The 144179-nt window shown below is 40.4% G+C and overlaps 5 protein-coding genes, 2 long non-coding RNA genes and 2 pseudogenes across 14 annotated transcripts; 4 read left to right on the top strand and 5 right to left on the bottom strand.

Annotated features, from left to right (window-relative positions):
* The first annotated feature begins 17885 nt into the window (after positions 1 to 17885).
* Positions 17886 to 22387, top strand: LOC131318930 (serine/threonine-protein kinase D6PKL2-like; annotated as a pseudogene).
* Positions 22388 to 28990: 6603 nt separating this feature from the next.
* LOC131318927 (uncharacterized) lies at positions 28991 to 66739 on the top strand. 3 transcript variants are annotated; one of them, XM_058348976.1, is made up of 7 exons: positions 28991 to 29915; positions 32641 to 33129; positions 35695 to 35847; positions 36929 to 37027; positions 38019 to 38066; positions 63338 to 63597; positions 65891 to 66739. In XM_058348976.1, the coding sequence occupies exons 1-7, from the start codon at positions 29207 to 29209 to the stop codon at positions 66497 to 66499; spliced, it is 2367 nt and encodes a 788-aa protein (XP_058204959.1). In that variant the 5' UTR covers positions 28991 to 29206; the 3' UTR covers positions 66500 to 66739. The 3 variants fall into 3 exon arrangements, with proteins under 3 accessions (XP_058204959.1, XP_058204960.1, XP_058204958.1); XM_058348975.1 differs by having other exon boundaries at positions 28997 to 29915; positions 63143 to 63597; positions 65891 to 66737; XM_058348977.1 differs by lacking the exon at positions 63338 to 63597 and having other exon boundaries at positions 28993 to 29915; positions 65891 to 66108.
* Positions 66740 to 67940: 1201 nt separating this feature from the next.
* Positions 67941 to 68675, bottom strand: LOC131319065 (uncharacterized). Its single transcript, XR_009197875.1, has 2 exons — positions 68354 to 68675; positions 67941 to 68299 (listed from the first exon to the last, which is right to left on the bottom strand). It is a non-coding gene; the product is annotated as an uncharacterized LOC131319065 (long non-coding RNA).
* A 4208-nt stretch (positions 68676 to 72883) lies between these two features.
* LOC131319431 (bifunctional dihydrofolate reductase-thymidylate synthase-like) lies at positions 72884 to 95564 on the bottom strand. Of its 2 annotated transcripts, none has more exons than XM_058349666.1 (12): positions 95367 to 95559; positions 94695 to 94755; positions 77614 to 77992; positions 77106 to 77505; positions 76956 to 77004; positions 76701 to 76762; positions 76207 to 76268; positions 76053 to 76127; positions 75794 to 75959; positions 75563 to 75686; positions 75188 to 75294; positions 72884 to 75024 (listed from the first exon to the last, which is right to left on the bottom strand). In XM_058349666.1, the coding sequence occupies exons 3-12, from the start codon at positions 77940 to 77942 to the stop codon at positions 74914 to 74916; spliced, it is 1485 nt and encodes a 494-aa protein (XP_058205649.1). In that variant the 5' UTR covers positions 77943 to 77992; positions 94695 to 94755; positions 95367 to 95559; the 3' UTR covers positions 72884 to 74913. The 2 variants fall into 2 exon arrangements, with proteins under 2 accessions (XP_058205649.1, XP_058205648.1); XM_058349665.1 differs by having other exon boundaries at positions 72885 to 75024; positions 77614 to 78128; positions 95367 to 95564.
* Positions 95565 to 98430: 2866 nt separating this feature from the next.
* Positions 98431 to 100142, bottom strand: LOC131319211 (uncharacterized). The gene is made up of 2 exons (XR_009197925.1): positions 100025 to 100142; positions 98431 to 98659 (listed from the first exon to the last, which is right to left on the bottom strand). It is a non-coding gene; the product is annotated as an uncharacterized LOC131319211 (long non-coding RNA).
* A 3459-nt stretch (positions 100143 to 103601) lies between these two features.
* On the top strand, positions 103602 to 104719 carry LOC131321119 (uncharacterized; annotated as a pseudogene).
* Positions 104720 to 104741: 22 nt separating this feature from the next.
* LOC131319010 (uncharacterized) lies at positions 104742 to 121062 on the bottom strand. 3 transcript variants are annotated; one of them, XM_058349104.1, is made up of 7 exons: positions 120937 to 121062; positions 108260 to 108364; positions 107440 to 107507; positions 106650 to 106763; positions 106373 to 106535; positions 105282 to 105428; positions 104742 to 105193 (listed from the first exon to the last, which is right to left on the bottom strand). In XM_058349104.1, exons 2-6 carry the CDS (start codon positions 108332 to 108334, stop codon positions 105309 to 105311), a joined length of 540 nt encoding a protein of 179 aa, XP_058205087.1. In that variant the 5' UTR covers positions 108335 to 108364; positions 120937 to 121062; the 3' UTR covers positions 104742 to 105193; positions 105282 to 105308. The 3 variants fall into 3 exon arrangements, with proteins under 3 accessions (XP_058205087.1, XP_058205086.1, XP_058205088.1); XM_058349103.1 differs by lacking the exon at positions 120937 to 121062 and having other exon boundaries at positions 108260 to 108460; XM_058349105.1 differs by lacking the exons at positions 104742 to 105193; positions 120937 to 121062 and having other exon boundaries at positions 105290 to 105429; positions 108260 to 108428.
* On the top strand, positions 112451 to 114100 carry LOC131319008 (F-box/kelch-repeat protein At5g15710-like). The gene has a single exon (XM_058349099.1). The coding sequence runs from the start codon at positions 112657 to 112659 to the stop codon at positions 113770 to 113772; it is 1116 nt and encodes a 371-aa protein (XP_058205082.1). The 5' UTR covers positions 112451 to 112656; the 3' UTR covers positions 113773 to 114100.
* Positions 114198 to 125048, bottom strand: LOC131319009 (uncharacterized). 3 transcript variants are annotated; one of them, XM_058349102.1, is made up of 8 exons: positions 124514 to 125048; positions 120937 to 121031; positions 117797 to 117901; positions 116893 to 116960; positions 116114 to 116227; positions 115835 to 115997; positions 114736 to 114882; positions 114198 to 114647 (listed from the first exon to the last, which is right to left on the bottom strand). In XM_058349102.1, the coding sequence occupies exons 3-8, from the start codon at positions 117869 to 117871 to the stop codon at positions 114621 to 114623; spliced, it is 594 nt and encodes a 197-aa protein (XP_058205085.1). In that variant the 5' UTR covers positions 117872 to 117901; positions 120937 to 121031; positions 124514 to 125048; the 3' UTR covers positions 114198 to 114620. The 3 variants fall into 3 exon arrangements, with proteins under 3 accessions (XP_058205085.1, XP_058205084.1, XP_058205083.1); XM_058349101.1 differs by lacking the exon at positions 120937 to 121031 and having other exon boundaries at positions 124514 to 125038; XM_058349100.1 differs by lacking the exon at positions 124514 to 125048 and having other exon boundaries at positions 120937 to 121071.
* Between the last annotated feature and the right edge of the window lie 19131 nt (positions 125049 to 144179).

The following is a 144179-nucleotide window of genomic DNA, read 5'->3' as shown; positions in this document are numbered from 1 at the left end:
TTTAAAAAAAAAAAAACGAGGGGGTCCACCCGAGAATCAACGGCATCCGAGGTGTGTAAGGTGTTTGATCCGAGCACCATTTTTTCGTGTATATATGTATATTCGATTTCGGTACCGACCTCGTCGGTACCCGTAGCACTACTCTATATATATATGTGTGTGTGTGCGCGCGCGCACGCGCATAAAACTTCAAGTAAGGGTATCCTTACCGTATTAAGTTAAGGATGTCTCTTTCTCAATCAATTTGCGATGATTTGATCTGCTCAATATGTTCAGAAAGTGATTTTAAGAGTACTCGCGAGAAATCAGCAAAAAAAAAAAAATTCGAAAAGAGCTTAATCCGAGCTGTCTTTGTATTTTATCGAATGGTTCAAATAAAAATTGCTTAAATCAAGTTCTTTCCGGTCATTTTTTTTGTTGATTTGTCACAAGTATTCTTAAAATCAAGTTCTGAATATATTGAGCTGCTCGGATCATCAAAATTGGATCAGAAAAGATGAGAAAATGGAACGTTCGCATTTTATTTAAAATGAGGACGCCCTTACCTGAAAGGGACTCTATATACATGTATGTATGTATATATGGCCTCAAAAAAATTGCTCTAAGTCTCCTTTACACAAAAATAAGTCCAATTAAAATTTAAGAACTACAAAATAGGTCCAACTGTGGAATACATTGATTATCAACTCTCATAGGCCATAACCCATTAGAATACATCTGGTTCAATAGAATGAAATAGACAATGAAATGAAATTGAGAAAATTAATTTTCAAAGGATGGATTTTGAGATATTGTAATGGTTGCATTTTTTTGGGATAACTATATGCTTATATTTTATAATGGAAAATCTTTTATAATGGTTTTTTAATGAAACTCTTTGTAGACCAACTTTTGTATGAAAAATATAGGGAGATCTCATTCAAGAAGTTTGCTTCTGGCATCCAAAACTTATGAGTCGGCCCTGTAAAAGCCTTGAACATTACTTTTGTTTGGAAATTAAAGAAAATTGAAGGAATTAAGTTGGAGTTGCAGATTGGTAAGTGGAGTGGAGTGCAGTTGGCCACTCTTCTATACTCACATGCACATAACACTATAAGAAAAATTCAACTAAGTGACGAATGAAAATCGTCATAAATTGTATGTTTTTATTCACAAATAATATAGGTGACGAAAAAAAATTTGTCGACTAAAAGTTGTCAAGGATTCTTATCTGGTGACGAAATCTATTTTTCGTCACTTATAGTGTCTTTTGATGACGAAATATTTCGTCACCAAAAAGTGAATAATTTGTGACGAATTTTTTTTCCTCGCTTATTGTGCTTTTTGATGACGAATCTTTTTATCGTCAATTATTCCTTTTGGCGATGAAAAAATTCGTCACTGATGGGTCATATCGTTAACGAAATTTTTCATTGCCAAAGATGTTTTTATATGGGAAAAAAAATCTTTCTTTCTTGCTCCTGCTGGGTTTCAAACCCAAGTCCCTTAAGTTTTTTGCACAAGTTCTGATCAATTACACCACACACACTTTTCAATAAATAATTGAAATATCTAATTGTAGACACCCTAATCTGGACTTCCAGATTAGTTTACTTACGGTATTTGATTCATCAACGATGAATTGGATCAATAATACATCGGGAATGATAAGTGCTTAAGCTTTGAGTGTTTGACACCCTTTTGAACCTAACCACGCCTAAGCCATTTCAAAAGCCAAAAACCCTACTAACGCGAGCCAGGGCACAACCATCGCGCGCCGGGGCACACCATCGCGCAATGGTCCAAGATGTCCCTATCACTTTTATCAGCTGGGAAGCTTAGCCACCAAATAAATCTCAACCAGCCTCGTGGACTGGCTGAACTCCTCTCCTTGCACTAACCAGATTCACCTCCCTCTCCTCCTATATATATCCCTCTTTGTTCTCTTTTAAAGGGCTAACAAAAGTTGGCATTCAAAGGTTTACACCCTAAGCACCACACAAAAAAGCATAGCTAGTTCTTCTTCAACTCAAACACCTCAAACAACCTCAACCTCAATTCAAAGCTCAAACACATTTCAAAACTCAAGAACCAAAGGTATAGCATATTCTGCTCTCTGTTATGATCCCTGAGGGGGGCTGGCAGGGCCAAGGCTGGTAATCAATACCAGTCCTGGTCCTAAAGATGACAAGGTTTCAAAAACCGTTATCGTACGAACCAGCGCGCGATGGTCCAACTCTCGCGCGCAACACTCCGTGGTTGTGCGCGATGGACCGCGTGGGGTTTGGTGTCTTACTTTTTTGTGTATTTATTTACGTATAGATCACTCTGCAAGCATATAAAAAAAACTAGTTTACTGCTTTCCTTAGTAAAAACTGTTAGTTTTGTAGTTAATTTGCATTTTTGCTGTCTTGGAGTACCTCTAGGATCATTCTGGACATGTACCAGAACCCAGAAATATAACCAAACACTGGTTAAAAGGCTCAGACAATTGCGTGTTAGGGCGCATCCCTCCCGCGCCACCGCACTCCGGAGCGCACCATCGCGCTCCGGAGCGCACCGTCGCATGCCAGAGTGAGATAAGCACGTGATAGTCTGCCTCTGACCAGTGAGAGGCCTTGCACAAGTAGCTCGACCTTAGGCCATTATTTTGTCCCCACACTATTTATGAGGTGTTTTGTTAGTTTGTAGGCCTTTTTAGCTTTAAATATTGTTTAGAACTGTATATTATGTTGCCTATAAACTGTTTGGTTTATTCTGGGTATGCACTGGTCCTTCCAGAGCCCAGAGGGTTTGAGAATTAGAGTTGTGGGTTTGAGATCACTGGCGCGCGCGTGTCTTGGAGTTGCACGCGCAGGTGTGAACAGCATGCGGTGATTTGTTCAGTGCATACTGGTTTCTTCGTGCACACGTCACTCAAAAACAAGGGCTTCTTAGTTTGTTTAAACTCCCACAACAGTTTGTTTTCATCATATACTAACTACTCATCCATGCCATCTATCACATCTTGCAAATTATTACGGTTTTAATCCCTATTAAACTGTTCTACCGCCCTAATTGGCTAAAAATTGATTAATCAAATAAAATCGCAAACAAATATTTTCGCAAATGCCTAAGTAAAGACCGATCTCCAGATTGGGCGAGAGAGGTGTCTTAAAACCCTTTTCCTCTCGTAACCTGGCTCCCGAACCCAGATATGGTTATGACGGACTGGTGCCTTCACCTTTTTCAAATCAAAACAGCGCAACAAGCGTTTCAAGTTCGATTCCTTGGGTGTCGGACCTTCAAACCCAAGTGGCGACTCTAAATTGAGTGATCGTCTGAAAAAAAAACGCGTTCATAGATCCGCCCTTTTTCCGGGCACGCTGCCCACACTAATATATAACACATATGTTTAACATGAAAATATATTTCGAATGTAATTTTTAACCTTTAAACATTAAAATTAGCAATTTTGATAAACATGAAAGTTGTAGGCAATTGAGTTATTGTTCAAACCCAATTTGAATTACCTCAATCAGAGTTTTTAGTAAAGAGTTATATCCGAAATACATTTAATGACAAAGTGCAATTCATAAATTTTGTCACGAAAGGTATCCATTTGACGACAAAATATATTTTCGTTGCTGAAAACGTTAAAATGGTGACGAAATTTTTTTTTGTCACCAAACTTAAGCATTTGGTGACGAAATATATTTTTTGTCACCAAAAGATTATCTTTGGCGACGAAAATAATTTCGTTACTTTTTTTAAGCTTTCGGCGACGAAAAATATATTTCATCGCCAAATGGGTACCCAAAAATATTTTTTTCGTCGCTAAACGGTATAATTGGTGATGAAATTATTTCGTCACGGAAGTTGTCAAAACAGTGACGAATTTATTTTTTCGTCGCCAAATATACTCATTTAGTGATGAAATTAAATTTCGTCGTCACTTTTTCGTCACCAAGTTTCATTTTTCTTGTAGTGTAAGCAAGGTTCGATCTCCGTAAGCCCCATCCCCCTTTCCCAAATCCCCCTAGAATTGTATAGATTATGACTAACGAATAACCAAAAAAAAGTCGGAGTTGCAGATTGGGAAAAACCTAAAATAAGAGATACTGGATGTGATGGGATTTCAATTTTCAATTTCAAATATTATAACTGAACGAACAATCCCAACCGCTGTTTCTAATTAATTTGCATCTCTCTGTGTGAGTGATGTAGGAATATTAGAGACAAGTATTTATCTAGAAGCATAGTGATTTGAAAAAAGAACATTATTGCACGGGATAATAGTCAGAGATATGATAGAGCAATTTCGTTGAATTTAAATTTTAAAAAATAGTTATGGCTTATCTCTGATATGTATATCGGCATTAGGTCACACAGATGAAATTATTATTATTATTTTGTGAGGACCAATGAATTACTACAACTTGAAGCTCCTAGAATTCTCCACTACAAGACCCTTCACTTTTCTTTTTTTTTACAAAAGTGAGAAGTTATATTGATGTAAACCTAACGGCACTTACAATACGGAATTCATTACAATATAGTTGTCAAAAATTTGACTGAAGTATTTCAATAGTTTTACCATTGAGCCAATGCGTTTTCGGATTTTTCAGCAACCAAACATTGGAAAGTATGGAAACCATAACATTAATTTTACATCCAATCAAACGGAGCCATTTACTTACCACGTGTAGCTTATACCTAGCTCATTGGTATGTGGTCTTATTTTGGGTAATATTAATTATACATGCTCTAGCGGCCGGCTGATGAGTTCATGCATGCCCAATGCTGACTCTGATGATTGCTTAAGTGCAATATTATTGTAGGGTAACTTGCCAAGTTCTTAATTTGTAATCAATCCCTAAATTTTCTTGACTAGTATCTATCTAGTCAAAATTTCAAATTGGCCCTAAAATCGATGTAAAATACAGTCTACTATTTTCATAACTATGTCCCCAACAACCAAGGAACACAAAATCTCGATGTACCCATTATCGAGTTTTTGAATAATAATTTTTTTGCCGTTTCAAAAAACAAGGGAACATAAAAGGAAAAAATCATGAGCACGATACAGATAATGAAAACATTTTTTTTCTGATTGGAAAGAAATATATTTTATTAAACTCGATCAGGGTACATCGAGTATCCAATGAAACATTGGATGAAATACCAAAAGGGCAAAACCCATTCACCCAAAGGGACAAGCCTGATAAAAACACCTATTTGAGAGAGATAGTTACAGATAATCAAAACTTGAAGACCAATGTGACACCAAACTCTTACTTTTAGGACCTATACAAAGTGTTACCAAACTATTTCCCAAAAAAAAAAAAAAAGTTTTACCAAACTACTTGAGAGACCATTGGTGTATTTTATCAAGAAACCTATTATATTGAAGATTACTTTGGTATTCTGCCATTTTTAACTTGATACTCCGCAATTTCATCGCTTGTTTGTTTCCTAAAACAGGCATCCCTATGATTGACATGTACAGTTCTGTAAGTGCTAATTTAGATGTTACAACAAGAAAGTTAGTAACTGTAAATAGCAAATGCTACATAAGGGCTAAATGGTCAAAATAAAATTCAAAATCTCTTTTTTTTATTAAACTTTCAAACACTAGTCTGTTGTCTATTACAAACTCTGGTCTTCACTCATTAAGCCAAACACATACTTAATTTATATAGAACACCTAATTTTTAAATCATAAAATCATATCAGATTAATTCCAAGTCCTTGAGAGTTGACAGTGATCCTAGGATTAAATAAGGGTGCTGTTAAATACAACTGCGAATATGCTACATGTAGCCAATTCATAAAAGGAAATTTTTGGATTCCTTCTGTAGGGGGATGAAAACAATTGGTACTTCGAATCAACTGGATCGCAACGGCTTATTCGTGCCTCTTCACCGGAACCCTAGCTCGACGTCTGAACCCTAATCTGCAAAATAGACAGGGGGTGAGTGCACCTTTGCCTCTCGTGGCAAAGGCCCTCCGATGCTTTTGTTAGTATCACGTACTAGAAAACTCAGCCCTAATTATCAGTAGGAAAGCAATAATAATGCAATATTGCGTACCTTTCACCTCTAGGTTTTCCTCATATTTATAGATTTATGGATGCTTGCTGTCCAAGCATCCTTATTGCCATAGGATTCCTAACTCGTATAGGAAACCCAGGATATCAAGGAGTCTCGTTTCCTTTATCAGTTTATGGAAAAGAGTCCTTTTAGGATTCTTTTCCATTAAGAGCCGAACATCCCATACTTGTTGGGTATCTTTCTCAGATCCTATATTCTTGGGATCTTTATCCCTATATGGGACATGACTATTCTGGAATCTTCCAGAGTATTCCCTCTGCTCCTACTCTCGATTGGAGCTCTACCTTTGTTCGGCCGTCTCATGGCCGAACAGACGGCTTGGACCAACTACCTCATATGTAACTGGTCCTTGAGCCCGTACAACCTTTCTGGACCATTGACTTCTCATGTCACTGGTCCATATTGCCGAACACTTGTTTAACATGATGACTGTCCTGTCTATATTCAAACTATGGTCCCACGTACCATTTATTTGGATATTGATTGCATTGCTTTCAACCCGTGATCACTCGTATCACGTGCTAGGTTCTTTACATCATCTGTTCGGCTGTATCATAACCGAACAGTCTATTTATAGCCATGACTTCTCATATCACTGTTCACCGAACTGCTCGGCGATAAGTCTGGTCGTATTTACCACGTGTTCCTAAACATCACGTGTTTGGCAACTAAATGTATCTGCTCGGGAATACCTCCCTACAATTGCTCCCCAGCTTCATGTATTTACCACTGTTCGGGGGTAATATATGACGCTTAGAAACAGAATTCTATCAAGACCAAACTCTTTTGATCCCGTGCAGTCATAATTTCAATACTTCATTGATGCCTTTTGGCGCCTATGTCATTATACCATTTCGGGGTAAACGACTCCACGTGGCACGTTTTCGTATGCCTAGCATTAACTTCGAACTGACGTTCTATGAAACGGCGTCAGAACGGTTTCTGCTTTCCGTTACTTTTTCCTGTAACGGTGTGAGAGGAGACGTTTCGTCTCCGTCTCTTACCCTTAAACCCCTGAAAGGGCTCTCTTTGGTTTTTCATCCAAAACATTCAAACTTTCAGTTTTTCTCTTTAAAGCTTTCCGCCATTGCCGCCGCCTGCAAACTCGATTGCACTCCAGGGAATCGTCACAATATTCTCGTAAGATTCTTGCTCTCATTCCCCTTCTTCTTCTTAGGTTTCTATCTGAGATCTCATTCTCAGATTTGGTGGGTCATTTCTAGGGCTTCAATTCGTACCCATTTCCATCTTTTCTTCTTTTCTAAATATACTCATGGCGGACGACAACCCTCCTAGACCCAGTAAGTTTAGGAAACTTTGTGATACCCCTGCTGCCATGGCGGCATTTAGAGAGAAATACAATATCCCTGAAAACGTAGGGCTTGAACTCGCTCCATTAGAAGCGGATAGGGATGCTAGATCGTGGGATAGAATGTGTATCCCAATCGTGTCCGTTGTCGAAGGCGGGGTCCGTTTCCCCCTTCATCCACTCCTCCGCCAGATTTTAAGCTGGTACCGTCTTACACCCATGCAAGTTTCTACGAACGTTTTTAGACTGATAATGGGGACTATAGCCCTAAATGGGATTCTAGAAACCAATTTAGGAATCTGGGACATCCAGTGGTGGTATAGTATAGTACTAAACCCTGAGTACAATACTTACTACTTCAAAGTTAGGAGGGCAGAGAAGCGCTTCGTGCTCAATCTGCCAGATTCTGCTCGTGACCATGAGATCGACTTCCTCTATGTAACTGGTGCATTCGAGCCTTTAGGGGAAGATGGCCAAGTGCTGGGGCTCCATTGCCCCCACATATGGGGCTATCCACGTATGCTCTTGATTTTCCTCTTTTACAATTCTTCATTTACTGCTTTCTCGTAGCTTTTCGCATGGACTAAATTTGGTTTTTCAATTTGAATTTTGCAGCTGAAAACGTTAATCATCGTCCCAGACGTACACCAAGCAACATCCGAACAGAGGACATTAACAAAGTTCTGAAATATAAAGGCGTGCCTGGTACCCGAACAGCTGGTCGGGGTCGTGACGCTGACGTACTTCTGGGATACGATCCTGCATACAGAGGTGTCATCGACAGGAGGCTCGCTCATCCTAGCACCAGCGCTGCCTTTACATCGACTGCTCCTCAGCCTAGGAGCACAAGAGCTAACGCAGGAGTAACTGTAGCTGGTCAATTGGGTGAAATCCCTATTTCCGAAGGTGTTCCATTACCTCGAGTTAGAGTTCGAAGATCCAGACAGGTCATTCCTCTTCAACCCGAACAGCCAGTATTGAATCTTGACACCAGTCAATCATCCTCTTCAGGTTATTCTCAATTTTCTCCTAACTCAAGCACCATGACACGTCAGCCTTTAAACCTCAGCTCCCTCCTCACCGTCTCTTCTCGGGGACGGGGATCTGGTCGGGTAGCTTCCACAGGGAACGCCCCCCCTGCACCCCGTCGCAACAGAGGAGGTTCGAACCGCTCCACTTCATCTCGTGAAGTGGAGACTACCATAGAGGCCAGTGATGCTCACAGAGACAAACGGCCTAGATCAGAAGACCCTACTGGTACTGCGTCTCAAGCAGATACCGAAACACATCACCCCGTTTCACCAACTACCCAAGTACTTCCTCAAACATGGACTCCTCTATTCACTAGAGGAGACCGTCCCGTTCACGTCGGGGACAGTGCTAGTTCGTCTGAAACAGCACTTGCTCTGGCCCAAGGATTGTTACTCCCTGTTGACTTACAGAAAGAGTCTTCGTCTCCCCCTGATCGGCTTGTGTCCACTGGTCTCGTCAGTGGAATCAAGGTAATAGAAACTTCTCTTCTTTAAAGCTTCATCTTTATAAGTTTTAAGAAAAAAGTTACTCACGTTCTGGTATTTGCTATAGTTTATCCAAAAAATGGTCGTACTGGGCCAAAAATTCCAGGAAGCTGAAGCCGAGAGGATCAGGCTTTTAAATGACAACACCAGGTTGATCCGAACAGTCACGAGATTAGAGAGAGAGAGAGATAAAGCTAAAGCTGATTTGTCTGAGACAAAGGGCAAGCTTGTGACCACGGAGGAGAGTCTGCATCAAGTTTTGGCCGAGATGGACAGTACCAAAAAGGCATCCTTTGAAGATGGTTATCAGAAGGGCTTCGACGCCACAACATCAAGTTACGTCGAGCAGATGCCTGATATTCAAGATCAAATCTGGGTTGCCTGCTGGGAGGCGTGCCTTACAAAGGCAGGAGTTGCTGAGGACTCTCCCCTATGGGTTGAGAATGATCTACCAAGTCGCCAAGTTGCAGCTCAAGCAGATGATGTTGATCAACAGATTGACAATTTTGCAGATGTTGATGAAGAAATACAAGTTGAATCACAAAATGACGTGCAACCATCTGTTCAGGAAATGACCACTGAGATAGTTATCCCAGAGGTTCAAACTGCTGCTGCTGTTGCTGAGGCTGCCGTCCCTCCTGAGGTTCAGAACCTAGATTAAGATAAATCATCCGGCTGGTCTTGCATGACCATAGCCTTCTTTACCCTGCGTGGTAGCAGTACTATCAATACTTTATTTTAAAACAGGTATTCGGCCCTTCGTGGCATAACTTTTTTTTGCTCGGCTTCCATGTTTGCTGCATCTGTTCGTATGCAATTTCAATCTAAGTATTTCATACTGTTTAAGCATCGTTTATGTGCATAAGTATTCGTACTTTAAGCAAATCCTACAAACATGCTTATTTTGTATTGAGTCTAAGTTTCACGTACTTAAAAACATTTGTTTCCCAGTGTCTCGTACTGTTTTAAGTTTAGTACTTTACAAGTGTATTCATACTTGTTAAGTATCACGTACTCACACAAAATCGCCTAAGTATCACGTATTTAGAACATCACACAAGTGTTTCGTACTTGTGTTTAAGTTTCACGTACTTAATGTTTTGAAAATCTTACAAGTGTTTCATACTTGAAAATTTTACAAGTATACTTGTGTCTCAGTTTCACGTACTGAACTAAATGTGGCTTTCATTTAAGTCAAGCCAATATAGGTTCTCAAGTATCACGTACTTAAAACACCATATAAGTATCTCGTACTTTGAACGTCCATACAAGTATTTCGTACTTGTATTTGTTAAAAGAAAACACACAAGTATTTTCATACTTGCTAAGTATCACGTACTTTAAGAAAATACATACAAGTGTGTTCATACTTGTATTCAAATGTATACCCAGGTTTCACATACTTGGGATTCTATACAAGTGTTTCGTACTTTAAGTGCCACGTACTTAAAAATGTATAAAACTTTTAAGTTTCACATACTCAAAAGGTATACCCTGCTCCCCAATACGAATAAGGAGAACCAAACTCGTAGTTCGTATTTAAATACCACAACAGTTATTCGAAAGAAGTGATTTTATTCATAATCTGTAAAACGCAAGAGGGCGTTACTCGTACCCTTGTTTTAAAAAATAATCAAAACTAGAACAAAGGAATTATATTCGTAATTCCCACACAATCACGTAGTGTAAATCCAAAACAGGATTTAATACTTCTAAACAAAGAACTTTCGTAAATTATGAACATTCCAAGGCCTTGGAATTGGATCACCATCCAAATCTGCCAATCGATAGGCTCCTATGCCTATAATCTCAGTTACTCTATATGGGCCCTCCCAGTTGGCCCCCAGCTTGCCTTCGTTAGCCACCTTGGTGTTGCCGAGCACTTTTCGTAGCACAAGGTCCCCAACACCAAATTCTCGAGGGTGAACATGCTTGTTGTAGCTTTTCATCAGCTGTTCTTGGTAAGAAGCAAGATGTACCAAGGCTTTTTCTCTCCTCTCCTCGGCAAGGTCAAGCTCGATTTGAAGGGCCCTGTCATTGCCTCCACTCTCAACCAAAGCTGTCCTGTTGGTCGGCAAACCCACTTCCAGAGGTATAACAGCCTCTGTTCCAAATGCCAACGAATAGGGGGTCTCTCCCGTAGACCTCCTAGGCGTTGTTCGGTGAGCCCACAAAACTAACGGTAACTCATCAGGCCATTTTCCCTTTGCTTTGTCCAACCTCTTCTTTATCCCATCTAGGATAGTTTTATTGGATGCCTCTGCTTGCCCATTACTCTGAGGGTAGGCTGGGGTGGAATAAAAATTTCTTATTCCATATTGGGCACAAAAAGTCTTGAATTTCTTCTGAAATTGGGATCCATTGTCTGTAATCAATGAATAAGGAACCCCAAAACGAGTGATGATGCTTTTCCACACGAACCTTTCTATCATAGACTCAGTGATTTTGGCCAGTGGTTCTGCCTCAATCCACTTTGTAAAATAGTCAGTTGCAACAAGCAGGAATTTTCGATTCCCAGTTGCTTTGTGCAATGGACCCACGATATCCATCCCCCATTGAGCAAAAGGCCAGGGACTTGTTAATGGCACCAGATCTTCGGCGGGTGTTCGAATCATTGGTGAGAACTTTTGACATTTCTCACAAATCTTTACATACACCTTTGCATCTTCTTGCATGTGTGGCCACCAGTAGCCTTGAGTAATTGCTCGGTGGGCAATAGATCTGCCTCCAGCATGGCTCCCACATGTTCCCTCGTGGATTTCATGAAGGAACTTCTGTACCATCTCAGGATGTACGCATAGCAAATAGGGACCCGTAAAGGATTTCCTATACAACTTACCCTCTGGGGACAGCCAAAACCTAGCAGATTTGACTCTTATCTTGTGGGCCTCCTTTTTATCAGAAGGGAGTATCTCGTCTCGTAAGAACTCCATTATTGGGTCCATCCAACTTGGTCCTTGGTTCACGTCCAAGACCAAGTCTACACTCCTCCCAATGCTCGGCTCATTGAGGTATTCTACTGCCACCCTTCTTTTAAACTCTGTTGGTACTGCTGCAGCCAACCAAGCTAAAGAGTCTGCATGAGCATTCTGTCCAGAACTTATTTGCTCAATATATACCCTCTCGAAGGTATCAAGCAAGTCTTTTGCTGCCTGCACGTAGGCTACCATCTTTTCATTCCGAGTCTCGTACTCTCCGGACAGTTGATTCACAACAAGCTGGGAATCACAATACACCCTGACCCGTTCTGCTTTAAGGGTCTTCGCACTTCTTAACCCAGCCAAGAGTGCTTCATATTCAGCCACATTATTCGATGCACTGAATCCAAGCCGAACAGAGAGTTCAATGAGAACTCCTTGAGGAGGAAAGAGGACAACTCCAATTCCAGAACCAGTATTGCACGCTGATCCATCAACGAATAACTTCCATTCTTTGGGATCCTGTTCGGCTACGGGTTGATCCTTCAAGGATGATGTCTTAGCTGCCTGTTCCTTTCTCGTAGGAGGCAAAGGAGCAACAGTGGGGGAAAACTCTGCCACAAAATCAGCCAATACCTGGCCTTTAATTGCTGTACGTGGCTGATACTCGAGATCATACTGACTTAACTCTACGGACCATGTCGAGATCCGTCCCGAGAAATCTGCCTTTCGAAGCAGTGATTTTAATGGATACTCAGTATAAACCACAACCTTATGGCTTTGGAAGTAGTGTGGCAATTTCCTGGTTGCTGTCCTAAGTGCCAGGACAAGTTTTTCTAAAGGCAGATATCTCGTCTCTGCATTCAACAACGTCTTGCTAACATAATAGATGGGGATTTGTTCGATCCCCAAGTCTTTCAACAAGACTGCACTTACTGCGTGCTCGGAAACAGCTAAATACAGAATTAAGGACTCACCTGGCTGTGGAGTTGACAATAATGGGGGTTCGGCCAAGTACTTTTTCAGGTCTTGGAAGGCCTGCTCACATTCAGCTCTCCATTCAAATCCCTCCCTCTTTTTCAGTAACTGAAAAAAGGGTCTGCACTTGTCACTTGACCTGCTGATGAATCTGTTCAATGCTGCTGCCATTCCTGTCAGCCTCTGGACTTCCTTGGTAGTTTTGGGACTCTGTAATCTCTGCAAAGCATCAATTTGTTCGGGATTTGCCTCTATCCCCCTTATGGTTACCAAATGGCCCAAGAACTTTCCTGAACCAACTCCGAACGCACACTTCGAGGCGTTGAGTTTCAACTTGTATTTCCTCAAAATGTCAAAGACTTCTCTTAAATCAGTGATATGCCCTCCTTTTTCTCGACTTTTCACCACCATATCGTCAATGTAAACTTCTAAAGTTTTCCCAATGAGATTTTTGAACATGATGGTTGCAAGTCTTTGGTATGTAGCCCCAGCATTCTTCAGTCCAAACGGCATGACACTGTAGCAGTATAATCCTCGAGGTGTGATGAAGGAAGTCTTCTCTTGATCAGGTTCAAACATAGCAATCTGATGATATCCTCGATATGCATCGAGAAAACTCATTCGCTCGTAACCAGAGGTTGCATCAACCAACTGGTCAATCCTGGGCAAAGGAAAACTATCCTTAGGACACGCTTTGTTTAGGTCTGTGAAGTCCACACAGACACGCCACTTTCCATTCTTCTTCTTTACTACAACAGTGTTGGATAACCACTCGGGGTAATAGACTTCTCGTATTGCTTTGGCTTCCAACAAACGATCTACCTCCTCAATCACTGCATCTACATGCTGCACGGCTGCCCTTCGTTTCTTCTGAATGATCGGCTTGTGCTGTGGGTCGATGTTTAGATGGTGACAGATCACATCTGCATCCACCCCAGGCATTTCCTCAGGCACCCATGCAAAAACATCAATATGCTCTTTCAAGAATTTTACCGATTCGGCCTTTTCATCTATTGGTAGTGATTCCCCAACCAAAAAATATCTTTCAGGATCAATCTCGTTGATCTGAATCTTCTCCAAGCCCTCTACCACTTTTTCAGCCGGGCTTCTTCCAACATCTTCGATGGTTGGTTGATCTGGTACTTCCAGTGTATGAATATGGTGGACTTTTGGGGCTGTTTTGATGATGGAAATTAAGCATTGTTGCGCCACCTTCTGGTTGCCTTTAAGAACTTCAATCCCATTTGATCCTGGAAATTTCACCATCTGGTGATAAGTCGAGGAGACTGCTCTCATTTTGTGCAACCACGTCCTCCCTATAATCGCGTTATAGGAAGATGGGACATCGACTACCAAAAAGTCTGTTCTTAATACTACTGACCCAGCCCGAACAGGTAGAGTCAGTCTTCCCAGGGGCCAAACTGCTCCTGCACCGAACCCAATTAGAGGTGTTGTTGATTGTTCCAAGTCCGATTGGGCCAGGCCCAGCTTCTTGAATGCATCGTAGTACAACACCTCTGTACAGCTCCCCGAATCCACTAGAATTCTTTCGATGTCGTATTCCCCAACTCGTAAGGTCACGACCAATGCATCATTGTGGGGTATTTGGACCTCCGCCAAATCATCGTCACTGAATGCCATGCTTTCGTTGCATGCATTAGTCTCTCGCCCTCTCTTGTTTCCCAACCGCATCACGTGCTGATCATGCTTGACCTGTCTTTGCAACAGCCTCACCTCACTCCTCGTATAAGGTGCAACCAACCCATGTATCATATGGATCACGCCTTTAGGGTGTTGCTCGTAACCCAGTTCCATGGCCTTCCCTTTCTCTTTAGGGTCCTCCTGGATAAACTCTTTGAGATAGCCCCGAGAGACCAAATCATCAAGGTGCCTCTTGTATACCTCACAATCCTCGGTCATATGGCCCCAATCTTTGTGATAACTGCAGTGCTGATTCGTAGCACGTTTTGCATCTTTGTCTCCACCTAGACTTGGGGGCCACTTAAAATAAGGCTGATTCTTTATTCGATAAAGAATCCTGTATATTGGCTCTTTCCAAACCGTAGTGATAGAAAAAAAAGACTTAGGGTCAGGAGCTTGCTTGTCCTTGTATGCCTCCTTCTTAGCCTGCCCGTACTCCCTTCTGTCTTTGTAAGACTTAGGTTTAGGCTTATCCACCTTTTTGGCAGGTGCCTTTGGCTGTTCAGCAATTATTCTGCCGTCCTCACGGAGTATATCATCCTCCATTCTGGCATGTTGTTCTATCCGTTCCATCAATTTAGCCAGGGTGGCTACCGGATGTTTATTCAATGAACGGCGCAGCTCTCCCCGAACAGGTAAACCAGTTTTGAATGTTGCAATTGCGTACTCCTCACTACAACTTTCAATCTCGTTAAAAGTCTCCCAGTACTTCTTTGCATAATCCCTGATCTGTTCGTTCTCCTCCTGCTTCATGGTGGAAAGACTTTCAAAAGTCTTCGGGGCTTTTCTGCTTGTCAAGAACCGAGCAGTGAATTCCTCTGCCAACTGCCTCCATCCTCGTATGGATCGTGGGGCCAGTTTATGAAACCAGGACAAAGCCACTTTGCCAAGACTAGAGGGAAACATCTTGCACAAGATGGAATCATCCCCCTCATGCATAAACATGGCCTGTTGATAATGCTGTATGTGAGCCACGGGATCCGTATTTGTCTCGTAAAGTACGAACGCCCCGTGCTTCACTCTGCTCGGCAACCTTGCTTCTTGTAGCCTCTTAGTAAAGGGAGAGGCTGCAATATTACTCAGGGCCTTACGTGCTGCTTCTCGTGCAGTCACTGTCCCATCCTCTTGCTCCTTTGACCTGTGGGCCGAAGCCTTGACCCAATCAGCATTAGGTCTCTCGTACCTGTCTCGATGATGCTTTCTCGTGTCCTCTTCCTCGGGGGTAGAACTCCGGTCTCTGCTCCTCCTTTTTCGTGAAGAAGTCTTTCTCTCCGGTGTTCGGCTTCTACTTGTTCTTCCCCTTTTTCGTGGAGAAGCTTCGTGACGCCCTCTAACAGGACTTCTGCTCCTTCTTCCTCGTGAAGGATCTTTTCTGTATTGTACCATAGCATACCTACTGCCTCTAGAATTTCCTCGAGACAGGCCAGAATCCTCCGGATGCTCCCTAATTCTCTCCAATTCTCTGATCTCATGCTCTCGTTTTTTAATCAGACGAGCATACTCCTCGACTTCTTGTCTCTTCCTATCAAGAACGTCGTCACTATGGTGCACACTCCTGGAGTGCGCGATTGATTCATCCCTTTGATGGGATTTACTCCTTCTCGTGGATCTTGAAGCCGTCTCTCCATCTCCTCTATTTTTGGAGTTATGATGCACGGTAAGGGGGCGGTCCTTACTCGTGTTCCTTCTGTGCCCACCCTGGGGCTTTCTCGGAGCCCCGGGTGGTGATTTGTCCCTTCCCTCGTCTAACACATCTTTTGGCTCATGCGGTGTTACTGGAGTTACTTCCACCATGGTCGTATTTCAAAAGGGAATTCTTTCGTTTCCCACAGACGGCGCCAATTGTAGGGGGATGAAAACAATTGGTACTTCGAATCAACTGGATCGCAACGGCTTATTCGTGCCTCTTCACCGGAACCCTAGCTCGACGTCTGAACCCTAATCTGCAAAATAGACAGGGGGTGAGTGCACCTTTGCCTCTCGTGGCAAAGGCCCTCCGATGCTTTTGTTAGTATCACGTACTAGAAAACTCAGCCCTAATTATCAGTAGGAAAGCAATAATAATGCAATATTGCGTACCTTTCACCTCTAGGTTTTCCTCATATTTATAGATTTATGGATGCTTGCTGTCCAAGCATCCTTATTGCCATAGGATTCCTAACTCGTATAGGAAACCCAGGATATCAAGGAGTCTCGTTTCCTTTATCAGTTTATGGAAAAGAGTCCTTTTAGGATTCTTTTCCATTAAGAGCCGAACATCCCATACTTGTTGGGTATCTTTCTCAGATCCTATATTCTTGGGATCTTTATCCCTATATGGGACATGACTATTCTGGAATCTTCCAGAGTATTCCCTCTGCTCCTACTCTCGATTGGAGCTCTACCTTTGTTCGGCCGTCTCATGGCCGAACAGACGGCTTGGACCAACTACCTCATATGTAACTGGTCCTTGAGCCCGTACAACCTTTCTGGACCATTGACTTCTCATGTCACTGGTCCATATTGCCGAACACTTGTTTAACATGATGACTGTCCTGTCTATATTCAAACTATGGTCCCACGTACCATTTATTTGGATATTGATTGCATTGCTTTCAACCCGTGATCACTCGTATCACGTGCTAGGTTCTTTACATCATCTGTTCGGCTGTATCATAACCGAACAGTCTATTTATAGCCATGACTTCTCATATCACTGTTCACCGAACTGCTCGGCGATAAGTCTGGTCGTATTTACCACGTGTTCCTAAACATCACGTGTTTGGCAACTAAATGTATCTGCTCGGGAATACCTCCCTACACCTTCTTATAAAGTGGCTACATATAACAAATTCGTAGTTGCAAATAGCCTGGCCCTTAAATAATAATGCCTTCAATTTTTGACAAAATATTCAAAGCGAGGAATAGAATTTGGACCTTGTTTTTTTATAGTCCAAACTCAATTGGAGGAAACAATCGCATCTTGTTGGTCAATCTTGACAATGGCCAATGATCTAGATTTGTTAATGACTCTTACCAATAAAGTTCACTGTTAATAGTCTTTTAACAAATTTAAATCATTGAACTTTTGGATGATTAGATGATTAGTCTCTGCCGTCCAAATTATAAAACTGAAGAGAAAATATTTTCTAAGGATTATCCAGTAGTTAAAGAAATCCATCTAGATATTGGACCGTTAACCGAGCCCACGTATCTGCCAGCAGCAAAACGCTACCACATTTGCAAGCTCAACAGGATATCCCTACAAAATCTCTTTCCCCCAACTCTCTCTCTCTCTCCAAAGAAAAGTTCCCACATAACTCAAAACTTTCTCCTAATCTCCACTTTAAATTGCGGTGTCAAAAAACGCAACGGTATTGATATCGATAGTATTGACCGACATGTAGGTAGATAACGGTATCGGAGATCCAAAATCTCGCGCCATAACTCCATATACGATACGTAGTGGCTTTTATTGAAAATCCTACCGCCACCGCCATGCAACCGTGCGTAGATGACGTGGTCGATGAACTCGATGCCCTAAGCTTCAAGTCCACCGTCACCACTGCCAGCGGCGGCTCCGAGACAACCAATTGGGCCGCCTCTGCCAGCTTGGCACTAACATCCACCAAGCCCCACATGAAATCCGGCGACCCATGTTGGAACGCCATCCGCCGCGCCCGGGCTGCCGACCCGACCCTCGGCGGGCTGAGGGTAATCCGGCAGCTCGGGAGCGGGGACATCGGGAGCGTGTATCTGGTGGAGCTAAAGTGTGCCAGAGGATGCATTTTCACGGCGAAAGTGGTGGATAAGAAAGATCTAGAGGGGAGGGACAAGGAGAGAAGAGCGAGGACAGAGAGGGGAATACTGGAATTGTTGGACCATCCATTTTTGCCTACGCTTTACGCCACACTGGACTCACCCAGGTGGTGTTGCATGTTGACGGAGTTTTTTTGGCGGAGACCTCCACATTCTCCGGGAACGACAGCCAGAGAAAAGGTTTGATGCCGCCGCTGTCCGGTATGGCCTCTCTCTCTCTAGAACAGTGCCATGATATGTGTACTCTAATTGATCGACTCCGTAAAAAACCGTGATATTTTGGTGTATTTCCTTTGGATTTTTCATTCACATCAACTTAAAAAATCTAAATTAGTAGTTCCTAAATTTAGTGGAAATAAATTTATAACTTTTATGAAAGATTTTTTATTTTTTTTCCAAAAAGCGACACGAATTTTTGTAGTAATTGTTATTATGAACAGAAGGAGTAATAATGCATGTATACGTGAAGAAATGTGTTCTAGGAACATTGCTTGATGAGGAGCAAGGTTTTAAATATGCCCGTTCATAGTGTATTGGCTTACTTGACGGTTTTTGGGTCTTTGATGCCGTTACACTTACACCTCGTAGGCTGAGAGATGGTAAATCGCAAGCGTATCAGCCGGTTTTTTTTTATTTTAATTCATGGTCGGTAATTCATTCCTTTCTTATTCACAACAGATTCTGAATCGTTAAAGGGTGTTTAATTTTACCATCCGTTCTAGTTTAATTTGGGCTTTTATGGGTTCATCTTGGGTCCAAAAGAAAGATCGGAACAATTGATCATTTTATAGAGCTCTCAAGCATATCATCAACGTAACAAAATTAGTTTGATCGAACATCAAATTCTGCTAGAATAGAACAGATTTGTGCTGAAAGTTTAAGTTTGAAAAATATATATATATCGTTTTTTTTTGGTTGCACAAATTTGTTTTGTTCATGAAGCTATCGATATTCAATCAAGTTGATTTCTCATGAGAATAATGTATTTGATGAGTTCTATAAAATGAACGATTCCGGTTATAGTAGTGGGCTCATGCTGATCTCACAAAGCCCAAACTCTACCAGACGGATGGTAAGGAAACCAAACAGGACCTTGGCCCTCCAATTGGCAATTCTCTGTTCAGTTTTTTGAATTGATATTTTCACTAATTAATGGGTATTTCCCACTCGATTTATTTCATGCCAGAAATTGAGGTGATTTATTTCTCTGTTCGGTTTTTTTTTTTTGAATTTTTGGACGGCTCGGATCGGCCGTCCGGTGGCCGGAGACGGCCCGGCACGGCCGCCGGTATGATTTCCCTCCCGGCGTCCATTGGTACCTATATAAATTCTTCCAAAATAAGTAGAACCCTTCTTATTTTCCAGAACAACCCTTCTTATTCAACAAAAAATAAGTTCTTAACTTGTTTCTGGAACCCAGCCTAAATAACATCGACCTTGAGTTCACTACATTTATTTAAAATTTTGTAACATTTTTCGTAAAGTTACAGCATATTTATGCGAGTTTTTATCATAATACAAATAATTTTAATGTAAAATATCATAAATGCTTCTTTGTACTCCCTTCGTCTTTAAATAAGTATCCGACATGCAAACCTAGGCCTTACGAAAGATGCATTTTACGTTAGAAAATTTGATTTTTTTTCTACAATCTAAAAGAACTCATTGCTATCTATTGATTTGTAAAAAAAATAAATTTTTTAACGTAACAAATGCATCTTTTTAAAAGTATTAGTTTGCGCGCCGAACACTTATTTAGGACGAAGGAAGTATTTCGTTTTTTTTGTTTTTTTTGTATTTTCGGGACCAATGTGTTTTTTTGTAGTACTAGTTTGTTTATGGCTACGAACATATGAGAAATTTTTGGGTGGCAATATCCGTCGGTGATTCCAACAGTCCAAAACACCCAAACGTGTTTTGGACGGTTTCCCTCTCTCCTCTCACCCCGCCACTCTCTCTTCTTTTTCTCTCTTTAAAATCCGAACCGTCCTACGTTTGGACAGTTGAGATCGCCGACGAGATACAACGTGTGTGGTACCCGCCCTGCACACAAAAATTTATCATGAATAATACTTACGATTGTCTTTCCAGCCAAAAGAAAGAGCGGATTCAAGACGTCTGTGTAAATTTCTCACAGACCAGTACTAACAAACGTATAATTGGTTAGTATTAATTTGCAGGTTCTATGCATCAGAAGTGGTGGTTGCCCTAGAATACCTCCACATGCTGGGGATAGTCTACCGCGATCTCAAGCCCGAAAACATACTCGTGAGAGCAGATGGTCACATCATGTTGACCGATTTCGACCTCTGCCTAAGTTCAACGGATCCGGGGACCTGACATGCAGAGTCTGCCAAGCAGCCTGCCAAGCGCTCAAAACGATGTCGTTTTGGACAAAAAAAGAGGCACCACTCAAACTTGCAAAACGACGTCGTTTTGCTCCAACCTCGCTGCCAACTGCCAAGGGGCTGGATCTGTTTGGACCATGCAAAGGGGCTGCTTTTGTTTGGTTGGCATGTTATTTATTTTTTATTTTTGTGGAGCCCATTACAGATCCTACAAAAATGATTCAAACCACAAGTTAATTTTAAAATATTTTATTTATAGATTTTTGAAAAAAATTAGCTCAATCTGATATCGGTAAGGGCTGTTTCGGATTTCGCAGGGCGCCCTATGAAATCTGAAACACCCTTACAAATATCATATTGCACTAATTTTTTTTACGAACCCACCAAAAAATAATTTAAGATAACTTGCAATTTGAATCATCTTTATAGGATCTGTAATGAGCCCCAAAAAGTAACACTTGAAAGAAATATTTTAAGATAACTTGCAATTTGAACCATCTTTATTGCATTTCCAGATTACACTTGAAACGAACTTCGCATTTCCGGATTGCATCGCTTTTAACACTTAAAACTTTCACATTTGTAACGCAACAAAAACGTGAAATTTACTTCATGCTTATACTTCCCTTCCCTATTCCATTTCTAATCCCAACAGAAACTTGTAATAAATATAATTAAGCACCAACAAACGGAAAGTCATCCTGAAATGGTTAAACCCAGCAAAAAAATAAATGGTCGATGCAGCAGTCGATGCAATTAGGCGCGAATGGGAAACATGTTTGAGTTTTCCCTTTCCTTAATGTGGAGCAAAACGGCGTCGTTTTGCAAGTTTGAGTGGTGCCTCTTTTTTTTGCCCAAAACGACATTGTTTTGGGCGCTTGGCAGGCTGCTTGGCAGGCTGTGCTTGTTAGGGTCCCGGATCCAAGTTCAACATCAATGGCCCAGATTGTCTCCGATCATCAGCACAAGCAAATCCCGCGCTTGTCAAGCGATCGTGGTTCGATCGATCCTTCCTCTGCCAATTCAGATTGCATGCCGCCCAGTTGCATCGCCCCTGCTGTCTCATGGTTCCGTCAGAAAAACAAGCGCCACCGGAGCCGGCCGGGTCCTCGTGGGAGCCAGCAGCTTGCCATAGTGGCGAAGCCGATGGACGACCGGTCGATGTCGTTCGTGGGAACCTACGAGTATTTAGCACCGGAGATCATACTCGGGGAGGGGCATGGTAGCGCAGTGGATTGGTGGACCTTGGGGATATTCATTTTTTGAATTCTTCTATGGCGTGACCCCGTTTAAGGGTACGGACCACAAGCATACCCTAGCAAACATTGTGCCTCGAGCACTCGAATTCCCTAAGAAGCCAGCCTTGGCTGAACCAGCCAAGGACTTGATCACGCGGCTGTTGATCAAGGACCCCAAGAAACGGATGGGGTCCATAATGGGAGCTACTGCGATCAAGCGCCATCCGTTCTTCGATGGGGTCAATTGGGCACTTTTGAGAGGTGTGATGCCGCCGTTCCTTCCACAGCCGATGGCTTATCAAAAATCTGTTGCCGGAGATGATTTTTCCGATGCTTCAATTGAGTACTACTAGCTATATATATAGTTGCAACTAAGTTTACATGGCCAAGATGTAATAAAATGTGTGACACTTTAATAATTCATGCATACATATGAGAGGTCAAGTATTTTTTTCCCAATGTAATAGGTACTGAAATAAAAGTTATGTAGTGTTGGAAATAATTTTAATGTATTGTCAAAATAATTAACTAATCACTGAGAAATTGATTTCCATTTATTTACAATTTTTCATAGTGTTGTGTTTTTTCATTTGACACCCTTTCACCGTTGCGTTCCTTATGAGAACATGTCCCTTCCCTTGGTGCCTATTAGACTATTATGAATAGTCACCAATTGATTTATAAATATTGTGCCCCTTATTCATTCTTGGGGATTTGAAAACTCGTATTTACATATTTTCATGGAGTCAGAGCCTTCTCATTTGAGAGAGTACAAACACAAGTTTGATTTACCAGGCCCATCAATTGTTGTGTTGCTTCTGTGAGAGCAGTCAATCAAGTAGTGCTAGAAGACATATTTCCTTGCAACCATAAGCATTTTAGTGGGGACGAATCCGTCTTAAATACAGAGTGCAAGACTCGCATTGATCACCGATTTGGTTTCATCAATTTTGAGGTTCTGAGTTCTAATTTTACCGTGTTACAATATTATTGATTATACATCTTTGAACATATAGTTATTGAGTATATCACCTATTAGCATCACTCTGCAGCTGCCTAATAATCCAGTTTGTCGATCAGGAAATAAAAATAACGAAACTACTCCAATTAAAGCTAGATTTGGCTGGTAATTAATCCGCACAACGCGTACGGTTTGGTTCTCCGATCCGAATGCATGCTGGCCTCGGCTGATTCAGTTCTCAGCTTCCAAAGGAGTTACATGCAATCACAAATAATTAAGGGCCCAATAATTAATACTGCTATTAGCACCGTTTTGCGATGGATTTGACGTCGTTGACCGATCAGATGGATAACTTCATTTCCATCGTCTCCACCAGGGATCGAGGCAAGAGGGGGTCTAGTGGCAGTGGCCGTCACGATAAAAAATTTAAAAAAAGTAATTATTATATGTAAAAAATAAACAAATAAAATACCAGCTTATATAGACATGTCACCGCTAGATTTTTTCATTATTTTTTGCTATATATTAGTCCTTAATCTTCTAAAAAAAATTCACAAAAAGGAGACCCAAAAAAATATTCCAAAACTAGATTCTATCATCGATACTTTTAACGACATGAAAGAGCATCGGACACAATTCAAGATACCTCACTTTAATAGAGAGACTAAATTAAAGTTCGACTTGTGATCTATATGCAAATGACAAATATCATTTACTATAGTTTTTTATTATGATATTCATATTGTAATGGATCTTTTTATTTATTTAGGATACATTCTGCTATGATAAATCTTGACTTCATCTCTGGTCTCCACTTCAATTTCCAGTCAAAATAATAGGGGTGGCAAATTGAACCCAGACCCATTAACAAACCCAGATCCATCAACTAGAAAATAGACCCAACCCAACCCATTTATTAGTTGGGTAAGAATGGGTTCAAACCCAACTAACCCATTATTAATTGGGTCATAATTGGGCATTAATTGGGTCAACTTAAATGACCCAATGAGCAATGAAAGTAACCCACCAAATTCCATCTCTTAATTGGTCCCAAATTCCATCTCTCTCTCTCCCTTCCCCTGCCCCCCCCCCCCCCCCCCCCCCCCCTCTCTCTCTTTCCCCCCGCACCCCTCTCTCTCTCTCTCTCCCCCCTGCCCACCCCCCCCCCCCCCCCCCCCCCCCCCCTCTCTCTCTTTCCCTCCCCCCAGGAGCATGGCCTTCTCCCTCTTTTATTCAATTGTTTTGTGCTACATCACACGGGTCCAAAAATATTTTGAATGGTCAAAATTGAAAACACATCTCATCCATTAATTGCGCCAATGGACCCGTGAAATTGTGCTCCGCCGTGAATAAATTTCTCTCATGGTAGTCCCTCAAAGAGTTTGGATTAAAAAATTGACTTATTTTTTTGTCCTTATTCAATTTTTTTTTGCATTTTTTTTGTTTTGTGTCATATTTTTGTGACTTATTAATTTGTTTTGATGAGAGGAATCAGAAAAGTAAAAAAATTTGATCGAAACTTATAACTTTTTGAATAAAGACAAAAAAAAATCAATAAGACAAAAAAAATTACTTATTCTAGTCTTTTTGAAAAAATTTATGAGTTTCGATCATAATTTTTTTTTACTTTTCTAATTTTTCGATCATAATTTTTAGTTTATATATAATTGGGTTAATGGGCGGGTCGGGTTTGCTTTAAAATAAATGGGTCGGATTGGGTATGGGTAATTAGACTCATAGTTAACGGGTCTAAATGGGTCAATGACCCATTAAAGACCCAACCCACTAACAATTTACCCAATTTGACCCAAACCCGTCCGTTTGCCACCCTTACAAAATAATAATGTTATTAAGGGGTAGATACAGTACTTACAGGCTTACAGCCCATTACGCAGAGCTAGCCCAGCATACATTCCACTGCAAAGGCTGTAACAAAGCCCAATTGTTTCTTATGGAAACCTACGGACCCAAAGCACAGTACGGCTAGAATTCGAGAGGGTATTAGTTGTGGGCCCTTTTCTGGAAAATTACGGCTAATGACGTGTTTCAATAATTAATATCCGTCAATGATATTTTCAGCATTAACAAATGTTCTCAACATGTTTTTGGCGGATATATATTAAGTATGAAATACGTTATGGGCTGTCATTTTCCCTTTATAATTTTATGAGGATTAGCTAGCACATTCTGTCCGGGCCATTCTTTTCTTTTCTTTTTTATATATAGGACTTGGACTTATAAATAAGGCCTCCTTGGTGGAGCCCGTAAAGAGCAAGTTCGTTGTCAACTTTCAGTCAAAGTTGATAGTTACAGAGTCCATATAAAATTAAAAAATTTATGATCAATTTACTTGAAAGTAAGAGGTACCAACCAAGAACTAGGTATATATCGACAAATCTTATGGAATGTATGATTCATCATTGTTAGTTCATCCTAGCTATAAAGAATTGTCAGTTACCAAATTATCATGTGCAAGGAAGGAATGATACAACATTAATCGAACTACCAACTTAACTAATGTTCTCAACATGTTTTTCGCGGATATATATTAATTATCAAAATACGTTCTGGGCTGTCATTTTTCCTTTATAATTTTATGGGGATTAGCTAGCACATTCTGTCCGGGCCATTCTTTTCTTTTCTTTTTTATATATAGGACTTAGACTTATAAATATGGCCTCCTCGGTGGACCCCGTAAAGAGCAAGTTCATTGTCAACTTTCAGTCAAAGTTGATAGTTGCAGAGTCGATATAAAATAAAAAATTTATGATCAATTTACTTGAAAGTAAGAGGTACCAACCAAGGACTAGGTATATATCGACAAATCATATGGAATGTATGATTCATCATTGATAGTTCATCCTAGCCATAAAGAATTGTCATTTTACCAAATTATCATGTGCAAGGAAGGAATGATACAACATTAATCGAACTACCAAATTAACTAATGTTCTCAACATGTTTTTGGCGAATATATATTAATTATCAAAACACGTTATGGGCTGTCATTTTCCCTTTATAAATTTATGGGGGTTAGCTAACACATTTTGTCCGGGCCATTCTTTTCTTTTCTTTTTTATATATAGGACTTAGACTTATAAATAAGGCCTCCTTGGTGGAGCCCGTAAAGAGCAAGTTCATTGTCAACTTTCAGTCTAAGTTGATAGTTACAGAGTCCATATAAAATTAAAAAATTTATGATCAATTTACTTGAAAGTAAGAGGTACCAACCAAAAACTAGGTATATATCGACAAATCTTATGGAATGTATGATTCATCATTGTTAGTTCATCCTAGCTATAAAGAATTGTCAGTTACCAAATTATCATGTGCAAGGAAGGAATGATACAACATTAATCGAACTACCAACTTAACTAATGTTCTCAACATGTTTTTGGCGGATATATATTAATTATCAAAATACATTCTGGGCTGTCATTTTTCCTTTATAATTTTATGGGGATTAGCTAGCACATTCTGTCCGGGCCATTCTTTTCTTTTCTTTTTTATATATAGGACTTAGACTTATAAATATGGCCTCCTCGGTGGACCCCGTAGAGAGCAAGTTCATTGTCAACTTTCAGTCAAAGTTGATAGTTACAGAGTCGATATAAAATAAAAAATTTATGATCAATTTACTTGAAAGTAAGAGGTACCAACCAAGGACTAGGTATATATCGACAAATCATATGGAATGTATGATTCATCATTGATAGTTCATCCTAGCCATAAAGAATTGTCATTTACCAAATTATCATGTGCAAGGAAGGAATGATATAACATTAATCGAACTACCAAATTAACTAATGTTCTCAACATGTTTTTGGCAAATATATATTAATTATCAAAACACGTTATGGACTGTCATTTTCCCTTTATAATTTTATGGGGGTTAGCTAGCACATTTTGTCCGGGCCATTCTTTTCTTTTCTTTTTTATATATAGGACTTAGACTTATAAATAAGGCCTCCTTGGTGGACCCCGTAAAGAGCAAGTTCGTTGTCAACTTTCAGTCTAAGTTGATAGTTACAGAGTCGATATAAAATTAAAAAATTTATGATCAATTTACTTGAAAGTAAGAGGTACCAACCAAGGACTAGGTATATATCGACAAATCATATGGAATGTATGATTCATCATTGATAGTTCATCCTAGCTATAAAGAATTGTCATTAACCAAATTATCATGTGCAAGGAACAAATGATACAACATTAATCGAACTACATGCCATGTCCAAGGAAGCTACGAATGGTACGCAACAATTACACAACTTGGTCCATCCCATCACGCGCTAGCTCAATCCTATGTCCAAGGAAGCTACGAATGGTACGCAACAATTACACGACTTGGTCCATCCCATCGCGCGCTAGCTCAATGCTGACTTTCCTCAAGATTAATCAATAAGACATGCGGCCTGCCTCATATCTTAAGGCCGGACAAAGAGTAGTTTGCTCCCATCTAATCCCCTCGGAGTTTAACGCGAGGGGCATCCATACTGCCCGGACAAGCAACTAAAAAAATGTTGCATTACAGATTAATTTTGAAGAGCTTGGCTTTAACATCAATGATTTGGGCACTTCAGGCTTGCTTTGAGATCTTTTTTTTTTTTTAATCAAACAGCCAAGCAATTTCCATTGCAAAAGCTTGAAGGCAAAAGATTACATCACGATAGACAGGAATGAAAACAAAACTACTAAATCTAAAACTAACGAACACCCTGCCGAAGCAAAACCAACAATAGGTTATGAGAGTCCCGTCCCAGAATACGTGTCAATGGTTTGAGTTGGGGTTCCTCTACTTTGAGATCATTGATGGCACAATTTTTGCAATCTTGAGAAAAGTTTCCCAAAGCAAGGACTGACATTTTCAAAAACAAATATTCCTTTCTTTAAAAAAGAAAAAAAAGAGCAAAATTTCAATAATTTAATCAAAGTAGTAGATGTCATGGACAGAAAGCAAAACCATTTCATCAATCCAAGTATCTTCCTCATATGCAGTACGGCAAATTTCCAAAAACCCTTTAATTCAAATCCCTTTTGATTTCGTGACCGAAAGCAAACTATTCAACGAAAACATAGGAGAAAACTATATATGCTACACCTAGTGTGTACTTTTTTGGTGTATGTTACTCATAATTTTGGTGTATTTTACACATGCTTTTGTTTAGTTACAAGAGGGGTGTACCGTTTGACCCCAATATACAAGTGGGAGGGAAAATCGCATGCTTATTGGCCAGTTTCCGTTATTTGTCGGTCCATTTCCAATTCACATACCGATTCACGACCGTACGTTACGGGTGATTTTGGCACTTAATATTTTATCATTCTAAAAGATAATTTTAAAAATTCACGACCGCGACAACCAATTCCCGTTACGTATCTTTCGATACTCCCGATACCGTTCCACCTCAACCGTTACCATTATGTGTCCCCAACCTGTTATTTAAAACCATTACCATATATTTGGTGTGAGGTAAGTGCACATTATTCTGGTAACCAAAATTTTCGTCAACGAAGTTTTTTGATGTGTGTACCATAGCCAAACCGTATATAGGGCAGGCTGCACCTATTAGTGAAAATGTGCTGTCTGATTGCTTATTTGCTTATCTTCATCAAAACCAAACGACCGTGTGCTGTCTTAGACTTGGTATATAGGGCAGACTGCACCTATGAGTGAAAGTGTTGTATTGCCAAAATTAGTTAGTTTTGGCTCTCCACTAATAAGCACAGTTTTCTGTCTAGGTATGGAGACTTAGGATTTGACTTAGGTAGTATAAGGCCGGTGAGATCGATATTCGATAGTTAACAATATCCAATTAACTTGAATTTTTACAGAGTAAGTTCTACTTGATGAGATTTGTAACTTGGACGACAGAGATGAAATTTTCATTTTGAAGATCATTAATTAGGAATAAATCCATTTTGGGAACCCAAAAGCCTAATGCGCCCCAAGGCACAAACAACCCCTGAACTCCCATTTAACCGAGGCTAAGACCACTTTATCAATCTTCTCCAGGAAAATTGCAGAAAGGGTAAAATATATATTTGGTAAAAATTAAAGTTGATATGATGATGTTGTTCATCCGTGTTAAAAGTGCATGGGCAATCCAATTCGTATCACCGTGACCAAAGTATCAAAGTGAAGGTTGAGTGATATGAACCATAATACCACAACAGTGAAAAGAGAAGTACCATGCACAAGGAATTAAGGAAGGAAGTAAAGAATCACAGAACTAAAAGGGTCGACCGAGAAATTTAAATAGCCGATCATGGCATGGCATGTATTGCACAACAACATCTAAACCAGTGAGGAGAGATCGAATACTATATTTCAAATACTTTTCCATATATCCACACACACACATCAATGGCTTCCCCAAGCAATATTAATACTAGTTCCCCAACTGAGAAGTACCCGTGCCCGACGGTGTTTAATGTCCTGGACTTCGTCCCCAAGTTGCTGTCGGAAAGAGGCTACAAGAAGTGGAAGAAATTGATGGAGGACTTCATTGAGAAGCGAGGTTTGATTGGTTTCATTGATGGCACAGCGAAGGAGGAAATTGACAACCAAGATGACTACAAGGCTTGGAAGAGATCAAACAATCTTGTACATGGATGGATACTGGCAACCCTTACCGAAGATATCCGCCTAGACATGTTGGGTTTGGAAACCGCTCAAAAATTGTGGACGCAGTTGGAGAAAATGTTCGATCCGACGTCTAAATTCAATACTAGCTCCCCAAGTGAGAAGTACCCATGCCCGACGGAGTTTAACGTCCTGGACTTCGTCCCCCAGTTGTTGTCTGAAAGAGACTACGACACGTGGAAGAAATTGATGGAGGACTTCATTGAGAAGCGAGGTTTGATTGGTTTCATCCATGACACAGCGAAGGAGGATATTGCCAACCAAGATTACTACAAGGCCTGGAAGAGATCAGACAATCTTGTACGGGGATGGTTACTGGCAACCCTCACCCAAGATATCCGCCTAAGTGCGTTGGGCTGGGAAACCGCTAAAGAATTGTGGACGCAGTTGGAGAAAATGTTTGATCCGACTTCATCTCTATGGCAGTATGGTAATTAATGACTTTTTTTTTTTTTTTTAAAGAAGTTTTAATTTGATTTGAGTTGAGTTGTTCGAATATTAGGCTTGGACGTAAGTTTGTAAAACAGCATTCATGCATGTTAGGTGTAAAACATTACATTTGTTAGTTCTATACATGTGGGCTAACGTGCATCGAATCGTTCCGGACATTATTGTGCTCAAAATTTTGTTAAAAGATTATATATATTTTTAGCATTGTATAACATTACTCATGTTAGTTTGATATATACATGCGAGCCGACGTGCATCGAATGATTTGGGACACTATCCTGCTCAAAATTGTGTCACAAAGTTACACATCTTACCATAGAAAATAGGAAAAGACTACAATGCACACCTCAAAATGTTATGAATTATAGAGAAAATGTTATGAATCATATTGCTAAAAAGTTACGAATCGTATAAAGGTTACGAGATATACCAAAACGATATGAATCATAATAAAAATGTTACGAATCATACTGTTGAAAGATTATGAATTCTAGAACAAAAGTTACGAAACACACTAAAATGTTACGAATGAATCATAAAATAAGTGCATATGGTATACCATTTTAAGGGGAGTGCATTGTAGACTTTCCCTAGAAAATAACTTATCTTTGCATTTTTTGAAACAAATTCTTCAATTGAGTCATTATACTTTATTTATCCAAGAACTCAAGGTCCGTTCCGCTAACTTGAGTTTTTTTTTTTTTGCTTTTTTTGGCTTTTTAGTGGATATATGTGAGGAGAATGATCTTTCTCGAAAAAACCTAAAACATCAAAAATGCTCCAAAAGTCCAAAAATGCTCTTAGTGGAACTCAATTTATTTTAATTAACATATTGTAAGATTTTATTTTTTTAAGAAAAAAAGAAAGTTTGCTTCATATTCTAACTAAGATTTGTGTGAAAAAAAACCTTGTTAGCTCGCTCAATTTATTTTAACTATGAGTTATTTTTAATCAAATGTAAGAACACATCACTTGTACATTAATGTTGTGTTTGTTATATCTAAAATTTCCAATAGGGAAATGATTTTTCCATACCATTTTTTGATAATGTCATACCCTGCAAGTGTATTTTTGCACCAAAAAATGCACTTGCAGGGTGTGGCATTATCAAAAAAGGGTGTGGCAAAATCACTACCCTTTCCAATAACATAATTTAGTAATTTGATTTTGTAATATTATTGATTGGGAGAAAAACCAAAAGACCCCAAAAAAATAGAGAAATAAAAGAAAAAGGGGTGTAAAAGGGGCCACTAGGAATCGAACTCAGCTCAAGTGGAACTTAAGGCAGTATCTACCGACCACAACATCAAGCAAATGGTTAATTTGGACTATTTAAGGGAACATTTCTTGTATTTATATCAAAGTTAAAATTTTTGTTTTGGTTGCCCAGACCACAGAGTTTATGTCCGTGTATTTATATCCTATGTAGGACTACAAGAGGACACAGACATGGGATACGAGATTTTATAAACAATGAAGACACGAACACGACAGAGGACAAGAGAATATATAACATTAAATTATGATGCGTGTATAAATAATATGCATATATTGGTCAAACTATGACATAATTAAATAATGGCTTATAAATATACACCATTATTTATTTACTACATATACATAACCCTTAAGGCTAAAGGTGTTGATCTAGCTATTCTAGCAATACTAACTACCACCGATCAAAAAAAAAAATTTATATGATAGACTTTGAACAAGACAACTTAGAAATGAGCAAACCTTTACAGCTTGTTTGACGAGCGGATAAGACTTTGGGAATAAGGAAGCAGGGTGGATATATAAGAACTAGATATGTTATAAGGAGAAATTATACAGTTAAGAAGAAGCGATTAACTAAATAATAAGGAATTTGTTTAGTATATAATTGAAATGGATCGATAAACTTTGGGAGAAAGAAATCACGTGAGAGTTCATTTAATTTCCCCTAATGAGAATACAAAAAGGATTTGGAGAGGTTTGAGGGGCAAGCCGGTAATTATGCCCACTTGAATAAGTTTATCCTGGGATGTGGGGTGGGTTTCGCTAGGATCCCCGGCTTATCATCTGTATAAGCAAACTGGGTGCAAATGGGGATATATAAGACTGGGTGCAAATGGGGATATATAAGACTTGGTCCGGATTTGCTTACACTACTACAATAATAGATAAAGGGCACACCAAGGAAGTTCACAAAGATCACAGTTTTAGTAAAAGTGTGTAAAGAATTGTAGGCTAAATTTTTAATCTCAGTTTAAGTCAAAAGCTGAAATAAAAAGTAGAGCTTAATATATTGTATCTCAGTTCTTTCAAATCTGTAATTGTAGATAAAAGATCTCGCTCTTATGGCGTGATAAAAAACTGACACGCGAAAAAGAGCGAGATAAAATACCTCGCTCTTGCGGCATGATAAATCAACTTTATTTTCTTATAAAGCTTGAAATTTGTTTTGGTAAGTAACAACAGTTTGGTAATATTTTTTATTGCACGTCGGGCGTATAATATGTTGTAATCCACTTGCCTATATAACTGCAGGCTTTCATTTATAGTACTAGTTAATTTTGTTCATTGAAAAATACTCCAGTTAGAATGCAAGCTAGTTAGGCAAGCTAAACAATTAATACTATATACAATCACAATTCATATCTCTCTGATCGATCTGTCCCAGAAATTAATCTAACAGATCATGATTGACATATGCATGCATGCAGACGAAGAAGAAGAGAATAGGGTAACCCGTTATCTGCCCCTGCACAAAGCTGTAGTGAAGGGGGATTGGGAGGAAGCAATGGGAATCATTCAACAGGATCCAGCTGCTGTTACGGCTGCCATCACCCCGCTCTACCAAACAGCACTTCAAGTCGCCATCCAGACTGGGGGGAGAACCCATTTTGTGAGGAAGCTTTTGGAGAAGATGACACGGTATGATGTTGTACATCTAGTTGACGAGATTGGCTGGACAGCCCTTCACTGGGCTGCAATATGTGGCACCATTGAGGAAGCCGAAATGTTAGTCAACAAAAACTCCATTCTTGCAAATGTTTTGGACAGATATGAATATACACCTCTCCATTATGCTGCTCGATATGGGCGTAGAGAGATGGTTCTTTATTTACATGGAATCACTGGAGAAGACATTCTACTGGCTGAAAGAACTGGTGCTCTATATCTGCGTGATCTTGTGTCGAGTGAATTGTATGGTGAGTATTACTACTCCCTCTATCCGGATTTAATAGTTTTTTTAGGAGTTCGTGCCTCTTTTTAATTGATTATATCTTATAATTTATTATGTTTTATGTAATTTTAAAAACATTATCTTATAGAATTAGTTGAGATCTATCAAATAAGATTCATATTTGATATAAAATTTATTATTAATTTAAAGATAAAACTCATTTTTTATCCGATTAGTATCGAATCAGGGACTATTAAATCTAGACAAAATGAGTAGTAGTTTAATTGTTTTGATCATTAAGGATGCATGAGTTTTGACTCAAATTAGTTTTTTCAAAACAAAGTTTCTATATAAAGTGTATGTTTGATGCAATGGAATCAAAGTTGGAATGAAATGGTCATTCTAATGACATACTTATTCTCATATTTAGTTTACCATTAAATGATCATAGAATGGTCATTCCAAATGAAATCACTATTTACTTTAGTAAAGGAATTGTCATGCCATTAAAAAAACAAAGGAATTATCATTCCATTTCTTTGTCATGCCATAATTACTAGTGTCACTCCATGATTCACTTTTATCATACCAAAAATTACTATTGCCACACCATTCCATTGCAGATGAGAATGACTATTTCTGAGCACAACCAAATTTGGAAATGGGAATGGATATTTCAATCTCATTTTCTCCAATTCTATTCCAACCTCAATTCCATTCCATTGTCAATTCTATTCTATCGAACCAAACGTACCCTGATTATTTTTAGTGACCTTTTGTTTTGCATGTTTTTGGTCGAATATATTGAGTTTAATAACTCTTCTCAACGAAAATAATTAGAAGAGTATAAAAACATTAAACAAAATCAACAAAAGTTTAGATAAGATCACACTAAAGACAATTAAATAGATATTTCAATTTTTTTTTGTTATAGTGTTTTTTTTTTTTTTTACTTTCTACTTTTTACTTTTTGTATATTTTGGAATCATCTCGTCTCTAATGAACAAATTTAACACACATTCAAAAAAAAATCAGGAAAGATAATGAAATATACTGACAATAATTTAGCCAAGGTTTTCCCTGTTGTATACCTATATTTCGGGAGGTTTTTCTTGTTTTCGCAGTGAATCTGGATGGTCCATTTCTCTTTAATGGACATTTTCCTAGAAAGTTTTTCTGGATTCTATCATTTTTTAGGACATGCTCGTGCTACTTTTTTTTGTTTTCGGATAGATTTCTGGTTATTTACTTAAGAAAGCCACTAGAGAGAGACATTCTACATGCGGGTGAAAAAAATGTCGTTGTTCCACTTCTGTATATATGTTGGGGTTTTTTTTTTTTTTTTTTGGTGGCTAAGCTCTGTATATGGTGAATATTATGGTGACCATTTAGTATTATTAAATAGAGAAAATTAAAGTTTTATTTTAAATGCAGCTCCTATAGTCTAGTTCATGGCATCATTATGGGTTGTTTTTTTATCTGAAATTGCATCAAAGTGTCCTCATATCCCACTATCCAAAAAAAGAAAAAGACTCTCCTTAATTATATCCGTTTATTACCGCAAATTTATTACCTTACCTCTTTCGGAATGAGATAAATTTCAAGAATTGTGATAAATTTTTTGCGTGATAAGTTTGTTATTTTTAATTTTGGATTTCGTCATATTATACAATTTTATCATGAGAAAAATTATCTTTTTAACTTTTGTTTGCGTTTATGGTACATTTATTGTAAGGGGCATTTGTAAAATTATTTGATAAAATTGTTATTTTTGATTTTGCGTTCATGGTTGATTGTGTCCATTCATTTGCATGCATGTTTGTTAAAATTTTAGTAAATTTGTAGTGAAATTTGATAAATTTCTAATATTGAAACGAAAAACTTACCATAAACATACACAATAAAGCAGTTCAAGTACAATAAGTTTACCACAATTCAAATACGAAAAACAAAACAGCTGGTTTCTTTAATGAACATTGGTATCCACATATATACAAGAAATTTCGGGATCCGCACATGATAAATTTCCAAATTTGCACGCATACACCAAATTTAGCATATTCCACAAAATTTTCTATTAAGAAAAGGCAATAGACATCTTAGTTGGACTTGACTCAAATATCAATTCATCTACTTGGCATGCCATGTCAAATTAGGCATATTGGTTGGAGGAATTTTTCTTTGGTATTCCATAATGTTTTACTGTATGTGTGAGTTGTAGTAGGTACTATATATGGAGTGCTAAGTTTTCCCGTGCAATTGTAAGTATTCAAGATGTAGAACCATACACAAAAATTTTGATGTGCTATAGATGGATTCTAGTTGGAGATGTTCTTTTTTACTTTCTATGATATTAGCGAATCGGAGGATCCTATAATGAGCAAAGTTACTACAAAGTTGCAGCCATCTATCTCAGTGTCTGGATTTTAAACTCTTCCGAACTATTTAAAATACTTTTAGACAACTGAAATTGTTTACTGTAATTCAATAGTGACTTTGCTCACTACATGTCCGGAATCCTAGCACCCCATATTAAATATAGAACAACATTTGAATGTCTAACTGTTATCTACCATCAATGCATCTGCAGACATTGCTTTAACTTTCCTTGTGCAAAAACCTGAGCTGGCATGCGTGGACCCCACTCAAATGAAACACGGTACTCCTTTTGAACAACTTCACAGAAATGGGTCGTTCCGGAGTGGAAATTCCTTCAACTTCTGGCAGAATTTAATTTATTTGGGTTAGTCTCTCCCTCCCTATCTCTCGGGTTTCTATAAGTTTAATCTTAAGGGGACCAATGAAATTCATATCGTGGGGTATCGACGGGCATGTGGGGCACACTTCGAGTCATGCACGGATGATTTAAACCTTTCAATAATTGAAAAAAAAAATCCGAGTGGGCCCGTGAAAAATCAACTCAATTCGATATGTGTAAATGTTCAATTCAATCTTTCATTTTTTATTCAGATTTCAGAATCTAATAATTGCAGGCCAACTCAATTTTTTTTAAATTATTGAATGGCTCAGATCATCTGTGCGGAATCCAGAGTGAGTCATGCGTGCCCTTTGGTACCTCATCGGTATGGGTTTGGTCAGTGGAAGTAGCATGGCTCTTTCTATAAAGAGTGTTTTCACCGACCAAAAACTTGTTGACGACAACTTTAATTTGGATTTTGTCCTTATTCAATTTGTTTTATGAGTTTTGTTGAGTATGGGTTGTGGTGATTCTGGTGAAGGTAACAGAGTTCTGGCGTAGGTTGTAGGTAGATGAGATGATGTGTTGGTTAGGCTAAAGGGTAGAAATGTAAATGCTAATTTTCCGTTAATGACATCCACTCCATTTTGGATTCACATACTTTGAGGAGGGTAAGTGTCTGAGTTTAAAGATTAAGGGGGCAACTCGAAAATGAGCGATAGTTAGAGGGGGTTTAATGTAATTTACCCCCACAATTATTTCCCTAATGACCAAACGAAGTTTCAGAACCCAACCCAGATATGTTTCTCCATGATCACCGTTACCGCATACGCCACACAGCCACCACATATTTTCCCAACCTCAATCGAGTGCAAAACATTTAAGATAGTAAAATTTTATTTTGGAGTGAGTAACATTAATTTGAGTTAGTTGGGAGTACAGCTTAACGCTAATTTCAAGATTATAGGGGACAATTTTTGGCTGATTCCCCCTAGGCCCTAGTAATGGGGAAGATGCATACTGTCTTTTCATCAGCAAATCTAAGTTTATCTACAAAGTTAAAGCCCGAAATGCAGTTTAGCATCATTGAGCTAACTCTTTATTTTTATGTTTGCATCACATGTAGGAGTTTCAATCAAATCAGAAAGCATTGCGAACCGCCATAATGGAGGAGGAGGAAGAAGAAGAGAAGACATTGAGAGTCCTGCCAATTGCTGCATCTCTGGTTTGGCTATGACAATACCTACTTTCTTTCTTTTTTCTACAGCCAAGAAAATAGTAGGAATAATAAATTAGCGTCAAATACTCCCAAAAAAAAAACAGAAAGAGATTAAACGGAGAAATTGGGGAAAGAATGGCATATAATTGTTATAAGGATGACATTTTTCATCCTTACAACCACAATAGTTGTTTAAAGCGCTAATAGTTGTAAGGATGACATCTTCCATCCTTACAATCACAATAGTTGTTTAAAGCGTTAATAGGCAACAAAAGACAATCTGTGATATACTCTTTCGGTCCTTTTTTAAGTGTTCCAGTTTGACTTTTACGCAGCTTTAGGAGTCAACATAATTGTACCTCTAAAATATTACTTTCATATTTACCCTCTATGGAGATATCATCATTGCACTTTTACTCATCTTCTATTAAAAAGGAAATTTACTTTTATGGACAAAATAGAAAATGTACCAATTTTTACCCACTAACTTTACAAAAGGACACTTATTTAGGGACAACCCAAAATGAAATACAAGACACCTAAAAGTGGATAGATGGAGTATAAATTTACGAGTGTTAACTGTCAATACATATTATTAATAAGTAACAAATTCAAAGTGCGCGCACATGAAAAAATCATGTTAAATACTAGGTGGGCAAGATCTTTCTTTGATGGGAGGAAAGGTGGGATCAATTACTCATATCAAATTAATAACTCAAGAAAAAATTAGAAATTTCACAAAAAAAAAAAACAACAATCATAGAACCTCAAAAAGGAATAACTTTATTTACCATGCCCTTGAGCTAATTAATTTGTTTCTTATGGGAGATACTTGAGCTATATAAAAGGTTGATTTCGTAAATGTGGAAAGCTTGTTGCTGGCACAAACTTTAAAACACAAGTTACAATTTATAAGACGTATGAGTACATGTTGAATTCGGTTAGAACTTAGAAGTGAACACGTAATCCATTGAGTACTCGACTCTTTATTGTGCAGTGAGGCAAAGATTGCACTTTATGTTTTGGGAAGTCGTCGAAAAACTTGGTAAGGGTTGATACTGTGAATATACATACCTTTCAGCAATACGATTCATAACATTTTCATTATGATTCATAACATTTTGGTGCATGTCTTAACTTTTATACTAAAAAATCATGGAGTAACTTTTTAGCAATACAATTCGTAACATTTATATTTGTAGTAACTTTTATCCCAAAATCGTAACTTTTTAACAATAAAATTCTCAACATTTTCTCTATGAATCATAACATTTTGGGGGTGCATATGATACACATCCAAATAAGGGGTGTGTTATCGTAGTCTTTCTCTATTAACTAAGATATGATCAGGTTCAAAATCTTTCAAATGCTGTCAACTTTTTGGGGTTGCTTGCGACCTAATTGTGTGCTGCTTCATCCTTCAATATGTAAATATATGATCACCCCAAGCGTAAGGCTAATACATCAATTGAAGCAAAATAACCTGGAAGACCGGGTATCATACCCAAGGAAAAATTTAATACGGCTTGAATGGATTTGTAGATGTAAGCAAGGTTTTCGGCGTTTAGACGGCCAACGTTGTTTTACTTTAAACGGTGGGAAATAAACAGCTAAATTGAACGAAGATTTAACTAATATAAAATGGAAGTCTAGGTCTAGGAGATCCTAACACCCACGACTCAAGTCAAACCACTTTTCTCATCCTATTACTCGATTTGAGATACACAACTAAGGTTCTCAAGCCGGAAGAATCGTGGTTCAAATATGGAGCGAGTTCTAGAATTCACTTGGCAAATGCCTCGATCGAGCGACATTGCTCCAAGCATCATGTGTGGCAAGTAGCACGCTCTTGCCTACACATGATCAAGGAGGTTAACACCTTAACAAAGTAACAAACGAATCCGAACTAACTCGATTTCCGAACCAAAGATTGAAACTTTATGATGAGAAAATCAATATTAACTCAAGTCATGAGGTGCTAATCACTCCATGACCAAGCCTTATAAACTACTCACTCATATCTAGAGAGATAGAAGCAAGACAAAATCTAGAAAACATATTAAAGCAACGAAACTTGAAATAAACTTGAGATTACTATAGATCAAGAACGTAGCTACAACTTTAATGAAGATGGAAATCACAAACTAAAATTAACAAAGGTAGAAAATGCAGGTTTTTGCTAGGAAAATAAAGAACAAGTAATAACAAAATAGCAAGAGTAAGCAAATCCTATTCTAGATCCAAAAAGGTGTACTACTATATCTAATTCCATGTAATGGTGACATAACAAGGTATTTATATCGCCCACAATTACTTACAAAGTTGCCCTAAAATATAGCTTCGAAGGCCCCTCGGTATCGATACCTCCTCTGATATGGTATCGGTACCAAGCTCACTAAGTTGCTTCCTTTAACCCACTCGGTACCAATACCACCACTGCTTTGGTATCGTTACTGAGGCCTTTAACACCAGCTTTTGCTCTTTAGTCCTCCTCTTGCCCTTCCATGTCTTCGGGTCTCCTCCGGGTCTTTGACTCTTCATCCTTAGGCCCCGGTGACTCCATTCTTGATCATCTTTGAGTCTTGGATGCCTCCGGCACGCTTTAAGCTTTAAAACCTCCTTTATTAAGCAGTTTTCCTACAAAATGAAAATAACATACCCTACGTACAATATCAAACAAAAAGCTAAATTAACTAAACATAAAGTAATAAAACTAAGGATTTAAACACCAAGAATATGCATTATTGGGTGCATATCATGTGCCGAAATAATAATGCCCCAAGCGTAGGGTTAGGTTGGATGAAAGCATAATATCCAGAAGTCCAGAGGCGTATCCACAGGGAGCCAATAGAGCTAGGCCGAAAGGTTTGATTTATGGTTTTTAATGTTAGGACCACCAACCTTTAGGTTCGGCTTTTAGACGGCCAACTTTTGAGTGATTGAAATTCTCTCTACCTCTTAACTTGATTGAAAATGAAGTTTGACTAGAAATTGAAAGCGGCTGTAGACACCCCAATTTGGCCTAACAATTATTTCAAGTCCCACTTTGGGGACCATCCTGATGATGAATGGATACAGTGATTGTTGATTGACTTCTCGTAAACCTATGGACTTTTGGTAAGTACTTTTAGCTACTTAGATGACCCAATTCAGAGCCATATAGCCTTTCAGACAGAAATACAGCATCTTAGAAAAATCCATCTGTCGGCCGTAACATTGATCTCACGGCCTCAACTTCATTTTTTCACCCGTGAAACTTGTTGCTTGAAAATCTCTGTCACGCCCTCCATTTTCAACATAAATAATAATCATTTTCAATAAATAAAATTATTATTGAAGTACCGATAATATCCAAATGACATATTTTCCCCAATCCTCAAAGTTAAATTCAAAAGTTACAATTCTGGCTCAAAGCCCCAAGATATACAGATTCCAAAATAATATTACAGTTTACAGTAATCATTGCTTCAAAGATATCATTCAAGTCAAATGCAAAATATCGTCGCTTTTATACCTTCGATTAGCATGCTTGACAAGCACGGTATGCCTGCCATGTCAACTTCCTTGCTTTTTACCTGAAAATGATAGGTTGAGCTACACTAGTCCAGTAGAAAAATTTATACTCAAGTTATATGAAAATGCGATGAAACATGCAATAAGGGTGAATGAGTTTCAACAAACGAACATGAGATACAAAGGGGTACAACAACGAACTGACGAACTACGACCACAAAATTCAAAATTCTATTAGATTTTGAATGAGGGATCGATCCCTCTTGCTTAGGGATCGATCCCTAGGCGATTTTGAGCGATTTCAGTAGGTTTTGACAGTTTTTCAAATGAACGAAGGAGGACAATCAAAGCTCTATTAAAGCACGAAATCAACTCATAAACACATAAAGTGAGTAAGAAATTCCTACCTCGAAGCGTAAATGCGAAGAACCAACCCAAACAAGCAAGCCGTAGCTTTTGAATTCGAAATCCTCCATGAATACTTCTCTTCGAGCCCAAACCAATGAACCACGAGCTTATAATCACGTCTAGAGGGTGGAACGGAGGTTGATAACCATGGGTTTTGAGTTTTAGGGTGAAGATTCAAGAGAGAATGTGAGAGAGAGGGGAGAGGGTCGGATGAGAGAGGAAGAGGGAGAGAGCCGAGAGGTAGAGAGAGAGACAAGGGAGGACTTGGATCCCCTACAACACACACACAATCCTTATATACTAGCACCCAAACCAATTACACTCACTCTCTCTCAAATAACAACTCTATCATTTAAGCCTCAAATCAAATAAACCCAAAAATTTCTCATCTATCTAATACTTTAACATTTATAAAACCTTTAAATCATTTTCAGAAAATACGGGTCTCTACAATCTCTCTAAGAGATTGATTCCTCGGAAGCTAGATCTATTCTTCGACCGCCACATCCATCCTTCGACCGCCACATCGTCTATTTTCCAGATTTTAGAATGTTCTGTCGATCGTTTGATCCTTTCTCAAAACCCCAGCATCCTTTTTTCGATACGTTCGGGCTACGAAGCATATTTTGTCTAGAGATCCTATTACCCTATACTACCTTATTGATTCATGCCATTTAATTGGCCGGAGTGAGTCACTAATTACCTATATAAAGAGGCACTTAGGGTTCCGAAATATACATCACAATCAATCCTCTCTAGCCACAAAATTCTGCAGAAACACTCCCTCATACTCCCCCTACAAAAGCCTAACCTTTTAAAGGTAGCCGCAATCTGACGATCAAACCCCGAAGTACAAACTCTAACCCTAGGGTTTTCGAAAAGCAAATCAGTTAATCATCCTCAATCCAAAACAATCAAGCAACTGAGGGATCAAGGTGGTGAGGCCCCTATGGTTCAGTTCTTTTATGCTTTTGTATATTAATCATAGTATTTTGATTTTTTGTTAATCGTTTAGTCTGGTGTGAGGAAGAATATCGGCTGGATCTTCGATCCTTCGGCCGGTACATCAATTCAGAAGGATTCCTTGGCCGTGACATCTATTCACCGGCCGAGGGATCCATTCTCTGAGATAGTTTGTTTCCTATTTTGATGCATGCTTTTACTTACTGTATCGGCTCACCATATCAATTGTTAAAGGCTAATAACCAGATTACGTGATAGAATTAAATAAAGCAAATATATATCGTATGTCAAACAATTATGGGCCAACCTCATGACTGGGTGAAGAGGGGTGCTTAACACCTTCCCCTTATCATACTCTTGGCTCACGTACCGGAATCTTTGTCTGTTTTTTCTAGTTTTTATAAAACTAGGTGACGACTCTATTTTGATGATAACCGTTATCGTGTGGCGATATTCCTAGCCATGGGAATATCCACGATCTTGGTTTATGAAGTGGAACCAAACAAACATGATCAATCTCTATGGCGATACCTCGTTTGGGAGGTGTCTACAATTTTTGGCGACTCTGCTGGGGACTTGAGAGCCATAACCAGAAAATTCGACATAAGATTAATACTTGCTTTACTTAATTCTTTTATCATATGCATCGAACGGGCAATCTTGTTGAGTTCACCTAATATCTCGGCATGTCACGAGTTATGTTAGGGGTTCCAGCAAACTCCATAGTCACTTGTACCTAGTGGTATATCAAAAAGGGAATCACCCGATCACCGCCTATGATGGGTTGGTGAGAGGACTTGCACCTTTTGACAACGGAGCACCCTTGAGACTACCCAAACTTTACGTATGTTAGAGAACCATAGAACTTATCAAAATAAGACAAGAACGCACGGGTTAAGAAATTTTCCTACATTTTGCTTTGAAGTTCTTCCTCACACCTTGTATCATTTGTTATTGTAACATCTCTTTCTGTGCAGAAGGGTTGGGATTTTCAGCCCAAATCCTAACTCTATCAGCCAAATACTGACTCGCGGCTATTCTATTTTTAAAGTAGACACGATAGGTAGAACAAAGAAGCAACCACAACCAATTTTAGGCCCCGTTCTAGAAACCTTCTTAAAAAATAAGCAGTTTATTTCACATTTTCAAATTCAAAAATAAAGTAAATGAAAAATAATTTTTCAATTTTTTTTTTGCATCGTATAAAAAAATCTCATCGAGATCTTCCAAACAAGATTCATATTACATATTTTTAAATTTCAATAAGCCCATAATTTTGAGTTTGAAATTGCCTTATTAAAAAATAAGGATTTTTTTTTTTTTTTCCGAAACGGAGCCTTATACTCTTACGACACCCAAAACTACGCTAAGTAGAAATCTTTGCAATCATCTCGTCTGTCATCTTCACCTGTCAGAACACCTCCACTGCAACGGTCCCAGTCACTTCCTAGGTCTTCACGGTTATCCTCTCAGTAAACCCGGTCATCTACCAAATCCCAAGCTTCAGCAAGCTTTCCTCCCACTCTCATCTTAGAAATGTCAGATAACGACGCTATCATTGTTGAGCTCCAAGCTCAAATCACCGATTTGTTAGCTGAGAAAGCAGCAAGAGATGCCGAGGACAAAGAAGACAAAGAAGAAGGTGAGAATCCTCTTAAGGTGGTAACGACAGAAAATCTTGAATTGGCCAAACAAGTCAAGGAGATTAAACACACTCTGGCCCGCTCACAAGGGGACCAAATTCTGGACTTTGAAGGACTTTGCCTTTTTCCAGATTCTCAATTGCCTGAGAAGTTCAAGATGCCAAACATTGAAAAGTTCAATGGAACTGGCAACCCTATCTGCCATGTCCGCCATGTTTTCAACACCCTGAAGCCAATGGGCCTGAATGATGAGCTCATTGCTCAATTATTCCAACGGACTCTCACTGAAAGCACTCTTGCTTGGTTCCTCACCCTGGAATTTGTGCATTATCATACTTGGCCAGAAATTGCCAATGCCTTTGTCAAGCAATATGCATACAATATCCAGATTGAGTTAACCACTCGAGATTTGGAAATGACCAAGTAGGAGTCAAGTGAAGACTTTGCTACCTTTGTGACTAGATGGAGAGAAAAAGCTGCCAAGATAAAGAATCGTCCCTCTGAGGGAGACCAAGTGAGGATAGTTGTCAAGAACCTATAACCTAAGTATCTCAGACATATCTACACTCAGGCTACCACTGATTTCAAACGCCTGCTTGCTATTGGACTGCAGATTGAATAAAGGATCAAGCTGGGGCTCATTGGGAAAGAAGAAGCTCCTCCGCCCAAGAAAACCTTCCCGACCCGCATATCTCATGCCTCCATAAACACCCTTAACCCAGCCTTACCTCAAGACCCATTCCCAAGTTAGCTCGTCCCGAAACTCAAATCTCCCCTGCCGCAACTTTGGCTCCATTTACATGACCTCATCCCAAGCCTTAACCATTCTGAGCCATCAAAGACATCTGAAGCCCTTGAACAACCCACCACCTCAGCCACCTTACGGCCCAAACTATGATGCCAACAAACAATGCGCTTACCACCAACACCCTAGGCATGAGACGGACTATTGCATGCGTCTCCGCCATGACATCCAGGATCTCATTAATAGCCAAGCTATAAAGCCACCCAAACCCAATGTGCAATTCAACCCACTCCCCACTAATAATGCCGAACCACCACCTTGAAACATCAATCTTATAACCCTATCTCACAACTCCACATATAATCCTACCCAGTACATTACTCCAATTATCCAAGCCAAACCATCTATGACATTTCTTAAGGATAATGAGTGTCTTGTGATGGAAGAGGAGTCTAACTTCCCCTATGTCTATGTGATTGACAATGGGATTAGTGGTTGGAAATACGCCAAGCCCTGCCTAGCGATTGGGAAACCAAGAGGATTGAGCCTGCTGACCCTTGGGGCACTCAAAAAGAAGAAATAGGCCAAGCCCTGCCTATCTCAGCAGCTCTATGCTCTCCATCTCCATGTTCATCAATTCAGCAATACCATGCCTCTTGTTTCAAGCACCGTCAAGTTACTCAGACCTTATGCCCGTACTCACTATCATAATCACCAAGCAGCTCCGTCATCATTCAAACAACCTTGTGCTCAAGTCATTCAGCGGCTCTGCGCTCACTGTTCAGCATCTCTATACTCACCATTACCACCAAGTCACTCAGTAGCTCCAAGCTCATCGACTCAGTAGCTCCGTTCTTATTATTTTGACCTTTCAGCAATTTTGCACTCACTCATCAATTGAGCCATGAGTTCATTATCTCAGCAACTTTGTGCTTGCTATCAGTTACTCAACCATTTCAGTCACTCAATGGCTCTATGCCTATAGCCATCTCAGCTGCTCTATGCTCACTATCTCTACAGCTCTATGCTTACTCACTCAGCGGCTCTCCACCCATGAAATCACTATCAACAACTCCAAGTCACTCAGTAGCTCTACGCCCAGAAACTCAGTGGCTCCACACCCACTATCTCAACAGGCTCCATGCCATAACAATCACCAAGATATCATCTATTCTCAAGCTCTACACTTGAATGCTCAAAGTCCAATACTTTGAATGCTCGAAGCTCTTCGAATGCCCAACCACTGTGTACTGGATGCTCAAGTTCTACACTTGAATGCTCAAGCCCTGTGTTTGAATGCCCAACTACTATGTATTGGATGCTCAACGCCTGCACTTTGAATGCTCGGGTTCCACCCTCCGAATGCTCGAGCTCTACGTTCTGAATGCTCAAGTCCAGAACTTGAAAGAAGCTCTACATTTAAAACAAACACACACGCACGGGCCCGTGCACAATTGGATCACCATTATCACATCGAGTCTGCATCAATTACATTAACATATATGTTCAAGTCTAACCATCACCATCATACACATGCTATGTTCTACATCTCTCTCACTCATGAAATAGGTCAACCCTGCAAGAAACCGACTCTACGCCTTGGTTCTCTCAAGCTCTATGCTCTGACTCACAAATCAGCTCTATGCCTCGGTTCCATCACTTCAAGCTTCAAGCTTCGACCCCTTAGGCTCTTGCCTTATGATCGATCTATGCCTCGGTTCCATCACTTCAAGCTCCAAGCTTTGACCCCTCAGCCTCTTGCCTTATGATCAATACCGGCTCTACGCCTCAGTTCCATCACTTCAAAGCTTTAAGCTCTGACTCTCAATCGGCTCCGTGCCTTGGTTCAGTCGCTCCAAGCTCTAAAGATTGTTGTAAGTGGACAAAAACGAATGATGCTTTGAATAGCACAATAATGTAACGGTTACTCGTGCCTCCTCACTGAAACCCCAGTTCGTCGTCGGAACCACAATCTGCAAAACAGAAAATGGGTGAACACACTTTGTTTCTCGTGGCAAAGGCCCTCCGATGCCTAAGTTAATATCACGTACTAGCAAAAAATCTCAAATATCAATAGGAAGTATCGTATGGATGCAATATATTGCGTACCTTTTAACTCTAGGTTAACCTCGTATTTATAGATTTGCATATGCTTGTTGCCCAAGCATCCCTATTGCCTTAGGTTTCCTATCTCGTATAGGAAACTCGGACATTCTGGATTCCCGTTCCTTTATCAATTCATTACCTTAATCTTTTTATGAATCTTTTCCATAGTAAGCTGAACATCCCACTCCCATTGGGTATCTTACCTAAACCCTACATTCTCGGGATCTCATCCCTTTACGAAACATTATTGTTTTGGAACTTTCCAGAGTGTTCCTCTCGTTTTAGCACTCAAGGCTGCTTTCTTCAGAATTCTTGCTATGTTCGGCCCTCTCATTGCCGAACAGGCCACCTGGACCAATGCCTTCACATGTTACTGGTCCATTTCGCCGATCACCGCCTTCCACAGTGGTTTATCTTATTTCATTTATTTCGTGGCCTTACGTACCACTTGTTTGGGCTCTATTTGAGCTTGCTCGGAAATACCTCCCTACAATTGCTCCCCAGCTTTACTTGTCATTTTGACTCGAAATGACGAGCAACGGTCCCAATATAACGAGCAGAGAGTCGATTCGTTCGATGTTTCCTCAACCCCAAGCACAAATTTGGTGCAACTTTCATCACAAGGCCAGGCCAAACGTCTCATCATTTGGGTTGGACAGGCTTTTCCTGCCCTTACCTTTACAGGTGGCATGCCCCATACCGCCCACATTAAATGCGAATGGACATCTTTTATGGAACGAGATGCCAAAACGGCATTTAGAGTGACGCTTCACCTACATCACTCCCCTTTTTAGGGTATATTTGGGATTTCGGCCCATTTCTGAATCTTCACCTTCTTTCTAGACTTTCTTTGCAAAACGAAGAACTGTGCACCCCGCCATTGGACTACTATTCATCACTTTCTTTCTTGTACTAGGGACTCTAATCTTCACATCGTAAGTCTTTGCTCCCCCCATTTAGTCCTATCTCTTTCGTAGATTTAGGGTTTATTTGCTTTTTAGGGTTTCTTCGATAAATCTTCTCTTGTCTGTAAAACATACCTTCCAACAATGGGGAGGTTTAGACGGCACTGTAACACACCTTAGGCTATGGCCAATTTCAGATCTCGCTATGAGATCCCAGACGATGTTGCCACTGCACTCGCCTCTGAGGATGTCGTCCGTGAGTGCCCTGATAACGACACCCTCCATATCCCTGTTGTCGCTGTCATAAAGGCGGAGTTAGGTTTCCTCTAGCCCCTCTACTCTGTCAAGTTCTGGCCCATTTTAGGCTTTCTCTAATGCAAGTCTTAGTTAACTTATTTAGGGTTGTTATGGGCATAAATGCTATCAATCAGATGCTAGGTACATCCCTAGGCCTACACGATATCCACCATCTCTATAGCATCTCCAGAACCAATGATGCCCTTACATATTATCTAAAAAGCCAAGACTCAAGGAAAAAACTTGTCCTCGAACTTCCTAATTCTACTCGAGGGGACGACAATGATTTTTTTTATCATCACGGGGAACTTCGAGCCCAGAAATGAGGAAAGCCAGGTGATAGGTTTCCATGCCCCTCACAGATTTGGGCGACCACATTAGTTCCTTTCACTTGTTTTGTTTTCCTTTGTTCAAAGTTTAGTCATACTTTTGCTAACTGTTCTGTTGTACTCTTCTTTGAAGCTACAAATGTCAATCAGGGTCACAACATCGTCACCCCTCAAGTTCATGTGATTGATATCAACCGTGCACTAGCTTTCAACAGTCAAGGTACACATCTCGCAGGCCAAGCGGCTCAAGTGCTACTCAGCTACAAGGCTTCGTACGGTGGGTTCATTGATCGGCGCACATGAGCAGAGGACAAGCCGGAGCTTTTAGCCGCCTCTTCTTCAAATCCCATTCAAGGTAGGACCAGTCACTCTCCTACTCCTCTGATTTCTGACATACCCATACGTATAGCCGAGGAAGCCTCTACCTCTACCTCTTCCTCTTCCTCTAGAGGTTATTCTTCTTCTCCTCTTGTATCAGAACAAGAGATGAACCAGCCGATCAACCTCAGCAGCTTGCTCTCCCTTCCTAGTCAAGGTCGTGGTCATGGCACTGTTCGTGGCCTTAAAAGTTCTCAGGGCCTTGGTCGTCGAGGCACTGTCCAAACTAACCCCCACCAGGTTTTTCTCCAAATGAGGTTCCTGAAGGTCATCGCGACAAATGTCCACACCTCGATTCTTCTTCAACAGGGGTAACTCCACCCGAATGAGCCCTTACCACTTGAAGATCCACTACCCCTATCCCAGCATCGACCCTTCGACTGTCCTACGAGAACCGTTCGGTAAATATAGGGGACAATGCAGAGTCTGAAGATACTGCTATGGCCCTCTCGATCTCAAGCTTTCTTACTGCCCGGGGACATGCAGAAGGAGGTGGAAAACACTCTTGACAAACTGCTCAGCTCTTTTATGGTCAAAAGTGTTAACGTTTGCTTGTTTACCTCGTTTTTCATGTCTTTAGAACCTTATACTTGTTAGTAACACCTGCATGCTTGTCCAGTCTATACAGAAGATGGTGGCAATGGCCCAAAAGCTTGGCCAAGTTGAACCTCAGCATGCTAGGTTAGCTAGTGAGAATGCCAAGATGCAACGCACTATTGCCAGGCTCGAGAGAGAAAGAGACCAGGCGCGGAGGATGGTGGATGAATTGAAGGGCAAATTGGACGGAGCCGAGGACAGTCTCAATTAAACTCTCACAGAGCTTGAGTCCAGCAAGAATAAGGCCAAAATAGCGTATCAACAGGGTTACAATGAAGGGATCAATGTAGCTACTGAGAGCTACAAAACCCAGATGCCAGCAATTCAAGATGAAATTTGGGCTGCTGCTTGGGCAGCATGCCTTAAAAAGGCTGATGTGGCTGAGTCGTCCCCTCTATGGACTGAAAATGACCTTCTAAGCTCCGTTGTGGTCCTGAAAGAAAAAGTTGCTGAAGAGGAGGAGCATAGCCTTGATAGGGAGCTGAATGCAAATGTCGCCGAACAGCTTAGTGCAGATGCCGATCATGTTGTTGATACGACCAACCCTGGCCAAAAGAAAGCCAGTGGTGGTCCAAATGAAGAAATCACTATTGTGGAAGACACTCGTGCACAAGTTACTCTTTAGTAAGTATGGTTCCATCTCCTAAAATAATTTAATTTCTCAAAATAGTTTGCAGGCCCTGCGTGGCCGTAGATCTTGTGCACCTTGCATGGCACAAGTACTTTTCCTTAGTAATATAGGTATTCGGCCCTTCGTGGCAACACTGTTGGTTTTCATCTTGTGGCCCATCGTGGCATGGATGTTGGTTTGCTCGGCCTTTCGTGGCCTTTACATTGTTGGTGGCCCTTCGTGGCCTTCGTTGCTCCAACCTTACAGGATTAATTTCCTAAGTGTTATCGTACTTAGATTATATTGCACATTTATGTATGCACCTAAGTTTCCCTCACTTAGACAAAAGCCCAAGTATTATCGTACTTGGATTAGTTGCATGTCCACATATGCACTCCAAGTGTATTCATACTTGGAAAAACCTTTAAGTTTACTCGTACTTAAACAAATGCCCAAGTACATTCATACTTAGACAAATTATGCATGTTCACGTATGCTCCCCAAGATTTCACATACTTGGATAAATGCCTAAATGTACTCGTATTTAGCCATTCATTGCATGTCGTATTAAGTATATTTGGACTATTTGTAGGGAGGTATTCCCGAACAGGCCCAAGAAGAGTCCGAGCACGGTGAAGGAAAAAGTCAACGCACTATGGACCAGTGACATGAGAAGTCAATAGTCCAGAGAGGTTGTACGAATCTTGGTTCAGTAAAACACGAGATATTATTGGACCAAATACAAGGAAAGTGACATGTGATGCCACTGTTTGGGTAACTTGTTCGGCAAAGAGAGAGCCGAACAGGGGGAGAGCTCCTTAGAAAGGAAATGGTCCAAATCGTTGATAAAGGACCAGTTACATGTGAAGTAACTGGTCCAGGCTGTCTGTTCGGCCATGAGATGGCCGAACAGAGAGAGAAGTCCTATCAGAGGGAACACTCTAGAAGGGTCCAGAATCAATGGTATTCCATTAAGGGATAAGATCCCAAGAATATAGGATCTAAGAAAGATACCCAACGAGTATGGGATGTTCGGCTTGTTATGGAAAGAGTCCCAGAAGGATTAAGGAAATAAACTGATAAGGGAACAAGAATCCAAGAGATCCTAGTTTTCTTATACGAGGTAGGAAACCTAGGGCAATATGGATACTTGGGCAGCAAGCATCCATAAATCTATAAATATGAGGTAAACCTAGAGGAAAAAAGGTACGCAATACATTGTATTAATCGATATTCTCCTACTGATAATTAGGGTTTCTTTAGTACGAAATACTAACAAAGGCATCGGAGGGCCTTTGCCACGAGAGGCAAAGGTGCACTCACTCCTTGTCTGTTTTGTAGGACAAGGGTTACGTTGACAAATTAGGGATCCGATCAAGAGGCACATGAAGCTGTTGCATTCTAGTGCTATTCAGAGCACTACTTGAATTTGTCCACCTACACTATTAGAAATGTGCTCAAGTATCGTACTTGCAAAATTTGCATGTTCTCGTATGCACCCCAAGTATTCTTGTATTGGGAAAATGTCATAACTTGTAATTCGTACGTACCCACTCTTTGCTCCCCAATACGAAAGGAGAAAAAATAACAAGAGTCTGGCTTCATATTCAAATGTATATTAAAAAAGGAGAACAAAAAATTGCTAAAACGAAACGTTCTCTAAAAGCAGAATTTTATTCATAATCCGAAAAGTCAAGGGGGCGTTACGCGTACCCCATGCAACTAACAAAATAAAAAACAAGGGAGTTTTATTCATAACACGCACACAACCACGATCTGCATCTAAAACAGAATGAAAAATAAACCGAAGTCTTTCAAACGAAGAACTTTCTCAAATTATGGACATTCTAGGGTCTTGGCACCGAGTTCTAGTCTAGGTCTGCCAATCTATAAGCCCTTATGCCCACAATTTCAGTCACTCGATATGGGCCTTCCCAATTGGCCCCCAACTTGCCCTCGTTTGCCACCTTGGTATTGCCGAGCACCTTTCGTAGCACAAGGTCTCCAACACCAAATTCTCGTGGGTGAACATGTTTGTTGTAGCTCTTCATCAGCTACTCTTGATAAGAGACCAAATGCACTAGAGCCCTCTCTCTCCATTCCTCGGCAAGATCCAACTCAATTTCCAGGGCTCTGTCATTGCCCCCACTTTTAACCAGTGGTTTTTTTGGTCGGCAAACCAACCTCAAGCGGTGCAACAGCCTCTGTCCCATAAGCCAACGAATAGGGGGTCTCTCCCGTAGACCTCCTAGGCATTGTTCGGTGCGCCCATGGGACCAGTGGTAACTCATCGGGCCACTTTTCCTTTGCCTTATCCAACCTTTTTTGATCCCATCAAGTATGGTCTTGTTGGATGCCTCTGCCTGCCTATTACTCTGAGGGTAAGATGGGGTTGAATAATAATTCCTTATCCCATACTGGGAGCAGAAAGTTTTGAATTTCTTCTATAATTGTGACCCATTATCCGTAATCAAAGAATAAGGGACCCCAAACTGAGTAATAAAACTTTTCCAGATGAACCTTTCTATCATAGGCTCAGTGATCTTAGCCAATGGCTCTGCCTCGATCCACTTTGTGAAATAATCTGTTGCTACTAACAAAAATTTTCGATTTCCAGTTGCCTTGTGGAATGGACCCACGATGTCCATCCCCTATTGTGCAAATGGCCAAGGGCTTGTAAGTGGCACCAGATCTTTGGCTGGTGTTCGGATCATTGGTGAGAATTTCTGACACTTCTCACAAATTTTCACATAAACATTTGCATCTTCTTGCATATGCGGCCACCAATAACCTTGGGTGATTGCTCGGTGGGCAATGGACCTACCCCCAGCATGGCTTCCACATGTTCCCTCATGAATTTCATGTAGAAACTTCTACACCGTCTTGGGATGCACACAAACTAATTATGGTCCTGTGAAGGACTTTCTATAGAACTTTCCTTCAAGGGACAGCCAAAATCATGCACACTTTGTTTTTATCTTATGAACCTCCTTTTTGTCAGTGGGGAGTGTCCCATCTCGTAAGAACTCCACAATTGGATCCATCCAACTTGGTCCTTGGTTCATGTCCAAGACCAATTCCACACTTCTTCCAATACTAGGCTTAGCAAGATAATTCACTGTCACCTTTCTCTTAAACTCGGTTGGCACAGCTACGGCCAACCAAGCCAATGAATCAGCATAGGCATTCTGCCCAGAACTTATTTGCTCAATGTACACTTTCTCAAAAGTGTCAAGCAAATCCTTGGCGGCTTCCATATAGGCTGCCATCTTTTCATTCCAGGCTTCATATTCCCCAGATAACTAGTTCACCACGAGTTGTGAGTTAGAGTACACCTTTATTCTTTTCACTTGCAGGGTCTTTGCACCCCTTAAGCCTACTAAGAGTGCCTTGTACTTCGCCACATTATTCGAAGCTCCGAAACCAAGCCGAACAGACAATTCCAACATTACTCCTTTAGAAGGGAAAAGCACAACCCCAATTCCTAAACCAGTATTATATGCCAATCCATCAACGAACAATTTCCATTCCAGGGGATCTTGCTTGGCTGGCCTCTTTCCTTCCTTGTTTGGTGGCACAAGTCCCTGCTCTTTTCTCGTAAGAGGCTGGGGAGCCACCGTAGGCGAGAATTCTGCCACAAAGTCTGCCAACACTTGTCTTTTGATTACGGTGCGCGGCTGGTAGTCAATATCGTACTAACTTAGTTCCACCGACCAAGTCGAGATTTGTCCCGAGAAATCTGCCTTTCTTAGCAAAGATCTTAATGAAAATTTGGTGTAAACCACAATCTTATGACTCTGAAAATAATGTGGCAACTTCCTTGTCGCGGTCCTTAATGCCAAGACCAATTTCTCAAAAGACAGATATCTCGTTTCTGCATCCAGTAATGTCTTGCTCACATAATACATAGGGATTTGCTCGGACCCCTTGTTCCTTAATAATACTGCACTTACAGCATGCTCAGAAACTGCTAAATACAAAATCAAATACTCACCCGGATCAGGAGTGGATAAGAGTGGGGCCGTTGCCAAATACTTCTTCAGGTCTTGGAATGCCTGTTCGCATTCTGCTCCCCATTTGTATCATTCCCTCTTTTTCAACAGCTGAAAGAAAGGTCTACATTTGTCACTAGACCGGCTGATAAATCTATTAAGGGCCGCAGCCATTCTACTTAGCCTCTAGACCTCCTTCGCGGTCCTAGGACTTTGTAGCCTTTGCAAAGTTGTTATCTGATCGGGATTTGCCTCTATCCCTCTTATAGTTACAAGGTGGCCTAAGAACTTTCCTGAGCTTACTCCGAACGCACACTTTGAGGCATTGAGTTTTAATTTATATTCCCTTAGAATCTCAAAGGCTTCCTTTAAATCAATTATGTGGTCTCGCTTTTCTTTGCTTTTGACCTCCATATCATCTATGTACACCTCCATAGTTTTCCCAAATAGCTTTTTGAGCATAATCATTGCCAATCTCTGATAGGTTGCTCCGGCGTTCCTTAAACCAAAGGGCATACCCCTGTAGCAATACAGCCCTCTTGGCGTAATAAAGGAAGTCTTCTCCTGATTGGGCCCAAACATGGCAATTTGATGGTACCCTCGATATGCATCGAGGAAACTCATCCTTTCATACCCAGCAGTCGCATCGACCAATTGATCTATCCTAAGGAGAGGGAAACTATCATTTGGACATGTTTTGTTCAAATCTGTGAAGTTGACACAGACACGCCACTTTCCATTCTTCTTTTTTACCACCACAGTGTTAGACAACCACTATGGGTAGTAAACCTCTCGTATGGCCTTGGCTTCTAGCAAGCGGTCAACCTTCTCGGTAACAGCATCCATGTGATGTACGATTGATCTCCTCTTTTTCTGTGTTACAAGTTTGTGCTGTGGATCCACATTCAAGTGGTGGCAAATCACGTTTGCGTCCACCCCAGGCATTTCTTCGGGGACCCAAGCAAACACGTCAATATGCTCCCTTAAGAACTCTACCAACTCTTTTTCCTCTTTTTTGCTCAAGTTTTCCCTTTTCAGGAAATACCTCGCTGGATCAATCTCATTGATCTGTATCTTCTTCAAACCTTCCACCACCTTCTCAGCGGGGTATCCTCTGACATCCTCAGAGATCGTCTGATCCTAGATCTCCATGGCTTGGACCAGTTTAGCCTTTGGTGCTTTCTTGATTATAGAAATCAAGCACTGCTGTGCCACTTTCTGGTTACCCCTAATTTTCTCAACTCCATTAGACCCAGGAAATTCTACTAACTGGTGGTAGGTGGAGGAAACCGTCCTCATCTTGTGCAACCATGTCCTCCCTATAATCGCGTTATAAGAAGACGGTACATCTACTACCAGGAAGTTGGTTTGTAGCACTACTGTTCATGCCCAAACAGGCAGCGTTATTTTGCCTAATGGCCAAACTGCCCCTGCACCGAATCCAACCAGAGGAGTTATCGATTGTACCAAATCCACCTGGGTTAGTCCCAACTTTTTGAACGCATCATAATATAACACCTCTGTGCAACTTCTTGAGTCCACCAAGATTCGTTCGATGTCATATTCCCCAATTCATAGGGTTATGACCAAGGCGTCGTTATGCGGCATCTGGACTCCTCCCAGGTCCTCATCTGTGAAGGCTATGCCTTTGTTGCATACTTCGCCTTCACGTCCTCTCTTCCTTCCAAATTGCATAACGTGTTGGTCATTCTTGATTTGCCTCTGGAGCAACCTCACCTCATTTCTCGTATAAGGTGTGACCAATCCATGTATCATATGGATTACGCCCCTTGGATTTTGCTCGTAATCCAACTCCATTGCTCTCTCATTCTCTTTGGGTCCCTCTTCGATAAACTTCTTAAGATATCCCTGAGCCATCAGATCATCTAGGTGCTTCTTGAACATCTCACAATCCTTGATCATGTGACCCCAATCCTTGTGATAACTACAATGCTGACTCGTAGCTCGCTTTGTATCTTTATCTCCTTCCAATCTCGGGGGCCACTTGAAATAGGGAAGATTCTTTATTCAATAAAGAATCCTGTAAATTGATTCTTTCCAAACCGTGGTTACTGAAAATAAATACTTAGGATCCGGAGCTTGCCTCTGCTTGTATGGCTCCTTCTTAGCCTGCCCATAATCCTTTCTTTCACTGTAAGTCTTGGGTTCTAGTTTGTCTGCTTTCTTTGCAGGTCCCTTAGCTTTCTCAGCAACTGTCTTGCCGTCCTCCCAAAGTATGTCATCCTCATTTCTGGCATGTTGCTCAATTCGCTCCATTAATTTTGCCAGCGTACCAACTAGACTCATGTTTAATGACTGATGCAGTTCCCCCCGAACAGGCAGCCCTGTCTTAAATGTGGTTATGGCGTACTCCTCACTGCAACTTTCAATCTCATTGAAAGTTTCCCAGTACTTCTTTGTGTAGTCCATGATCAGTTCATTCTCTCCCTACTTCATAGCGGAGAGGCTCTCAAAGGTTTTTCGTGCTCTTTTGCTCGTCAAAAATTGAGCAGTAAATTCCTCAGCTAGTTGCCTCCATCCTCGTATGGAGTTCAAACCTAGCTTATGGAACCAAGACAGAGCTACCTTTCCCAAACTAGATGGAAACATCTTGCACATAATTGCATCATCTCCATCATGCATGAACATTGCTTGCTGATAATGTTGCATATGAGCCATGGGGTCCGTATTTGTCAAGTAAAGGACGAACGTGTCGTGCTTTACCCTGCTCGGCAACCTTGCCTCTTGCAACTTTCTTGCAAATGGGGAGGATGCTATATTGCTGAGGGCCTTCCATGCTGCTTCTTGTGCAGTAATGGTTCCGTCCTCAGGTCCCTTCGTTTCGTTGGGATCACTCTTTTCCCAATAGGAATTAGGTTTCTCGTACCTATCCCAATGGTACTTCCTGGTCCCTCCCTTCTCGGGGGTAGGACTTTGGCTTCTACTCCTTCTTTTCTTGAAAAAGCCTTTCGCCGTTCTAGTGTTCGGCTTTTACTTCTGCTCCTCCTTTTCGTGAAGAAGCTCTATTCCACCTAGGAGTAGGACTCTTACTTCTGCTCCTTCTTCTTTGTGAAGGAGCCTCCTTATACTCTACCATAGCCCTTCTATCCTTTTGGAATTTCTTAGTGAAAATCTAGAGTACTCAGGGTGCTCTCGGATCCATTCTATCTCTCGGATCTCATGCTCTCGTCTTCTAATCAAACGAGTAAACTCTTCAATTTCCTACCTCTTTTTATCGAGGATATCTTCATTGTTGTGCACACTTTTTGAGTGTGTGGCTTACTCCCCATCAGGATGGGATTTGCTCCTTCGTATGGACCCTTTGGCCGTCCTATGCTCCCTACTCTTGGAGCCATCCAGGACGGTCAGGGGGTTGCCCTTGCTTGTCGTCTTCTTCCCATGTCTGCCTTCGGGCTTTCTCGGAGCACCTGGTGGGGACTTATCTCCTCCCCCACCTAGCAGGTTTCTTGTGTCGAGCAGCATTTTTGGATCTCCTTCCACCATGGTCGTTTTTCAAAGAGATCGGTTTCGTTTCCCATAGACGACGCCAATAGTAAGTGGACAAAAACGAATGGTGCTTTGAATAACACAAGAATGTAACGGCTACTCGTGCCTCCTCACCGAAACCCCAGTTCGTCGTCGGAACCCTAATCTGCAAAACAGACAAGCGGTGAGCGCACCTTTGCCTCTTGTGGCAAAGGCCCTGCGATGCCTAAGTATCACGTACTAGCAGAAAACCCTAAATATCAATAGGAAGTGTCGTATGAATGCAATACATTGCCTTCCTTTTAACTCTATGTTAACCTCGTATTTATAGATTTGCATATGCTTGCTGCTCAAGCATCCCTGTTGCCTTAGGTTTCCTATCTCGTATAGGAAACCAGGACATTTTGGATTCTCTTTCCCTTATCAATTCATTACCTTAGTCCTTTTAGGACTCTTTTCCATAGCAGACCGAACATCCCACTCCCATTAGGTATCTTACATAAACCCTACATTCACGGGATCTCATCCCTTTACGAAACACTACTATTTTGGAACTTTTCAGAGTGTTCCTCTCGTTTTACCACTTAAGGCTGTTTTCTTCAGAATTCTTGCTCTGTTCGACCTTCTCATTGCCGAACAGGCCACCTAGACCAATGCCTTCACATGTTACTGGTCTATTTCGCCGATCACCACCTTCCACGGCAGTTTATCTTATTTATTTATTCCATGGCCTTATGTATCACTTGTTTGGCTCTATTTGAGCTTGCTCGGGAATACCTTCCTACAATTGCAACCAGTTTCGCACCTCGATTCTCTCATCTCAAGCTCCGCACTCCAGTTACTAGCCTTGTGCCCCCATATCTCAAAACTGGCATCCGATCGTCTCCAAAAGATGGTTTTGATTCCACCCCAATTACATCAATTCCATCCATCTCATTCATAAGGTGTGGACTCCCTGACCGGTGCGCTCGAGAGTCGCCACCCAGATTTTTGAGATGGATGATCCGAGAAACCAAGAGTTTTGTTTGAACGAAAAAAAAGGCTTTAGGCCTAACAAAAACAATATTGAGACTATGGATCCGGGAGCCACGTTACGAATGGGGAAGGTTTTATTGAAAAAACACCCTAATTGCCTGGTAAGAACCAATCTCTACTTGGCATTTTCAAAGGGGAAATCTTTAATATCAATTGAAACATCAACCTCTTAATAAACAAGTAGACAGGGAACGGACATGGGATTAAGTATTTCACATCGGCGTGCTAATGGTGCAAGCTGTACAGTGGATGATAAAGGAAATGATATGCAAGAAACAGAATAACAAGTTAACATCAAAACTATCCTGATCACTCATAACACCGCGCGGTTTATGTAGATATCACGCACGATGTCTTGATAAACTGTGCGGTGTACCAACTCACTATCAGCCTTGCCGTCATAATCTAGATTCTCGCACGGCACACCAGTTACTCCATACGATATTCCTCAAAATACCGTTAAGCATAACCCTTAGCATGTTTCAGAATAACACCGCACCTCCAAACTGTAGAGTCAAAATAGCTTTATGCTTATGGTTAAAAATAGTTTATAAAACACCTTTTTGATGCTCTTGATCCATTTAAATGATCAAGAAAACTCATTTTTGGAAGATAAATCATGGCTTTTGGATGCGGTCTCCTTTTGAAACATACTTGGAGTAACATTTAGGCAATAATAATAGACCCAACAACGAGTTAGTGAGATCAGGACAGTTGAAATAGAAGAACAATAGACTTTCAAAATGTCGTACGTGGCGATGCATTACATCGTGCGGTGTAAAAAGACACCACACAGTGTAGTGGATCTAGTAGAGTAGCTGGTATTAGTTTCTGAAAATGGTTTTTAAGTTAGTTCTTAACCAAAAGGGGTCAAGAATGACTGCAGAAAGTCCCCTCAGGGCCAAAGCTAAGCTTGACCCAAGGAAACTTGCTTTTACCTTCGAGTTTGAGCTTAAATGGACTTGGATGAATGTAGGCAAGGTTGTATGAGCGTGGATGTCTTGTGAGCTTGGTGTTTTGGAATACTGAAGTTTCAAAGCTAGTAGAACACTAAGCTTTGAAAAGGAAAAAGGGGGAATGTTTGGGTGGAAAGGGGAGTGCCTAGAGAATGTTAATGATACCTTTCTCAAGGCTTTGAGGAAAACATGGATGAAGAAAGGGGACTTCAAGAAACAAAGGAATATGAAAGTATGTGTAGGGGATGGAGGAAGTATGTAAGAATGAGGTAGTGGAGTCCTTTTCTCTTGAGAGGAGGAGTGTATTTATAGGCAAGAGCTAAAGATTATCAATGCAAATGAGGGAGGTATCTTCTGAACCATCTATTATTCCCTGTTAAGCCGACTTTGAGCTGTGGCTCAAGTGAGCATGGCAGACAGCTTTCTGAGCCAGTCAGAACTTTTCCAAAATGCCATGCATTTTACTGCATGACCTCGTACGGTGTAATGAATATCATTATACCGCGCAGTGTAGAAGTGTAACGTACGGTGTTCCAGGTTCAATCCTGGGCCTTTTGGGCTTTTCTGGGCTTTTTTTGGACTTTTAGGCTGCGAGAATCCTTATTCAAGCTCTTGAACGTATTGTTTCCTTTATTTCATCATCGAGGGATTTAAAGAACCTTAGAGGCTTGGATTGGAGTGTCTACACAAGGATAGACTACTCTATCGAGCTCCCCACAATCAAAGTAAGGATGATCATGAGAAGCAATCGACTCACCCGCCATGTATTGATCTACCCCGAAATACTGAGGATGCTCTCCGCAAAATTTTCTCGGCAGCTCCGCGCTCCTTCAACTACTCTCCGCCAAAATCCTGGCATAGCCCAGGTACATTGCACTACGGCTTTAAAGCCCGAAGGCACGTCTTCTATCTTTGACCCTCCAAACTTTTTATTTTCTTTATTCCCCCGAACTACGATTAGTCTGAATGTTCCTTGTGGAATACGTAGGCAGCCTTCCAGCCCGACCATAACAAAAACATTTTTTCTCGAACTACGATTGGTCTAAATTTCCCTTGTGGAATACGTAAGCAACCTCCCGGCCCGACCATAACTAAAACCTTTTTCCCCGAACTACGATTGGTCTGAATTTCCCTTGTAGAATACGTAGGCAGCCTCCCGGCCCGACTATAACTAAAAACTTTTTTCAAAAACCCTTGGAATAGTGGTTCGACCAAATTGAAGTTGTTTTACGGCTTTGAGTCTTACTTAAACATGTCTCGCAATCCATCTAATATCAGTCAAAGAGGGGCATCTATAGACACCATAATTTGGCCTAACGATTATTTCAAGTCCCACCTTGGGACCATCCCGATGATGAATGGATACAGTGATTGCTGATTGACATCTCGTATACCCATGGACTTTTGGTAATTACTTTTAACCACTTAGAGGACCAAAGTCAGAGCCATATAGCCTTTCAGACAGAAATACAACAACCTAGGAAAATCCATCTATCGACCGTAACATTGATCTCACGGCCTCAACTTCATTCTTTCACCCGTGAAACATGTTGCTTGAAAATCTCCCTAAGAGATTGATTCCTCGGTAGCCAGATCTATTCTTCGGCCGCCACATCCATCATTCGATAGCCAAATCATTCCTTCGACAGCCAGATCATCTATTTTTCAGATTCTGGAATGTTCTGTCGATCATTTGATCCGTTCTCAAAACCCTAATAGCCTTTTTCTGATGCGTTCGGGCTATGAAGTAGATTTCATCTAGAGATCCTATTACCTTATACTATCGTATTGATTCACGCCATTTGATTGGCCGAAGTGAGTCACTAATTGTCTATATAAAGAGGCACTTAGGGTTCCAAAATATACGTCACAATCAATCCTCTCTAGCCACAAAATTCTGCAGAAACACTCCCTCATACTCCCCCTATAAAAGCCCCAACCTTCCAAAGGCAACCACAATCCGACGATCAAACCCCCGAAGTACAAACCCTAACCCTAGGGTTTTCAAGAAGCAAATCAGTCAATCATCCTCAATCCAAAGCAATCAAGCAACTAAGGGATCAAGGTGGTGAGGCCCCTATGGTTCGGTTCTTTTATGCTTTTGTATATTAATCATAGTATTTTGATTTTCTGTTAATCATTTAGTCTGGTGTGAGGAAGAACAACGGTTGGATCTTCGATCCTTCGGCCGATACATCAATCTAGAAGGATTCCTTGGCCGTGACATCCATTCACCGGCCGAGGGATCCATTCTCTGAGACAGTTTGTTTCTGTTTTGATGCATACTTTTACTTACTCTATCGGCTCACCATATCAACTATTAAAGGCTAATAACCAGATTACGTGTTAGAATTAAATAAATCAAATATACATCGTATGTCGAACAATTATGGGCCAGCCTCATGACTGGGTGAAGAGGGGTGCTTAACACCTTCCCCTTATCATACTCTTGCCTTCCGTACCCAGAATCTTTGTCTGTTTTTCCTAGTTTTTAAAAACTAGGTGGCGACTCTATTTTGATGATAACCGTTATTGTGTGGCGATGTTCCTAGCCATGGGAATATCCTCAATCTTGGTTTATGAAGTGGAACCAAACTAACATGATCAATCTGTATGGTGATGCCTCGTTTGGGAGGTGTCTATAGCGGCAAGGTCTAAGGGTTCATTCCGCCCATAACTTAGGCCATTCAACACTTCTCTTTAATTACTCAAGTGAGATTCAAAGTCATTTGATCTTACTCGGAAGATTTAACCATGAAAATCAAGTTTAACTCATACAACGGGGTTTGGAAATGGATGAAAACTCATTTAGGCATTTTATTGAACACAAAGAGAGCCATGGTTCTAAGCATTGGGTGTGCCAAGAGACTTCTCTACACCCAATCAAAGAAGTTAACATCTCTAGGTTTAAACCAAATATTAGAGCTTAACAAGTTCTTTAAGGCATTTTGGCAAACACTTAAAGTGACATATCTCCAACCACTATATGTGGCAAGAGATCAAGTCCTTGCCTACATATAATCAAAGAGGTTAACAACCCTAGGTTTTGTTACGTAAAGATAAGATCGAACTTAATCCATTCACAAACCACATTAAGCACAAGAATTCAGAGAAGTCATTAAACTACCTAAATCATGGGTAGAAATCACCCCATGACCAAGCCTTGATCACTACTCACCCATAGTGGGTGTAAACACATGGGAAAGCATAGAGAGAAATGAAAATATGGATGAAACTTGAAATAAAAGCTAGATTAATGAAGAACACAAGTATACTTATAACATTAATGAAGGAAAAAGACTCGAAACCTTAGCAATCCTCCTCCTTCGAAGAGAGAAGGAGAACTAGAGAAGAGAGGAGGAAAGGGAGGTAGAGAGAGAAGTCCTAAAAATGGAGAATGCCCTAAAATCGGGCTAGGGGTGTTATATATACCCCCTTTACAAAACAACTACAAAAATGCCACTGAAAGTTTGCGAAGGGCCTTGGGGATCAATCCCCATACACAGGGGGATCGATCCCCCTGCTTGCTGGATTTTGCACAACTTCATGGACTCGCTCCGGACACTCCCAAATTCCGATTTGGGGGTTTTTTAGACCGTTGAAAAGCTTGTTGAGTCTACTTTCTAACCCAAGTGGTTTGGATCAAAAATATTTTGTACATCGAAAGATATGACGATTTTACTCTCAGTTGGTTAAAAAATGAATTGCTTTGGGTAACATCCTCGCATCTCCCTCACTTCCCTTGACCCTTGGACATCCCGAGTATGCTTCAAAGCTTCTTTTCATGACTTTTGGGACTTGGTCGCGAAGCACCATGTGGTCTTGGGTACTTGGACACACTTGGGGCTATCCATGGCCTTCAAATGCGCCTTATTCATACGATTACCTGAAAACGCCAAAAACACACATTTCGTGCAATATCGTTCAAATCAAGCAAGTTATGCACTTGTGTATGACAAAAATGAGAGAGATAAGCCCTATTATTTACACTATTGAGGGCTTATCAGGGGTTCAGATTGTGGACGATGGGATTGGTTCTCAAAAATTAATTGAGGTGCACGTAAGATGGCTTGACACCCGAGTAATCATGAAAACAAGACTAGCATTCATTCATTCAAAGTATGTTATTGCATTCTCAAAAAGTTGATGATTTCACAGTGCCACATATCAAATACATCCGAGAAAAGAAACTGAAGCATCATCATGCACTTGAGCTACTCAAAGTCTTCTGCACGGAAATCGCAAAATTAAAATTGTCAAAAGTGGAATGCATATTTAAGCCAGCGATGCAAAACGCAACACGTATGGGGATACTTGAAATTGTTGAACAGATTGTTCTGTCATTTCCTGCAGCAATTTATTTTTGGAATCCAAACAGTCATCGATTGATATTCCAAGAAGCAATTTTGTGGCGTCGTGAACGTGTGTTCAATCTCATATATCAAATGGATGTTGGTGCTGAATTAATAAGAATAATACCAGCGTCAAAGGACAGGTGGTTGAACAATGGTTTGCATTTGGCTGCACTTCTCGGACGTGAGCAACAAATCAATCTCAAAGCCAGTGCCCCTGCTGCAGTTCTACAGATGCAGCAAGAATTGCAATGGTTTACAGTCAGTTTCCTCCCTCCACGCCACTTGTATTGGAAATTTAAAGAAAAAAACTATCTACTAATTGATTGAGAAATGCTTTTCTATGACTATGACTAGACTTTTATAGCAGTACCACTTGGGTTTGACACTCGTGATTGCTTTCATATTTTCTTTTAAGTACGTATATATGTCAATGAAAATCTGATGAGTGCATCATGATATCCTACCTGCCATGTATGTGGTGAACTAAATTTGCTATAAAAGAACAGTTACATCCTTCTCAACTTATTCAGCTAATATGTAGATGCTGGTTGAGTACAAAATTTTGGGGCGCTACACTCAAATCTAATTTTGTATTTCTTTAAGAACAATAGTATACTATGTGACATCACATCAAATCATGTTGTTCTTTCTTCAGCAGTTCCGACCCTCAAATCTAACTATGGGGTCACTTCTTTTTGGACAAATTGAGTAGGAGGACATACTATAAGGGTTTTTACTATAATAAGGACATAAATATTTTCTCGTAAAGTCTAAAGGATATTCTGCCCAGGATTTACAAAAAACTCCTCCCAAGGTTGACCGGCATTGATAGAGAAAGACGAAATAGTTTTTTCAAACAACGAAATAATTTTTTATTAATTTTTGATAAATAATTGCCAATAGGAGAAACGAAAATGAAAGCAAGCCGTGAACAAAATACCCAAACGAAGAAAACAGAAGCACCTCCAATAAAATACTCAAACGCCTAGTTAGCAAGATGTGAACAAAATACCTCCACTCATAGACCAGAAAACCAAAAAATAAAACAAAACACCCCCACTCAACTCTTCCCCATTGCTCCAACACCAAAACCTACAACAAACTTGGTGAGAATATGCATATGGTAAACAAAACATCAAAGCAAAACTGCAAGACAGAACGACATGTGGGCCAACGGGCTTGAAGCTCAATGGCACTTCCTCACCTCTTTCATATGGAATGTGAGGGTTCGATTCTTTCCAGAAATGCGAGTGCTTGGTGTGGTGGTTGATGCCAATTGGGTTTGCTCCACCCATATGCCACTTAGCGGTACCCTTTCTTCATCCCCTTATAAGTAAGCTAGACATCTATCGTGTGAAACAAAAAAAAAGGAAAAAGAAAAAGAAACGACATGTGGAACCATCTGCAAATTTTACTTTCTCCAACAAAAATCCTTACAAAGTCTCCCCTAATTCTGCCTAACCTGCTTGTTTGAAATTGCCTCAATTGCCAACCAACCTTTAATTTTCTTAGTGCTGATTAAAAAAAAAAACCTTTAATTTTGTTAGTGCATGGGTTAGTTGAAGCCTGGAGGTTAACAAAAATACAAACCGCCAGCACATTGGTTAGTTGGAAAAAGAACCTCATTCCCCCCACCGGTGAAAATGAACAATGATATTTAACCACTTTGAACACCCAAAGGCCAATGTATTAGTAACACTTAAATGCCTACATCATTTAGGTTGTGGCATTAGCTCCCCCATTTGGTCAGGCATACCTCAAGAGTCGAGATGAGTTATCTATCGCAGTAAAACAATCTAGCAAGAACATATATGTTAGGCCCCGTTTCAGAAACGAGAATAAGTACTTTTTTTAAGAAGGCAATTTCAAGCTCAAAAATCATGTGTTTACGCAAATAATAGTTTGTTTTATAACTGTTACTATGGCCATATATATATATAACATACATACAGTCAGTCTCAAATGAGGGAGTCCTTATTTTAGTTAAAATGCGGACCTCCTCATTTCTCCCATTTTCCGATCAAATTTTGATGATCCAAGCCGCTCAATGTGTTCAGAACGTGATTTTAAGGGTACCCGTGAGAAATCGGCAAAAAAAATGACCGGGAAGGGCTTCATCCGAGCAGTTTTTGTTTGAACCGTTCGCTAAAAAACAAACAAAAACTGCTCAGATGAAGCCCTTCCAGATCATTTTTTTTGCTAATTTCTCGCGGCTACCCTTAAAATCACGTTCTGAACACATTGAGCAGCTCGGATCATCGAAATTCAATCGGAAAAGGGAGGTCCGCATTTTATTAAAATGAGGTGGTCCTTACGGGAGACGGACTATATATATATATATATATATATATATATATATATATATATATATATATATATATATATATATATATATATATATATATATATATGCACAACTTTAACCACCACCAATTCATAATTTTTTTTTGTGACATCCTCTAGAAAGTAACATGCAAACCTTTGATCATTGATCTTTTGAAAATTAAGTAGAAACACTGGTTTCTCATTCCTAATCATTTGATTGATACAGGAAGTGGAAAACCTTACACCTCCTGTTTACAGAGAAGGCAGGAACGCAGATGGAATGACACCTGCAGAAGTATTTTCTAACACACACCAAGATTTAATAAAGGAGGCTGAGCATTGGATGAAAGATACAGCCACATCATGCACCATTGTTGCTGCCCTTATTGCCGCTATGGCTTTTGCAGCTGCTATTACAGTGCCAGGTGGAAACAACAATGACAATGGCCATCCCTTACTTTCAAAACAAAAAGCGTTCCAAATTTTTGGCATATCTGACGCACTTGCCCTATTCTCATCCATAACTTTTGTATTGATGTTCTTACTTATCCTGACTTCTCGATACTATTTCCTATATACCTTACATAGTAGGTTAGTTATCGGTCTCATAACCCTATTTGTCTCCATTTTATCCACGATGGTAGCCTCTGGTGCTATACTCTATCTCATATTCGGAGAAAATAAGGCATGGATTCTTATCCCTGTTGTCGCATTGGCCAGTATTCCTGCAACCTTGTTCGGATCTTTGCAATTTCCTCTTCTGGTAGAGATGATCCAATCCACATATGGCCGAGGCATTTTCGGCAAGAAGAGTGATCGTGCTCCTACCGGGTAAACATCAAGATTTGGTAGTATTTCAACCATATTTGAGTATTTGCTATGTGTTCAATGCTATTTCACCAAACATTGTGTTTCGTGTACCTAATTGAGTTCTTTGCTCAGTATCCGCTTGATTTAAGTGTGTATCTTAATTTCACTCCCTATATACAAATTGGGATATCTAGCAATGTTGATCAATCATTGTACACCTATGATTGGGAGGTCATAAAACTAATCTTCGCCGAGTAATTAATTATTTAAGATTTTTCCTCTAGTTACAGTGCTTCTGTTGCATCAGCTGTCGGGCTTGTAGTACGTTACGTACATATGGCTATGGACTCATGGTATTCGATCCACTTTCTGCATTGTGTTTTATTTTTCACATTACACATTCTTAAATGTGTAATGTGACAACCAATCTAGCTCAATGCATTTTTTTCTTATTGAATTGATTTCAGCTTTTGATTTTATGGTCGATGAAATTTTCTCTGCCCTTCAACAGAGGAAAGAGATGGTAAAGGAGATGATATAAAATTGTGGTTATCGTAACAATAGCTGCTACGAAAATAAAGAAGTATACGTCGAACACTTGAACTGATGTCAAGAATAAGTATCTCACTGTAGTACTGCACAGATATTCTTCATTATCATGCATTGAGCAACATTAAGAGTATACTATTAACAAGATTGATTTCTTGTAAAAAGAAAACAAAAGGGATGGGGCCACTTGGTTGTCCATGGATTTGCTAGAATCTAATTAGCATCCAAACATTAAGGGATATGTACTTCAAGTATTTGATTCTTTATAATATCTTGATTCCTAATTAACATTCTCTTCTTGGGTGCATAGTTAAGCAATGATACTTCTTTCTTTCTTTTTTCACTTAGGAGGATTTTTTTTTTCTTTTCCCTTTATCTTCTTCAATTTCTTACTTCAAGTTTACAAAAATTTCATTTTGTTCACATAAAAAAGAATTGATATAACTCACAGTATAGTAGTACACCAGCAAATTAATTAATGATTCTTTGTGTGATATGGAACAACACTAGATACAAAAGAATCAAGGAATTAAGAAAAATAGAGATAAGATAAGTAAGTATTGGTTCTATTTTTGGTGGAGAATGTGGAATAAAAATTCAAAAGTACTTGTGATTCTTAAACCAATTATTGCCTGATGATCAAAGCTTGAGAGTTAGAAGTTTGCTCCCTCCTCGATTTCAAGTAGTAAATTGCTTATGTGCTATCTACTCTTGTGAAATTAGTTAATACCGGATCTCGTCTCATTCTTAAATGGGCTATCCACTAGAAGACGGTATGAGTAATTTTCCAAAACATTATTAAGGTGCTCCGTGCCCATAAGCTGTCTAAGACACCTTAAGTTATTAAAAAAAAAAAAGTAGTAATATGTGTTTCTTTTCGTAGTTGTATAAATAGCCTCATGGTTCATGCTTAATCCAACAATATAGACACAAAGAAAGCACAAGAAGATAAGTTGAGAGAGAGAGAGAGAGAGAGATGTCGAGGCAACAAGGCGGCACTAGGCAATTAGCGGCAGAAGCAGCGCCGCCATGTGTTCTTAGGGTGGAAAGGAGGCTTGTTAGTTTTGAGAAGAGGTTGGAAACCATACAAGAAGAGGGTGATCAGATAACTGGTCACCTTAACAGCTGCTGCAAAAACAAACCACCAACCTTTGAATCCTCTAATTCCAAAGTTAAGACTAATTACACCAAACAAACTAGTCCTTTGCTGGCTGGGTGATCATAAGTCCTTTCTTTTTTCCCTTTTTTTTCTTTTTCTTGTACTTTTCTTTCCTTTCTATTGCAAACTCCAAACTTCTGGATTAGTAGTTTTTGTTTCCTTTTTTTCTACCTTTTTGAAACATGTAATTGTGTCTGCAGTAGTCCTAGTAGATGGTACATGTCATGGATCTTCAGCTATGTATACATTTAATTTCTCCATGATAAAGTTATGGATCTTAATCCATGTATAGTTTTGTGATTTCTACTTCTCTATGGGTTCTCACAGTTTTATACCTTTGGTGTCAATGACATCGCAATTTTATTCACCCATTTTAACAAATGGAAGAGCATTTCACACTTTACACAGGCGGCGTATTTGTTAGGATTATCTTCTTGCAAATCTTTTTCGATACAAAAGGACAGAAAACAAAGACAAGAAATTAAATTGGTTACGTGACGAGCGAAAACCCCTATATCAAGAATAAAATGAAGCATATATATATATATATATATATATATATATATATATATATATATATATATATATATATCGGGGCGGTTCCGGGGACACTTAAAAAAACCCTTAAAAAACACTCCATAGTTTCCGATCGAATTTTGATGATCCGAACCGCTCAATAAAAAACTGTTCGGATGAAGCCCTTCCCGGTCTTTTTTTTTGCTGATTTCTCACGGGCACCCTTAAAATCACGTTCTGATCACATTGAGCGGCTCGGATCATCAAAATTCGATCGGAAATTATGAAGTGTCTTTTTAAGAGTTTTTTTAAGTGTCCCCGGAACCGCCCCTGTGTATATATATATATATATATATATACAGTCAGGATCAAGTCAGGAGGTGTGGACCGAAGCTCTGGTCTGCACCTCCCCATTTCTCACATTTTCCGATTGAATTTTGATGATCTGAGCCGCTCAATGTGATCAGAACGTGATTTTAAGGGTATCCGTGTGAAATCAGCAAAACAAAATGACCGGGAAGGGCTTGGTCTAAGCAGTTTTGTTTTGAACGATTCAGAAAAAAACTGCTCAGATCAAGCCCTTTCCGGTCATTTTTTTTGCTGATTCTGGCGGGTACCCTTAAAATCACGTTCTGAACACATTGAGCGGCTCGGATCATCGAAATTCAATCGGAAAATGGGAGGTGCGGACGGGTGCAGACCGTAAGGGTGTGGACTTAATCCGGACTAATATATATATATATAGAGTCCGGTTCCCATAAGGGATCCCACACGGGCTTACCGTGTGGGACTCTCCTTTTCCAATCGAATTGCGACGATCCGAGCCGCTCAAAGTGATCAAAACGAGATTTTAAGGGTACTCGCGAGAAATCAGCAAAAAAAATGATTGGGAAGGACTTGATCCGAACAGTTTTTTATTGAACGATTCAGTAAAAAATTGCTCGGATCAAGCCCTTCCCGATCATTTTTTTTTATGATTTCTCGCGAGTAACCCTTAAAATCATGTTCTGAACACATTGAGCGGCTCGGATCGTCGCAATTCGATCGAAAAAGGGGAGTCTTGCACGGTAAGCCCTTGCGGGATCCCTCATTGGATATAAAGTGTGTGTGTGTATATATATATATATATATATATATATATATATATATATATATATATATATATATATTCAGGTAAAGACCTTAAAATGAGGACCTTATATGCGGACCTCCCCATTTCTCGCTTTTCCCGATCTGATTTCGATGATCCGAGCCGCTCAATGTGTTTAGAACATGATTTTAAGGGTACTTGTGAGAAATCGGTAAAAAAAATGACCAGGAAGGGCTTGATTTGAGCAGTTTTTATTTGAACCGATCGATAAAAAATAAACAAAAACTGCTCGAATGAAGCCCTTCCCGGTCTTTTTTTTGCTGATTCCTCGCGGGTACCCTTAAAATCACGTTCTGAACACATTGAGCGGCTCGGATCATTGAAATTCGAATGGAAAAGGGAGGTCTGCATTTTATTAAAATAAAGAGGTTCTTATAAGATGGGGATAAGAAACAAGAAACATGTACAGTGTTTAGTGTTTTAGGCATAGATTGAATCAATCAACCATTTAGAACACAAGAGAGAGGGGGGGATTCCGGGCCGACAGCCCGCCACGATGACCAGCCATTTTTTTCCCGACTCGCTCCACCGCCGCTCAATCTTCAGGAGAGAGGTAGATTTGATTGACCCAAACCCTCTCCGGCGTCCCTTGTACAGTTTTGGTGTAAGTAACAATCCATATTTGGACATTAGAATGGAAGTCATGCAGTTCCCGTGAAAACCAGTCACGGTCACAGACTAGGTCAGACGTAGCGGCCCCACAGGAATAGCTTACGGTCATATACTTAAACAATACGGCCATGCACTCAAAAATTGCGGCCACTTACAAAAACATTGCGGCCAGAGTATGTTGAAAAGTATGTTGAATTAAGTGAAGAGTATGTTGAAAAAAAAATGTTAAGAATAATGTTATTGACGAAGTCTGAGAGAGAAGATGCAATTATTTGGTGTATTTGTAATTATGGGGAAAGGAGGATTGATAGGAGTTACTCTGAGGATTTACAGGAATCTAAACGCCAATTAAGGTACGTGGTCGGCGACAGAAGGTCGCCGGAAAAGTACATCGGTGACAGTGGGTTATAGTCCGGCAGAAAAACTGCGTAGCGAGGAGTTCCGGCAGATGGTGGAGTATTTCATTACAAGGCACCCAAGTCTCTGAGGAAAGAAGAGTTTTCAGCGATTGTTAGCTACTGAGCTCAGGCAATCCTCTGTTTTCACACTGTTTTTAATTTCTTTTTATTTTTTTTTTGTATCTGCTTTTCTTTTTGTTAAAATATTGTTTTCCCCTTTTTGGAATTTGGTGTTTTTAATGACTACTAAGTATAATATTGTATAGTACAACAAAATGCTTGGATAATGCTATGGAAGTGGAAGATAAATTTGTTTGATGGCTTCACGTGTGAGTTAACACGAGCAAAGACTAAGACGAGTTCGGAACCTTGGGTACCTTCCTTGGTTATGAGGGGTTTTTTTTTTTTTTTCATCGAAAGATGTGTCTGAATCTGTACACATAGTCTCACTTGACATTCTCATTTATAATTGTAAATTGTGGAATCCACTAGTATTAAAGTGTAAACCGTCTTATTTTTAACAAATCACCAATAAGGATAATCTTCATGGATGTGTATGCAATTTCTTTGATTTCTCCACATTCTTTTTTTCTCATTTCCTGCATCCGACTTTTAGAGAAATTGATCTTCACCGATTAGTCAAGGAGGATGTCAGTTGGCTTAGACACCGTAAGATAGATATATTATATAAACAATTTATTTGTTACAAAAACATATGTAATGGAGATTGGATATAAAGATGAGACATGAGAAATTCGGGCTTCAATCGGATGGATAGTCATTTCTAGTACATCTAGCTTTAACTTTGGGTAAGGAAAAATGGGGCCTCCTGTAAATAAAGTTTACGGAGGCCAATCTCAGCCGTACAAAAGTATTTTGGACGATCTAGATTAAAGACAAACTATTAATGGTAAGAAATATTCCCCCCGTCCCAATTTGTTTGTCCTTTTTTTGACTTTTTGAGAAAGTTTAACCTCTAAAAAAATTGTCTATAATTTTCAATTTGTAATGTTTTTAATATGCAATATGGATCTTATTTGATAGATCTCAATTAGTTTTATTGTACAAAATTTAAAAAATATTATAAAATGTAAGATATAAGTATTTTTTTGAAAGACACAAATTTCGACAATTGGACAAACAAATTGGGATGGAGGGAGTATTTATCACCGGTAATAGTTTAAAAACGTATCTCAACCGTTGATTATCAAAACGGACAGGTGAGATTGTGCTCTACCGTGAATAAGTTTCTCTCAATGGCCATTTGGTCATTGGAATTTCCAAAAAACATTTAGCATCACTTTTGAAATTGTTACCCAACAAAGCAGTTCCATGTATTGGACAAGTGAGTCAAATCCATGTGCACAGCACTGATGCTTCACAAAAGAATCTTGATCTTTAATCACAAAGTATGAGAAAATTTAATCAACATATAGTGCTACAGTTGCACCAAAATTTTCTGCAATTAAGAAACAAAAAAACATGTGCACGTGCATTTGTTTAGGGGAGAGGAATTTTCGACATGACACGACACAAGAACACGATACGAAGTTAGCGGGTTTGGGTTGGCTATTTCTGACATGGAACACGAATATGACATGACACGACAACATGAAAAGTTAAACAAGTCGAGTTAGGATTGAGAGAATTCTGACATGAACACGAGATGACATGACACGACACAAGAATTTATGAAAGGACATGACAACACGACATGAAGTTAGCAAGTTGGGGTCGGCTATTTCTGACACGAAACACGAATATGACACAACACGATAACACAAAAAGCTAAACAAGGCGGGTTAGGGTTGAGAGAATTCTAACACGAACACGAGATGACGTGACACGACAGGATGCCCACCCCTTCATTTGTTGTTGAACTTTTTGCACGAAAAATAGGGAGGAAGCGTTATTTCTGCTTAAATTTTCCATTTTTCATGTGTCGGACTCATCGCCAAAATTCCTTCTGAAAAATTGGAAACAAAAATCAAGTTTAGAAATTAAACTGAAAACACATGTAGTATCCTACTTCTAAACTTTGCTATTTTTCCTGTGCCAAGGGAACACTATCCACATAGATCAACTTCATCAATAAGCTGTGGTCGAGCTGTGGAGACAAGCAAATCATTGCGTTCTCGACCAACCTCAAGGACCGTGTAGGCCCGGCTCAACTGCACCTTGACCGAAAGGAATGCCCACATAAGCATATCCAATTTGCACTCCTCATGGCTTCAAATCTCTAGCTGCAAAAAAACCTACTCTATGTTTTTTCTGAACTTTGCTGAGGTTGGGGAGCAGCTGTTGAAGAGCGAGGTCCCTGGGACTGCACTATAAGGCCTGGTGAAGTTTCTCATCGAGGAAAAATGAAGAAATGGAAGCAAGAAAAGTTGAAGACGCTAGCAAACAGAGCAAGAAGAAGAAGAAGAAGAGTAGTCCCCCAAATTAGCAGGGCGATTGGGCCGAACTAACTTTTTCCACTTGGGAATTATCACACAAGCCCTGAAAACTTAACAAAGGCAAGATTCAAGAAATAGTAAATGGTCCGGCTAAGAGCTGTAAATTGAGAAAATAAAATCCTCAGCTCAACCTTGCCAATATGGCAATTTATTAACACCTGAATCCATTAACCGTTCTGGCAAAAAGTAAAATAAAAGCAGACTTCCAAGACAAGATGAATCAGCACTCAATAACAAAGACAAACTGGAAGATCTCAAAACCAGGTTTGTTCAACAGGACTTAAGTATATGAAGCCCTTAAAAAGGTGCAAACTTCATAGAATTAAGTAGAAACCAAACTCAAAGAGTTTGCAAGAGGGAAAAAAAGATCCTCAAATCACCATAGAACCAACATCACTATGTGGATCTAAAGGATTCTAAGTTCCTACATATACAATACTTGGGTATATCCCACAATCTTCCGTCAGCATAAGCTCCAGCAGCTGTGCCTGCATCATTGAAGAAGTTTGCAGCCATCTTAGATATACCGACAACTAAGATCATGTCCACAACGCATCAAAATTTGGTGACAAAATATAAAACCTCAAGCATCTTATAAATGTAAACATTTCATACGAGGAACTGCAAATGGTTTACCAGTTTACCGTACAAGTATTGTCTAGAACCAAGAAGCTTTATGTCATAGCCTGTCAGAAGAATAGAACTAGAGGCTAGAAATAGTTGTACTCGTTAAACAAGTATACATTACACCATAAATGCTGGTGTAGAAAGGTCCAATCGAACTCAGGCATCTTACCTTGGAACGGATTGCACCACCCACCTAGTCAACCCCTTGGTCTAGTCCACAATCGGATTCAAAGTTTGGCTTTTCAAGAGAAACTCTATGGGATTCAGCTTTCAATAAAATGTCCTTTTAGCCCAAAAAACTGAAATGCCAGAAGCCCAAAATGCTGGCAATTCAACCTTTTTGGATGTAGTAATCCGTCCTAAAGTATCAAAGTTAATTACTCAACAAAACTGCCCTTATGCAGTTTAACATTTAAAATTAAGCAGCTTTATACTCGGGCAAACCAAACAGGTTTGGCTGCGTGTGGAAATATGCATGTGAATCATTTGGTTGTTTAGGGGAACACATTGCTGTTGGTAAGGAAGCTAATGACTTTGCAACTAAAATTCCACTTTCAAGAGCAGCCGGATAACCATCCTGGTAGAACACAAAATATTCAAGCAATATCATTATGATGCACACCAGTAGCTTAAATTCCCATTTAGAGGAGTCATGGCCATTGCCAAAAGTCATAGTCAAAAACTATAATGGACTGCTCTACAAAGGACAAACTCTTAAAGGAATGAATATCATATAGTGCCATTCGAATAGGTTATCAACTTATCATGATTCAATGAACTTTTGTGAGGTGCTTTTTTGATTAGTGCAAAGAATTGGAGAGAATGCTGAAGAGATCACAAGTGAACGGATTTTGGGAAGACAGTTATGAACAAAATGCTGAAAAAATCTGGTACTTGCCTAAAAAACAAGAGCAGATATGTTTGAAAGGAGGGTGGGTCTCCAAGTACTTTTCTACCAAAGCGGTCAGTGACCTACACCGCCATTTTCATGCCTATCTTCTGGTGAGGGTCATAACATATGAGTTCAAAGTCAGCAGCCACAAATGAATCTATATCCTTCTTCTGAGGATTGATCTTCAAAATCTGCATCCAGAAGTTCTTTTATTAAGAGGTATGTGGACAAGAATTCTAAAAAACTCCGTAAAAAGGGACCCGGGAAAAGAAAAAAAAAACTTCTTCCAAACACAACTAATGTTATTGGTTAACTCAAAATGCCTAAAAGAGAAGTCAGTTGAATTACGCTTACCAGGAAAGGTTTAGGCAGTTTCTTAAGCTGCTCCTGCAGAGGTCTGATATGATTGAGATAAACATGAGCATCCCCAATTACATGGACAAAATCACCCGGAACAAGATCTGTGAAACAGATCAAAATAAATTCCCAACTCACATTACCCGACGTGAACAAAGTAACAACTACTATAAGACTAATCCACAAAGGGGTGGGGGCACTGATACTCTGTATTATTTCGTTTGACCCCGCAATTTCTTCAACGTGATTAATACAAAAGAACTCCTTTGTGGACCAAGACATCAGATGTAAGTGTGCCACGCAGACTCCTCAATTTTAAACCATTCAAGAATTATTTCCACAAAACTTTTACTAGTTGTCATGAGCGCATACCACAAACGTGAGCAATCATGCATGTCAAGAGGACATAAGATGCAATGTTAAATGGGACACCAAGGCCCATGTCAGCAGAGTGCTGATACATCTGACATGATAACTCCCCATTGGCGACATAGAACTGCAACCAAAAGATGTACATAAATAATCAAATAGAAAGGAAAAAAATCAACTTCATTTTTCAAACAAGATAAGAGTATAAGACGGATTGAAACCTTTGATACTAACCTGGGCAAACATGTGACAAGGGGGAAGTGCCATCAGCTTGAGATCAGAAGGGTTCCAAGCTGATAGAATAATCCGCCTGTCATCTGGTTTATTCTTGATCTTATCAATAGCATCTAACAACTGATCAAATCCTAGGCCAGTGTAGTCAGCATGCATGTTTGTATACCTGCATTACAAGAGTTCCACAAATGACAAATGAAGCACTTGGTGAACCTAAAATCACCCAACTGAACCAAGTGAAAAATAGTTGGTTACAAACCTAGCACCAAAGTGTCTCCACTGGAACCCATAAACGGGTCCTAAGTCTCCTTCTTCTCTATCCGCCAAACCAATACTGAAAATAGAAGATATACATCAACCAAAATTGCATAGCAAGTAACATTACACGATAGTAGCAATAGCTCTGTACTTGCCTATCAAGGTAGTCTCTTGATGCATTGCCATCCCATATGTGAATGCCCTTCTCCTGAAGGACCTGTTAACAAGACAGACAAAATGTACAATCGAAACACAAGATAATCTGTTAAAGAAAATGGAGCCAATTTGTTTGCCCCACGGACATCTTAGATCTTGCCGGTAGAAAAATACAGCAATAGTAATACAAAAAACTACAACTCAATCATCCAAAAGACTCATTTTGGATGTAGTGGGCCCAACATCTTTGCACAAACTTGAAGTGTGATTATACTCTTTATTACCAAGAGAAAACTGAAGTATGATGCTACCCCAAGCAAAAATTAAACCATCTATTTGAATAAACAACAGCACATTTCCACGACATGAACTTTGGAGTTGCATGATCGACTTCATAAGTGAGTGAAAAAACAAATGTGATCCTCCCTAATCTAATTATGCTTATGACATAAGAAAAAATCTAGCATAAACGGTTCAACAGTGTTACAATTACCTTAGCATTTGTTGAACCACTGATGAACCAAAGAAGCTCCTCAACACCACCTCGCCAAAATACTTTCTGTGAAACAAAAGAACAGAACATGTGTGTGTACATACAAGAGAATGAATACAAGCAAGCTATTCTATATTATACAAGTCCAACACAATGTGAAACATACCATGAGCCAATAAAGAGTGGATTATCAAGAAACTACTACAATCATTAATCAAAAACTTGCAAATGAAAAGGAATAAGACATATATAGACATGCCTTTGTCGTGAGAATCGGGAAAGATTTCCGCAGATTGAATCGCATCTGTCCAAATGACAAGAAAGCCAAATAAAATTGTCCTTAATAATTTCTTTATAAACATCCTCAAAAGTGAAAGGAGAGGAAAATTGATACAATTTCCAAACCTGGCGACCAAATTTCGATAGAGTTCCAGTCCCTGTTCTGTCATCTTTAGAAGTGCCATTAGAGATGATATCTTCAACAAGTCTCAGATACAAATACTCCTCATGCTTCTCAAAAATCATCTTAGGCAGGAAAGAGAACTTCTTCACGTCAAACTTAGCAGAATCTGAGCAATTATCAGATATCTTCCCATTGGTCTGACTAAGGGATTCAGCTGTAGAATTCTTCACGTGAACATAGGTCGTGAAAGAATAGCGAATGTTGTTTTCCACAGATGGGAAGGATGAATACCATGGGAAAAATACAGACGTATCAACAGCAGGGATGAAAGTGTCACATTCAATGCTGGACTCAATTTCGGTCATGTGGATGGCATCACATCCAGGAGCATTGAGGGCTTCCCTGCATTAAAAAAGACAATAAGCTGAAAACAATAAAATGAAAAAAGAACTAAGGCACTCTGGCACATAACCCAAAAAAGAAAGAGGAATAAACAACAAGCTATAGAACCTAAAAATCTGGCCGCCTCCAATAACAAACACTTTCTCAATTGACAAGCAATAAGGAGAAGCCGCTAACAGCTCCAAAGAGGAAGCGATACTTCCGCAAATCACAACATTTTCTGCAGTGGCAATATCAAAACTGCCCGAACGAGTGAGAACTACATTAAGGCGGCCAGGTAGAGGCCGATACTCCAGTGGAATACTTTCCCAGGTTTTTCTACCCATAATGACTGCATTCTTTTTAGCAGGATCTGATGTAGTCAGAGTAACCTCCTTGAAAAACTTCATGTCAGAGGGCAACTTCCAAGGTAATTTCCCATCCTTCCCAATACCCATGTTTCAAGTTGCAGCCACAACAATTTGGTAAGTCCCCTGTGGATCTGGAACTGTATTAAGACTGCCGTTAGTAACAGTCACATGGGTTTCACCAGCCATAATGGAGCTAAGACCACAGAATGAACTTGAATATGTTGACTCACGACCGAGATTACAAGACCAACTCTTGTGGAAGTGCAACAGAACCTGATATTTGTAAACCAGTTAAGAAAATCCAGATTACAGCGTCGACAGTGCAAGAGAAAAGCTAGAGCCTTAAACTAGAAGATATGCATAATAGTCACAACATATAATCAAACCAACTTAAAAGCTCAAAATAAGAAGATACTTCAAGGCAAGAAAAAATAGAAAATTTTAGCCTACAAGGTAAACGCAAAAATAAAAGTCACAATTCAGAAAAGTGATGTTTGCTAGAGCATGCTCTTGATAACCTTTGATCATTATTGCACCATGTAATTAACTAGAAACAAGAGTGTAAGATGAGATAGAATTTGGAACCCAAAGAATTAGGGTTATTTTCTCATTACGTTATACTTATACAAATGTAAACACTAATTACACATTAGACCCTTATCTCCTAATCTACTTACATAAGAGATTAAATGTAAACTACAACTAATTACATACAAACCCATAACTTAACACTCCCCCTCAAGTTGGTGCGAAGATATCAATCAAACCCAATTTGAACACAATGGGGTGGAAACTCTTACTACCAAGCCCTTTTGTGAATATGTTAGCCAATTGATCTTCAGATCTCACAAAAGGCATACATATCAACCCGCGCTCAGCTTCTCCTTGATGAAGTGCCTGTCAATCTCTATATGCTTCGTTCTGTCATGCTGAACAGGATTATGAGCAATGTTGATGGCAGCTTTATTGTCACAGTAGAGTTTCATAGGACCATTATCAGCAGTTCCCAAATCACGTAACACAGTTTGGAGCCACAAGAGCTCACAAATGCCATGAGCCATAGCTCTGTACTCAGCTTCTGCACTAGACCTTGAAACCACTGATTGCTTCTTACTTCGCCAAGTTACCAAATTTCCCCCAATAGAAGTACACTAACCAGAAGTAGAGCGTCTATCATCCACAAAACCAGGTCAGTCAGCATCAGTTAATGTCTCCAATCACAGGTGACCATGATTAGAGAACAGAATTCCCTTTCCTGGAGCTGATTTGAGGTACCTCAAGATACGATAAACTGCATCCAGATGTGAAGTATGAGGATCATGCATAAATTGATTAACAACGCTCACTGCATAAGTAACATCTGGTCGAGTGTGAGCTAAGTATATCAGTTGACCCACAAGTCATTGATATCTCTCTTTGTCAATGCACTCCCCGACATTGCCACTAAGATGGTGATTCGCCTCAATAGGAGAATTTTCAGGTCTACAGCCCAACATACTTGTTTCTTCCAAAAGATCAAGTATATACTTCCGTTGGAAGATAAAAATACCTCTATCAGACCTTACCACTTCCATGCCAAAAAAGTATCTTAGTGATCCCAAATCCTTAATCTTGAATTCTTGAGCCAGACTAGATTTGAGATTAAGAATTTCATTCACATCATTACCTGTCATTATTATATCATCAACATACACAATAAGGACAGCAATCTTACCAGCACCTCCCTTAATGAACATAGTATGATCTGCATGGCTCTGTTTGTATCCAAAACCCCAACATAGCCTTTGAAAATCTGTCAAACCACGCTCTAGGTGATTGCTTCAGCCCACTACACACCTTCTCTTCAGCCACAAAGGAAGAGAAACTTGGTGGTACGTCTATATACACCTCCTCTTCTAATCCACCATGGAGGAATGCATTTTTCACATCAAACTGTGAAGTGGCCAATTCAAATTGACAGCACAAGAAAGCAGAGCTCGCACAGTATTCATCTTTGCTACTAGTGCAAACGTCTCCTCATAGTCAATACCATAGGTTTGAGTAAAACCCTTGGCAACAAGTCTCGTCTTGTATCTCTCGACTGTACCATCAGCATTCTGCTTAACAGTGAAAATCCATTTGCATCCTACCGATTTCTTTCCTCCTAGAAGTGATACCAGCTCCCAAGTGCCATTCTTTTTCAAAGCTGTCATCTCTTCTATCATAGCTCCTTTCCACTTAAGTATTATGAATGCATCCTGCCAATTCTGCGGAATACATATAGAAGAAAGAGACGAAACAAAGGCATGGTAAGAAGGTGATAAACGATCATAAGAGACAAATTGAGAGATAGGATGTTGAGTACATGACCTAACACCTTTCCGAAGAGCAATATGAAGATTATCAGACTCAATAACAGAGGTTCAATAGGAGAAGATTCATTACCAGATAAGTCAGCTGAGGAATCTGGAACTGGAGCAGGGGATTGTAATTGACAAGGTGGTATTACACATGAGGACTTTCCTTTCTTCTGTCTAATGTAGGTCTTTAAGTTAGACCCTTTCAGCCGTTGTGGTAGTTCCTCAATATTGTCACCAATGTCATGATTTGCTCTTTCAACAGATATTGGTTCCTCTCTAAATTGTTCTCTCTCCCCCTCACCATGATTATAACAAGAGGTAAACCTCTCTTCCTCTCTCAACTCTTCCTGCCGATGCTCCCCCTAAAGAGATGGAGTGGAGGGGGAGTAAAAGGATACTGTTTCCCAAAATGTAACATTCATAGAGACATAAAACTTTCTAAAGTGAGGATCATAACATTTATAGCCCTTCTGGGTAGGAAAGTACCCAATAAAGACACACTTATAGGCTTTAGGACCTAACTTGCCCCCAGAGGGATGAGAGACATAAACAAAACACACAACCAAACACCTACGGTGGGAGAGGGGTGACACGAGAATTGTGAGGAAGACACTCAATAGATGTTTTGAACTGGAGAACACTAGATGGCATATGGTTGATAAGACAAGTGGCTGTCAAAATCGCCTCTCCCCAAAAAAATTTGGGACCATTCATGGTGAATAAAAGAGACCGAGCTACCTCAGCAAGATGACGATTCTTGCATTCAGTAACCCCATTTTGTTGTGGAGTGTCAACACAAGTCGTCTGATAAAGAATGCCATTTTCGTCTAGGAATGCCCTAAAATTCCTATCTATATAGTCAGTCCTATTGTCACTACAAAGAATTTTAATATTCGTATCAAATTAAGTATGTACCATGACATAAAAAGATTTAAAACAAGAAAAGACGTCACTTTTTGACTTAAGTAAATACACCCAAGTAACACGAGAATAACAGTTAATAAAAGTGACAAACCACCGAAAACCTTTAAGAGAGGTAACAAGGGAAGGACCCCAAACATCAGAATGGATAACTGTAAAAGGAGATGCACTCTGTTTATTAATAGGTGCATAAGATGAATGTTTATGTTTTTCAAACTCACAAGCTTTACAAAAAAACTGAATCTTAGGACAATGCCTTATTAAATTAGGAAAAAGTTTCTCTAAAATTCCGAAGGATGGATGACCCAATCTACGGTGCCACTGATGTAACATAGTAAGAGGTGCACCCGTATCTGCTTGCAGAGTAAGACCACATGACATGGGTGGACGAGGTGCAGACTCCAAAAAATAGAGCCCATGTGATTTACCACTACCAATCACCTTCCCCGTATCCAGTTCCTGAAAAACACAATGAGTAGGAAAAAAGGTCACGGAACAATTTGCAGAACGAGTAAGGCTACTAACAGACATAAGATTAGTGGCAAAGTTGGAAATATGTAAAACTGAAGAGAGAGAAATGGAGGGATAATAGCGAACGGAACCCTTCCCTGAGATAGCAGAGAATGACCCATCTGCTATTCGGACCATATCCTTACCAGAACAAGTAGAGTAAGAATCAAACATAGAGGAACACCCAGTCATATGATCTAAGGCACCATAATCTATAATCCAAGGAATAGCAAAAGAGGCAGTAAATGCACTAGTTGGGATACCTATGTGGGCAAAATAGGATGAAGTAGGAGCTGCTGTGGAAAAAGAAGCTATAGTAGACGGAGAATTAGCCCGAGCCATAAGGCGCCTGAGAGTTTGTATCTCCCCCTGAGAGAAACCACCAACACGATCAGATGACGCCTGGATCCCAGAACTGAACCTAGAATCAGGCAATGTGCCAACTGTAGACTCCAAAACATGGGCCTGGGCCCGAGAACGCACCGGACCACGACCATGGCCACCGCGTCCACTCCCGCGCCCACGAGAGGGCTTGCCATGTAGCTTCCAACAAAAATCCCTGGTATGACCAGTGTTGTGGCAATAATCACACTGGAGTGCCGCATGATCAGGGGGCCCACTGCTAGTACCAGACTGGGACTTGCCACCCTGGAGAATAGGCCCACTATCAGAACCAAAATGACCCTGAGGAGTAGCAACCAGGGCAGAATGATCAGAAATAGGAGGGTGCAACATAGCACCCCTCCTACTCTCCTCCTGCTAAACAATAGAATAGGCCTCTCCCAAGGATGAAAATGGAACACGGCCCAACACCTGTACTCTAATCGGATCAAGCTCCAGATCAAGACCAACAAGGAAATCATAAACGCGCTCTTTCTCCGGCCTTTTTAGCCAATTAGCAGCATCCACAACACAAACAGCCTGAAAGCCCTCATAATAATCAAATTCCCCCCAAGCTCCACTTAAGTCAGCAAAATACACAACAACAGAACAATGATTTTGCTCCAATGTACGGAGCCTGTTCCTCAACTCAAAATGTTGTGCATCATTACCTTGTTGAGAATAGATCTGGGATGCAATAGTCCAAATTTGATGTGGAGTATCAAGCAACAGGAAAGTATGGCGAATATCAGCTCTCATAGAGTTAAACAACCAGGTCATGACTAATGATTTTCGAGATTTAAACTTCTTGAGTTTGACCGCCTCAACAGGTGGAGTAACAGGGCCTTCAATGAACTCTGATATCCCTTTGGCCTCAATAGCCAAGGTAAAAGTACGAGACCAAATCAAATAGTTGGTACCATCCAACTTAATATGGCAAATATCCAGAGAAAAATTATCTAGGGTCCCTGCACGACTCAACTCATCATTTGTAATAGCGAAATCCTTTTGTTTATCCTCCGACATTGCAACAAACCCAGATTATGACAAACGATGTAGAATAAGACAAATAGAGTTCCGAAAAAGCTTGATTATTCTGACCCAAACTCAAAACAGTGTAAATAACTCTTATTCAAGCCAAATGAAGACAACCAGATCTGACCCAACTCCAAAAAACACAAACAAACCTGAACTGAAGGCAAACAAGTGTGGAGCTACGTCGGGGAAAGATAGAGAGTGGCTGTACGACGTCGGAATTGGCTGTACGGCGTCAGAACTGGTTGGGATTGACTGGGGTGATGTCGGAACTGGTCAAGGGTCAACGGCGAGAAGAATCAGACTTGTACGTCTCTCTGAAGTTTAACAAAACAGTCGATTCAAGCTGAATCGGAGAAGACCCAGTTGATTTCAAGTCCGAACAGAGATCGCCGATGGCTGGAAGACATGTAACGATGGTCGCCGGTGGTCGAGAGGGATCGCCGGAGGACTAGCGATCAGACCCAGTTAGCGGCGAGACCTGTCGGAGGTTTCCGGTGACCAGGCGAGACCTGTCGGAGGTTTCCGGTGACCAGGCGAGACCTGTCGGAGGTTTCCGGTGACCAAAAAAGGCCGACAACACAGACAACGTGAAAAAAACAGCGACAGAGATCGCCGTTGCAGGTCCGAACAGAGATCAACAGGAAACCCAGCTACTCACATCAATGTTTAATCGATGTCTGGTTCGTCAACAAGGTAATACGCTCACGTCGGTGTTTAATCGATGTCAGATTCGTCAACAAGGTAAGTCGCTAGGAGCGTATAGCTCTGATACCATGTAAACGATGAGATAGAATTCGGAACCCAAAGAATTAGGGTTATTTTCTCATTACGTTATACTTATACAAATGTAAACACTAATTACACATTAGACCCTTATCTCCTAATCTACTTACATAAGAGATTAAATGTAAACTACAACTAATTACATACAAACCCATAACTTAACAAAGAGTTTGCCAACTTAGTAGGTTTGTATTGGAGCTCGCAAAACCAACATCCTTTCTTCTTCCCCAATTTGAAGCAAAAGAATAGAAATGACAAAAATATGAACTACATAACAACTTATTCATCGAAAATATCCCATGATTCACATCATATAAACTCCAGTTAAAAGACTACAAAAAAAAAAACTCTCGATGTATCCAATGGACAACAAAACAATAAAAATAGCCGATAAAAAAACAGCAACTTACCGTGTCAACTATAATGTTACACTATTTGGGGTTGTTTTCTCAAATTGATACACTATTTGGGATTGTTTTCTGTTTGCCTTTGTTGCTTTGAAATGTACACGCATGTATATCTGATCAACGATAATGTTAGTATTATAGCAATGGAAGATTAGTGATGGTTGCCTTTAGATCCGTTTGATTAGACTGGAGTACTGAACATCATCGAAAACGTAAGAAAGACAAAGAATCACACTTTTCTGGTGTTCGATTAGGATGAAAACACTAAAATGTGTTAGAAAGAGAAGTTTCTTTTACGAGAACAAGGAAATTGTAGATTCTAGTTAAAGTTGTCAATCCCTTCTGACACGTTCCATTATGCTCATTGTGGGTCTGAGAAGTGGGAAGAGTACCTGAGGTTGCCCTCTGGGAGTATGGTGGTTACTACAGTGACTCAGGACCGCTAGAGGTGGAAGAGGAGAGAGCTTAGGGCAGCCTTAGAGAGAGCGAAGGGGATGGTAGTAGAGAGTAGGTCTGTTAGGTGTCTATTGAATGCTTCTCTTCAATGAGGGTTAAGTCCTCTTTATATACGAGCCCAGGATCCTCCTTGGAGGGTAAGGAAGCTTGCCTCGCCTCATTAATGCTGAGCAGAGTACCACATTCCTTTTTGGGTGTTATATCAGACCTAGGGTTCTGTGGCCAGGGATTCCCATGCGCAATTGGGTGATATATGGAGGCATGTATCATGGCCAGGTGGTAGGTATGATACAGGCCCCAATGTATCAGCTTGTAAGCTGGGATACTTCAGAGATCTTCATACGTTGGGTGACGTTGGCGAACCCCTCTCTCTATATGACCGGTCAAGTTGGAGCTCATCTCGGAGGTGAGCCTTGACAATCCCTCACTCTAGCCTCCAATCCACAATCCTCCTTATTCCCAAGTAAGGTACCTGGGCCCTGCTCCCGGCCTAGGGTATTGTGCAGAGTCGCCATTAGTACGAAGGAACCTCAAATGCAGAGGCGTCTCAAGTGCGAAGGTGTGAGGGAGCCGAGGAGGTAAGGATGATCCTCCAGTAGCCTCAAGGGGGTGGAGGACCTCCAAGTACCCACATAATGTCCCCTTGCGTGCATGTACTCATGTGACAAATGAGTGTATGCGGGCATATATCCAGTTTCCTAGTCGGTGAGGATCTGCTATTTTTCTTCATTGGAGAGTTCTAGCTATGCCATTTTTAGCCGTGGCTAGAGTCTTCATCATTTCAAAAGTCACTTTTCTTCACGTTCACGAGGAGTGCTCTGCTAGAAGTATGGAGTTTATTCATCTCATTCTTTGTTGTTTGAGAGCATTTTGAGAGAGTTTGTGGTGGGTTTTCTTTTTATTTGTGAAAGAAGTTGCTCGGAGCTTGATTCCATCCGGTGGTGTCGGAGGAGTGATTTGGACCTTGGTTTATTCAAGGTTGTGGAGAGAAGGCCAAATAACTCAAGCTCAGAGCTTGGTTTATTCAAGGTTGTTTCGGTGTATCTAACCGGAGGAGAGCAACCAAGCTAAATCTTCTATTATCATAATATAATTTTTTTTCTTACATCAAAGTAAATATGAGCACATGTATATTCTCCTACTCCACCCTGTTTTCTAAAAAGAAAGAAGAAAGAGAGAAAAAAGGTAACGCTCATGAGTGCAAAAGGAAAGAGTAAGTAATAAAAGGGGGTGCCTCCTCCCTTATTTTTATTTTTATTTTTTTAAAAACAAAAACTTTAGAGTATTAGCTAGAGTACAGGGCTGCCTCCTCCTGTGTGTTTTCTGAAAGCATAATTGTGGAGAGTTGATTTTAAGTAAGGTGCTAGCGTGAAAGGCGAGAGAGGATAAAGAGACAGGATAAGGGGTTTGGCGTTAGCGCAGCATCTGTGAGGGTTCCTCTTTGGATTACAACTGCTGGGTCTAGATCTGAATTCTTATATACTTCTGTTTGATCCCCAATCAAGCGGAGCTCCATACTTGGTGAGTTTCGGAGCCATGGAGGTGGGGGTGGGTGTGTCAGAGTGGCAAGGCTCCCCTCAGTGAGGGGCTCTGCTCAGATGGAGCTCTACTCAGTGGGGGTGCCACTCGGTTGTGGGGGAAGCTTCTTGAAGGTTTGTGCTTAAACAAACCAACACTTAGTGGGAGCTTGCTCTTGGGGTGAGCCTTCGAATTTTGGTGAGACAAGCAATTCTTTAAGGGCTTGCAGAAGCTTTTAAGATTTCGTGGTAAAACCTCTTCTCTTCTTTGAAACACTCTGATAGCCCTTCAAAGCGATATATATGTATATTTTAGCACACCCCCCCCCCCCCCCCCCCCCCCCCCCCCCCTCCTTTTTGAACATGCGAGCCTCTAAAGCTATTTCATAAAACATGATGCAAACCGCCTAGGCTCCTCCTCTTTTTTTGTGGGAGCTATCTGGATTGTTGTACAATGTCAACATGTGAGGCATCAGAATTTTTCAATGTGATATTCATGCGATCTGTCGAGGTTTTTTTGTTATGGAAAATGTTATGCAAGCCCTTAATGCTCTTGCAATAAAAAGTTAATACAAGCCTTCACAACTGAGCCTTGTTATGGAAAAATATTATGCGAGCCTTTGATGCTCTTGCAATAAAAAGTTAATACAAGCCCTCACATGTGAATCCTGTTATGGAAAAATATTATGCAAGCCTTCGAGGCTCTTGCAATAAAAAGTCGATGCAAGGCGAGCCCTCAAGGCTCTTTAATGAAATGTTGGTGCGAGGCGAGCCCTCAAGGCTCTTCAATAAAATGCTGATGCGAGGCAAGCCCTCAAGGCTCTTCAATAAAATGCTGATGTGAGGCAAGCCCGATGCGAGGCAAGCCCTCAAGGCTCTTCAATAAAATGCTGATGCGAGGCAAGCCCTCAAGGCTCTTCAATAAAATGCTGGTGCAAGGCGAGCCCTCAAGGCTCTTCAATAAAATGTTGGCTCTTTCAATGAAATGTTGATGCGAGCCCTCAAAGACTTTTATAAAATGTTGGTGCGAGGCGAGCCCTCAAGGCTCTTCAATAAAATGCGTATGCGAGGCGAGGCCTCAAGCTCTTTCAATAAAATGTTGATGCAAGGCGAGCCCTCAAGGCTCGTCAATAAAATGATGATGATGCGAGGCGAGCCCTCGAGCTCTTTCAATAAAATGTTGATGCGAGCCCTCAAGCTCTTTCAATAAAATATTGATGCGAGGAGAGCCTTCAACGCTCTTCAGTAAAATGCTGATGCGAGGCGAGCCCTAAGGCTCTCTCAATAAAATGTTGGTGCAAGGCGAGCCCTCAAGGCTCTTTAATAAAATACTGGTGTGAGGCAAGCCCTCGAGGCTCTTCAATAAAATGCTGATGCAAGGCGAGCCTGCAGACTCTTTAAATAAAATGTTGATGAGAGCCCTTAGGCTCTTTCAATAAAATGTTGATGCGAGGCGAGCCCTCAAGGCTCTTTAATAAAATGTTAGTGCGAGGCGAGCCCTCAAGGCTCTTCAATAAAATGCTTATGCAAGGCGAGCCCCCAGGCTCTTTCAATAAAATGTTGATGCGAAGTGAGCCCTTAAGGCTCTTTAATAAAATGTTGGTGTGAGCCATTGTAAAATGTTTCTTCAATAAAATGTTCACTGTGAGCCGCCCGAGACATGCGAGCCCTCAAAAAAAAAAAAATTTTTATGAAGAGTATTGTGGGACCCACATTCGGCGAGCGCTCATGGCAAATATAAATCCATTGGGCTAGGCGAATCCTCCCTTAAAAATGTCCAAGCACTCTCTCCATTAAAATAATATAGAAACTCTCTCTTAAAAGTTACAGGTGGGCTCCTACCTTACCTAACAAGAAAACAAAGTAACGGAGTAAAAGGGTTTTGGGAGGCAAGTGCCTTTGCGAGCCGCTCAAGAGCTGGAGTACACATTGGGTTGAGCCAGTCCGATCTCACCCCTCCTCGAGTTCCACTCCATCGGTCAAACACCTTGCGTGTCTCTTGAATATAGGAAAGTGACAAACTCCACTCATCCATTTTACTCATCTGTTGTGGCTACAAGTATGACCCACCACTCTCTTACTAGTCTCCAAATTGAACCAGCAGAGCAACCCCATTGAATTCCCATTGAATTCTGTTGATGTCATCTTTCACTAAATTGACTAAATACAAACATGGGCAATGAATGCCTACAGCACTTGACAGAACCAACAGATCATCTTTTTTAGTATTATTGATGAAACATATCTATTCTTGGGCTCAAGCATGTGAAAACTGCCATGTGCAGCTGTTTTTCTCTCTTACTGAGTAGACTACTAAACTAGCAATAAAATATCAAGACCCCTCTGATATACGCAGTGCATTTTTAAGATATATACATCCAATCTACTAGACTAGAGCTTGCGAGGCGAGAGAGGGAGCTGCTCGCTCGAGAAAGAGAGCACGCGAGGAAGAGATATTTCTAGGCATATGCTCATTTTGTGCGGCAACTGTGGCGGATACTTCACGTTATCCCTCCATTGTTCAAAAAGAAAATAATCATTGCGAGCCCACTTCTTCCAAATAAACTTTGGCAGGCAAACTCATGACTTTCTCCATGGAGCACCTTCGGTGGGCAAATTCATGAGTTCCCCCGATAAGCACCTTCAATGGATGGTGCATGGAGGACTTCCTCCGCAGAGCAACTTAGGCGAGCTCCATTGGCGAAGTCTTAAATTTTTTTGTTTATTTGTTTTCAAGGAGGCCAACCATTTCTTAGATTTGTTGGCGAGGTCAAGTTCTGTGATTTGCAAGGCTGTGTGCGAGCCTGAGGTGAGCTGTAATTGGGGGCAAAGTCTTCAACCCCCCCCCCCCCATGGTGACGCGAGGTTTGGTGGAACCCAAAGGTGCCTTGGAGGTTTTTGAACCTGTATAGAAACTCCTAGCATAAGACAAAATAAAGTAGACTGGATGTATATATCTCAAAAATGCACAACGTATATCAGAGGGGTCTTGATATTTTATTGCTAGTCTAGTAGTCTACTCAGTAAAAGAGAGAAAAACAGCTACACATGGCAGTTTTCACATGCTTGAGCCCAGGAATAGATATGTTTCGTCAATAATACTAAAAAGATGATCTGTTGGTTCTGTCAAGTGCTGAAGGCATTCATTGCCCATGTTTGTATTTAGTCAATTTAGTGAAAGATGACATCAACAGAATTCAATGGGAATTCAATGGGGTTGCTCTGCTGGTTCAATTTGGAGACTAGTAAGAGAGTGGTGGGTCATACTTGTAGCCACAACATATGAGTAAAATGGATGAGTGGAGTTTGTCACTTTCCTATATTCATGACACGCAAGGTGTTTGATCGATGGAGTGGAACCCGAGGAGGGGTGAGATCGGACTGTCTCAACCCAATGTGTACTCAAACATTTTTTTTTTTTTTGAATATAGGAGAGCGGAGGAGCATGACCCGAGAAGGGGTGTAAATGCAGGAGCATAACCCGAGCCCGAGGGATTGCACCCTAGTACTTGACAATCCAAAGAGTGGAGGAGCATGACCCGAGGAGGGGTGTGAGCAAAAGAGCTCAACCCAAGGAGTTGATACTTGTTCTCGATGCCTTCCGAAGTAATCTCCAATGGTTTCATTTTTTTTTTAATCCCATAACTTGCTCGATAATTGTTTGATAGGGAGGAAGTGGAGCCAATCCTGGCTCACAGAAACATATATTTAGCTCCATAGGCTCCATAATATTTCAATGGGAGAGGAATGGAGTCAAAGGGTTGACTCCATGTGTAACATTTGCTTCAGCCTCTACCTCTTTCTTTCTTTTTTTTTGGAAAGATAAAAATAAATAACTCAAGTGCAGCTCCTTGTGACTGGCTTTCTAACTTCTAAGGTAACAAGAGAGTCAAGGGGGAGGAATAGCTCGACATTTTTTCTTCCAAATTTGCAAGCCTCCACTCTAAATTTGCGGAGGGGAGCAAGATAAAATAGCTTGTCCCTAGAGAGGAAGAACAAGCATGGCACGACCTCAAAAGGGATCAGATTAAAAAAATAAAAAATTTTGGGAAAGGAAAGGAGCATAATGTAACTTCAACCAGGGAGAGTACGAGCATATATCCACTCTCCATTATGGAGGGGAGCATGTGAGATATCTCAATCCCAAAGGGTAAAAATAAGTATATCTCGATCGACTTCCAAATGTACAAAAGTATGGTTCCACTCTCAATTGCGGAGGGGAGTGAGACAACATAGAGCTATACTCCATAGGGAGAGACTAAGGTATATGGCTGAATTTTCAAAAGAGCATAAATATGGCTCCTCGACTCTGGATGGAGTGAACAAGTTCGGCTTGACCTTGAAGAGAACATGTGCAAGACTCCACCCTCAATGAAGGCGGAGATCGAGATTCTTTACTTAAATCCTGAGGAGTGTAAGATTTCATGGCTCAAACTCAGAGGAGAGCATATAAGCAATTAGACTCACGAGGGTGAGCTGTTGGAGGGATCAAAGGCGTGTTTTGTCTCCCACTTTACAAAAGGAGTGAGGAAACACAACTTGATCCCGGAGAAGAGTGTAAGTGTTGATCCCGGAGGATAGTGTACAAAATTTGTAGGGAGCAAAAGCGCGGCTCGGTCTCCAACTTTACAAGGGTGTAAGGAAACACAACTCGATCCCGGACCAGAGGAGAGTGTACAAAATAGTTGTCCTCAGTCTCCAACTTTACAAGGGTGTAAGGAAACAAAATTCGATCCCAGAGGAGAGTACAAAATAGTTCTCTCCCAGAGGAGAAGGTAAGTGTTGCTCGAGTTAAGGAGAGCGTAAACATGGAGGGTTGGCGTTGGGGTTAGGGTTACGGTTGAAGAGAGGTGGATGAGGTTGTGAAGCCTAGGTTGGACTCGAGGTGCTGGACGACGCTGTTGAATGAGGTCAGGGTGGCTCTAGGGTTCGTTTCGCGGAGGAGAGACACTAAGGACTCGGCTATGGCCTGGTCGGACACCATTGTTATTGCTGCCCCTCTCTCACACATTGCTCATCTACTACTAACGGAAATTAGTGGCCAAGAGCATTATAAGACAATGGCTCTCTAGAATATAGCTGAGGCCTGGGGCAAAGGAATTCGGCAGAGGTCCGCTGACCGAGTCAGTGACGCCAAAGTTGTGCTGCCACCGGGTAGTGCTCGGTTTGCCGAGTCCTTGGCTTGTCCTCTGGTACTTAAGCGAGCAACCGATGCACTAAACGAACCGGAGGGCCAAGTGCAGGCTTGGGTGATCTGCGAGCCCCCGATTAGGCTAGGCTCGTGATCCCCGGCCAAGAGCACTATAAGACAGTGGCTATTAAGGAGATATAGTGCACTTGAGGCACAGTCTAGGCTTGGGTGATCTGCGTGCCCCCGATTAGGCTAGGCTCGTGATTCCCGCGGCGCAGTAGCCAAGAGCATTGTAAGACAGTGGCTCTTAAGGAGATATAGTGCAACGGAGGCCCAAGAGCATAGTAAGACAATGGCTCTTAAGGAGATATAGTTTTCCGGGCTGGAGGGGAGTCGAGACAACTTGCTCGTTGAGAATCAACGTTTGGAGGAGTTGTGGTCATGGGCCTCGAGGGCTCATCGTGTGCTTTCTTGGTGAAAGTATAGTGCCTCGAGATATGCGTAAAGGAATCCTAACGCCATGATTATCTTGCCTGGGCAATTTGATGGGAGCCAATTTACGCTCCAAAGATGTGTGAGGCAGTCGTAACATTTTCTCTTTTACAATGTATACGAGGCATCACATCCTTTCCCCCCTTTTTTTTATACTTCATGAACCATGCAATGGTTATGCTCAAATTTTTAGCAAGTGAGGAGAGAATTAGTACTCTTTTTACTTGAGGTTTGCACATGCTCCTTCCTTTGACTCAAGGAGGCTCTAGAGCCATCATATACTTCCAAGTGCGAAAGTAAAGTTATGCCTCAAGCGAAAAACTAATGCAAAGTTCGGAAAGAGCATAACTCAGAGGGGCTATGATTGACTTTAGAGTGGATCTTGACGTTGAAGGATTTCCTTATTTTGGAGGAGATCCTGATGTAAAAAGTGGCTCCGGACGTTGGGATCTCTGGACAAATGAGCCAGCCTTCAGGACTTTATGCAAAATGCAAATAAATAGAGTCTTTGTGAGAAGTTGGTGAGTGTGTTATAACCAGTGGCGACACCACATAGCGAGCAGTGGGGTCGGGCGACCCCATGGAGGGAAAAAAAATTATTATTACTATACTGAATTTTTTTCGAAATTACAAATGACCCCATTACAATTTGATGATGGCACCATACTAGATTATTTTTCCACTTGAAACTAACCCTTTCCTCGTCAAAGTTAAAACTAAAAGCACCACCCATTACAATTTGATGACCGCACTAGATTATTTTTTCACACGAAACCCACCCTCTCCTTGGACAAACATTATTTGGTGGTCCAACACCCATAAATACCACACATTTCCGTGGAATTCACTGGTAAGTGTTTGGATCCCGCGAAAATGTGTGGTGTTGATGGGTATTGGGCCACCACTGAAAATTACTTCTTTGCAACCTTTAGTAAAAGTTAAAACACCACATAGACTAAAACACAAGTGTGAAATAAGTACTTGATATTATCGACAAAGAAACTATCGTGCAACATTTCAAAAAACGGAACCTGTTGAATTCAACTGTAGAAGTTCTTGAGTTTATTTTGTTTTGGGTGAAACTGAAATAAGATTATTAAAACATACCTTTTGATATCTTTTATTGTTTTAGTTGAAATACTTGTTGAGCTTTTGATGTGTTTTTTGTCAAAATTAGATTATTAGTTGTCATTACTGTTGAATTTTTTTATTTATAATTGGTAAGAGAATATATGCTTATAAATGACCCCATGGTTCCAAAATCCTGGAGTCGCCACTGGTTATAACGGACGCAATGTTGTTGGTGACTTTATGAGCTACTCCTCTCAAGAGCTAACCAAGGTGGTTGATCTTGAGGGTCGATGGGGTGGACCTCTTAAGGATGCCTTTAGGGGCAACACCGTCACAGACTCACAATAGAAGGCGTTCTTGTGACCTTCATGATATCGTGAGAGACAGCTACTTCTATAGAGACCTTACTATGGCGGGGTAACATCGTCACAATAGAAGTCGTTCTTGTGACCTTCATGATATCGTGAGAGACGGTTGCTTTTATAGAGAGCTACTAGGGCGTTGTACCATCAAAATCTCCAAAACCAACCGGACGCCTTGAAAGGTGGTTACAACATGACTTTGTTGGATCAATGGTTGCTCTAAAGGGTCAATGTTTCAGAGCTCCTTAAGAAGACCTTGAGAGGCAACATCGTCCCTAGAAAAGGCATTCTTGTGACCTTAATAATGTTAAGAGAGACGGTTCCTCCTCTACAAAGCTACCAGAGCAAGGTAACTCCAAAAAACCATGACAACAACGTGAGATGCAATTGCCTTATGCCATATGTAGTGAGCACCACTCTTCCCCAAAAGAGTATAATGTGGGAATGAGAAGTGGGAAGAGTACCTGAGGTTGCCCTCTAGGAGTACGGTGGTTACTACAATGACTCAGGACCGCCGAAGGTGGAGGTGGAGGAGGAGAGAGCTCAAGGCAACCTTAGAGAGAGAGATAGGGATGGCAGTGGAGAGTAGGTCTGTTAGGTGTGTATTGAATGCTACTCTTCAATGAGGGTTAAGTCCTCTTTATATACGAGCCCAGAATCCTTGGAGGGGAAGGAAGCGTGCCTCTCCTCATTAATGCTGAGCAGAGTACCACATTCCCTTTGGGTGTTATATTGGAGTTATGTGGCTAGGGACTCCTAGACGCAATTGGGTGTGGGTGATATATGGAGGCCTGTATCATGGCCAGGTGGTAGGTATGATACAGGTCCCAATGTATCAGCTTGTCAGCCGGGATACTTCAAAGATCTTCATACGTTGGGTGACTTTGGCGAACCCCTCCCTCTCTGACCTGTCAAGTTGGAGCTCACCTTGGAGGTGAGCCTTGACAATCCCTTTACTCTAGCCTCCAATCCACAATCCTCCTTAGGTCCCGAGTAAGGTACTTAGGCTCTGCTCCCGGCCTAGGGTGTTGTGCAGAGTCGCCATTAGTACGGAGGCACCTCAAACGCGGAGGTGCCTCAAGTGCGGAGGTGTGAGGGAGCCGAGGAGGTAAGGATGGTCCTCCGATAGCCTCAAGGGGGTGGAGGACCTCCAAGTACCCACACTCATATTTTCATTTTATGGATGTGTTCCACTAACTAACATAAGTACTTAGTTTTCAAATAAGTTCTTATTTTTTGAATTAAAGGTGATGTATTATGAAAGTATTATGAGAGAATAACTTGTGTCTCGTAAGGTGATGTAATTTTCAATGTTAGGTTTCGGCACTAGTGGTGGAAGCTTTCTTTTCCTTTTATTGTTTCGAACCGTATCGACCGTATTCGCTTCAACATCGACATCAACAACAGCATTAGGATTAGGATTAGGATTACCTTCAACATCATCCTCGTCTTCCACATCATGCGAGAAATCAAACCAGTCTGAATCCATCACCTAGAAACCAATGTAATCAATAATCATACAGTTAACAGCTTGAAACAAGAAATGAAAGAAACTTTGGAAGTGAAAGAAAAAAACCAGCCACCTATGATCTGAAACAGAGAGAGTTGGAGAGTGTTTTCTGGGGTTAAATTGCACACAGCTCAATGATTACACACATTCACGATCATTGTAGGAACTTTATATCCATTTCAAAACCAATTGGCAATGAGTGGAGAGAGGTCCCAGATGTTATTAAGTGATCAACCATTCCACTCCGAAGCAATGTGGGATTCATTTCCTTAACAATAATCAAACACTGCCTTCAAAAAAAAAAAAACATTGGTGGGACGAGGTAAATGGTTTATGTCATCTCATCTGATCTGGGTGTGCAGCAGTCAAGGTGAAACAAATGCGAAATCAATTGTGTTTTGGACCAACATTGAAATATCAAGGGCTTATCACAATGTAACAATCCAAAATCCAAGCATTTGAACCAAATCGCACCAAAATCCAAGCATATACACTGTACAGTCACAAATTGCACCAAATCGCAAAAAAAAGAACTTTTGAAAATCATATATTCAGTTGACAATCAGTGCATAGAGACTTATAGAGAGACGTACCACTATCACAGTTGATCGCCGGAGTCACGACACGGTCGACACCCACAGCCACGGCTCTGGCCTCTGAGAGAGACAGACTGATTCGAGCTCACAGAGAGAGAGAGAGAGAGAGAGAGAGAATGTGTGATCGATTTAAATTTTAGGGCGGCGAAATAGGGAGGAGCCGAGGAGGCGTGAGGAGTGGATGGAATGTGGAGTGGTGGGTTTCCATAACGTCCGTTTCATTAACAAGATAGTGGTAAAAAATAAAATTACTTTTTTGATATTTACTCAGTAAGAATGTCATAAAAAATAGTAGTAAAAAAATGCTAGACACACAACTCACACAATTGCTGATATCAGCATGATCTCATCACAAAACCACGTTGTTTTGTAATAAAAAATAAAAAATTACTCACGTCATGCCTTCCCTTCCCCTTTCCCCTTTTCCTTCCCTCCTTTCACGCTCAAAAAATCCATAGAAGAGACAAACGGGCTCCCACCACCACCTCCGGCAACGACGCTTCTCACCTTCACCGGCGACCACGCTTCCCACCTCCACCACCAGAACCCAAACCCAGCGCTCCCCACCGCTGGCGACTGCCACAACCACCTGCTTGTGGGCAGTCCGACATTGTTACCCCCACTACCAAGGGGTCTCTCTCTCTCCTTTGTTTCAATAGGTACCTTTAACTGATTGCTAAGTTGCTGGGAAAAAAAAACCCTAAATTGAGTTGCTTGAAAAAAAAAACCCCTAATTCGAAAATTAGGGTTTCGTTTTGAACTTTGAGTCAAATTGGCTAGCTCTAATGTCAAAGGGATGGAACTGAACTGTTACGTATAGATGAATATACAAAGACTAGTTTGTTTACATGAATGTCCTGGAAAAAAAAAAAGAAAAAGAAAGAATGTATTTGGAAGTCATGAAAAAAAGAATGCATACATCTTGTGTTGCGTCATTATTTTTTCGTGTATAATATTTGGCAGGCTTAGAACCAGAGACAAATTGAAGGGTATTCTTCATTCTGCAATTTGCCCTCTATGTAACCCAGTAGATGAATCTGTCGACGATCTTTATTTTTGATGGCTTACTACTTTGTCTCCAATTCAACTGTAGGAAGAATGTTTTTTGCAGCTGTTTGCACAACTTCTTCTAACTAACTGGCTTACAATTTCAAGAATTTATAATTTTGTTCCCTATTGCACCCTCTCAATATAATTGCAAACCACCGATCAAAAAATAATAATAATTGCAGACCAACATTAGTTACCCACATACATGTTTGCACCTTCTAAGTACTTGAGCTACAATTTTTATCTTATTTTTCATATGAATTTGGTCAGACTTACGACACAGATTTATACCAACAAAATTTGGAAGCATAGCTGCATACTTGGACTGAGTATTTAGAGGCACTCTGAACTCTTTCCTCTGGCCGGCCTTTTAGATTCCACCACCATCTTGTGCAGTAGTACTTAAAGGCAAAGTTTCACTTCAACAAAAACCAGTTTGCTGATTTCACTTCACAGATGGTTCTCATGCCCATTTTGGCCCCTGCCACAGGAGAGGAGAAGCTGCTTTCAATGGGACTCTTTTTGCAACTTTGTTGTTTAGCTAGTTCTCTATTTTTGTTTTTGTTGTTTTGGGCGAGCTAGTTCTCTATCTTCCCTGCGTTTTGGGTGTGCTAGTTCTCTATCTTCCCGGCCCCAGTTCTCAAGAACATTGCATCATTCATGTGACTAAAATGAACTTGGGTGGTGTTAATAATTCATTGATTTCAATCAGCTATTTAAGTGTTGGCTTCTGCTTATTATTTCTAGCATTTTTGAACTTTATTCATTCCTCTTGTATTTCAGTGAAGGTCATTTTAGATTCCCAAGCAATTGATTATCTTCTTGTGTATGTTTTCAAATTGGACCAAAAGATCTTGCGGAGCAAATTCAAGGCATAAATTACAGAGCATTGAGCGATTGGTTTCTTATGGCAGAGCAAAGAAAGAACACCTTCTGATATGATATTTCTGTACAGATGGTTGAGATATGTAATGAACAAGTTAGAGATCTCCTGCATAAGTTGAAGAAATGGGAGGTAAAAAATAGTGAGATGGAGAATGAGAGATGCCCGGCGTGGAGGAATTGATGTCCAGCAAGGAATCCTTTGTATCAAACAAAGGTCCAAGAGATGTTCATCACTAACATTGAACTGATCGTAAAGAATGAAGAGCTGATCAAGCTACTAACCCATTCTCAAGCTAAAGAACGGTGGATGAAAGTGCTTGTGCTTATGTTAGTTTTCATTATTATTGCCATGTGCTGGCAAATTGTGAAGGATGAATCAAATGGGAAAAATGGTCACCTCTTGTATGACTTTATACTGTAACTAAAGCAACTTATATTGCCATTGTTTGGTTCATTTACTTGATATTGTGCTTCTGTTCCAATATATACGCCATTGCCATTGCTTGGTTCATTTACTTGTTATTATGCGTAAGCTGAGCTTGTGACTTGTGATTTAGAATGAGTAATGCCCGAGATGGGCTTGTGCGTAACCTCATGTTGTTTCTATTGTTGTACGGACTAAGACGCTAGACGTCAGGCTAGGACCAAAAACAAGGTAGACTCTATCAAAAATTTTCCAAAACCTACCTTTGTGATTAGTTTTGACATTCTACCAGATCTATGTCCATCTCCAACTTTATGCCTAACTGGAACAAGCTTGAACCCATTTATGGAAATGGACTTAGACAGGTACGTTTTGGAAAAATTTTGGCAAAGTCTCTCCTGTTTTTTGGTCCTAGCCCAACGTCTCAGGTCTCAGTTAGTACAACAATAACAATAATAGAAACAACATGAGGTTACACACAAGCCCACGCCGGGTATTTCTCATTCTAAATCACCATTCACAAGCCACATCCATAAGCTACAATCGAAATTAGATTTTGCAAAACTAAAACTTGAAGCTACAACTTGATATTCGAACAAATTACAACTCTATATGTCAAATTACAACTTTATATTTCAAATTACAACAATTGATCATTTTCTTGGACTTTGATTCATTTGAATAACTTCAATCTCTTTCAACGGAATGTGGCATCTCGAAGTTGTTGAACTGCCAAGCGGAGTCATCTCTGTGCCAATATCTCTTTATTTAAACTCATGAATCATCTTGGTTGCTGCAGCTTTTTCCAAACAAAAATTCTTCTACTTACAATTTGGCAGTTCGGCTGCATGCAAGTAGGCCTTGCTTGGATAGAGTGATGCTAAGTAATGTATCGGGCTGGCTGTGTCTTGCTCCCCACATGTCCAATTATCTGTAGAAGGAAAAGAAAATCCACTAAGAAAGTTCCCTTTGAGGTGATAGTAATGCTTCACACTTAGATCACAAAAAAATTACTTCTCTTTTATGCATAAAAATTGGCTGTGTAGACTTTACTTCTCCCTTTTGTAAGAGAAGAAAGAGAGCATTACAAGTCTACCAGCAGATTTTTCATCACATAATGCATATATGACTGAACTATATGATGACCGCACAAGAAACTAGAAAAAAAGGGGATTATCTCTTGACAGTCAATCTATAGCACTTGAAATGCTAAAGCAAAACAGCTAGTGAAGGTCAACTTGGTCGATAATAGCATGGTGACTGTTTCTCCCTATCAAGACCTTATCAAAATTGACAAGGCACTGGTCAAGATGCTATGAATAAGTCGCTGCTATAAAATATGTCTTCGGCTACACATGAGAAAGCTCATCTATATTCAACAGATGTCATTGGCCATGTGTTGCACCACCGTTAATGGCTAATTTGTCCAGCAGACACAACTCTAAATCATGTCGTTTAAGAAGGATTTTGCCATTTGCTTGCCACCGACATTGTTTCCAAGCCACTATTCACATCATCAACCAGTCTTCAATCGTATCCAACTACCAAAATCCACCTAAACAATTGTGCAGAGAGATTTTTTTCCATGGTAAGTGTTCTATGTCTCATCTGTTTCCTACCCTCTTTTAGTGTACAGTGTCTCCTAGCCTCGCCGAATCAACCTGCGGGCCAACCCATGGCCAAACTGGGTTCGGCCCACCTTAAATATCTCCACTTTCAAAATGTTTCCAGATGTCCCTAGTTCCTTTTTTTTTTTCTGATAACTGTCCCTAGTTCCTTTAATCTTAATGAAGCTCAAAATCAATCTCCATAGTTTACAAACATTACTACTTAAGAAATGGACGAATTTCCTTCCTCTTGGGTGCGAGATTGGTCTTGTTGCAAGTCGAATTCCATTACTTCTATGGAACAAATTTATGGTAAGACTTGTAAGTGCATGTTAGACAGCTGAGTCATAATTTTTTTACTTCTATGGAACTACCTTGATCCGTTGACTAAACCATAGTACATACTTATTGCTGCTTATTTCTTTCCTGGTACAAAGTTCGTGGGTTCATAATTACAGGTGAGATCTATTCCTTTTTACTGCCAAAAAACTTGTGAAATACCCAAGCACAGTCTTCAACCATGTCTCGATATTGAACAGCCATCCAAAGTATAAACTGTTTCACTACCAGAAAAATGAAACTTTAATTTTTGATTTGAAGCCCCTAATTTTCGAATTAGGGTTTTTTTTTTTCAACAACTCAATTAAGGATACTAATTAAAACAAGGAGAGAGAAAGAGAGAGAGAGACCTTCGTGGTGGGGCAATATTGGACTGCCTAGAAGTCGGCGGTGGTGGCGTTCGCCAGCGGTGGGGAGAGATAGGATTGGGTTCTAGTGGTGGAGGTGGGAAGCGTGGTCTCTAGTGGAGGTAGGAAGCGTGGTCGCCAGTGGAGGTGGGAAGCGTCGTCACCGGTGGTGGGAGCCCGCCCCCCCCCCCCCCCTCCTCTCTGATTGGTGGTGGTGGCAGTCGCCTATTTCTCTCTTACAAACCCAAACCAATTCGAAGTCGAAACAGACCAAGTCTTTCTCTCTCTCTCTCTAAGCTTTGGCCTCGATTGCTCTCGACTTTGATCCAGAAGAATCGAAGACATGCGCGAAGAATCGAAGATGTCAACCAATCTTAGAGGAATGTCATCTCGTAGTCAACTTCAATCAACCTTCCTTGGGCCAAAAAGAGCACATCAAAAAATGAAACAGACTTTATGTTATATTTAAAAGGACCATTACGTTTATTGAAACTGACCAAGTCAAATAGGGTTCGAGGAATGTCATCTCCCAATCAACCTCAACCAACCTTCCTTGGGCCAAAAAAGGGCAAGTAAATTTATGAAAAAGAATTTTTATTATATTGAAATAGACCATCACTTTTGTTGATAAAGACCAAGTCATACATTGTTCAATAAATCCCATTGAAGTTCAACCAACCTTCTTTGGGAAAAAAAAGGGTACATCACAAAATCAAAAAGACTTTATGTTATATTGAAAAAGACCATTACATTTATTGAAACAGACCAAGTCATATAGAGTTCGTGGAATGCCATCTCCTAGTCAACTTAAACCAACCTTCCTTGGGCCAAAAAAGGGCACGTCAAAAAATCAAACAAACTTTATGTTATATTTAAACAGACCATTACGTTTATTGAAACTGACCAAGCCATAGAGGGTTCGAGGAATATCATCTCCCAATCAACCTCAACCAACCTTCCTTGGGCCAAAAAAGGGCAAGTAAATTTATGAAAACGAATTTTTATTATATTGAAATAGACCATCACTTTTGTTGAAAAAGACCAAGTCATACATTGTTCAATAAATCCCATTGAAGTTCAACCAACCTTCTTTGGGCAAAAAAAGGGCCCGTCACAAAATCAAAAAGACTTTATGTTATATTGAAACAGACTATTACATTTATTGAAACAGACCAAGTCATATAGAGTTCGAGGAATGTCATCTCCTAGTCAATTTCAACCAACCTTCCTTGGGCCAAAAAAGGGCACGTCAAAAAATCAAACAAACTTTATGTTATATTGAAACAGACCATTACGTTTATTGAAACAGACCAAGTCATATAGGGTTCGAGAAATGTCATCTCCCAATCAACCTCAACCAACCTTCCTTGGGCCAAAAAAGGGCAAGTAAATTTATGAAAAAGAATTTTATTATATTGAAATAGACCATCACTTTTGTTGATAAAGACCAAGTCACACATGATAGCAGTATGAAGTCAAATATTTGTATGGAGCAACTACAATGCTGCAACAACCACGTCATTTAATCAAAAAGATTAAACCACTAAACTCTTCAAAACCATATGTTACACTCCATCTACAAATCAATTGGGATTAAGAGGATAAGTAAAGGAAAAATTACAGGTCAGACATGTTGGCCCTGTTTACTGCAGATTTTACATTTTAATACTAATACTCTTACATAGCACCCACAAATTTAATGTTCATGTACAACGCATTAAACTTAGTTACAAATTGTCCACAAAATATTAGATGCCAGAAATATATTACATTGGGAGTTCCTCAAATTGTGTTCACATATTACATATAACAACTCGCCTTGAATTACATATATTTTTTACAAAAAGGAACCAACCACTAGCATATACCGTTTCAAGTCGAAGCATCAGCTTCGATTACATTGTGTTCTTACAAAAAGGAACCACCTACTAGTCTCGCTTGCTAGAATTCTAAAACCAAAGCATTTAACCGCTCCTTGAATGGGGCAGTCTCAAATACTTAGTTTCAGGCCTACTATGGGTCCCCATGATAGCAAGAAGAATAACAACCAAAATGAAACAAGCAACCCATGCTGCCCAAATTAGTCCATTGCTTTTCCTCACGTTTCTCTCAAATTTCTTGTTCTTTTTCTCACATTCTTCGATTCTCCTCCCATATTTCTCATTCTTTTTCTCACATTCGTCGATCTTTCTCCCATATTCCTTACATTTTTCCTCATTTTCCTTACACTTCATCTCAATTTCTTCCATCTTTGTCTCATATTCCACAATACACTGTTTGAGTGACCTTATGTCCCTTTGGAATTGGAGAACCACTTTCTCTTGCTCACAAATGGCACCATCCAACCATTCAAAGTAATCACAGTGTGCACCACCAGTTTTCGATGCACCGGGATACCAATAAGGGCACCCGAAGAACCTTCTACCTGGATTCTTATCCGTCCACGAGGTGTGCAAGACCGCTTGCTCATTGTGCTCTCAAAGTCGTATCCTCATAGGACTTCCAGTCGTTCCACTTCTTGAATTAGATTCCATGCCTCCTCTAACCAAAACAAAAATATGTAACTGTCATATAACATAAATAACAAGTGCATCGAGTATGTGACTTTGTTTCCATGATTATAAGAATTACATTACATGAGATGGTTCAAATAAAACATCAATAATCTCATTCTGTAGAGTCCAAACATACACGAATTATACCCATTTAACTTACAAGACTTGTCTGCCAAAGTTAATTGAAATTCTAACAGGACAACAGTGCCAAGTGAAATATTTATACGGACTAAACTATATGTTCTGTACAAACCAAGTCATGTAATCAAACAAACCAAACAATCAACGAAAATGGAAACAACAAAGGGACAACAAACTGATCCAACCGACAATCTACCAGTACAACTATTTTAGGTAAACATCAGTCGCATGCCAAACAAGAGCAAGCCAATAATCACCAATGTGAGCCAGATCTTGTGTAGAACAACCAAAAACTAGGGTTCAATGGTCCACATTCACTCTATCAATCAATTTATATGCTAAATAAGAACAACCACAAACAAAATTGGAAAGTTGTAGCTTCTTAATCCATTTTCGACTTGGACAGAACGAGTGTGTCTTTTCTGTATGTGTGTGTGTGAGAGAGAGAGACAAGAGCGAGCAAGAGAGAGATACCAGAGTGAGAGAAGAGTCGTCGTCGCTGAGGGAGAGAAGAGTCGTTGTCGCCTAGTGTGAGGAGTCGAGAGAGAGACCGAGTGGGAAGAGGAGTCGTCGTCGCCTGGTGTGGGGAATGAATGGGAGATTGGGGGAGGAATGAATTTTAGGGCTTATAAGTGATATATAAAGGAGGGAAAAATAGACATTTCAAGTGGGCACACCATGTATTTGTCAATATTTTTCCTCCTATCATGCAAGTGGTAGTTTCAAGACTGTAGACCATGATATTCGAATTATTACCTGTCAACACCTCTGACCCGTAATTTTCCTTGTAAAATTCGTTGATACAAGTAATATTTTGACATACAAAAAATAATTATTGTAATTATTGAGTTTCTGTTTCTCGAAGTCAAACATTGCAACAACGGATGGACGCGTGGCGGATAATGGGGCCAATGCCGGTGGAGTTTGCTGTGTGGCTAACAATTTGGACCCCTAATGAGAGCGTGCACTCGACGAAAATTCTAACTCCATACACACCCGCACTCACAATAGGAGTGGGTCTCATACACACTGGGTGTGTAGTATGTGCGGGCTCCACCCCTATTGTGAATGTGGGTGTGTAAGTGGGTGTGGAGGTAGAATGATTGTGTACTCAAACGGGATCATATATTGGATGACCTCAGCCTGTGCCTATAGCGTTATGGGCTTCGAGATCGGCACCAACAAGTGGAGAGAATTAAGCGTGCCGATGGCAGACCGGTTTGAGTTTGCCACGTTGATTTGGCAAAACGAGAAGCTGACATTTTGTCGGAGGCATGTGCGTCGAAGATGCATTTGTGTGGGAGCTAAGTGGTGATGATATTGGATTTTGATTGGCAAGGTGCCTGCTGAGTTGGGGAGGAGATTTTTAGGGCATAATGTAGGGTGGGGTAGTACTAAATGTGTGGGGATTGATGGGGCAGTGTGCTTGTATAAGGACCTTGGGTCTGGACTGGTGGTTTGGAGAGAAGATGTGGAGAAAGGTAGGTGGGAATGGATTTGGGTTGATGGGTGTTGCTCCATAGAGGAAAACAAGTTCAGAATTTTCCCATCAAAGGAGTGGTTCTTCACCCAAACCTTGGTGCTTCTTGTTTGGGGCTTAGGTGACAAAATCAAAGGCTCGGAACGTCAAACGAGATCATTAGGTTTCCTGTTTCACGTCAAGAGCGAGAATCTTTGATTAGTTTTAACTGCAAGTGGTCACGGAAGGTGAGAGCAGCAGTGGATGGCGATAGATCCAGAACCCAAATTTTAGCAGCTATAGATGCAGGAATGTCTCAAGGAATCAAGAGGCTCCGGTAGAAGTGGTGGTAGTGGACAGAAAGCATTGTCTTTCTTGAGCTCAATGAAAGAATGAAGCTTGTTCATTATTTGTACCACCAAAAGAGAATAAAATTACAACCATTATCAATGCAGAAGGAATTTGTCTGTAACTTTGACATTTTGGTAGGCAAATTTTCACTATTACACAGACAGCTGCTGCTACCAAAGGTGACAAAAAATAATCAACTTAAAAGGCCTGCGAATTAGTGAATACGCGTTAAGCGAGGAATATATTCAAGCGTTAACCACGTTATTCGACTTCCATCAGAAGGTACTGGGTACTGCAGTCAGCAACCTTCCAACAATTTACCATAGTCATTATAAGAACTAAATAACTAGATAATGAAAGGGCAGCAAATCATACATTAGATTTGAAGATCACACCATCAAACATAAAAACTTCTCGTTAACACCTGAATGAAAGTGCAAATGATAAAATTTTACAAATTTGGTGAGCAGTTAGGGGAGGTCACCATCGTTCCACAGCACTTCGGCTTGATTTTCCACAGATTTTGCTTCTTTGGACCTTTCAATATCAATCACATCGGCCAACCCATGGTTGACCTTGATTGGTTCTGGATACTTCGGAAAACGCTGTTGTATGCTGTATGAGAAACAAATAGATGCCTCAATCTGTAAGCTCTTCCATCAGGCCCTGTTCATCATGGCCGATATTGATTTTGTCAGGACTGCTACAAACTCGTTGTGAGTGAATTGATGCAAAATTTAAAAAAGTAAACCACCTGTGAGATGTAGGTCTCAGCATCAGTTCATCTAAGAAAGAGAATTGCATGGCGAGCAAGGTTGGCTATCTGATCACTGAATGCCACACTGCCAATGTCCTCGAGGACACAAACCTTAATGTATGGATCTTTAGGAGGCACCATATCCTTGCACACACACACGAAAAGATAAAAGACGTGTTTAGTCCAAGCTTATAAGCATGCACCGTAGAGAAAGTAATGTGAAGTATTTCACGGTTCAAGTGGACATCCCAATCGTGTCATAAAAATTACTGGCAATGGTTGTGAGACGTGAGTGCATTATCACCATTTCTTTTGTGTCTTGAAGCTATGCTTTCACACGAATCACACCAATTCCAGCAAGTGTGAGATTCAAGCTTATGCAGTAAATCTATGAAGCTTTTTATAGGCACAATGAGGTCCGCATAGCCAACTGATTAAGCAATGTTGCAGTTGACACTAAAACACCCATTTTGAAGTGTATTGGAAGTTTGAAACCATTTCTTCAGCGATCTGCAGCTACGTTTCTACACCACAGCAACCAAAAGAGTGCAAATCAAACTTACATCCACAAAGCTATCTACAGGCGCAACAAGGTCCGCACCGCAATTGCCTAAGTAAACAGTTGAGCAGTTGGGAGTCTTGGGACTATGACACCATAAAAAAACACCCAGTTTGGGCACTCAATGTAAACAGAACTTGAGAGTTTTAGTCGATCTGTTTACAAGAGTCATCTTCTCGCAGAAGGATCATCAAAGAGGTTACAGCCATAAGAGGTTTATGGAGGTTGAACTAGACCGTCCACCGTCACATACAAATGCTTTGTGAAGTGAAATGTCCTCTGATGAAAAATGTAGTTGGATACATATAGAAATCTTCAACCATTACCCACGGTTCTTAAGGTTCAAACAAAGATCACACAGAGGTTATGGAGGAATCATTAATCTGAGCTATTTACTGTTGTATACGACACCTTAATTCTTTAAACCATATTCAAGTTTCTCAGTAGGAGATGCAATTCTTGGAAACATTATCAAAGACGACATTTCGTGTGTGTGTGTGTGAGAGAGAGAGAGAGAGAGAACAACTACCACAGCCAAATCAATATCCATTTCTAACCGATAGGATCTAATAGTTGCGGAATGATTCTGCGAATAATCTTTCTCCGAACTGCTGAGCTTCTCTTGTATTTCTTCAGGAAGTGGAGCCTCTTTTATCCAGCCCAAACTTCGAATGACTTCTGCTCGGTTATATCTATTAAATGCAAAGAACAAAACCCAAAATGTAGATGAAGAAGATTTGAGTGGAGGAAACAAGCTAGAAACCTCAGTTAGAGAAACATAAACGGAACGGATGATGTATTCTTACACATAAGCCATAAGGCAGCGCTTGTTACGGACTAAAGAAAGGTGATGGATGAGTGCTCCAAAGTGGTCTGCATTTCTAGCTGTTTGGTTGTCCAACCCTTCTTCTTGCATTTTGCTATGACAATATCATATACCATTAGTGGGTGCATTGCAAAATCAAACTAAATGCAACATTGTCACATCCTAAAATTTATTCTTCGCACAAACTCAATCAAACACTGGTCATCTCAGCAAGTAGACATCCTGATGTCAAGTTCATTTATGTCAATCCAAAAAGTGCTCAACTATGATTTTTTACATTTCGAGTTAACATGCTGTCTATGAACCTGCTGTCCCAAAATCCAAATGCTATAAAGAAGCCAAAACATAATCAAGTTCACAATTTCTTGTTTTTCTTTGTTTCAAGACGACAACAATGTTTTTTATCTCTACTTGACCCCTAAAATTAAGATCTGATGAGTAAAATCAGGAACATGCAGAAAATGGTCGGTCTGCATCAGGTTGAAACCCACTAACCTAGACTTTGCTCCTGGTCTGCCACATCACTGATGGAAATCAGAGTGGCACAGGCACCCTCTTGTGCAGGTGGATTTAGGATAGGGACAAGACCATAACAACCATGTCTACTACTCGAAAACCAAAAAAGGAAGTAAGAAAACAGAAGCATATTATGGCAACTAAATATTGGATGCACAGGATGGTCAGCAGTCGTATACAATACAGTAGAAGTAAACAAATAAAGGGGGGTAACGCCAAAAGAATCATATGGTAAACAGTGCAAAGAAGGTTACCTCAGCAAGGATTGGAGCTGACTGAAATGAGTATTGCATTCTTCAATTACTTGAGCAAACACATCACTCTACATATGCATAAAATATACAGTTAATTGATTAAAAAGGTACACCTTGACCCAGAACAAAACAAATCTTGAGGATTGCATTTGATGGAACAGTAATCGGGGCTTTTTCCAAAAAAAAAAGTAAAGAAATTTCATTCAAGCAAGCTAAATGGCTCTTACAACTGGATATCACCAGAAGACAATGGGAAGTTCTATACAACCAATCTAGCGCAAAAGATAAAACCATCAAAACTGATCTAGAAATCTAATCCTGAACCTAGACACGAGCCTCAAGCTCAATTAACACGTACTGCATGGCAGACCGAAATCAAATTCGGGTATAGTGCCAGTGAAAAGGTAATAGCAATAGAAAATACGAAGATTGGTGAAGAATCAAAGAAATTAAAGCACTGATATTATCCCATTATTTCTACTGCATTTTAGCTTTTGTTTGCAAAATTACGAAGAAAGGTCCCTCAAAATTGTGTTACTCCGTATTATTATTAAGGATGATATTTTATTGTTAATATATCAATACATGTTATTTGGTCCCCGCAATAAGAATCCTGGGTCTGCCACCGGATTCAAGCCGACAAATTCCATGCCCTAACCAGATGAAGCAATTCTTCAAAGAAGACAAACAATCAAGCACAATCAAAATATCAATTTACCCATTTAATAACCTCAAGAAACACCTCCAACGATTGACTAACTTCGAGATCCCGTTCGAAAAAGAGAAAAACTCTGGAGTTGAAAATTAGGGCTGAACGTACATTGAAAGCTGAAAGCTGCCCAGATTCACTGCTCGAAAATTCTTTCACTAACTCCCACGCCTTCTTCGCATACATCTCCTTAGCTAGAATGGGTCACCTCCACAACTGCAATTCCTCAAAGATATTAACCTTACACCAATAAAAGTTGAAACTCTTGTGTGTGTGCTTTCTCCTTTTTGGTTTTGGCGGGTGCTTTCCCCAATTCTGAAATCTAAGCGCCAAAGCAGATTGCTTGCCCCCCGGCCCGGGCGACCCCACACCTGTTTCCGGGATTACCACCCCCTTAATTCCTTTCTTTATTTGATTACCTTTATCTTATTTACTCCCTCCATCTCAAAATATTTGTTCAGTTCGCAAAATGGAGTGTTAAAAATAATACAATTTTTGCAAGAAAAAATCAAAATTTTTTTATCAACTTACTAGATATCAATGAGTATTTTTAATTTGTGAAAAAAGTTTGAATTTTTTCTTGAAAAAATTGCATTATTTTTATCACTCCGTTTTGCGAACCGGACAATCATTTTGGGACGGAGGGAGTATTTAATTTCTATAAATACACTCATTCTATATTAAAAAATATAATTCAAAAATTAAGTGCTCTAATTTTTAATTCAATTGAATCGGGGCGAAGATCGTATTTTTTTGATCATTTTATTCTAAATAGTCATAATGAATTTTTTGCTCTAAGGCCTTTCAGCGAACACCCTAAGACCCATTATTTAGTTTCAGAGCTCTTTTAGAATGTCCATTAAAAGACCTTGAAGTCAAAATTTTCTTACAACCATTTAGAATGAAATGATCAGAAAAATAACATCTTTGCACCAGTTCAAACGGATTGAAAATTGAAGCACTTATTTTTTTTAACTATATTTTTTAATATATAAAGGGGAAAAAGGGGGAAAAAAAAAACCAAAGGTTTGCTTCATACTTATTTTGGTCTGCGATTATCATCTTAATTGCTTTTACAGGGTGTGAAGTCGCATTAATTCTCAATTATCCAAGCACACCAGATATGAAGCGATGAAAAACTACTACGTTTACGTCGCTGTGATTCTTTTGGTTGCTCAAGATTTCCTTGTGCCATAATCAGGACACAGATGAAGAACTCACGTTACGTTGCACAGCCCATTTTCAGAATATATGCGATCAAAAGAAAAAAAGAATATATGGGTCCCCCTTGTACTAAAATTTTCATCAATACAACAGAGAGAATCTATGGACCAGATTACAACTCCAATATACCTAACACAAGAAAGGTCCCCCCGCCGCCCCCCCCCCCCCCCCCCCCCCCCCCTTTTTTCCAGTTTACCCCCGCCCCCCTCTCTCTCCCTCCCTCTCTTTCTCTCTCCCTTCTCTTTCTTTTCACCGTTCCTTCTTCTGTTCTTTTCTTTTTTTTTTTCTTTTCCAATTTTTTTTTCATTTTTTTTCTTTCCGGTTTGAATTTTTTTTCTCTTTTTAATAATAGATTCAAGTTTAATTCTAGGCTTTATAAAGTAATTGAGAGAAAAAAAAGTGTTTCGATTGATTATGTTTATCCCACTATTTTCTTTTTCTTTTTTTGTCCTTTATAGATTAAAAAATATAGTTACGAAAATAAATATTTCAATTTTCAATCTGTTTGAACCGGTGCAAAGTTGTTATTTTTCTGATCATTTCATCCTAAATGGTCATAATAAATTTTTTGCTCCAAGACCTTTCAATGGACACCCTAAGAGAGTCTTGAAACTAAATAATGAGTCTTAGGGTATTTGTTGAAAAGCCTTAAATCAAAAAATTCATTATGACCATTTAAAATAAAATAATAAAAAAAACGATCTTTGCTCTGATTTAATTGAATTGAGAATTAAAGCACTTAATACTTGAATTATATTTTTAAATATATAAAGAGTGTATTTATAGAAATTAAATAAATAAGATATAAGTACTTAAATAAAAAAATAAATTAAAAAGTATGGGGGATCCGGGGGCTCTGCTGCCTCTATTGACATAGTAGCCCCTAAAACGTTTCCGTTTTAGTTATAAAAAAAATAGAAACCATCCATTTGTAATCCTATGGAGTATAAACGTGATTTGAAGCAACATACCACTGAATCAGTTAAGAGGAGGATCTATGCTAAATAATGGTTAACAAATTTATAAAATTGTACTATAGTTAAAAAAAAAGTAATCCTAAATATAATATTTGTATTCTGGATTAGTATGTCGTTTGCAAAATACATTTCGTAATTAGTTCCCGAACACTAATTGTAATCTTAATGAATTTTTTACTTTACGGCCTTTCAACGAGCACCCTAAGACTCATTATTTAGTTTCAGGACTCTCTTAGGGTGTTCATTGAAAGGCTTTGGAGCCAAAAATTTATTACGACCATTTAGGATGAAATGATCAGAAAAATAACATCTTTGCACTAGTTCAAACGGATTGAAAATTGAAACACTTATTTTCGTAACTATATTTTTTAATGGAGTTTTTAAATATACATCCTTATTCTTCATATTATGTAAGTATTCATCCTGTACTTTTTAAACAGTTATGTTTTCATCTTTTTACATAGTAAATTACCTATCTTATCATTTTAATCAGATATTCATATATATGTATATATTTCTTTCCTGAATTAGTGAGATTGTAGTAATTAAGTTACCTAAAATCATGGGATTATTAATGGATAAAAATGGAAAAATTTTGAATTCTCAAATTTTCAAATTCTTAATTGATCTATAGTTTAAATCATTTCCTCTACTTAATTTCATAAATCATGAATAAAATAACCATGAAATCGTAAATAAATAAACCAAGAAATCCTAAAAAACCATGTAATCTAAAACCAACACCACCCCTCCCAACCACAGGAGATTGAGAAGTCAAAAATATTTACAACCATGATTTCATGAATGATAAAAATAAGCCATGAAATACATAATTAAACCATGAAATTGTAAATAAATAAACCATGAAATACACGAATAAACCATGAAATCCAAAAATAAACCATGAAATACATGAACAAAAAATAATCTATGGATACACAAACCATGAATAAAAATACATAAATGAACCATGAAATTAGTGTGATCTCGAAGGAAGAGAGGAGGCCGATCTGGGTGTGGAAGAGGGAGACGGAGTCGGTGATTTCTACAAGGTCGTTGCTTTGGGCAGAGAGGCAGCGGAGGAGGAGGCCGATGACAGCCGAGGAGGAGGGAGAGGTCGGTGAGGAGGAAGGCCGATGCAGCGTTTTGCCCGATCTCGAAGCGTTGGACCAGTAGCAGGTGAGCAGCGGCGAGGTTTTCTTCTTCCCGATCAACTGAGCGTCGACGTTTCTTCTTGAAACATTTGTTCGTCCACGACCGGCGGCTCTATCAGAGAAGCGACGGACCAGCAACAAGACGGAGCAATTTCTTCTTGAAACATTTATTCGTCCGCGATCAGTGGCTCTATCAGAGAAGCGACGGACCAGCAACAGGACGGAGCAGTTTCTTCTTGAAACATTTATTCGTCCGCGATCGGTGGCTTTATCAGAGAAGCGACGGACTAGCAACAGGATGGAGCAGTTTCTTCTTGAAACATTTGTTCGTCCGCGACCGGCGGCTTTATCAGAGAAGCGACAGACCAGCAACAGGACGGAGCAGTAGCAGATTAGGATGCATGAAAGCGGCGGCGAGGATGACAATTTATTTCCTGCGAATGGTTTTGTGGTAGGGGAGTTGTTTTGCTTTTAACTGGATATGGAAATCCCGCCGGAAATTTTGGGATGGAGACGCCGAATTCACTGCGAAGGATCAAAGAATTATTTTTTTGTCCCCTTTTTCGGTGCTATATATATATATATATAGAGGGACAGTCTTGGTATTAGGAAAAAATAGGATGAAATCGTAAGTGCAAAAAAAGTGCTGGATGAAAACTTACGAAGTGTGACACATAAGGATGATTCTTTAAGTCTCTCTTTTTTAATCTATAAAGGACAAAAAAAGAAAAAGAAAATAGTGGGATAAACATGATCAATTGAAACACTTTTTTTTCTCTCAATTACTTTATAAAGCTTAGAATTAGACTTAAACCTATTATTAAAGAGAAAAAAATTCAAACTGGAAAGAAAAAAAATGAAATAAAATGAAAAAAAAAACTGGAAAAGAAAAGAAAAAAAAAAAGAACAGATAAAGGAACGATGGAAAGAAAGAAAAGGGAGGGAGAGAGAGAGAGAGAGGGGCAGGGGGTAAACTGGGAAAAGAAAGGTGGAGCCAGGGGGGTGTGTCAGGGGGAGTAGCAATTTACTTTCAATAATTCACATATTCGAGATCCATATGTATATATAAAGTCTATAACTGGGTAGATCTTTTCGTCTGAGAAAAAGTACATTGCACCTTGTTGCAAGAACCTTTCACCACAATTCCCACAGCATGTGGAGCAACCTCCCCTTCGATCTCCTTTCCACCATCTTCTCCTTCCTCTCCCCGGACTCCTTGGCACGCGCTAGGTCAGCTTGCTCGCACTGGAACAAATGTGCCACGTCGGCTTACGCGGCCCCACCGGATTATTCATGCCGCCACACGCCGTGGTTCTTAGCCTGCCCCGCGCGCCACCGTGGGCTCCTTTGCTACGCCCACAACCCAATTACCGACAATTGGCACGCCCTGTCCCTCGACTTTGTACCCCATCCGGTCCGTCCAATCGCTCCTGTTTGTGGGTTTATACTCTTTAGGCAGACAAGCACCACATCCCTCCGATTATCCCTATGCAATCCATTCACTAGGCAATTCAAGTCCCTGCCATTGCTAAACATCACTCGTACCAATCCAGCAGTGGGCCTAATAGAGGTAGGACCAAGCCCACAAGTTGCAATCCCTCAATTCAGGGTCTACGTTGCCGGAGGCATGTCCGAGGCGTCACGTGGCAGCTCCTTTTATGAGACCACATTGGAAATGTATGATTCACAGACAGACACGTGGCGGATTATCGGGCCAATGCCGGTGGAGTTTGCTGTGAGGTTGACAGTTTGGACCCCCAATGAGAGCGTGCATTTGAATGGGATCATATATTGGATGACCTCAACCCGTGCCTATAGCGTTATGGGCTTCGAGATTGACACCAACACGTGGAGAGAATTAAGCGTGCCGATGGCAGACCGGCTCGAGTTCGCCTCATTGGTTTGGCGAAACGAGAAGCTGACACTTGTTGGAGGCACGTGCGTCGAGGATGCATTTGTGTGGGAGCTAAGTGGTGATGATACTTGGAGTTTGATTGGCAAGGTGCCTGCTGAGTTAGGGAGGAGATTTTTAGGGCAAAAGGTGGGGTGGGGTAGTACTAAATGTGTGGGGATTGATGGGGCAGTGTGCTTGTATAACGACCTTGGGTTTGGAATGGTGGTTTGGAGAGAAGATGTTGAGAAAGGTAGGTGGGAATGGATTTGGGTTGATGGGTGCTGCTCCATGAGAGGAAAACAAGTTCAGAATTTTCCCATCAAAGGAGTGGTTCTTCACCCAAACCTTGGTACTTCTTGCTTGGGGCTTAGGTGACAAAATCAAGGGCATGGAACGTCAACCGAGATCATTAGGTATCCTGTTTCGCGTCAAGAGAGAGAATATTTGATTCGTTTTAACTGCAAGTGGTCACGGAAGGTGAGAGCAGCAGCGCAAGGCGACAGATCCAGAACCTGAATTTTAGCAGCTGTAGATGCAAGAATGTCTCAAGGAATCGAGAGGCTCTGGTAGAAGTGGTGGTTGTAGACAGCAAGCAAGCATTGTCTTTCTTTAGTTCAGTGAAAGAATGAAGCTTGTTCATTATTTGTACCACCGAAAGAGAATAAAATTACAACCATTATCAATGCAGAAGGAATTTGTCTGTAACTTCGACACTTTGGCAGGCAAATTTTTTTCGCTATTTCACAGACAGCTGCTGCTACCAAAGGTGACAAAAATAATGAACTTAAAAGGCCTGCGAATTAGTGAATACGCGTTAAGCGAGGAATATATTCAAGCATTAACCACTTTATTCGACGTCCATCAGAAGGCACTGGGTACTGCAGTCAGCAACCTTCCGACGATTTACCATAGTCATTATAAGAACTAAATAACTACATAACGAAAGGGCAGCAAATCATACATTAGATTTGAAGATCACACCATCAAACGTAAACTTCTCGTTAACACCTGAATGAAAGTGCATATGATAAAATTTTACAAATTTGGTGAGCAGTTAGGGGAGGTCACCATCGGTCCACAGCACTCCAGCTTGTTTTTCCACAGATTTTGCTACTTTGCACCTTTCAACATCAATTACATCGGCCAACCCATGGTTGACCTTGATTGGTTCTGGATACTTCGGAAAACGCTGTTGTATGCTGTATGAGAAACAAATGGATGGCTCAATCTGTAAGCTCTTCCATCAGGCCCTGTTCATCATGGCCGATATTGATTATGTCACGACTTCTATAAACTCGTTGCGAGTGAATTGATGCAAAATTTAAAAAAGTAAACCACCTGTGAGATGTAGGTCTCAGCATCAGTTCGTCTAAGAAAGAGAATTGCATGGCGAGCAAGGTTGGCTATCTGATCACTGAGTGCCACACTGCCAATGTCCTCGAGGACACGAACCTTAATGTATGGATCTTTAGGAGGCACCATATCCTTGCACACACACACGAAAAGATAAAAGACGTGTTTAGTCCAAGCTTATAAGCATGCACTGTAGAGAAAGTAATGTGAAGTATTTCACGGTTCAAGTGGACATCCCCATCGTGACATAAAAAATACTAGCAATGGTTGTGAGACGTGAGTTTATTGTCACCATTTCTTTTGTGTCTTGAAGCTATGTTTTCACACCAGTTCCAGCAAGTGTGAGATTCAAGCTTATACAGTAAATCTATGAAGCTTTTTATAGGCACAATGAGGTCCACATAGCCAACTGATTAAGCGATGTTGCAGTTGACACTAAAACACCCATTTTGAAGTGTATTGGAAGTTTGAAACCATTTCTTCAGTGATCTGCAGCTACGTTTCTACACCACAGCAATCAGAAGAGTGCAAATCAAACTTACATCCATAAAGCTATCTCCAGGCGCAACAAGGTCCGCACCGCAATTGCCTAAGTAAACAGTTGAGCAGTTGGGAGTCTTCGGACTATGACACCATAAAAAAACACCCAGTTTGTGCCCTCAATGTAAACAGAACTTGAGAGTTTTAGTCGATCTGTTTACAAGAGTCATCTTCTCGCAAAAGGATCATCAAAGAGGTTACAGCCTTAAGAGGTTTATGGAGGTTGAACTAGACCGTCACATACAAATGCTTTGTGAAATGGAGTGTCCTCCGATGAAAAATGTAGTTGGGTACATATAGAAATCTTCAACCATTACCCACGGTTCTTCAGGTTCAAACAAAGATCACACAGAGGTTATGGAGGAATCATTAATCTGAGCCATTTACTGTCGTATACAACACCTTAATTCTTTAAACCATATTCAAGCTTCTCAGTAGGAGATGCAATTCTTAGAAACTTTATCAAAGACGATATTTCGTGTGTGTGTGTGTGTGAGAGAGAGAGAGAGAGAGAGAGAGAGAGAGAGAGAGAGAGAACAACTACCACAGCCAAATCAATATCCATTTCTAACTGATAGGATCTAATAGTTGCGGAATGATTCTGTGAATAATCTTTCTCCGAACTGCTGAGCTTCTCTTGTATTTCTTCAGGAAGTGGAGCCTCTTTCATCCAGCCCAAACTTCGAATGACTTCTGCTCGGTTATATCTGTTAAATACAAAGAACAAAACCCAAAATGTAGATGAAGAAGATTTGAGTGGGGGAAACAAGCTAGAAACCATTCAGTTAGAGAAACATAAATGCAACGGATGATGTATTCTTACACATAAGCCATAAGGCAGCGCTTGTTACGGACTAAAGAAAGGTGATGGATGAGTGCTCCAAAGTGGTCCGCATTTCTAGCTGTTTGGTTGTCCAACCCTTCTTCTTGCATTTTGCTATGACAATATCATATACCATTAGTGGTTGCATTGCAAAATCAAACTAAATGCAACGTTGTCACGTCCTGAAATTTATTCTTTGCACGAACTCAATCAAACACTGGTCATCTCAGCAAGTAGACATCCTGATGTCAAGTTCATTTATGTCAACCCAAAAAGTGCTCAACTATGATTTTTTACATTTTGAGTTAACGTGCTAGTCTCTGAACCTGCTGTCCCAAAATCCATATGCTATAAAGAAGCCAAAACACAATCAAGTTCGCATTTTCTTGTTTTTCTTTGTTTCAAGACGACAACAATGTTTTTCATCTCTACTTGAACCCTAAAATTAAGATCTGATGAGTAACATCCGGAACATGCAGAAAATGGGCGGTGTGCATCAGGTTGAAACCCACTAACCTAGACTTTGCTCCTGGTCTGCCACATCACTGATGGAAATCGGAGTGGCACAGGCACCCTCTTGTGCAGGTGGATTTAGGATATAGGGACAAGACCATAACAACCATGTCTACTACTCGAAAACCAAAAAGGGAAGTAAGAAAACAGAAGCATATTATTGCAACTAAATATTGGATGCACAGGATGGTCAGCAGTCGTATACAAATATACAGTAGAAGTAAACAAATAAGGGGTCATAAGGTAAACAGTGCAAAGAAGGTTACCTCAGCAAGGATTGGAGCTGACTGAAATGAGTATTGCATTCTTCAATTACTTGAGCAAACACATCACTCTACATATGCATAAAATAAACAGAGTCAATTGATTAAAAAGGTACACCTTGACCCAGAACAAAACAAAGCTTGAGGATTGCATTTAATGGAACAGTAATCGGGGGTTTTTCCCAAAAAAAAAAAAAAAAAAGTAGAGAAATTTCATTCAAGCAAGCTAAACGGCTCTTACAACTGGATATCACCAGAAGACAATGGAAAAGTTCTATACAACCAATCTAGTGCAAAAGATAAAACCATCAAAACTGATCTGGAAATCTAATTCTGAACCTAGACACGAGCCTCAAGCTCAATTAACACGTACTGCATGGCAGACCGAAATCAAATTCGGGTATAGTGCCAGTGAAAAGGTAATAGCAACAGAAAATAAGAAGATTGGTGAAGAATCAAAGAAATTAAAGCACTGATAATATCCCCTCTACAGTAATAATAAGTTCACCAAAGGGGTGCAAGCAGGGGTCCGGGTCCCCGACACCTCTGAATTATCCCATTATTTCTACTGCATTTTAGCTTTTGTTTGTAAAATTATGAAAAAAGGTCCCCTCAAAATTGTTACTCTGTATTATTATTAAGGATGATATTTTATTGTTAATCTATGAATACATGTTATTTGGTCCCCGCAATAAGAATCCTGGGTCAGCCACTGGGTTCAAGCCGACAAATTCCATGCCCTAACCAGATGAAGCAATTCTTCAAAGAAGACAAACAATCAAACATAATCAAAATATCAATTTACCCATTTAATAACCTCAAGAAACACCTCTAACGATTGACTAACTTCAAGATCCCGTTCGAGAAAGAGAAAAACTCAGCAGTTGAAAATTAGGGCTGAACTTACATTGAAAGCTAAAAGCTGCCCAGATTCGCTGCTCGAAAATTCTTTCACTAACTCGCACGCCTTCTTCGCATACATCACCTTAGATAGAATGGGTCGCCTCCACAACTACAATTCCTCAAAGATATTAACCTTACTCCAATAAAAGCTGAAACTGTTGTGTGTGTGTGTGTGTGTTTTCTCCTTTTGGGTTTTGGTGGGTGTTTTCCCCAATTCTAAAATCTAAGCGCGAAATCAGTTGCTAATGACACTTGGAGCCCGAAGATTAACTCGGAATGTCACATTTACTCCTTTATTTTTTTTTGTTTCCGGTCACTCGGTCAGGGTCCGAGCTAACTTATGCGCACCTCAATTAATCCCTTTCCCGATCTAATCAAAAGCAAGTCATTCACACCGGGACTAGAAAATTCACAAAAAATTGCATTCTTACGGTCTGACCCTCAAAGTTAGCCTTCTTTTGAAGGCTGTTTATTGGTGACACCTTCCCATATAGGGTGAGACATGGGTCCTTAGTATGAGAGGCATTACAAATAACTAGAACTATGTTGTATGAAATAAAAATTCCCTTTCGAGAGGTTACCTTCTCTAGGATTGGAATATCTACAAAAAGGCGAAACAAAAATACAAATTAATTCATGAAGAAAAAGGAACAAGAATAAGGGCAATTTTTTTTATTTTTTATTTTTACATATGTGAGAAGTTGTATTCAACTATGAGGCGAAAGCCTACACAATAGAGAAGAACTCCATGGGGGCAAATGGACGTTCACAGATCGGACAAACTATTAAAGAGGGCAATCAGAATATAGTATGCGCAGCCCTATTTCAAATTCGCCTAACGAGATCAGGTTCACAGAAAATAAAACTAAAACCAAGCACACGACCAACAAACCACCGGATTAAATCCGGACAAAAAAAAAACTAAATAAAGCAAAAAAAATACACCCACTTCCGTCATTGAGTAGCCCTTCTCTTGCCTAACCTCCTACTGATCAAGCTCCCAAGCATTTGACCCATAAAGTCACTAGCAACTACACGGCTACAAACCCAGAAGCGGTGCGTCGGCGAGCGACAAGCGGTTTTGGTGGAAAAGGGGATAGGGACACCAAATCTAAAGATAGTGATTGGTCTCTCCCCTCCTGCTGCCCAAATTTAGGTTCTCCCCTCCTGCTGCCCAAATTTAGGTATAAACCCAGGGGGAAGGAAGGGAAGGAAAAGTGTGGCGGCTGTTTTAGGGTTACACTTGGGAGATTGAAGGATAAGAATAATATTTTTGTTCATCCAAAATGTTGTTTTGAAAGGTGCGCGCGCTCTCTCTCTCTCTCAACCCACTCCCATCAATGGCCACCCCTCCTCCTCAACACCACCACAAAGGACCCACACCAAAACCCTAACCTTAACTACCACCACTCCTCTCCCTCACAATCCCCTTGATCAAACCTTAGCAGTTCCCAAAACCAACTACTCCAACCCACCTCTACTACCCTTTCATCCAATAAAAAACCTTGGCCCTCGCTTTGGTCCCACCGAGAAACGGTCCACCTCATTGAGTCCTACCAGGAGAGATGGTACAACCTCAAGCAAGGCCCGCTCAAGGCCAACCAGTGGGAGGAGATCGTCGTCACCGTTGCCGCTCACTGCGGCTACGGCTACGACGACCCTTCCAAGTCCGCCATCTAGTGCCACAACAAGATCGAGAAGCTCCAAAAGCGGTACCGGGTCGAGAAGCACCGGCCCAACCCTCGCGCCGCCTGGGAGTTTTTCGATCTCATGGACCAATTGGAGCACGGCCCCTTTCCCGTCTCGTAGCCGCAGTGGACGGCGACAATGACTGCGATCTCTTCCCACTGGCTAGCCTTGAGCAGGTCCCGTTTGAGGGCGTACCTGATAAGACTCAATGAGGTGGACCGTTTCTCGGTGGGACTAGAGCGAGGCCTAGGGTTTTTTATTGGACGAAAGGGTAGTAGAGATGGGTTCGAGTAGTGGATTTTGGGAGCTGCTAGGGTTTGATGACGGGGATTGTGAGGGAGAGGAGTGGTGGTAGTTAAGGTCAGGGTTTTGGTGTGGATCTTGTGGTGGTGGTGAGGAGGAGGGGGGTGGCCATTGATGGGAGTGGGTTGAGAGAGAGAGAGATTATGACAATTTTATTCCTTTTTTGAGAATTTGTATTGCAAATTTTCTAAAAAAAAGCTATCCAAACCCAACTTTAGGATTTTGAGAATTTTATTCTTTTTTTTAACTTTTTAGAATCTGAAAAATGCAAGAATTCGTTATCCAAAATTTTGGGCAAACACTTTAAGTGGGTGTTTGCGAAAAATTATTTTGACAAATTTTTATATTCTAACTTCTAAAAATTATTTTGGCAAATTCAAAACAACATTTTGGGTGAATAAAAATATTCTACTTATCAAAAAAGAGGACTTACCAATCTAAGCATAATCGGTTAATTCAAATTCAAAACCACAAGAGGAGTATATGCTTACTCTAAAATGTCAAAAAAAGAAGAAGAAGATATTATTTAATTTAAGGGACGAATATTATTTAATTTACATGTTGACAAAATACCATACATAAAAAAATTAACGTCGTAAGATTGTCTTCATGAGTCATTACCTCCCCAATGCTCCAAAATATTTTGGGAAGTTCCTCTTTGGTCACTGTCATTGAAAATTGTTCTTTGGTGGCTACTAGCAAGGTTTTGAACACCGTATCGGCCATGGTACCGGTTTTTCTACTGGTATGGTACGTACGGTACTGTCAAATACCAGGTACCGTTTTGGATTTACCGCAACTAAAATTATATATTATATAATTATAACTCAAAAAAATTCCCCATACCATGCAATTCATCATAAAACCAAAACACACGCAAAGTAACTTAATTGTGTATAGTGATCTATTCGTTACAAGTTTCAGTCTGTCTAGTGATAAACATTCAGTGAGAGAGAGAGAGATGCAGTGGAGCATTCGGCATGTGTTGGCTATTGGTTGTTCAGAACCGATTGAATGGGGTGTTCAAATTCAAGAGTAGAACACGTACATATTAATTATCAACACATACATACATCAAACTGGGTGTTCAAAATCAAAAACCAAACTGGGTTTAACATAGAGTGTTGGAAACTTGGAGCCTGGAGGGAGTACCTTCGGTTGACGGTGGCTCAGATCCCGGCGGGCGGGGAGACTAGCTGAGCTGCACCGCACCGACTCCGCCGTGGATGAGATTTGACAGCGACAAGCTGGAGATGAGGTGAAAAGGGAAGAACTTGAATGGTGAGTGTGAGTGAGTCACTGATCGATCGATGTCTACGTGATTTGGGTTTTAGGGTTATTAGATTAGATACAGTAGATTGATACACCGAATTGAGGGGAAAATACGGTTTTAGGACTTAATTTGGACATTATTACAAAATGACCCAGCATTGCAAAAAAAACAGACCGGAATTTCCGGTAAGAGCATCTCGCCCGGTATTTACCTAAACGGCTAGTACCGAGTGGTATCGTCCGGTATTGGGACCGGTACGGTATTGGAGGGTCATGGTACCATTTACTCGTCAATCCGGTATGTACCGGTCGGTATCGGCCAGTACAGAACGGTATTCACAACCTTGGCTGCTAGTGAAACTTCTACTGTGGAAATATTTGAAACAAAACAACCCACCTCTCAAAAACTATACCAAAATAATGGGAAATATTCTAGGTGAAATACGTATTTGTAAGAATAAATCTTAAGACGGGACCTAAGGTCTGGTTAGTATGTAAGGGATGGGATATTGGCAAATGTGTAGAAACAAAGAACGAAGCAACAAGGACAGAATCATACACACGAGTCTTAAATACACTCTCTCTATTATTATTCTTTTATAATCCCAATAACAATAATTGACAACCGATTGAGGCTCAAGGATGGTAGAAAATCGTAGCTGAAAAAGGAAACAAAAAGGAATCGGCAACAGAGGAAGATAAATCTCCATAATTCACAAATTTGCAAAAAATTACAAAAAACTAAATATATTAATCTAGACATTATTTTGGCCATATTTGCTAGTACTTATAAGTTAGCTTTTTAGACGATGACTAAACAAATTAAAATAAGTTACAAACATGTTTGTTATAATGGCTTTCTATAAGTTGTAAAAAAAAGTATAACATGTTTAGTATCAAATACTAGCTTTTTATAAACAGTAGGACTTTAATAGCGTGCTACGTACGTTCAGTTATGTTCGTTGGTCTAAATTCAATTGGGATAAATAAAATATTGTTAGAAACCTATTTATCATGTGTAACAAAGAATCGAGAAATACATCATAATCCAACCATCCAACCATTACAATGACTCCTCCTAGGCATATTTAGATGCATTAATGGAGCACATGTTGAAGCATCAATCTCAAAATTAATGGACAAAGTTCTGCATGGAGATAAGACCAAGATAGTATTATTTTCTCTGCAGAGATGCAAAATTCAACGGGACAAAAAAATAAACGAAACCCAAGCTTCTTCTTTTTTTATGAAAATGGAAGAAATCGCATGCAGTAGGGAGACCCTGCTATGCACAATCCATGAACAGCAGCCAATGTAGAAGGAAATGCTTAGGTAAAATAGAACAGTAAGAAATTCTATTGAAAATGTACACTGCTATAACCTCCAAAAAATATGTCTGTCTATTTTAAATGCCAAATGAGCCGCCATCTGTAAACTTAAGGAAGACCAAAACGAAAGACAAATCAAATTAATGATGTATATTGAATTGATACGAAAGACGCTTAAGGACTAAGTTACCATTTACCTCTGAAAAAGGAAGGAAATCTAGACATCATCGCATTTCTGCCCGGAAACCTAAATACTTAACATTTAGTCAAACTTTATTTCATACTTTGTCCTAGGTGGCCTCAGAATGGAAGTTCAACAACACTTATCAGATGTGAGGTACATATTCATCAAGCCCTCAGAACATGTTGGTCACTAATAACGAGCTCGGTCTAGGTTTTCATTATGAATAATTACATCGAAGATTGATTTTGGCTCATAACCAAATAGTACTTTGTATCCAGGATGAAGGTGGTGATCTCCCTAAAACTTTTCCCGTCCATCACAGAAGTGGCTATCCACGACAAACACTAGCCAAAGTTTGGGTCCATCTCTAAGCAGAACCAGGGCCCATCTCTAAGCAGAACCCAGGGTCCAAATGCTTTTACCATAGCCTTCAAAGAATTGTTTATATGCAGGAGGCATAGACTACGCAACCAGCATTAAGTTAGTTTTACTGGAGAACTCCAAACAGGTGCACCATGATTGTGCCATTTGTTTAAAACATTTCAGCAAAAGAAATAGCAGAACAAAGAGATATACACATCTGTCGAATTTTTTAACCCCAAAAGAAAAGCCAAAATAAATATAGGCAAAAAGAACTTTTCAAAACCGAAACCCAAGAATTTTTTCCTTGATATTAAAAATTTAAATCGACATGGAATCTAATGTTTCCCGAACCATCAAATCGATAAGAATATATATATAGACATATATATATACACACACACACACACACACACACACACACATATCGGGGCGGTTCCGGGGACACCTAAAAAAACACCCCATAGCTCTCGATCAAATTTTGATGATCCGAACCGCTCAATGTGATCAGAACGTGATTTTAAAGGTACCCGCGAGAAATCAGCAAAAAAAATGACCGGGAAGGGCTTGATCCGAACAGTTTCAAACAGTTTTTTATTGAACGGTTTAAATAAAAACTGCTCAAATCAAGCCTTTCCGTGTCATATTTTTTACTAATTTCTTGCGAGCACCCTTAAAATCACATTCTGCACACATTGAACAGTTCGGATCATAAAAATTTGATCAGGAACTATGAGATTGAGATTTGGGGTGTTTTTTTAGGTGTTTTTTGGGGTGTCCCTTGAACCGTCCCGTATATATATATATATATATATAAAAGGCCACCCAAAGTGCTCTTTCACATCGACAGAAGCTCTTAAAAGGGGTTTTCAAACAACCGCACCTCTAATAATTTTCCGAATAAAATTCCGCAAATTACACACACAAGTGATTAAAAGTAATCTGGTAAATTAATATGGAATCGAATTATATACCTCTCTCTCTCTCTCTCTCTCTCTCTCTCTCAAGGTAAATTAACTACAGAACCACAATCGATTCCAGAATAACATTGATACACAAATTAAGAAATTATTAAATTAAGATAACAGAAATAAAAACTTTATATACGAACCCATCCCATCCCAAACAAAACAATATGCATGCATCAATCAATGGGTCATAAAGCAACCCTTATATATGATTTTGTAAAGATAAAGAGAAAAAGAAACGGTTACCCCAAGAAATTTTAAAAAGAGACCTCTGTGCAATCGTTCAAAACAAGGAACCAGTACTCTCTCTCTACTTCTCTTTATCGAAACCGAATAGACAATTTCGTCACGGATCTCTCACCTCTCAGTTAGGGTTTCGAAATGGCTCTCTCTCTCTCTCTCCCTAAGTTGGGCAGATGAAAGAAGAAATACAGAACCACAATCGATACCAAAACAACATGAATACACCAATTAAGAAATTTAAAACGCAGAAATCAAAGTTTATATACGAACCCATCTCAAATTAAACAATATGAGTGCATCAATCAATGGGTCCTAAAACAAACCTCATATATATGATTTTGTAAAAATAAAAGAGAGAAAGGGAAGAATCAAACCTCTATGCAACGGTTCGAAAAGGGGAAGCAGCACACTCTCTGCTTCTCTTTACCGAAACCAAATCGACAATTTCATAACTGATCTTGCACCTCTCGCTTAGGGTTTTGAAATAGCGTTCTTCTGTCTCTCAATTTCGCAGAGGGAAGGAAGAGGGGAAAAGGGGCGTTATAGGTTTTTGGGGCGCACCCCTCGTAAAAGCATCTGCAGGAGACTCAATAAAAACCAAATCGGAACCCACCCAACAAAACCCAATCGAAAATCAAGCCAAACCACCCCAAACGACAATCAGAAAACTCAATCGGAAACCCAAACAGTTAGAGCTGTACTGTTCTGAGATCGGAACACCCAAAACATGACGCCGACACCAAATCGAAAAACCTAAACGATTTTGCTGCCGCCGCCGTCGAGTTGTTCGTTTCCACCACCGTCGCGTTCAATTTTGTAGTCGCCGCCGTCGTTGACGATGAGAAACCGTTTGACGATGAAAATCCAAACAAGGCAGAGCTGTAGCGGGGAGAGAGAGAGAGTGTGTGTAAAGTGAGATGTGTCTTGTACGCCTGTTGCTATCAGGATAATGGAAAGACGAAAAAAACCCTGGTCATTTTTGGAATACCACCCAGAAAAGGACAAAAACAAGCCTGTTTTTTTTTGGACACAGATGGAATATTGGAAAAGTCCAAAAACCTCTTAAAGTAGTAAGTAATTTGAAAATGGCGTGAACAGTGCCAAACAGTAGCACATTTTCCAATGAAAAGACGATTATGCCCCCACGTTTTAGGCATGAGGCTCCAAGATGGAACAAAAATGCTTGTAACACAACATCTCCCACACAACAATCAGTAATGATACTCTGACAGAAGGATTTTCCCGCACCCTTACCGCAAGTGTGGTCCCCACCGTAAAAAAAAAGGAAAAAAGAAAAAAGCCAAACGGCAAAACTAAAACAAAAGCCCTTCCCTCCAAAATCAAAAATCGGCAAAACCAAAACAAAAACCCTTCCCCCCAAAATCCACATTGCATCCCTGTTCGAGTTCGCGAGAGAGGACAGCCCCCACCACTGCCGAGCCCCATCACCACCGCCGACCACCATGTCTGCGTCTCCACCTCCGGTGACCACCTCCATCTCACGAGAATCGCCAAAATTTAGGTCAAATCGTGACAAGCTCTCACCGCCAAAGGTCCCTCCTCCTCTCCCTCCCTCTCTCTTGTAGGGAGGTATTCCCGAACAGGTACAAAATAGGCCCGAGCACGGTCAAAGAAAAGGTCAACACGCTATGGACCAGTGACATGAGAAGTCAATGGTCCAGAGAGGTTGCACGATTCTCGGTGCAATAACATGAGATGTTATTGGACCTAATACAAGGAAAATGACATGAGATGCCACTGTTCAAGAAACTTGGTCGGCAAGAGAGAGCCGAACAGGAGGAGAGCATATGGTCCCCATTGTTTCTTAAGGACCAGTTATATGTGAAGTAACTGGTCCAAGCTATTTGTTCGGCCATGAGATGGCCGAACTAAGAGAGAAGTCCTATTGAAGGGAACATTCTAGAAGGGTTCAGAATCACTGATATTCCGTTAAAGGATGAGATCCCAAGAATATAGGATCTAAGAAAGATACCCAACGAGTATGAGATGTTCGGCTTGTTATGGAAAGAGTCCTACAAGGATTAAGGAAATAAACTGATAAGGGAACGAGAATCCAAGAGATCCTAGTTTTCCTATACGAGTTAGGAATCCTATGGCAATAGGGATGCTTGGGCGCCAAGCATCCAAATGTCTATATAAACAGAGTAAGCCTAGAGGTAAAAGGTACGCAATACACTGCATTCTTATTGCTTTCCTACTGATAATTAGGGTTTGATTGCTAGTACGAAATACTAACAAAGGCATCGGAGGGCCTTTGCCACGAGAGGCAAAGGTGCACTCACTCCTTGTCTATTTTGCAGGATAAGGGTTTCATTGACAAATTAGGGTTACGTTCAAGAGGCACGTGAAGCCGCTGCATTCCAGTGCTGTTCAGAGCACTACTTGAATTTGTCCACCTACAATTGGTGCCGTCTGTGGGAAACGAAAGAGTTCCCTTTAAAATACGACCATGGTGGAAGTAGATCCAGCAACGCCACACGACCCAAATGATGTGTTAATTGGAGGAGGGGATAAGTCTCCACCCGGGGCTCCGAGAAAGCCCGAAGGAGGACACAAGAGGACCACGAGTAAGGGCCACCCCCTTACTATCCACGGCAACTCCAAAAATAGAGATGGAGAGACAGCATCGAAGTCCACAAGAAGGACTAAATCCCATCGAGGGGATGAATCGATTGCACACTCCAGAAGTGTATACCGTAGCGAAGACGTTCTTGATAAGAAGAGACAAGAGATTGAGGAGTATGCTCGTTTGATCAAAAAACGAGAACATGAGATCAGAGAACTAGAGAGGATCAGGGAACATCCGGAGGACTCCGGACTATCTCGAAGGAATTCTAGAGGCAGTGAATATGCTTTGGTACAGTACCAAAAGGCTCCTTCACGAGGAAGAAGGAACAGAAGCAGAAGTCTGACCCCAAGGCGACATAAAGCTTCTCCACGAAAAGGAAGGAGCAAGATCCGAACACCCGAGCAAAGGAGGGTATCTCCGAGAAAGAGGAGAAGCAGAGGTCGAAGCTCTACCCCCGAGGAGGAAGGGAGTAGGAAACATCATAGGGACAGGTACGAGAGACCTGATTCCGATTGGGAAAGAACTAGATCCAAGAAAGGACCAGAGGATGAAACCATGACTGCACGGGAAGCAGCACGGAAAGCACTTCAGAATATAGCATCCTCCCCTTTTGCAAAAAAGTTACAGGAGGCTAGATTGCCGACCAGGGTAAAGCACGGAACATTCATCCTCTACGAGACAGATGCTGATCCCGTGGCCCATATACAGCATTACCAGCAAGCAATGTTTATGCATGAAGGAGATGATGCAATCATGTGCAAGATGTTCCCGTCGAGTTTGGGGAAGGTTGCTTTGTCTTGGTTCCATAAATTGGGCTCACGCTCCATCCGAACATGGGTGCAGTTGGCTGAGGAATTCACTGCACGGTTCTTGACGAGCAGGAAAGCTCCTAAAACCTTTAAGAGTCTTTCTTTTATGAAGCAAGAAAAGGACGAGCCGATCAGGACTTATGCAAAGAAGTACTGGGAAACCTTCAACGAGATTGAAGGATGTAGTGAAGAATACGCAATAGCCACGTTCAAAACAGGCTTACCTGTTCGGGGGGAACTGCGTAAGTCTCTAAACATGAGTCCCGTGCAGACATTGGCAAAACTGATGGATAGAATTGAGCAGCACGCCAGGAACGAGGATGACATTCTACGAGAGGATGGTAAGTTGGCTGCCGAGCAAGTAAAAGGGCCTATAAAGAAAGCTGACAAGCCAGAGCCCAAAACTTATCGTGAAAGAAAAGATTATGGGCAGGCGAAGAAAGAGCAGTACAAGGATAAACAAGCCCCGGATCCCAAGTCATTCTTTTCAATAAACACGGTTTGGAAAGAGCCCATTTACAGGATTCTTTATCGAATAAAGAACCAGCCTTATTTTAAATGGCCTCCAACTCTAGGTGGGAATAAGGATGCAAAACGTGCTACGAATCAGCACTGCAGCTACCATAAGGATTGGGGCCATATGACTGAGGATTGTGAAATGTTTAAACGGCATCTTGATGATTTGGTCTCACGAGGTTATCTCAAAGAATTTATCCAAGAAGGTTCCAAGGATAAAGACAAGGCAATGGAGTTGGATTACGAACAGAATCCAAAAGGGGTAATCCATATGATACATGGATTAGCCGAACCTTATACGAGAAATGAGGTGAGATTGCTTCAGAGACAAGTGAAACATGACCAACATGTAATGCAGTTGGGGAAGAAAAGAGGGCGCAACGAAGGGGCAGGCAACGAGGGCATAGTTTTTACGGATGAAGATCTGGGAGGAGTCCAGGTACCTCACAATGATGCTTTGGTCATAACCCTACGAGTTGGGGAATATGATATGGAAAGAATCCTGGTGGATTCAGGGAGTTGCACCGAAGTGCTATACTAAGATGCATTCAAGAAACTGGGGCTCACACAAGAAGATTTGGTACAATCAGTAACTCCTTTGGTCGGATTTGGAGCAGGAGCAGTTTGGCCGTTAGGCAAGGTAACTCTGCCTGTTCGGGCTGGGACAGTGGTGCTACGAACCGACTTCTTAGTGGTGGATGTACCGTCTTCCTATAACGTGATTATAGGGAGAACATGGTTGCACAAGATGAGGGCAGTCTCCTCAACTTTCCATCAGATGGTAAAGTTCCCAGGGTCTAATAGGATTGAGCACATCAAAGGTAACCAAAAGATAGTTCAACAATGTTTGGTATCCATCATAAAAAGAGTCCATAATGCCCACCATGTTAATACTGTGGAAATTCCGGATCTGCCGACCATTGAGGATATTGGAAAAGACCCAACCGAGAGGGTAGTTGAGGATTTGAAGAAAACACTGATCAACGAGACTGATCCAGATAGGTATTTTCTAATTGGGGAATCACTGCCAGAAGAGGAAGAGAATGAACTGATAAGTTTCTTGAAAACTTATGTCGATGTATTTGCTTGGACACTAGAGGAGATGCCTGGGGTAAGTGCAGATGTTATCTGCCATCATTTGAATATAGATCCACAGCATAAACCGGTCATTCAAAAGAAACGAAGGGCAGCCGTACAGCACGTTGACGCTGTAATTGAAGAAGTGGATCATTTGTTGGAAGCCAAGGCAATAAGGGAAGTTTATTATCCAGAATGGCTATCAAATACTGTTGTCGTCAAGAAAAAGAACGAAAAATGGCGTGTGTGTGTAGACTTCACAGATTTAAAAAAGGCGTACCCAAAGGATAGTTTTCCTCTTCCAAGGATTGACCAGTTGGTTGATGCAACAGCAAGATATGGACGGATCAGTTTTCTCGATGCATATCGAGGATACCATCAAATTGCAATGTTCGGGCCAGATCAGGAGAAGACATCTTTTATTACACCACGAGGGTTGTACTGTTGTAGGTGGATGAAAACAATTGATGCTTCGGATCAACTGGATTGCAACGGCTTATTCGTGCCTCTTCACCGGAACCCTAGCTCGACGTCTGAACCCTAATCTGCAAAATAGACAGGGGGTGAGTGCACCTTTGCCTCTCGTGGCAAAAGCCCTCCGATGCCTTTGTTAGTCTCACGTACTAGCAATTTAACCCTAATTATCAGTAGGAAAGCAAGAATGCAAAGTATTGCGTACCTTTTACCTCTAGTTTTACCTCATATTTATAGATTTATGGATGCTTGCTGTCCAAGCATCCTTGTTGCCATAGGATTCCTAACTCGTATAGGAAACCCAGGATATCAAGGAGTCTCGTTTCCTTTATCATTTTATGGAAAAGAGTCCTTTTAGGATTCTTTTCCATTAAGAGCCGAACATCCCATACTCGTTAGGTATCTTTATCAGATCCTATATTCTTGGGATCTTTATCCCTTTATGGGACATGACTACTCTGGAACCTTCCAGAGTATTCCCTCTGTTCTTACTCTTCGATTGGAGCTCCTTCTTTGTTCGGCTGTCTCATGGCCGAACAGACTATCTGGACCAGGGACTTCACATGTAACTTGGTCTAAACGTAATCAAAATGTCTCCTATCTGCCGAACAGATATTTTACACCAGTGACTTGTCATGTCATTGACCTTTATTCAGCCGAACAGATTACATGGACCAAGGACTTCACATGTCATTGTTCCATATCGCGGTTCTTCATACTGCCCGGCGATAAGTCCAGTTGTATTTACCACGTGTTCCCAAACATCACGTGTTCGGTAACTAAATGTATCTTCTCGGGAATACCTCCCTACAACTGTTACAATGTCATGCCTTTTGGATTGAAGAATGCAGGGGCAACGTATCAGAGACTGGCAACCATCATGTTCAGAAAATTGCTCGGCAAAACTATGGAGGTTTACATAGATGACATGGTGGTGAAAAGTAAAGCTGGGCAAGGCCATATTGCAGATTTGAGAGAAGCTTTTGAGATTTTGAGGAAATACAAGTTGAAACTCAACGCCTCGAAGTGTGCGTTTGGAGTCGGTTCTGGAAAGTTTTTGGGCCATCTTGTAACTCTAAGGGGAATAGAGGCGAATCCCGACCAAATAAAGGCCTTACAAAATCTGGAAAGTCCTCGGACAACGAAAGAAGTCCAACGATTGACTGGGATGGCAGCAGCTCTTAATCGATTTATTAGCCGATCAAGTGACAAGTGCAGACCTTTCTTTCAGCTGTTAAAGAAAAGGGAAGGGTTCAAATGGGGAGCAGAATGTGAACAAGCCTTCCAGGATCTGAAGGGATATTTGGCCTCTCATCCCCTTCTTTCGACTCCAGAGCCAGGTGAGTTCCTAGTTTTATACTTACCTGTTTCTGAGCATGCTGTAAGTGCAGTCCTCTTGAGAAACAAGGGATCCGAGCAAATCCCTGTTTATTATGTGAGTAAAACATTGTTAGATACGGAAACGAGATATCTGCCCCTCGAGAAATTAGTCCTGGTATTAAGGACAGCAACCAGAAAATTGCCACATTATTTTCAGAGTCATAAAATTGTGGTTTACACTGAGTTCCCGTTAAAATCACTGCTACGAAAGGCAAACTTCTCGGGAAGGATCTCAACTTGGTCCGTAGAGTTGAGCCAATACGACATTGATTATCAGCCGCGCACAGCAATCAAAGGTCAAGTGTTGGTTGATTTTGTGGCAGAATTCTCACCCACAGTGGCACCTTTGCCTCCTACGAGAAAGGAGCATGAAGCAACGCCACCTGTAACGAAGAAATAGGAATCAGCCGAACAAGATCCCTTGGAATGGAAGCTGTTTGTCGATGGGTCAGCTTGCAACACCGGTTCAGGAATCGGAGTTGTTCTTTTACCCCCTGAAGGATCAATGTTGGAACTATCTGTTCGGCTAGGGTTCAATGCATCAAACAACGTGGCAGAGTACGAGGCACTCTTAGTTGGTTTGAGAAGTGCAAAAACCCTAAAAGCAAAACGTGTTAGGGTGTATTCTGATTCACAACTCGTAGTCCATCAACTGTCCGGGCAATATGAAACCCGGAGCGAGAAGATGGCGGCCTATGTACAAGTGACCAGAGATCTGCTCGATACCTTTGAAAGGGTGTATATTGAGCAGATAAGTTCAGGAAAGAATGCTCATGCAGATTCATTGGCATGGTTAGCCGCAGCTGTACCATCTGAGTTTAAAAGGAAAATAGCCGTGGAGTGTTTGACTGAGCCGAGCATTGGGGGAACCGTGGAGATGGTCTTGGACGTGAACCAAGGACCAAGTTGGATGGACCCAATTGTGGAGTTTTTACGAGATGAAACACTCCCTTTGGACAAAAAGGAGGCTCACAAAATAAGGACCAAATCTGCTCGGTTCTGGTTATCCCCAGAGGGAAAACTGTATAGGAAGTCTTTTACAGGACCCTACTTGCTTTGTGTGCATCCTGAGATGGTGCAAAAATTCCTCCACGAAATTCATGAGGGAACTTGTGGAAGCCATGCCGGGGGCCGGTCCATCGCCCACCGAGCAATCACCCAAGGATATTGGTGGCCGTACATGCAAGAAGACACCAAGGTGTACGTTAAAATTTGTGAGAGGTGTCAGAAGTTTTCACCAATGATTCGAACACCAGCCGAGGATCTGGTGCCTCTGACAAGTCCCTGGCCATTTGCACAATGGGGAATGGACATAGTGGGTCCATTGCACAAAGCAACTGGGAATCGAAAATTCCTGCTAGTTGCAACAGACTATTTCACTAAATGGATTGAGGCAGAACCATTGGCCAAGATCAATGAACCTATGATAGAAAGGTTCGTGTTGAAGAGCATCATTACTCATTTTGGGGTCCCATACTCATTGATTACAGACAATGGATCCCAGTTTCCAAAAAAGTTTAAAACTTTCTGTGCCCAGTATGGGATAAGAAATTACTACTCGACTCCGGCCTACCCTCAAAGTAACGGACAAGCAAAGGCTTCAAACAAAACAATTCTTGATGGGATTAAGAAACGTTTGGATAAGGCAAAAGGGAAATGGCCCGATGAATTGCCATTGGTTCTATGGGCATACTGAACAACGCCTAGGAGGTCTACGGGAGAGACCCCCTATTCATTAGCATATGGAACAGAGGCTGTTATTCCATTGGAAATAGGGCTGCCGACCAACAGGACAACTTTGGTTGAAAGTGGGGGAAATGATAGAGCCTTGGAGATTGAATTAGATCTTGCCGAGGAACGACGAGAGCGGGCCCTAGTGCACTTGGCCTCATACCAAGAGCAGCTCATCAAAAGTTATAACAAGAATGTACACCCACGAGAGTTTGGTGTTGGAGACCTTGTGCTACAAAAAGTGCTCGGCAATACTAAAGTGGCTAATGAGGGAAAGCTAGGGGCAAATTGGGAAGGCCCATATCGAGTTACAGAAATCGTGGGCATTGGGGCTTATCGATTGGCAGACTTGGATGGGAACCCAGTGCCAAGACCTTGAAATGTCCATAATCTGAGAAAGTTTTTTATATGAATAAATTTTTCTTTATGCACATCGTGATTGTGTGAGAGTTACGAATAAAACTCTCTAGTGTTCTAGTTTTGTTATCTTAGCTGCAAGGGGTACGAATAACGCCCTCTTGAGTTTTGCAGATTATAAAGGAAGTTACTTTTTTAGTATAACTGCTGTTTTCTTGGTATTTGTTTTAAATACGAATTCCGAAATTAATTTCCCTCATTCGTATTGGGGAGCAGGGTATAGGATATCCATTTAAGTACGTGGCACTTAAACACAAGTTCGAAACACTTGTGTAAAACTTCAAACATTTAAGTACGAAATACTTAAACACAAGTACGAAACACTTGTGAGAACGCAAGTACGAAACACTTGTGAGAACGCAAGTACGAAATACTTGTGAAATGTTCTAAGTAACTTGGACAGACATGCATAAACTTTAAACAAGTATATGTTAGCCACGAAATATTCAAAGTACAAGAAACTTAAAACCCCTGTGATGCATACGAATACATGCATAGAGCATACGAGAATATGCATAAACAGCTCAAAGCATACGAGAACATGCACAAAACTTGGAAGCATAAACATATATATGCATAAGTACGTGAAACTTCAAAAGTACGGGAAACTTACAAATCAAAGACAAGTACGAAATACTTAAAGAGTCTTCAGCACAGTATTCTGACATCACAAAACCACAATTCGAATAGGTGGCAAAACAGATTGTCAAGACACATAAACGATTGAATTTATTCGTCTTCTGTGAGATCTTGGACAACTGCAGGAGTAATTGTAGGAGCTACTGGAGCAGCCAGCTCTTCTGTGGTATTTTCATCAGGATATGGACCACCACTGACTTCCTTTTGGCCAGGGTTGGTCATATCATTCTGTGGCTCCACTTCAGTAACAGGTTGTTCAGACACGTTCACCACCTGCTCTTCAGCCTTCTCCTCTGCAATATCTTCCTCACAGCTAGCAGCAGCACTTGGTAAATCCATATTGGTCCAAAGGGGAGATGATTCAGGAATCTCTGCTTTTGTAAGGCAAGCAGTCCAGGAAGCCACCCAAACTTGGTCCTAAATTCCAGGCATCTGGCTTGTGTAGCTTTCAGTGGCAACCTTGATTCCTTCGTTATACCCCTTCTCAAAAGCAGCTTTGGCTTCCGTCTGGCTCGCTTCCAATTCTTTCAGAGTTTGATGTAAACTATCCTCAGCTCCCTTTAGTTGTCCTTTAAGTCCATCAGCTTCTCCCAGGGCTTGGTTTCTTTCTCTCTCAAGCCTGATGATGGTGCGTTGAAGCTTGTTGTTCTCGCTAACCAGTTTGGCACGTTGGGGCTCAGATTGGCTGAGTTTTTGAGCCATGGCCACCATTTTTTGCATCACCTGGAACGTTCAACAACAGCTGTGATAAACATAAATATCAAACGCTATATACGCTATGGTTACAAAACGAAACTTTACCTTGGCGTTATGGGACATGAAAGAGCTAAGGAGGTTGTCAGGAGACATTGCAACTTCTTTTAGCATATCCCCAGGCAACAGAAAGGCCTGGGACAATGCAAGTGCAGTCCCTTCAGTCTCAACAGTGTCCCGAGCAGTGATAGCTCGGTTCCCATGAGAGAAAGAGGGAGCCCATGCTGGAGCAGGAGATGAGGAGGATGGTGGGGGTCTTTCTTGGGATTCTTCCACCCGTTGACGTTTTTCTCTGTGGAGGGCTTCAATTTCTTCCAGAGAAAATCCAAGAGGAGCATCAGTTTGAGTCTGAATACGATGGCCACGACCTTGACCACCTTGGCCCCGAACAGTACCACGACCCCGACCAGAAATGGTTAGGAGGCTGCCTAAGTCAATTGGCCGGTTCATCTCTAGAGGTGAGAGGGTATGGCCGCTGGAAGACGAGTTGGATGTGGAACTGGAAGCTTCCTCAACAAGAGGGATTGGTTCGTCAGAGATCGGAGGTGTCCGAGAACGCCTCTCTTCTTGTTCGGGGACTGGTCTTGAAGGACCAGCTACTGCAGGGTTATCGGCTGCTCAGGTTCGCCGAGCAATAAACCCACCGTATGAAGCTTTATAGCTGAGAAGTACTTGAGCTGCTCTTGCTCGGCCTGCAAGGTATGTCCCTTCGCCGTTGAATGCAAGTGCTCGTCTGATATCAGCTACGTGAACTTGTGGGGTTATGATGTTATAACCACGGTTAATATTTGATGCTGGAACAACGCAAAGCAAAGATAATTAGAAGCACGAAAAAGCTTTTCCTATGAAAAAGGATATAACATATGAATTAAGGGGAAAGCACTAACGTGGGCTCGCGAATATGTGAGGGGCATGGAAACCAATCACTTGGCCATCCTCATTTCTGGGTTTGAAGTTGCCCGTAACGATCAGAAAGTCGTCATCATCCCCTCGAGCAGAGTTATGGAGTTCAAGGACTAGCTTCTTTCTAGAATCCCTACTTTTCAAATAATATGTAAGGGCATCCCCGGTTCTGGAGATACTATATAAATGGTGAATGTCGTATAAACCTAGAGAAGTCCCTAACATCTGGTTTAAGGCATTTATGCCCATAACTACTCAAAAGAAACTAGCCGAAACCTGCATTGGCGAAAGCCTATAATATGCTAAAACTTGGCGGAGCAGAGGGGCTAAGGGAAACCTAACTCCGCCTTCAACGACGGCTACTACTGGAATGTGAAGGGTGTCGAAATCAAAGCTTTCACGAATGGCATCCTCAGGAGCCAAAACAGTAGCTACGTTGTCAGGAATCCCATATCGAGATCTGAAACAAGCCATGGTTTGAGGAGTATTACAGTGTCTCCGAAATCTTCCCATTACCAGAAAAGTCTTTGGGGTTCTTTGAAATATAAAGAAAAGGGGACAATGAAACCCTAAAACGAGATTGTAAACAATCCACCAAGAGAAATGGAGCAGTAAGGAGAGGAACGGTGACTTACGAAAATAGTCGATTGAATCCCTAAAAAGCAGAAAGAAGGAGGTCTTGAAATTATGAACAGAGCTTCAATGGCGGGTAAAACTTGAAATCGTCTCTTTCTGCAGAGGGAGTCTAAGAGAGAGATTGGGGTTTTTGAAAATGGGACGAAAACCCAAAAATACCCTAAAAGTTGGTGGCGTACGTGAAACGTCACCCCAGACGCCGTTTGAGCGTTCCGTTTTCCAATAAACACGTCTGTTCGTATTTAATGTAAAGCAATACGATGATCGACACGTGTAAAGGTTAGGGCTAAAAGCCTGTGACGGCCACACGAAAAGATGACTTTGCCTTAGCAACATGATGAAACATTGCACCAGTATATGAAATAGGGTGCAGAAACAAAATGAATTTGCTCGGTAAAAGAGCTTTACTCGTCATCAAAGTAAATTATAAACGAGTAAGGCTGGGGAGCAATTGTAGGGAGGTATTCCCGAACAGGTACAAAATAGGCCCGAGCACGGTTAAAGAAAAGGTCAACACGCTATGGACCAGTGATATGAGAAGTCAATGGTCCAGAGAGGTTGCACAATTCTCGGTGCAATAACACAAGATGTTATTGGACCAAATACAAGGAAAATGACATGAGATGCCACTGTTCAAGAAACTTGGTCGGCAAGAGAGAGTCGAACAGGAGGAGAGCATATGGTCCCCATTGTTTCTTAAGGACCAGTTATATGTGAAGTAACTGGTCCAGGCTATTTGTTCGGCCATGAGATGGCCGAACTAAGAGAGAAGTCCTATTGAAGGGAACATTCTAGAAGGGTCCAGAATCACTGATATTCCATTAAAGGATGAGATCCCAAGAATATAGGATCTAAGAAAGATACCCAACGAGTATGGGATGTTCGGCTTGTTATGGAAAGAGTCCTACAAGGATTAAGGAAATAAATTGATAAGGGAACGAGAATCCAAGAGATCCTAGTTTTCCTATACGAGTTAGGAATCCTATGGCAATAGGGATGCTTGGGCGCCAAGCATCCAAATGTCTATATAAACAGAGTAAGCGTAGAGGTAAAAGGTACGCAATACACTGCATTCTTATTGCTTTCCTACTGATAATTAAGGTATGATTGCTAGTACGAAATACTAACAAAGGCATCGGAGGGCCTTTGCCTCTCGTCGGAGGGCCTTTGCCACGAGAGGCAAAGGTGCACTCACTCCTTGTCTGTTTTGCAGGACAAGGGTTTCATTGACAAATTAGGGTTACGTTCAAGAGGCACGTGAAGCCGCTGCATTCCAGTGCTGTTCAGAGCACTACTTGAATTTGTCCACCTACATCTCTCTCTCTCTGAGTGGAAGTGGGCTTTCACAAACTAAGAAACGTAAATGAACATTGGCAATGTTGAATGTTCATCTTGTAGTAATGTAATTTTTTTTTTAATTTAGGGAATGCTCAAATTTTAAAAGATAAAGCATGAGAAATATATCATGGTGCAAGATTAAAATTTTACGAGACAATAAACAGCTTTAGTTATAGGTTTTAAGGATAAATCCTACTTTGTGTACACACTGACAAGCAACAAGTGTTAGTAGGTCCATATGGCTAAATGCACCCACTGAGAAGGCCAAGGGGTTTGGATGAAGAAATAGTCTGCGCTGTTGCTCATGTGAAAGGAAAAGCTTTTATTTTATTGGTCTCTGTTTAGAATTTTTTTGTTTCTTTTTTAAGAATAGATAGAAATAGAATTGTCTTAGCTTGTGAAAATGCTTACTTCTTCGTTTAATTTTTGAACATGTAGGTGATTCCGTTGCCATCACCATCGTATTTGATCTCATCAAGTGGAGACATTGAAGAAGAAGAAGAGGTATCGAATGGTTCTTCAAAACAAGATTGTGATGATATAGCTACTAATGAGCTAGGATGAAAATGAGGCAATAGAGATTTCTGAACATATAGTTGAACCGAAGGAGGGAATGATATTCAACACACCAAATGAAGCTTATCTATATTATTTAAGATATGCTAAAGAAAAGGGGTTTGCTGTGGCAAAAAGAAACTCGAGAAAGGGGAAAGGTGGAAACTTGAGACATGTAACTTTTATGTGCAATCGCGGTGGAAAGGCGGTGATCACAACAACCAATCCGGTCAAACCACGACCACAAACAAAAATTGAGTGTCCAGCTCGGCTTAATTTGTCTAGAGACCCGGATGGAAAGTGGAGGTCAAATTGGGTTGCCTTGGTACACAATCATGATAATAGCTCGGGAAAGGCCAGGTTTCACAAATGCTATAGGGTGCTTGATAAACATGTGAAAAGAAAGCTCTTATTGAATGATAAAGCCGGGATTAGGTCGTACAAGACTTATGACTCACTTCAAATTCAAGCGGGGGGGCCTCAGAACCTTCCATGGGGCAATTTATGTGGCCAAACATGATGCCCCAGAATTTGCAACCAAATATGTCACAAGCCGGAAGCATCCTCCCATTTTCTCCAACTTTATGCCCAACTGGAACAAGTGGAACAGGTTTCAACCAATTTTTGGGCAACTTCCCAACTTCACAAAGCAACATGCCAAGTTTATTCCATAGTCAAGTTTGGAGAGGACAATCAATTACGGGAACTCAAGTTTGGAGAGAAGGACAATCAAGCTTTTTTGAAAGTCAAGAGCAGGGTTGGGAAGGAGGACAACAGTTTTTTGGATTTGTTGAATGAGAGAGATAATGTGAACAATAGAAAACAAGGTGATGATCGTCTCCTGTTGGTAGTCTGATTGATCCTGAGATTATGTTGCTCATCTCCTTTTTTTAGTTTCTTTTTCATTCTTGAGTGCAATTGTTTGTCCATGCTTACCATCTCATAAGTTGAAGAAAGGAGTGAAGCCATTTAAATTTTGTTTGGTTTTGTTGTTTTTTTTCGTGCAGGAAGTTGAAGAAATGAGTGGAAAGCCAACCTGGCACCTTTTTGTTATTGGAGACAGGGATGATGAAGTGTTTTTGTGGACATGCTAAAAAGGTTTTTTCTTGATCAAGTATATGGTTTGTAATGGCCTTCTTTTGTTGAAATTATGGTGTATATTGGTTTGAATAGCTATTTTTTGCCAAAATGGTTACTAGCCTGCTATTCATTTCAAACTTTTTGGTGTTGTTGGCCAATGGGTATATCAAGCTCTTCATCAATCATGCACTGATGGGTATTTGGTTCTTTGTATTCCAATCTAACCTTAATCCGTTATTGCACCGATGAGAATAAAAGAATGAATGAAGTCTGGAACATGCCTAATGCATAACATGACAAATCAATTTTTATGGAAGAGAAGAACTATCTACCAGCCAAATGGATAACTTGCTTGGGACACGAAAAATAAATAGTTATTTCTTGCCAAAAATTCATTAGCACACGACACAAATACGAATTACTTATGAAATCTAGTCCAAGAGCAACTTTGCATTCTATTCCATTCCATTCATCAAACAATAGCAAAAATACAAACTATGCCATTCCAATATCTCAACTGACAGATTCAATTTCTCAGAAAAATGCAAACATGTTTCATTATTAAAGTAATCAACATGAGTCTTACAATTGTAGCCACCAACATTTCATTATTCCAATTCCACAACCAATTACAGTAAGCAAAGGGGCATACCCCAGCAAACATGAAACAAAGCAACAAAAGAAACCAACTCACTCCCACAAAGGGAGGCTACAATAGACTCAAGACTCCTTATACCAGTCCTAACCCAGAATATGAAACATAAAGAGGCCACACAATACAAAACTAATGCATTTCAACCAAAAAAGAAGCCGTTACAGCTCCACAAGAGGGCTCAAAACCGCTGGTACAAATTAATTGAGGAAGACTTCGAATTTAGGAATCTCCAAGGGCTCTCTATGGGTCGGAGTCGTAAAAACTGCACTGGATTGCCATGCCCAAATCTCACCCGATTGAAATCCTCCTTCCAAGGGGAACCATTTTCAAGTTAGTTATTCACCCATTTTGAAGTCCCATATGCCAGCAACTGAACATCATCATGGCACCTACAAAATAGAATTTTAGCTTCTCATGATAGAATTTAGCAAATGTTCTGGGATGTGCTCTGATCAAATTTTTTTTGCATGGACATGCTTGAATTTAGTTTGCAATACAATGGCATAGTTGACACAAAAATAGAAGTAGAAATAGAAGTTAGTACAAGCAACAATCCTTCTATTTATCCATCCATATGATGCATCCCCTGGAGAAGTAAGTCAAAAGCTTTGTTGATATCTTGGAAGCTGATTTCTTGTGTCACAAATCCCTCCAAATTAAGCTCCTGTAACATGTCAATAATTTGTCTCATCTAACAAAGAAATATCAAGATCGAGGATTAAAATAACACTGAGACTGTTGAGCCAGACAAGTCACAGGTTGGATAGCTCTAGATACAGATGGAGAATCATAGTCCATATTCAACTTGAAACCCTAATTTACCCAATCAAATTGACCACAAAAATCCAAAATTTCCCCAATTTTGAAACCCTAATTTTTAGGGGAGAGAGAGAGACCTTTGGCGGTGAGAGTGCCAGAGGTGGAGCTGCTGACGTGGTTGGAGGCGGTGATGGGACTCAGCGTTGGTGGTAGTCGGCGGTGGTGGTGGTGGTGATGGTGGCTGTCCTCTCTCTCTTCTCGAACAGAACGTGATGTGAATTTTGGGTGAGGGAAGGCATTTTGTTTTGGTTTGGCCATTTTTCTTTTTTCCTTTTTTTTTTTAAGGTGAGGACCACACTTGCGGTAAGGGTGCGGGAAAATCCTTCGGTCAGAGTATCATTACACCACAACAATTTACACAACCGCTGACATCATCATGACCTCGTCACAAAACGACGTCGTTTTGTTAAAAACAAAAAACAAAAAAACAAAAACCAACCCAGCTTTAGGCTCCGTTCCGGAAACCTTCTTAAAAAATAAGTACTTATTTTGCCACTTCTTTTTCAAAAATAAGAAGGGTCATTCCACAAAATCCAAATAAAAAGTTCCTTTCACATTTTCAAACTCAAAAATAATGTAAATCAAAAAAAAATTCAATTTTTTTTGCACTGTATTAAAGATCTCAATGAGATCTATCAAACAAGATCCATAGTGATAGGAAATTTATTTGCGTAAACACATGATTTTTGAGCTTGAAGTTGCCTTATACAAAAAATAAGACTGTTGCTATGATAATGGGCGCCGGGAGAGGGAAATCGTACCGGCGGCCCTGCCGGGATACACGAAAAAGGGGTGCTCGGATCAAGCACCCTAAACACCTCGGATGCCGTTGATTCCCACGCAAGCCCCCTCGGGTTTTTTTTTTAGAATTTTTGGACAGCTCAGATCGGCCGTCCGGTAGCCGGAGATAGCCTGGCACGGCCGCCGGTACGATTTTCCTCCCGGCACCCATTGGTACCTATATAAATTCTCCAAAATAATTACCACCCTTCTTATTTTTCGGAACAACCCTTCTTATTTTCCGGATCAACCCTTCTTATTCAACAAAAAATAAGTTCTTAACTTGTTTCTGGAACACAACCTTAGTCTTTTCTCTTTTCCTTTTCACCATCAAAACACAGACGAGAGGAGCGAGAGAGGGCCCCCACCACCACCGGTGACACCACAACCTAACACCGCAATCCCCCATCTCCGGTGAACGCTACCGCCTCCGGCCACCCCGACGCTGTTACATCCTCCACGTCTGTCTCTCTCTTTCTCTCTCTTTCTCTCTCTCTCTCTCTCCTGGTTTCAGATCCATAGATTACCTCCACTATTTACTCCTCATCAATTAGAGGGTTTTAATTTGAGAAACCTTAACCTGGTGTGCTGGAAAAAAAAGAAAAAGAAAAACCTAATTCGAAAAAAAAATTGAGAAACCCCTAATTCAAATGAAGAACATATTTAGGTCTGACCTGACTTCAATAGTCAAAAGAAACAAGAGTTCGATTTTCCCTCAAGCGATACACTATTATGCTTGTTTCTCGATGTTGGTGAACTTCCATTAACGTTCTAATCTTTTGGTCTTGATCTGTTATTCTGTTGGAATGTATACTATTTGTGTTGTCGCTGTTGAAGTTCAGTGCATAGTTCCTCGCGACTTGTTTTTTTTTTTTTTTTACAAAACGACGTCGTTTTGTACCGAGGTCACGCTGACGTCAGCAGTTGTGTGAGTTGTTGTGTGGGAGATGTTGTGTTAGTAGCATTTTTGAATATGGAAGGGCGGGCTCAGGGGGTGTTCCTCTTTTTCAAAAAAGTTCTTTTTTTAAAAAGAAGGTAATTTCAAACTCAAATATAATGAAAATGAAAATTATTTTTTCAATTTTTTTTGCACCGTTTAAAAGATCTTAATGAGATCTATCAAACAAAATCCATATTGGTAGGAAAATTATTTGCGTAAATACATGATTTTTGAGCTTGAAATTACCTTCTTTTTCAAAAAAGAACTTTTTTGAAAAAGGGGAACACCCCCTTGGAAAATCAGGAAAAAATTGCCCCACAGGGAATCCCAGAATCCTTGCACATTTACTACTGTTTTGGATATTGTCTAGATTGTCCTTAAAACTTGAGGAAGAATAACTTATTAACTTTAGGATTCTTTTCAAAAGAATCTTTTGTATATTCATGTTATAACAATTTAAAATAAACAAAAAAAAATTTTCAAATTCCAGGTCTTTTTTTTATTGGCAAAAAGACGAAATTTTATTAAAAACAGGGAAAGGGAAAGAGGATCTAATAAAAAGTTGGATGATACACCTCAAGGGCAGAGCCCAAAATACCCAAAAGTCCACAAGGGTCCAATAAACAAATATACAAGATAGTACAACCCAGTACCCAAATAAAACAGAAAAAGCCCAATACACCTAAACCCGGTCCAACCAAAGACCAGCCCACCCAAACCAACACCCAAAATTCTAAGAGCCAAAATCCACTATACAACACTTCGTATCCATCTACTTTTGTGTCCAAAACGCAAGAAAACACTATGATATCACAGTTGACAAGCACAGCTTCAAATCGAAATAATCACCAAGCTGCTATGCTAATAGATACATATCCCAGTCAAAGTTACTATGTAAGGACCCGTATTTTTTTTCGAATATTATTTAATTTTTTTTATAAATGTAAGAGATTAAGGAAAAATGTTGAAAGTTGTGGAGTTGATTTAATTTGGGGTTAGTATTGTTAGAATCGTAATTGGAGGGAGTGCTAGTGTAATTTGGTGGGTGTGTGAGTACATATAGGTGTGTGTGTGAGAGTAGGGGATTAAAAACCTACCTCCCTTTTTCTCTCTCTCCCTCCCGACGTCTCCCTCTCTCTCTTGGCTATCTCTCTCTCTTCCTCTCTCACTCAAAAACCCACCAAAATCACTTGAGCTCTACACAAATCAACCTCCAATTAGTTTTCTAAACGCGTTTCAAGCTTCAAATTTCATGGGTCAAGCTCGAGGAAAGATTATTCGGTTGAGATTGAAGATTTTGGAGTCTAGGACTTGATTAATCTCGTGGGTTTCGATCCTTGACTCGAGGTAGGGAATTCTTACTCTCTTTATATGTTTATGAGTAGATTCAATGTCCAAAACTTGCCTTGGATCGTTATTTGGAGGCCTTGTGTTTGCCCTTGAAAATTGTCAAAATCGTGCTGAAAAACTCAGGTGCTACATGTACCGGTGTTTACCCCGGTACATGTAGCAAACCCAGATTTCTCTGATTTCGTTTATTGGGTACATGTAGCACCCTTAACTGCTACATGTACCAAAACCCAGATTTTGTATTCTATTCGCTGGGTACATATAGCACCCTTAACTGCTACATGTACCAAAATCCAGATTTTGTATTCTGTTCGCTGGGTACATGTAGCACCCTTAACTACTACATGTACCAATTGGAGATTTCTGAAAAGTTTCTCCTTTCATGGTTTGGACCCTCGATTACTTCTAATACATCATAAATGTCTTCAAATCACCTCTAAGCTTGATTGCTCGTATTCCGATAACTCGTTGATCATACCAAATCCTTTGGCTCTCGTTCTAATAAAAGAAAGAGTATAATTAAATTAATATGGTACTCGTGCATTATTTTATAGATTTGGTTAATTGTAGTAGTTGTTATGTCATGTCTCAATGTACG

This window comes from Rhododendron vialii, chromosome 3a (assembly GCF_030253575.1).
Source record: "Rhododendron vialii isolate Sample 1 chromosome 3a, ASM3025357v1".
Classification (NCBI taxonomy): domain Eukaryota; kingdom Viridiplantae; phylum Streptophyta; class Magnoliopsida; order Ericales; family Ericaceae; genus Rhododendron; species Rhododendron vialii.
The sequence above is the reverse complement of the archived record's forward strand: the minus strand, read 5'-3'. Positions and strand labels throughout refer to the sequence as shown.

Excerpts from the sequence above, each read along its gene's own strand:
- LOC131318927 (XM_058348975.1), top strand. The coding sequence starts at position 29,207 with ATGGCTTCCCCAAGCAATATTAATACTAGTTCCCCAACTGAGAAGTAC. Across the intron at positions 33,130-35,694 it reads TGTGTCGAGTGAATTGTATG|ACATTGCTTTAACTTTCCTT; the intron begins GTGAGTATTACT and ends ATGCATCTGCAG. Across the intron at positions 38,067-63,142 it reads GGAAGTCGTCGAAAAACTTG|TGCCACATATCAAATACATC; the intron begins GTAAGGGTTGAT and ends ATGATTTCACAG.
- LOC131319431 (XM_058349665.1), bottom strand. The coding sequence starts at position 77,942 with ATGGGTATTGGGAAGGATGGGAAATTACCTTGGAAGTTGCCCTCTGAC. Across the intron at positions 75,687-75,793 it reads CTTGTCACATGTTTGCCCAG|TTCTATGTCGCCAATGGGGA; the intron begins GTTAGTATCAAA and ends TTTTGGTTGCAG. Across the intron at positions 75,295-75,562 it reads CATGATTGCTCACGTTTGTG|ATCTTGTTCCGGGTGATTTT; the intron begins GTATGCGCTCAT and ends TCTGTTTCACAG.
- LOC131319010 (XM_058349104.1), bottom strand. The coding sequence starts at position 108,334 with ATGTATGCGAAGAAGGCGTGGGAGTTAGTGAAAGAATTTTCGAGCAGT. Across the intron at positions 106,536-106,649 it reads CGCTGCCTTATGGCTTATGT|ATATAACCGAGCAGAAGTCA; the intron begins GTAAGAATACAT and ends TGCATTTAATAG. Across the intron at positions 105,429-106,372 it reads TGGATATTGATTTGGCTGTG|GATATGGTGCCTCCTAAAGA; the intron begins GTAGTTGTTCTC and ends TGTGTGTGCAAG.
- LOC131319008 (XM_058349099.1), top strand. The coding sequence starts at position 112,657 with ATGTGGAGCAACCTCCCCTTCGATCTCCTTTCCACCATCTTCTCCTTC.
- LOC131319009 (XM_058349102.1), bottom strand. The coding sequence starts at position 117,871 with ATGTATGCGAAGAAGGCGTGCGAGTTAGTGAAAGAATTTTCGAGCAGC. Across the intron at positions 116,228-116,892 it reads CAGCTCCAATCCTTGCTGAG|CAAAATGCAAGAAGAAGGGT; the intron begins GTAACCTTCTTT and ends ATATTGTCATAG. Across the intron at positions 114,883-115,834 it reads TGGATATTGATTTGGCTGTG|GATATGGTGCCTCCTAAAGA; the intron begins GTAGTTGTTCTC and ends TGTGTGTGCAAG.